The sequence below is a fragment of the Cryptomeria japonica genome, chromosome 5, assembly GCF_030272615.1.
Source record: "Cryptomeria japonica chromosome 5, Sugi_1.0, whole genome shotgun sequence".
NCBI lineage: Eukaryota > Viridiplantae > Streptophyta > Pinopsida > Cupressales > Cupressaceae > Cryptomeria > Cryptomeria japonica.
The window spans coordinates 872,560,673-872,704,851 of record NC_081409.1 but is presented as its reverse complement, the minus strand read 5'-3'; the positions used below and the strand labels follow the sequence as shown (position 1 = coordinate 872,704,851).

Below are 144,179 nucleotides of genomic sequence, written 5' to 3'. Positions count from 1 at the left end.
CGAAAGATAAGAATATAGTTGGTATTAAATGGGTATTCTGGAATAATTTGGATGAAGATGGAAAGGTTTTGAGGAATAAGGCAAGGTTGGTTTGCAAAAGATACACTCATATTTAAGGCATTGAATTTGATGAAACTTATGCCCCGGTTGCAAGAATGGAGGCAATCTGGATGTTCCCAGCATTTGCAACATTCAAAGATTTCAAGGCTTATTAGATGGATATGAAATCAACATTTTTGAATGGAGAATTAAAAGAAGTTTACATTGAACAATCGAAAGGATTCAAGTTGAAGGATGATCCGAACATTTTTACATATTAAAAAAAGTTTTATATGAACTGAAACAAGCTCCTAGAGCTTGGTATGGGAGATTAGACAAGTATCTAACTGATCAAGGATTTTAGAAGGGTTTAGCGGACAGTAAGTACTTCAAGACAAAATTAGGTAAAATTATGGTTGTGGTAGTATATGTTGAAGATATAATCTTTGGAGGAAATGAAGGCATGTGCAAAAAAATTGTTGTTGAGATGCAAAAAGAATTTGAGATGTCCATGATCAATGAGTTTAACTTTTTCCTTGGATTGCAAGTTAATTAGAATGATAAAGGAATTTTTATTTCTTAGTCTAAGTATGTCAAAGAACTGTTGAAGGGTTGGAGAGTTCTAAATTGGTATGTACACATATGACTATTGGATGCAAGTTAACTAAGGATGATAAATCACCTAAGGCAGATGCAAGTCGGTACAGGTCAATGATTGAAGGACTGTTATATTTGACTACTACCAAACCGGATATCATGTATTTAGTATGTTCGGCAACAAGGTTTCAGATAGAACTGAAAGAATCACATGTTGTGGCAGTAAAAAGGATTTACAGATATCTTAAAGGTACATAAGAGCTTGGATTGTGGTATCCCAAAAATTTAGATTTTAACCTCACAACTTACACAGATGCAAATTGGGTTGGAAGTGCTGATGATAGAAAAAATACAAGTGGAGGAGCATTCTTTCTTGGCTTCTGGTTAGTTGCTTGGTCAAGCAAAAAACAAGATTTTATATCCTTATCTCCGACAGAAGCTAAATACATTGCAACATCTTCTTGTTGCACTTAGATTTTATGGTTGAACTAAAATTTGAAGGATATTGTTGTGAAGTTTGATGACCCTATTCCAATCATGTGTGATAATATTAGTGCAGTAAACATTTCTAAGATTTTGGTACAACATTCCAAAACAAAGCTTATATCTATCAAGTATCACTTCTTGAGGGAGAAAGTTCTAGATAATGAGGTTAAACTTGAGTATGTGCTTGCAAAGGAGCAGATTGCAGATATTTTCACAAAGGCATTATGCAAAGATACTTTTGAGTATCTCCGACAGAATTTAGGGGTATTACCCCCTACCAGTTTCAACTAATATGCATTTCATGTGTGCATTGGTCCAATGAGCAACATGTACATTCTTTGATGAATTGATGTTGATGTTCTTCCTCTCAAGGGGACTTTTGACCACCTTTTTCATTGTTGTCAAAGGGGGAGAGAGAGATGAGAGAAAGATGGTTGCACTCTCAATGATGATTTTTTATTGATTATTATTGATGGATGTTTCCATCAATGACAAAGGGGGAGATTGTTAGCATTACATTATGTTTTGTCATTGATGTCAACCTTTAGGTCCGGATTAAGTCCGGATGTGGTATGATGAGCAAGAGTGTTCAGTTTAAGCATATTGCGAGTGTGAAGGTTTCCTGATTTTACAAGATGTGATTGGTATCTTAGAGGATGTTTTTTGTATTTGGGTCCAGTGTGATCTGGAGCTCAAGGCCTTAGATCAGATATTAAGGATGTATAGCATGCAGATGCATTTTAGGTCCAGCCTTGGAGATGTATTTAGTGTGTTGATATGTTTGAGGAAGAGCAATGTGACATGGTTCACTTTTCATTCCTCTCCACCACTGAAATGTTTAGTGGATACCTAATTTAGATCCTTGTCTTAACCAACATTGAGAATTATGATTTCCAGAGACAGTATATATAGGAGCTTGATTTGATGATTTCACATATGGATTTTTATGTTGAAGATATGCGAGATTGAAGGAATCCAGTGATTGCGTGAGATATTTACCAAAAGGAGTTTCGACAATGCAGACTATGTTTTTCTTGTGGTGGATTTTATTTTGCCAGTGAGCCTTTCAGAGCAGTGAGCCAAACCGAGAGTGAGCCACCCATTGTAAAAATCACCTTAACCGATGTTTATATATTGAGAATTAGCATTCTCTGTGGTTTTTCCCTTCTTGGGTTTTCCATGTAAATTTTGGTTTCTCTTGTGTCTAATCTAAATTTTGCATGCATTTCCTAATTCTGTTATTTATGCTAATATTCTGAATCTATGCATTAAAGTTAAAATTGAAAATTTTGTGGGCAACTGATTCATCCCCCCCTCTCAGTTGCCCATATATTCATATTCAACAAGAAGTGTCTATGGGTTTGATAAAAGGAAGCGTATTAATCAATTTAAGCATGATAATGTGGAATGATTTAGAAAGAGGAGTAAATTATGACATATAAAGATCAATGATAAAGGGGTCACACCTAGTGTTCTAGCTACCACTTCAGTGTCAATATGATTGGAGGAATTATTATTGATCTTTGATGAAATTATTGTTTTGTTTTTGAAATTTATGAAAGGATTGATGAACTTCTTCATTCTTATCAACCAGAGCCATTAATGAAGAGGATTCAAATTGTCTCACTTGAAGTTGATAATTATGAAGCATAAGTGTGTGCAAGAAGCATAATTAGAAAACAAGAGCTTGTCTCTAATATCCTTTTATAAATTATTAATATAAACTCTTTGAACATCACCATCAGGCACAATATAAGCAATTTGTGAATGCAAAAGTTTGCATCTTCCAATGAAATCAATCAATTTTTCTTAGTTCTTTGCTTACAATACAACAAATCAATTAAAGTAATTTGGGAACCAATATTGATTTGACAATGTTGCACAAATACATAGGACAATTTATGAAAATAATCAATTGAATGAAGAGGTAAGTAGCAAAACCATTGCAAAGCTTTAATGGGTAAATAGTTTTGTCATAAGTCTATGGTCATGCAAGAAGTCACTACATAAAGTTTAAAATGTTTTCACATGAGTTTGGGGGTCACCATTTCCAAATTTGTATGACTCTAGATGGGGAACACCAATGTATTGTGGGAAAAGGGTATGAATGATGCTATCAAAAAGTAGTCTAGCTATATCACATGTAGGAACATTGAATTTGGATTGGGTTATAGAAGACAATTATTGTTGTAAAGATGAAACACTTTGGGCTAAGTTGTTCATAGTGGCTTCATTGGACGGATTGGAGTCAAACATGTTGGATTTTGATGGAGGCGTAACATTATGATATATGGGTGGAGCTTGAGAATCGGAAGGTGGAACATTATGATAGGTGGGTAAAGTAGATGGTTGAGAAACAAATTGAAGGCTAACAAAAGGAGGTATGGAGGAGTATTGATTGATAGGATTACCCCCATGAATAACATTTGTAGCATTAACATTTTGTGTAGAGGTAGTCATGATAGAAAATGTATATGTGGGAACATTAGGAAAATATGTAAGAATGGAATGCTCATCTTGATTTGTAGAATTTGAAAAACCAAGTACTTCTACACAGCTTTTTATTGGCATAACATTACTATCCATAATATGATAAATGCTACATTGTAACAAACTCATACCTTCTTCATAACTTTGAATCATTCCTTCAAACCCTTGATCAAGGGGATTGCCTCTCCACCCAAGTGTTCTTGAATCATCCATTATTAAAGTTTATCCGAATCATGGTCAATCTTTCCCAATTGGTATATAGTCACTCAAGTTAAAGAGTCATCCTTATCTTGAGAAAAATGAGGGGAATGGTTCTCCATTATGTTAGGTATGTCTTGTGTAGGAATAGAGGACTCACCCATGTTCCCATGGAATATGTTAGTTAACTTAGTTTCAGTAACTTTGGTAATTAAACTTTGGGAAGCCATAAGTCTATAACTTCTTCTCACCAAGATATTGGATATGGGACAAAGGGTCACAAAACTCATACACAAAAAATATCAAGGCCAATGAAATAGATTTGCACTCACAATCCTCTCATAAAATTGATAATGAAAATAAAAGTAATGTAAATTTTCCAATATAATGATTGATTAACCACTTAATTAAGAAAAATGCATTATATAAATGATAGATTTGAAGAATTAATGCTTCTAAATCTAAAAATGATATGTAATAAAACTCAAATCTAAGAATATAAAATAGAAATTATGCAATACACAAGTCAAAATCATCAAAATGTCTAAGTTTTGGTGAACTGGACCTCTAAATACATGTAATGTGCATATAATATATTTCAAAAATGATTGCAAATATGAGTCAATAAATGCATGCCAATCATATATGAAATTAAAAATCATAATTTAACACAAGTGTAAGACATGTCGGGTTCACCAAAAATAAAATTGGTAGAAAATGGGATTCATTAACTTTTAAACATGTTTAAGCTAGGAATTAAACTTATTTATCACACATCATCAGGTAAATGAAATTCAATAGGCTTATCCTCAAAACCTATTGGGAAAGGAAGCCTCAAAGCCTATTGGGAAAGGGACCAAGTGCAAATTGGATTCCTTTTCTTGATTCTAGTTGAAAGTGATTTTGGAATGACATGAATGGAAATGAAATAACTAAGGTCAATGATGTAAAATTGACAATGATGAACTTTAGAACAAATATGCAAACATAAAGTATACATTTGGAAATGAGAAGTAGAGAGGAACCTATGTCTAAAATTTGGGCTTAGAAATGTGGATCATGTTAGGTCCTGGAGACAGCTGAGAGGGGGGGGGGGGGGGGGGGTGAATCAGTTGTCAAATTAATTCAAACCAAAAACAACTTAACCAACTTAATGCTTAATACCGGTGTAAAGCGGAAAATCGCGATCGAACCCTAGTTGCTCTCCCCTCTTCCAACTCCAAGGAGAGAGAAGGGAGATTCACTAGGGTTGATGGTTTTCACTTAGGGGAGAAACTTTACATTCAAAAGAGGGGTTGAAACCCACAAGATCCAATCCCACACAATGCAAGATTGGATGCTAAATGTGTTTCAAGGGTTAAGAAAGCAAGGCTACCCTCTTTTGTAAAGAATGTTGATAGAAGAATTAAGCTAGGAATGCATAGAAAGTGACAAAGATTCGCTTATAAACTGAGATGGGGATATAGGATGAAGCTGCGGACCTGGAATTAGCAGTAAAATGTCGATACGACGCTGTCCTGCAAATTTGAGCAAAAGTTGTCGAGACGATGGCGCTCGGCGCCACGGTCCTCCGAAAAATCTGCGAAACGAAGGGGGATCTGTTCGTCTCTGCACAAGGATTCCAGATCTTCAATTTCAGCCGCGTACCTGCAACCTACACACAGAAAAGCGAAGACGATTGGGGGGTTAGGGATTAGGGGTTTGCCTTTAGGTCAAACCCCAGTTTTGGAATTAACCAAGAAATGAGCAATGCTGTAAATGTAAATGTCTGTAATGTAAAACAAGTACTAATACCTTGTTGTAAGGATGTTTGTATCCTTATGTGCGAAGGTATAGATGTTGTATGTTGTATGTTGTAGTAGTATGTAGTAAGTGATCTCCTCTTCAATGGTTGAATCCTTGTCTTGAATGCAACACTTAGCCTTGAATGGAGACTTGAAATGATCAATTGCTTGAAGGAATGCTTGAATGCTTGAATGCTTGAGTATAGTTTCCACGCTTTTTCCCTCATGTATCTCTCTATCCAAATGAGAGAGGAAAATGTAGTTTATATACTTGTCATTTAGGGCTGATAGACTGATTTTCCCGACCTTAGGCCGACCAGGAAAGATAATTTTCCTATTTGCAAACATAAAGACCCGAAGTCCAAAAGAGACCGGGCCCAAAATAGGACCCAGGGACCAGGGCACTGGGTGCTCTGGTCCCACCTCCCGGGACAGCAGGGTGCAAAGGAGGTTCAGGCCAGGGTACAAGAAAATGCAGTTTTCAGTGTCATAATCAGGTTTCGGGGTCTCCATTCAGGTTGCATGTTGCGTCGCCGTCGTGAAGACCAAAATGCAGTCGAAATTGCAAGTGTCGCAATTTTAGGATGCTACATTTAGCCCCCACTTTAGTGGGAGTATAAGCGTACGCTCATACTTCCGGTAAAGTACAAGGAAACAATATTGAAAGACTTTCACCATGTCAAGGAGGCAAGACACACCAAGCCCCCAGTGGACTAAGGATCTTACGACTTTGATTGAAAAAGTAAAAGGGAAGATCACGAGGGAGAACCATGACTGTCAGTAGTAAGGTTCCCTCACTATGAGTCATGCAAGAAAGATATCAAAAATTTTCAAGGCAAGGCTAAATTTACCAAGAAATTTTCAAGTATCTTGAAAAGATATGAACGGGATGTATGCCCCCCTACGTTAAAGCGATCGCACACACCTCACCGGGGGTGATTGCTTTAAGGTAGTGATACATATAAGAATGAGAAAGGAAAGGAGCATGTTATCACAAGGATTTAGCCCCCAAGTGTAAGGTAAGCCCAAGGATAATAGACACAAAACACAAAGCACAAGGTGACTTTGCTTTCCTCGGGGTCAGTATGCTGTATGATTATTCATGTAAATCATATGTATGTATGCATAATTGTTCTTCATTCCCCAGTCAAGGAAGGTCACCTAGAAGAAGGGAACACATGTGTCTTTTGAGTCAACATGAGAGAGATCGAGAGATCTCAATGCTTTGCATCGTCCTCAAGTAGACAACACTAAGGACAACAAATAGAAGAATGAGAATAACATATAGAAGAAGTAACACAAGAGAGGGGGAGAGAATCTGCTATGCTAATGTAACTAGTCTAGCACGTCATCTACCCCCCGATCTTGCTGATCAATGTTTCGGGAAGGCAGGGAACACGCTAGAGGAGGAACATCCAACATAGCAGATGGAGCTATCACAAGATCCAAACAAGGGCTATGTTCATGTTCCAAGCCACGTTGTTCTTGTCTAGGAGCTAGGATAAGTGCTTTAGAAAATTCATTAGATAAATGGTTATCAATATCAAAAAGTTCATATTCACTATCAGAAGCAAGAGAAGTAACATTTTCATCATGAATAACATTTTCATCTATAGCATCATCAAGATTTATAAAAATAGGGTCTTTAACTCGCATAGGATCAAGACCATCATGCATCTTATGTTTAGGAGATTTCGGCTCAATCGTCGGCTGAGGAGAAAATGGAATAATGCTTGTTGAAGGTGTTTTTGGAGATTGTAAAGTTTGAGAAGCAGCTGCTTGAGCCCTAAGACGACGCTTTCGTCGGCGTTCACGTGCAGAACGATTTCGTCTAGTCTTAGTAAGAAGTTGAGAAGATTGAGGAGGAGGAATGTTCTCATCCTTAGCACTTGGGTGTTTAGGTTGTGATCTCTTAGGCTGGATAATAGGAGAAGAAGAAGGTCTCTTCTCTCTATAGAAGGAAGGAGGAGGAACTGCTCCATATAAAGGAGGAATATTTGGTTTTGGAAGGAGACCAAGTCCATCATGACGAGGAGGGATAGGTCTACTTTTAGAAGGTTTATTAGGCATAGACATAGTCACATCCATGGGAACGGGTTGGGAATCTTCTTGAGGAAAGACATTAGTTTTATCTTTCAAAGGAAGAACTTCCTTCTCAAGAATGATAGGAATATCAAGTTTAGGTGTTCTAGGTTCACTTAGAGATAGGATCATATATGTTTTCCAATTTTGATAAGATTTGAAAAGATGATCACTTCGCGGAGGAAGAGATTGGAATTGTTTAGGCCAAAAGTAATCAATAGGAACACTAGAAGTTCTTTCAGCTGGTTTAAAGAGACTATGATTGACAGTAACAATTTCACCATTATGGGGAAATTTCAAACACTTATGAATACGAGAAGCAATAGCTTTCATGGAAGATAGCCAAGGATAGCCAAGCTTCACACGAAATTGTTCGGATGAAGGAATAATAGCAAAGTTCACATCAAGGGATTTGTTATGGACCTCAATAGGCAATGTAATAGAACCAATTGCAGGAGACGAAAATGCATCAAATAGTTTCACAATCACATCTGTTTTGTCATATATCACTTGATTCAATTGCAAAGTAAAAAGAAATTCTTCAGTAATAACATTAATCATGCACGAAGGATCAATAAGCACTCCACGGCAAGGTGTATTCTTGACTTTTGCAACTATATATAAAGGACCATCAGGTGCCCTAATGGTTTCACTGGAATCAAATGTGATGGAAGGTTCTTTAGGGTTTTCTTGCTGCTCTACAAAGTTAATCACATTCAGAGTCATAGACACAAGACCATCAGATGAGAGAGAGGAATCATTAGCCTCAATTGCATTAGAGGTATGAGAAGGTAATGGATCAGTGAAAATCTAAAGATTTTGGTTAGGAGGAGCTACAAATGTATTGCCTTTATCATTCACTCCAGAAACAGAAATAGTATTATTATCAATCAAATCTTGAATTTTACCCTTTAAAGAAAAACATTTTTCAGTATCATGCCCAGGCTGACGATGAAATTGACAAAAAGCTTTGTTATCAAAATAAGGTGAAGTAATCTTTGCAGGATCAATTTGTCTTATAGGAGGAAGTGTAAGCACATTTTGTTCCAATAACTTATTCATAATACTATGCAATGATTCATTCAAAGGAGTATACTTTCTTTCTTTCTTGAAAAACTTAGAAATAGGAGGCACACCTGATGCTGCATTCACATTATTGTTGATGATGTTTTCATTGAATTTGATGGAATCTCTGTTCGGTTTAAACTTCCCAAATGGTTGTTGACTACTATCACCCTTATCACTCAGAGCCATAGGATGTGATTGTTCCATTTGACTCAGAGTCAATTGATAATTGTGAAGAGTTGCACACAACTGTTGGAAAGAAGTAAACTCAGAAAATAGAAGTTTGTCTCGAATATCTTTTTGTAAATTAGAAATAAAGATTCTTTGAATATCATTGTCAGGCACTGGAAAAGAAATTTGAGCATACAAATGCTTATATCTACCAATGAAATCAGTCACTTTTTCTTTAACACCTTGTTTACAATGCATTAAATCAATCAAAGTAACTTTAGGACTTATATTGTTTTGAAATTGTTGAATGAAAGCATTTGCAAGTTGTTCGAAAGAAGTAATAGAATAAGAAGGCAACGAGCAATACCATTGTAGGGCTTTGTCTCGTAATGTTCTAGTGAACAGTTTTGCAAGCAACCTTTGGTCATAAGCAAAATCAGTACAGATTGTTTGAAAAGTCTTAACATGTGTTAGAGGATCACCTTTACCATTATAAAGCTCCAAATGCGGGATTTCAACATGTTTAGGAGGGATAGCTCGAACAATGTCAAGAGAAAGTGGGCTCGCAACGTCAAATGTGGGCACACTAAACTTAGATTGATTCATAGAGGCAATTTGTTGCTGTAAAGAAGAGACAGTTTGTGCAAGATTGTTAATGGTCGCTTCAATCGAAGAATTCATATTAGATGTGTTAGATTGAGATGGAGGTGTTATGTTATTGAAAGAAGGTAAAGAGTAAGGTGGTGGGACTCTATGATAATTAGTCATAGGAGATGATTGGACAGGAGGAACACTACAAGGAGGAATGGAATGATTGAATGAATTGCCCCCTTGCATCATGTTCATTTGTGGAGATATAATAGGGACACTCATTGAAGGAATGAATGAAGAAGTCGGATTAAATGAAGGAAGAGGGTTAATTGAAGAGGAAGGATTGCCCCCATGACTGGTGATCACAGGAGGAATGTCTTGTGTAGAAGTAGCCATTATGTTTGATGTAAAGGTAGGTACGCTAGCAATAGAAGTCATCAAAGGAATAGAATGATTGACTTGAGTAGGAGGTTGTATATAACCCAAATTTTCAGCACAACTCTTCATAGGCATCACATTCGAATCCACAATGTGTGCAATACCAAGCACAATATCAATTCCATTCTTATCACTTTGAAGCATACATTTTAGACCCTCAATTAAAGGAAGAGCTTGACTATCAGGGTATTCTTGAGACATCCATTGTCGAAAATCGTCAAATTGGTTATCCAATTTCGAAAGTTGTTCTTCAGAAACCTCATGGAGAGCTTCTTCATCATTAGGAGGATTAGAGGAATTACCCATGTCCTCGTTAAAAAGGCTATTCAAATTAGGTTCCATCTCCTCAGTAGTTAAACCTCGGAAAGACTTAATTCTACGGCTTCGTCTAACGGGAATAGTGTAAGTAGGGCTTATTGTTGTAAAACTCATGCACTAGAGAGAGAGAGAGAGAAAGTTTTGAATTTAGAGGTAGCAATTTTTAGTAAAATCAGCCAATCTTCTGGATTTAAGCTGTTAAATACAATCAGGACAATCTCTCAAAATTTCAGAAAAAATGTCAGGGATCATGGCGCTTCGGAGTGCACACGGTCCCAGCAACTTTTTTCGAAATTCGCAGGGATGAAAGTTATGATGATTTTAGAGCTAATCTGAAAAAATTGAGTGATTTTACGATCTGTAGATAGGCCAAATTAAAGTTGCAATCTCGAAATTGAACCCTACCAAGATTGTCGAAAAATGCAAAAATTTGAATTTTGAAAAAGAGAGGGAAACTGAAATTTTGAATGTTATGATTTTAGAGGGAATGTCAAGAGCAATGCAAATTGTGAAATTTAAAAATTGACTCAATTTCACGCAAAATTCAATTTTGAAAGCGGAAATTAAAGTTGTTGTAATTAAGCACTTAATTTCAAAAGTCACAAATTGTAAGAATTTGAATAAAGCACTGAAATTTCGAATGAATGCAAACACACTTTTCAGATTTAGGACAGTAAGAACACAATTTTGACACAAAATTTCAATTTCGATGATTTTTGAATGTTTAGAAGCCTTAATCCAAGCAAACACAAGACCAACTTTGACTGTAATTTTGAAGGTGTTAAAATTGATAAAATCAGCCAAAATTCTGGATTTTAGCAGGAAAATACAGTAAGATCTAGCTCCCGAAATTTCGGAAAAAATGTCGGGGACGATGGCGCTCGGAGTGCACACGGTCCTCGCAACTTTTTTCCAAATTTTCAGGGATGAAAGATATTGTGATTTTATTGCGGAATCCAAAGTTACAGCTGATTTGGAAATGTTTTGATCAGTGAAATTGTCGGACAAAGGTTGAATCAAGAGGGTTTCAAAAATTAGGGTTTTGACACTTAACCACTTAATTTTCAAAATTAAAGCACAAATATGAATTGATAATTTGTAATAGAAGGGCAGATCTGAAACAAGCATTAATAATTAAACATTTCACAAGTTTAATTACTAAAAAGAAAATTTAGGGTTTTTATGCAATTAACCTCTAAAATTTTGCAAAAGATCAAACATGGAAATGTAATCAAGGAATCCAATTTTCAGATCTAACTATGAATAATCAGAAAGGATGTTCACGTCGGGTTCACCAAAATGTAAAGCGAAAAATCGCGATCGAACCCTAGTTGCTCTCCCCTCTTCCAACTCCAAGGAGAGAGAAGGGAGATTCACTAGGGTTGATGGTTTTCACTTAGGGGAGAAACTTTACATTCAAAAGAGGGGTTGAAACCCATAAGATCCAATCCCACACAATGCAAGATTGGATGCTAAATGTGTTTCAAGGGTTAAGAAAGCAAGGCTACCCTCTTTTGTAAAGAATGTTGATAGAAGAATTAAGCTAGGAATGCATAGAAAGTGACAAAGATTCGCTTATAAACTGAGATAGGGATATAGGATGAAGCTGCGGACCTGGAATTAGCAGTAAAATGTCGATACGGCGCTGTCCTGCAAATTTGAGCAAAAGTTGTCAGGACGATGGTGCCCGGCGCCACGGTCCTCCGAAAAATCCGCGAAACGAAGGGGGATCTGTTCGTCTCTGCACAAGGATTCCAGATCTTCAATTTCAGCCACGTACCTGCAACCTACACACAGAAAAGCGAAGACGATTGGGGGGTTAGGGATTAGGGGTTTGCCTTTAGGTCAAACCATGGTTTTGGAATTAACCAAAAAATGAGCAATGTTGTAAATGTAAATGTTTGTAATGTAAAACAAGTACTAATACCTTGTTGTAAGGATGTTTGTATCCTTATGTGCGAAGGTATAGATGTTGTATGTTGTATGTTGTAGTAGTATGTAGTAAGTGATCTCCTCTTCAATGGTTGAATCCTTGTCTTGAATGCAACACTTAGCCTTGAATGGAGACTTGAAATGATCAATTGCTTGAAGGAATGCTTGAATGCTTGAATGCTTGAATGCTTGAGTATAGTTTCCACGCTTTTTCCCTCATGTATCTCTCTATCCAAATGAGAGAGGAAAATGTAGTTTATATACTTGTCATTTAGGGCTGATAGACTGATTTTCCCGACCTTAGGCCGACTAGGAAAGATAATTTTCCAATTTGCAAACATAAAGACCCGAAGTCCAAAAGAGACCGGGCCCAAAATAGGACCCAGGGACCAAGGCGCTGGGCGCCATGGTCCTGGGGGACCAGGGCGCTTGGCGCTCTGGTCCCACCTCCCGGGACAGCAGGGTGCAAAGGAGGTTCAGGCCAGGGTACAAGAAAATGCAGTTTTCAGTGTCATAATTAGGTTTCGGGGTCTCCATTCATGTTGCGTGTTGCGTCGCCGTCGTGAAGACCAAAATGCAGTCGAAATTGCAAGTGTCACAATTTTAGGATGCTACAACCGGTAAACAATTTTATCAGTTAATTGCAATACCGATAAAGATTAATGCATGAAACAAAAGGACAAAGTCATCCACAACACATAACACCAATATTTGTATGTGGAAACCCTATAAGGGGAAAAACCACGATGGGAAACCTTACCCACAATCAGATGATACTACTGCAGATAGTAAGTGTATACAAACGGGGTCTGCACATGCAGAAAGGCCAAGCGCCTAGAGCTCACTTCTCAAACACAAAATAGGAGTCACACTGACTATAATTGGATGGTTAAATCCAATAAGAATGCACTGCTTAAATTAGCATCTTCTATGCTGGATTCAGTACCGGTGTAGTTCTAATTGTCTTTACAAAAACCCTCCTTCAACCTTCAAATGATGTCTGCATGTATAGCTCTACTTATTCTCGCATATACGTTCACACAATCTTTTTTTGCATTTCGCATTCGATCTTACAAATAAGACCTTACATTTATATCATAACCTAGGACCAATTTTAGTAGGTCGGCTCTAAAGGATATTACAATAAAATCAATTTACAAATAAATTAATGCCCGATGCAATAGCCAATTCAACATGTTGGCTTAATGCATTTACAACAATAATAAATCATCTCCATAGCGTGCCATGCTGATCTAGAAAAGATAAGCCTATCGGTGTATAACCTGGACCTATTTGATGGTAACAACAAATATGCTAATACAAATATGCCAATAAACAAATCTTCAAGACAAAGTGTCCAAATGATGTCTTTGACATAACCAAGTGTTTTCTATGCCATTCTAAGTGTCGGTGATCATTATATCCTGTCGGTGTACCAGATACCGGTGACTATGCATGAGTCATTTGTTTACCGATGAATGTTGTTGATTCTCCAAAGTGCCAAAGTTGATAAGTGTTAGTAGGTGTTGACATCAATGACAAAACCATACCAAAATACCAACAATCTCCCCCTTTGACATTGATGGCAACACAAGATGGAAAAACCATCAAAGTGCCAAAACAGAAATGCCAAATACCAAAAACCAACAATCTCCCAAAAAGAGATCTGTAGTCACATAAATCTGTCCACTTAATTAAATGAATATTTAGTATTTATTTGATTATTTAACCATCAATCAATAATTAATTAAATTAATATTTAATTAATTCATCTTAACCCTCTTCTCCTATTAATTAAATAAATTATTCAATTTATTTGATTTAATTCACTAACCAAATTCAGACCATTAGTTAATTAAATAAATCATATTTGTTTAATTAAATCTTCTCTTACATTTAAATAAATTTATATTTATTTAAATCCTCCAAAATCTCATCTCTCACATTTAAATAAATTAACATTTACATTTATTTAAATCACCTTTATCCTCCACCCACTTGCATTTTCCTACAAATGCAAGTTGCACAACTATTTTAAATAAATAAATTATTTATTTAAAATCCTATTTATCCTCACCCACTTGAAACCTTTAATGGTTTCCCTTAAAGTCTTCAAACTTAATGGTTTCCCTTAAAGTCTTCAAACTTAATGGCTTCCTTCTAGAGTCTTCTTAAGCCTTTAATGGTTTCCCTCAAAGTCTTCAAGCATTTAATGCTTTATCTTCCTTTTTCACATGTAAATAAATTAAGATTTATTTAAATAAAATCCAAAATTTGCATTCACATTTAAATAAATTAATATTTATTTAAATATATATCCAAATGCAAATTACACCATTTAATTGAAATAAATGATTTTATTTTAATTAAAAATCTCAAAATTCCTCCCACTTCCATTCTCCTACAAAATCCACTTGCATGCCTAAATCCCTTCTAGATTCTTCTAACTCCTAATTAGCCTAATCCTATCCTTATCACTGTCACATTCCTAAATAAAAGGAAGTCACTTCTCAAAAACCTCCAAAGTCTTCAATAACCATTAAAGGTTTTATGTCTTCAAATGGTTAACCTCTAAAGTCTTCCAAACCATTAAAGTCTCTTACATAACCATTTATGGTTAACTCACCTTTTACCTTCGGTTAGAGACTTTCCTCTAACTTAACCATCCTTTTGACTCATGGGTCTCTTCAAAGCATTTATTTCTTTGACTAAGGTAACTATTTAACCCTTGTACATTCATTTATCCCTTGGATAAAAGGAATATCCATTAACCTAACCCTAACCCAACCCCCTAGGGTAACCATCATGTCCCCTCAAGCATTTAATGCTCCTTATCTCTCCTCTCAAGCCTCCTCATGGTGACACTTGTCAACATGGGATTGGGTTGAAAGTCTCACATGGATTGAATATCTTTCAATCCTAACCCTTGTTAAGATTGCTCAATCTTAACCCTTCATTTCCCCATTTCTTCTATAAGTAGAACCCTTCTCCTCAAGCAAAGAAGGAAACATTAGAGTATTGTTGTTATACTGGTATTAGTATAGAGCTTTTTCATAGCATCACTATCTACACTTGCATAGCATTTGTTTATCATATTCAACCATCTTGAATCTCCATATGGCATTCATGGCTAATGCTAAAAGCTGAGAGCTACACTCATGTGGAACTTGGAGAGGAGAGGAACAATGGAGAAGCATCAAAAGGTGTCATGGAAGCATCTTAGGGAGGCTCTTCTCCTTTCTTTTGTTTTGTTAAACTTCTTTCATTCTTTTTTGAAATCTCTTTTGATATATTTGGAATGGTTTTTAGTTCTTTGTTTTGGTTTTATGGTTGAAACTAACTTATTAACATTGAACTTTGTTGTTGCTTTGTCCCCATTTCCATGACATCAAGATCATAACCAGAAATCAAAATTCAAATATAAATAATCTCTCCCCAAAGTAACAATCTCTCCCCCTGAGAGTGACATGTGTCTTTCTTGTGTTTTTTCGTATACCAATCTCTCCCCCTTTGACATCAAATGCCAAAGTAATATAAAAACCATTTTCAGATACAAAATACCAACTACTCCCCCTGAGAAGTAGCTTCTTCATCAAAGTCGGAGTAAAAGATTTCTCTGTTAATTTTGTCGGTTGATGACAAACATCAACTTCCTAAGTCTCTGCCGGTGGGAGTATGACCCCAAGCTATCTCTAAGATATTCAAAGGTCTCCTTAGGCAGAGGTTTAGTGAAAATATCTGCAATCTACTCTTTAGTATTCACATAAACCAGTTTTATTTCTTTTGCTTCAACATTTTCCGTTAGAAAATTTAGTTTTATAGAAACGTGTTTGGTCTTAGAATGTAATACCGGGTTCTTAGATATATCAATTGCTGCAGTGTTATCACAATAAATAGTAATAGGTTCTTTGCATTTTACCTTTATGTCTTTCAACATTTGCTTAAGCCATAGTACCTTTGTACAGTTAGTTGCTGCTGCAACATATTCTCATTCTGCTGTTGATAAAGATGTACAACTTTGTTTCTTACTCAGCCAAGAAATTAATCTGCTTCCAAGAAAAAATGCTCCGTCGGTGGTGATTTTTCTATCATCCATATCTCCTGTCCAATTTGCATTTGTATATGCACATAATTCAAAGTTTTCATCTCTAGGATACCATAATCCAAGATTTGTAGTGCCTCGTAAGTACCGGAAAATCCTTTTTACAACTGATTCATGATTTCTCTAGGATTACTCTGAAATCTTGAAACAATACATACTGCATTCATGATATCAGGTCTGGTTTGTGTCAAATATAGTAAACCTCCTATCATAGATTTGTACCTAGTCGGATTAACAGGTGTAGATTCATCCCTTAGTGATAATTTGTCATTTGTAGTCATAGGCGTGCTTACCGGTTTAGAGTTCTCCATCCCAAATTTATTTAGTAACTCCTTTAAGTACTTGGATTGACTCAAGAATATACCTTTATCAGTTTGTGAAATCTGCAATCCTAAAAAGAATTTTATTTCTCCAATCATAGACATTTCAAATTCTTGTTGCATTTCAATAGAAAAGTCTTTACATAATCCATCCTCTCCTCCAAAGATTATATCATCAACAAAAACTTCTATAACCAAGATGTCATCATTAGTCACTTTATAATATAAGTTATTGTCAGCATTACCTTTAGAAAAACCAATCTTCAAAAGATACTTATCCAATCTTGCATACCAGGCTCTTGGAGCTTGCTTCAACCCATACAAATCTTTCCTTAACCTGCAAACCATATCTTTGTTATCTGTCAAAGAAAATCCATCAGGCTGTTCAATGTAAACTTCTTCTTCAAGATCTCCATTCAGAAATGCACATTTAATATCCATTTGATATACTTTGTAGTTCTTGTGTGCTGCAAAAGCTAAGAATAATCTAACTGCCTCAATTCTAGCTACCGGTGCAAAGGTCTCATTATAATCAATTCCTTCTTTTTGAGAATATCTCTTACACACTAGTCTTGCTTTATTTCTGATAACCTTACCATCTTCATTAATTTTGTTTCTGAATACCCATTTTTTTCCAATCACATTTTTGTCTTTAGGGCGGGGAACTAATGTCCAAGTGTTATTCTCAATTTGCTCTAATTCTTCTTTCATAGCTTTAATCCAATGTTTATCTTCACATGCCTCATTAACAGATGATGGTTCAATTTGAGAAATAAGACATACCTCTTCATTTGCCAATCTTCCTCTTGTCATAAGTCCTTTATACTTGTTTCCAATTATCTGATCTTCAGAATGATTCAGTCTTACATATCGAGGCATCTTTGTTTGCTGTTGTTCCTCAATTATAGTGGAATTTTTAGATGATACCGGTGTAACTGGATTTTCATTCTGTACCGGTAGGTTCAGTGTAGGTTCATTTGTCAGAATTTCTGTTGCCGGTTCAAAGTCTATATACCTTGAAGTTCCTCTAAATTGTTCATCAATCTTCACATTTGTACTCTCAATAATTTTCTGCAATCTTTTGTTAAAACATCTATATGCCTTACTCTTAGATGAATAACCAAGAAATATTCCTTCATCACTTCTAGGATCAAATTTACCAATATACTCATCTCTTCTAATATAACATTTGCTTCCAAATATTCTAAAATATTTAAGAGTAGGAGAAATACCAAACCATAGTTCATGAGGGGTCTTACCGGTTTCACCTTTGATGTGAACTTTGTTGAATGTATAGACCGTTGTACTTACTGCTTCTCTCCAATATACATGTGGTAGGTTTGCTTCTGATAACATACTTCTGGCTGCATCCAAGATAGTTCTGTTTTTTCTTTCTACAACTCCATTCTGATGTGGTGTCTGAGGTGCTGATAGTTGTCTTCTGATTCCATTCACTTCACAGAATGCATTAAATTCCTTAGATGTAAATTCTCCTTCTTGATCCAATCTTAGACATTTTATTTTCTTATCGGTTTCATTTTCTACCATTGCTTTGAACAGTTTGAACTTCCCAAGTGCTTCTGATTTTTCTCTGAGAAAAGTAACCCAACACATTCTAGAATAGTCATCAATGATTAACATGAAATATCTACCACCTTGTAAACTTTTAGTTCTAGCTGGACCACATAAATTAGTATGAATTAAGTCAAGAGCATTATTAGATTTTTTTGGAATAATTTTGAAAGTAGCTCTAACTTGTTTTCCAAATTGACATTCCTTACATACCGGATTGTGAGACTTAACAATCTTAGGTAAATCTCTAACTGCCTTAGTGGTACTGATTTTTACCATGCAATCAAAATTTACATGACAGAGTCTCTTATGCCATAGCCAACTTTCATCAATATGTGCAATCAAGCATGTCTTTTCATTGTTATTCAAATGAAAGATATTACCTCTAGTTTGATTACCGGTTGCAATTTCTAAACCAGTTATGTTCATAATTTTGCATTTTCCATTCTTGAATTGTAACTAAAATCCTTTCTCAACTAATTGACCAACACTCAAAAGATTATGCTTTAAACCTTCAACATAGTAAACATTGTCAGTATTATGCTTACCATCAAGAGATATTGTACATTTGCCTTTGATCAAACAAGTTTTATCATCTCCAAATCTCACTAGACCTCCATTATATTCCTGAAAAGTCAAGAATTTACTTTTATCACCAGTCATATGATGTGAGCATCCTGAATAATTGATCCATTCATCTTTAACTTCAATTTTAGCTACCAAGGCCTGCTCTACCGGTTGAATTGTAGGTGCCAGTTGACCTTCTGTTATAGCAACAAAAACTCATCCATTGTCTGTCGGATCCTCATCAGAATCATCAATCAATCCTTCATCAACAAGATAACAAGATTTGTTTTTATTCTTCTTAAATCTGTATATTTGATATTCAGGGTTAGGCTTGTATGTTCTTCCAGCTTCTTCTCTTAGTCTAGCATGTCTATCAAGCCATCTTGAAGCCATATGACCAATCTTATTACAGTTAAAACATTTGAAGGGTGCTTTACCTTCATACTTACTTCCAACTGGACCTTTAGGCATTTTTCTTGCAAATAGTTCTTCAAGTTCTTCAAGTTCTTCATTTTCTCTTATGCTTTCTTCAAGTTCTCTTGCATAAAAGGCTTTCCAATCAGACTTGTCAAATGATGGTGTGGATGATGTTGATGCTTTAAAAGCTAAATCTTTCTTTATAGTAGCAACAGGACCAAATTCCTCAATTTCAAAAGCTGAAAGTTTTCCAATCAATCCCTAGTTACTGATGTATTAGGCATTGTTCTTAACTCATTTATAGCAGTAACTTTCATTTTATATGTCGGTGGCAATCCTCTTAAAACTTTTAAAACAATTTCATCTTCACTCAAAGTTCCTCCACAACATTTAATACCCAAAACAATTTCATTGACTATTTCCATAAAAGCAGAAATCCTTTCATCTTCTTCCATTTTCAGATTTTCATACCTGACCCGAAAGCTTTCAAGTTTTACAATCTTGACTGTGGAATCTCCTTCATTCGGTGTTTCCAAATGATTCCAAATAGCTTTTGCAGTAGACCTATCTGATAATCCCATGATTTGTTGATCTGATAATGCGCTCAAAAGTGCTTCTCTTGCTTTACAATCATTTTCCTCATCTTTAGTCAAGTTAGGTGGATTAGGCTGGTTCTAAGTAGGAGCAGTATAGCCATTCTTTGTAACATCCCAGATGTCCTTATCAATGCAATTTAGATGTGTCTCCATTCTGATCTTCCATATGCCATAGTTGGTTCCATCAAGTTTAGGACTGTCCTTCCTGAAATAGTTGCTAGACATTGGATCTCCTCAAGCTGTTAAACTTTTGCAAAAATAGGACTAGGCTCTAATACCAATTGTTAGGTCCCAGAAACAACTGAGGGGGGGGGGGGGGGGGGTGTGAATCAGTTGTCAAATGAATTCAAACCAAAAACAACTTAACCAACTTAATGCTTAATACCAGTAAACCAATCTTTTATACCAGTAAATAGTTTTATCAGTTAATTGCAATACCGGTAAAGATTAATGCATGAAACAAAAGGACAAAGTCATCCACAACACATAACACCAATATTTGTATGTGGAAACCATGTAAGGGTAAAAACTACGATGGGAAACCTTACCCACAATCAGATGATACTACTACAGATAGTAAGTGTAAACAAATGGGGTCTGCACATGCAGAAAGGCCAAGTGCCTAGAGCTCACTGCTCAAACACAAAATAGGAGTCACACTGACTACAATTGGATGGTTAAATCCAATAAGAATGTACTGCTTAAATTAGCATCTTCTATGCTGGATTCAGTACTAGTGTAGTTCTGATTGTCTTCACAAAAACCCTCCTTCAACCTTCAAATGATGTATGCATGTATAGCTTTGCTTGTTCTCGCATATACCTTCACACAATCCTTTTTCGCATTTCGCATTCAATCTTACAAATAAGATCTTACATTTATATCATATCCTAGGACCAATTTTAGTAGGTCGGCTCTAAAGGATATTACAATAAAATCAATTTACAAATAAATTAATGCCCGATGCAATAACCGATTCAACATGTCGGCTTAATGCATTTACAACAATAATAAATCATCTCCATAACATGCCATGCTGATCTGGAAAAGATAAGCCTGTCGATGTATAACCTGGACCTATTTGTCGGTAACAACAAATATGCTAATATGAATATGCCAATAAACAAATCTTCAAGACAAAGTGTCCAAACGATGTCTTTGACATAACCAAGTGTTTTCCATGCCATTCCAAGTGTCGGTGATCATTATATCATGTCGGTGTACCAGATACTGGTGACTGTGCTTGAGTCATTTGCTTGCTGGTGAATGTTGTTGATTCTCCAAAGTGCCAGAGTTGATAAGTGTTAGTAGGTGTTGCATCAATGACAAAACCATACCAAAATACCAACAGATCAATGATGCTAGGTGACCTTAACCCAAAGGTGTCATATGTCTATATCAGAAACCATTTTAGAATCAGGTTGTTGCTCTAAATATCTCCCTAAAATTTCATTAAAAAAGCATTAGTCATTCATGCTAGGCAACATTGACTCAATCTTTTTACTTCTTGAAAGTCTAGTTTGTGTGTCTTAGTCTACACTTTCGAAATCTGTATTTGCTCTCTCTAAAATTTGTCATTTACACACATGAGACCCTGACAAAAAGGGTGTTAAGCTAATAAGGGTTTGCCTAGTTCAAACCCCTAGTTTAGAATTAACCCTATTATGAATTGAAATGGAAAAGAAAGCATGCCTTGATAGGGCAGAGACTGGATCTAAAATTGAAATGCTTAATTGAAATGATATACCTTTATTAAATCTTCTTTGACTTGAAGTCGTCATGGAAAGTTTGATATTGTACTAAATTAATGGATGCCTTCATAAGAACTTAATCATGAAAACCATCTTGAATGCTTGAAATTTGAATACTTGACCTCTCCTTCACTACTCTAATAATACTTGATTACTTAATTATGAAGAATTTTAATTAGAAACTTGTGGAGAGATGTTTCAAATGAGTGGATAAGATTTTATTTTATCCTTATCCTCATGAAACATATTGAAAATTATGAAGAAGGTTGACATAGGAAATAAATTCTTTACCAATTTTTTTTTATCATCAAAGGGTTAAAAAATGGTCCCTTTTGATTTGGACAAGGGTGCTAGGCATCTTTGACCAAGAGGTCAAGGGCATTAGGCACTCTTGACCACTCCATCTAGGCTGAAAAGGTATAAGAAGCAAGGAAGAAGATGATAATCAAAGATTTAGTACTAGTGTGAGTAGAATTAAGCAAAAATGCCAAAGTGAGACCCAAGTGAGTATGAAATTGTATGCATATACAATTTACGATGCTACAAATTCAAATTTCAATTGCAAAGTAAGGATGTAGGAAAAAGGGAGAGAAATGTGAAAGAGGAATATTCCAAGTGCCAAAATGTTGCAGATCAGTGGTGGATGAGTGTGCCAAGTGGCAAGCATATAGATACATTTTAAGGCTATTCACATACTTAAGATGAGTTTGTTGTTCCATTTTAGGGGGGTATAGTCTCCAAGGTTTGAGTAATGCACTTTTGTATGGGGAAAGTATCTAGGGTTTAGTGTTCTTTAAGTTTCAAGTTTTAATGACGCAGTCTATTGTTTGATAGTGGCAAGCAATTCAATTTTGTAGTTTAGGATGAACAATGTCATATTGTAATATCTCTTGAATGTATGCATTATATTTTTAATCAAAATAATCAATTATTATGATGATTTTCATTGCACATTTATTGTAATGGATATTTGGTTGATGACATCCGCTCAAGGAACAAATTAAAGTTTTCCTTTAGTCAAATGTTAGGGATATTGTGTTATATTTAAGATCTCAAAGAAGATTATTTGTATGTTCATAGGAGGCCTCATTGTTGTAAGGAAACAATGGTTTGATGGTCATTGGATTTTGTGTTTATATTGTTATTAGGAGAGAGTATTTCATCTTAACTCTATAATGGACAAGGCACAAGTCTAGTGTGTTTCTCATGTACAAACCCTAAAAGGAGTCGACATTTATAAATCTAATGAATCTTTTCCTCTCATGTTTAACTCATTTATGGTTTCCTCTATCTTCATGGAGATAAAAGAATATAGGAGATGTTCTTGGAATCGATTTATTTGTCATTCCACTATATGTGTAAGATGGAGGTATGTTTAACTTATTTTGTTCTCGGGGTTATTCAAAGCATTCGGGATCATATTTGAATGAAATGAAGTGCACAATAACCCTTTTCATTCACCTAAGAACCATACACTTTTTAGAGAACCATAGTTTGTTGTTTGGTATAAGTTTTATCATATTTTCATACCATCTAGTAGGATTACCCTTTGAGTCTTGTGGAGATCAAAGTGTAGAAGGATAATCATGACATTTCTTGTCCTTAGTTTGATTATGGTTTAATCGTTGTCTCTTAAACTCTTGATCCCATGGTTTGGCATTGTGTCTTTCCTTATAAATTGAGGGTTGCAAGAAAAACAACCAACAAGCTAAACTTAGGAGTACTTTTATTTTATTAGATTGAGATTTATTTACCACATATTGTCTTATTCATTATGATGTGGACACTTGTCAAGATCTCTTTTAATCCTCTCATAGGGTTTTCATCTAGGGTTTCATCTTTATGCTTTTATAAGAATTAATTGTAATCATTGTAATCTATCCAATTCGTTTACAACTTAATCTCAATATGAGACTATTCTTTGGATAAAATCTCTCTCAAGGTTATATAGCATCAACCATGGCCTTTTCTATTTAGACGTGATTGGTGTTTTAGTTGCAGACAATTTCTAGGAGTTGTGGGGTGCTAGAACCCTCAATTTTTTGGCTTTTTGGTCCTTTCAATCCTTTAGGTTAAGACACAAACTACTTAATTCCTAAGCCTAAATCCCTAAGACTTCCTAAGCCTTTGCTTCAAAACCCTAAACCTTAGAGCTTATGTTTTGAAGTTGGCTTGCTATCGTTAGTAATTCATTTCCTAAGTGACAACTTGAAGGGTTAGAACTATCTCCTTACCAACCCTTCTTCCTAGTAACTAATTGTCCTAGGCACTTTTATTTTTCATAAGTCCAACATTTTAAACATATTTCCTAAGCTTCTGATGAACTTTATTTGCTAGTTCAATCAAGATCAATGGCCAACTCAAGCTCACAGGCCTTAGATGTGCCAAAGTTGTCAAGGTCAAGGGGCTGCACAAACTATTCGATCATCAATGGGACCTAGTCATTCTTTGGTCAGTGTAAGTGCTAAGCTCTCTTCTGATTGGAGCACATCCCTATAGTGTTAAACTTGTTATTTCCTCATCAACCTCATGCTATCCCAGTGAGGCGACACATGTTTCACATGCTAGCAAGGTAACACAAATTTTTGTGTAGTCTTGTAGTGCCAATTTATCGAGACCCATTCTCCATTGCAAGGATTAACCCTATCTTATCACTTGGAGAATTCTAACCTCTTCTTGTTAATGTGCCTTCTCTCTACCCAAGCAATCCTAGCCTCCTTATTTCAATTTGAGAAATAGCTATCAAGGAGAGAAGCCTACAATTTTCAAAGCTAATATTAAGCATCCGTAACTCCAACATCTTGAGCCATAGGTAGAGAGGTGCCATAGGGGAAACTCTACAAGGATTATGTAAATGACATGTTGCAATAGAATGTAATAAAATTATTAATTTATTCAATTTAAAATATATATTTTGAAAAGATAAAAAGAGTTTCTTTACTTTCTTAACTTTGAAATTATGTTACGAAAATTCATTCTTTTTCAAAATTGTATTAGAGAGAAACTCATATCATCAAAATTTCAAGAAAATTTGTTTGTTTAAATTCTTTTGTTATCTTTCAGTCTTCTTTTTTTTTAATATTTATTTTTTTAAATTGTATTATGATCTTTTATTAAGATAATTTATGTACTTTTCATTTCATCAAAAATTGAGAAATTTTTTATCTTAAAAATTACTTCCCTATCCCTCACCTCCAAAAAAGAAATCTTGTGAAGTACATAAGGATGTTTTATTAGGGTTCAATTCTATAGTTTGAGTGAAATTCATTAACCTATATTTCATGGGTCAAGTGGTTCACACGAACCCATCTCTCATAAAGATTAATGGTTCACTTAAACACTAATTACATGTAAACAATTGTTCATAAGAATGAAATATTGAGATTTCTTATAAAAAAATTAGCCATTCTAACATTATTATAATTCAAACACACTTAACTATTTCCTCATTATCAAACTGCCTAACTTATTACCTCATTTTTAAAACCTCAAAACCAATATTGTGATTTATAAACCATTCTAGGCAAACTTTTCAGGAGCATGGTAGAGCGTAGAATCGACAGATGGGCAAAAAATGAAGGAAAAAGAGCCAAAGGTCAAGCGGGTTTCAGATCTAAGCACTCTACCATTGATCACTACATCACTCTTTGACATTTGATAGAGAAAACATGGGATAATAAAGGGGAAGAAGCATATTGTTGTTTTGTGGACTTTAAGAAAGCCTTTGACACAATGCCTAGAGACAAACTATGGAATAGAATGGAAGAATTGGGTGTTCCCAACATGTATAGAGCTGCAGTGCATAGACTTTATGAGAAAGTTAGAGCTAAAATCAGAACTAGTGAGGGAATGTCTGAGTATTTTGGTAGTGATATTGGCGTTAAGCAAGGATGCCCTCTATCCTCGACTTTATTCAGTTTATACATTGATAAATTAGAAGCATGGATGAACAAAATGAAGGGAAACAACGTCCAACTTGCAGAATATGTGGTGAAATTACTTCTATACGCTGATGATCTTATCCTAATTTCTAAAACGTCTCATGGGCTCAGAGAGCACTTAAAAGCACTAGAGAACTTTTGTCAGGAGGTAGGGATGCAGGTGAACATTACTAAAACCAAGATCATGATTTTCTCTCTAAAGAGGAAATAAAAGCATATTACCTTCCTCTTCAATGGCAGCCCGCTGGAAATTGTGAAAGAATACAAATATCTAGGGATTGACTTCCACTATAAGCTTAGTTGGGAGACTTGTAGAGCGAAAATGATACAGGGAGGGTGGAAAGCTTTGTTTCTACTCCAAAATAGGTGCAAAAAAGTTGAATTGTGGGATTGGAAAACCAAGAAAACTCTTTTTGGTTTGTTGGTTACTTCGGTTGTTCTATATGGTTGCAAAGTTTGGGGAGGCAACATGTCAAACTGTGGATCGAGACAACTAAAGAGGATTCAAAAGCACTTAATCACAAACAATCTCAAAGTTAAAACGTCAGTGCCATATGAGATCCTTTTAGCGGAAGTAGGTACTTTCCCATTGGAGGCTTCAACGATCACCAGGTTAATAAGTTATCTAAAGAAGGTGGAAATCATGGATAATCAATAGTGACCCAAAATCATCATGGAAGAGGGACTTAACCGTAGGCAGAAAACTTGGATGAAACAAAACAATAAGTGGCTGAACAAATGGAACATCAAGTTGCACGAATGTTCGAATACCAATGAGGAAATTAAAAAGTTGGTCATAGGAAAGTTTCAAAATGCCATGTGGAATAATTGTATTGGTCGAAAAAAGAAGTACTACATCAAAGAGTTTAACCCAAATTGGGATCATGGAGAGAAAGCATACTTAGGGGCAGTTATTAAAGGCAAAGCAAGACCGTTAGTGGCTCAATTAAGGACAGGTTCACATCATCTCAGATGTGAAACGGGTAGGTAGAAAAGGCCCAAAGAGTTATGGGAAGAGAGAATTTGCCTGTTTTGCGAGATGGGTGCTATTGAGACTGAATAACACTTTCTCAGTGAGTGTAAGACGTATGATGATATTAGTGCTCAATATGAGTGCATCTTGAAAAGTGACAACATGCATCATTTATTTGACGAGGATAAGATCAATTAGATTGCTAGTTTTTTGGTCAAGTTTTAAAACAGAAGATTTGACATGAAAAAGATTATGAAGTTATGCTAGACTTTGATTTCTTGGTCCTATAAACTGATTAGTCCCGTGAACGTTAATAAATTCATTCATTCGTTCACTAGAAAACTCATGCAAACAAGTAGGGCAGCCACGGGTCTTCAACCCTCTCGGTCTAGGGTGACACCTCTAAACGAGCTATACAGAGTTAGCTCAGATTAGCAGACAACATTCCTTTTCGATACTTTCAAACAGTCGAAAAAAAACAACGTTCTTTTCAGGAACATATTCTTCGTCATAAAGAGTATTCTATGCGGACGAGTGCTACCCACTTCACGCTAAAGCATGGCAATTATACTGTCGGTTCGGATCCCCATCTGCAGCCACTGCAACTCATATTCGCTTGTAAGACCACCAATCAAAACTCTCAGAAAGATTTCTGTAAATAATGGCATAGCTGGAACTGTTCTGTTTGCACCCAAAACCCTCAAACCATCTAACCGTGGTTCTCAAAGGGCTGCAAAATGGTGGGGTACTAACAGACATGGAAGCCTAGGTGGGTGCCAGCGTGGATGCCCAATTTTGTCAGGTGTCCAAGCCAGCAGTTTAGAGATGGATGCGTCTTTAGAATCACAGAAAAAAATTAAAATTCTAACTGCAGCTGCAGTTACAGTGGCATTTGCTGTGGCTAATAGGGTGCTCTATAAATTGGCCCTGGTACCACTGAAGGATTACCCTTTCTTCCTGGCCCAACTTACTACATTTGGGTATGTTCAATTTGTGGTATGGCACCAATTGATTGCATTTAGCTTAGTGTCTATTTTCAAATTTTGGCATTTCATTGTTAATTGTATTTAGTTAAACTTGCATTTTCATTCTTTAACATAGCATCTAGTGATTATGCACAACTTATGTAATGTCCCTAAATTTAAAATGCCTAAATTCTGCCCTAATTCTTAAATGTGTAATGTCCCTTTTTATGGAATGCCCTAGTTTTACTCTGAACTACTGTTCTCAATCAATAAGGAAGGGTTAAGGAAGGGTTTAAAAAGAGAATACTTTTATCTTTTAAGAAAAAACCTACAACAAGTTAGGAAACAACTTACAACTATAATACATAAAGTAAATAACAATTACAAATTAGACTATAAATTATAGAGATTGAAAACGTAAATCACAATTTGCAATTTGATTGCCTTTATCTTTTAAGGAAAAAACTTGCAACAAGCTAGGAAACAGTTAACAACTATAATACATAAAGTAAATAACAATTACAAATTAAACTACAAATTATAGAGATTGAAAACGTAAATCACAATTTGCAATTTGATTGTAAAATAATTTAGACTAAATAAGAAATACTAACCATAGTAAGCTAGGATAAGTGACTTGGTAGGGTGTCCTAGCGGTCCTCTATCCTAGGTCCAAAGGCAGTGCTCATTCCCCGCCTTTGGCCTCATGTGGCACATGCCATACATATGAGGTGCCATACCTAGCGAGGCATCCTTATAACTGTTCCCCCTCAATCACATCTCTTCTCCTACTCACATGATTAGATATACATAGTTCGAGCTCTCACCATAGTAAAGAGGATAAGGACTTCTCTCAATAGGGTGCCCAGAAAGTCTAACCCTCCTAAATCCAAAGGCAGAGCACCTTCGCCCCCCTTTGGCCTCATAGAGACTCCTTGGTCACATACCATGAGGTGCCGTGCTTAGAGGTGACCCCAACACTGTTCCCCTACCGATAACCTCCTCACCTTCCATCATGGCTGAGAAGCATTCAGATTATTACAGAATACCCATAATCAGATCTATGTTCAGAACATGTATAAACAATATTATCAGCAGCATATAACTTGTCATGGATATACAGAAGTATGTCTAGAACATTAACAGCAGCATAACTTGTCATAAATATGCAGAAGTAGATGTATGGTGACATTATGCTATATTGAATAATTTTAAGCAGCAGTATATTAATCTGAAGAATGCAGATATAAATATTATTACTATGTATGCAGATGATACCACCAAACAGAATATATAATCGCTCAACTAGGTGTCAATATTGCTGTAGTTATCTAGTCTGTCTTCTGATGGTTGAATGATTGATGAATAATTGATTGATTGAATGAATTCCTTTGATTGTATGATTTGAGGTATTGGTGAGTGATAATGTAATGAAGGCTGGTTTGATATATCATGATTTATTGTTTTTAGCCAAGTAATCATTTGTTTATTAATTAAAACTGCCACAGAACTTTTGGTATATCAAAATTCTATGCCACGTAAGCTCCATACTCCACTTCAACATAATTTCCAAAACAAGGTTTGGCATCGGGCCCCACCAATATGATATGCAAAGTGCTTCCAAATACGTTTGACAAAGTTTCAAATCTAAATTGGATACCCACTTTTTCTTTTCATATAAGACAATTTTTTTTTTGTGCTTTTGATCTTGTCTTTTTTTTTTGTGGTTTTATTATCTTGTCTTACATAAAACTTTCAGACTTATAGTATGATGAAGTCACTGTCTGAAATCTTCATATTTTAATCAAACGAATTTCTGATATTTCATAAGCATTGTTTTTAAACATATAGGTGTTCCTATATTTTCTGTGTAACCAACCTTTATCACAGATCTGTTTGTTGTGTAATATTGCTATTGTTCTTGTTATACAAATTCCTGTCATATGTATAACCTGATCAGTCTGATCACTGTATGAGTTTGCTATTATCCAAGTCTCACCAACTCTCTATATAGTTATTGTCTTGTTCCTAAATCCTCTAGTCTATTACTACTGCACATAAACTGATGCTCTTCTTGCTTGGTTATGGCTCTTTAGTCTGAATATAAGTTCTCTACCTTTCTTAATGGTAATTGCTTAGCATCTCTTTCATTGGCACTACTACTAGTGTCTCCAAAAGAAAGACAATCATTGTATTTCTCTTATTAAATCCAAATGGTCTGACTTCTCCTTTGATATCGATCTTATTTTTCATCAATGATAATCATGACAACCTTTTAAACATTCTTTCATATACAATCTCACCTTTGACATCAATGATGGAGTCTAACAATCACGACTGAGTGCTTTTGACATCAATGAAAATATTTCTAACAATCTTTACTTGCATGCGAAGTTATTACAAAAGTATGCCAGAGATGGTCAGCTTAGGATCAGACTTGATTTGCCTAGATCATATTGCTTTCCTTGACAATACAAAATCTATTTAAAGGACCTGACAATTGCCAAGAGGAACACAACTGTGGACCAACCAACGTTTATAACTACTTGAAGCCAACAATAAATTAATGCATAGTCAAATAAACCATATTATTGAAACATAGTAATAGGCTGTGCACAACAACTACAATCTGTTCCAAAATTAAGAGTAGTTGGAAGTGCAACTGCATTGCTTATGAACAAATCTTTGTGTGTTTCACATCCTAATTTCAGAAGCATTTTGTGTTCTCTCATCTGTTCAGAGAGCTGGCCAAGCACTCCTAGCTCTAATGTGTGGTAGAGAGTGAAGTTAAGCAAATTACCTTTAGATCCTTCCAAAAATTCATTTTTCAGGTAACTGGTAAGAAGTAAAGGAGATTTATTTTTACATAGTTTATGTCATTTCTGTAGCTATTTTTAAATTACAAACCATCTTCGGCTATAATTTAAGAACATATTTTCTATACTTGTTGGGGTTGCTATATAAATATTAATGATAGAGGAATCCTTTTATCTACGCTTGCTATGTCTTGTAGATTAATCTGTCAAAGACATGTTGAGGCTTGTAAGGTCAGTCTATTTTCTCTTCTTTTATGTGCATTGTGATCCTGGCTATAGTTTGCATTTTGGACTACAGGTATGTGCTGGTTTACTTTTCCATTCTATATGTTCGCTACCGTATGGGCATTGTGACAGATGAAATGTTGGCCTTTCCTAAGTTACGTTTTGTTGCAGTTGGTGCTTTGGAGGCCCTTGGAGTTGCTTCAGGAATGGCAGCAGGAGGTATGCTGTTTAAATCACTCTTTACCATTAGACCGAATAAACTAATTGTTTTGATCCCATCACAGTGAGAGAGACTGTTAAATTTGGGCATGTTCATGCATTGTAGTCAAGCTCATGATAGTAATGGGAACTTCTATTTTGACTTTTAAAAAACATGGCATGGGTTATTTATTTTTGCTGTTAAAATATAAAAATCTTATAATTTGTTGAGGGTCCTTTCTCAATTTTGTCGAGCATCAGAAGTTAATTGTTTTTGGTATTGCTTGCTGTCATTTGAGTATGATATTGTTTGCATTCACATATTTATTTTGTTCAAGGAAATTGTTTATGCCACTAATTGTGGTTTTGGTTTTGGTTTTGTTGAATCGAGCAGCTAATCTTTCAGGAGCATCAATTCCAATACTGTCACAGGTAATGAATGATTTTGTGCTGGTTAACATAGTTATTAATTGATTGCTATAATGTAAAGAAAAATGTGAGGTGTTTGAATTACATGAATGGTTGTTTTTTATTTGTTTGTGTTGCTTAAGACACTTTATACAATTATTCATGAGTGGTGACATTCATGAGATCTGAAATGTCTTTTAGTGGTCTGCCTGTATTTATAAGGATTTGTTGTGACCATTTCACACATCGCCCCATTAGAATGGGGACCCCCTCTTTTGTTTTTGGTTTTGCCTTCTCTTTGCGTGTTTTTTTTTCTCTGCTTTTAGGATTTTGAGTGAGTGGTTGTTTGTCTGGGCTAGGGCTAATCCTTAAGGGTTCTTTTTTGGTATCATTCAAGCTAAGTCCAGTCAAATTTTGGAAAATCGTTAGATGTCTCCCTGAAGAATTAAGATTGTTGGAATGAGGTAAACCTTTCAGGAGAGTCAAATTGGTTAGGTCAAGGGAGTCAAATAGGTCTCAGGTTAGGTCTTAATTGAAAGAAGGTTTTTTGGGTAAGGTCCAGTTTATTTCTAAGTCTGAGTTAGCTAAACATGGTTAGTGAAGAAAGGGAGTCTAGTGGGCCAAGTTAAATGGGTATGAAATGGATCAAGAGCCTGAAAATGTCAAATTCGCTCCTTACCCTTGCTGAGGGTCCAGGGCGAAATTCTTTGTAGACTGGATTTCCTTCACAATTTTGACTAAGTTTTGACATGTTTGAAGGTGAATTTGTGTGTTCTTGCCTGGAAAGTTTTTGATTGATTTTTGGAGAGCAAGATGATGCCTGAAATAGAAAATTCGCTCCTAACCCTTGCTGAGGGTCCAGGGCGAACTTCATTCTAAACCCAATTTCTTGTTTTTGGATGGATTTGCTAACTGGTTCCTGGCCTTGAAAATGACCTGACTTTGCCTTGTGAAGTGGTTTGAGACTTAAAATTTGAGCAGTTTGGCCTAAAATGAGGATTTCGCTCTTGACCCTTGCTAAGGGTCCAGGGCGAAAATGTTGTTTAAAGTTTATTTGCCACTAATTTTGGCTAACTTGTTTTGTGCAGGGTCTCCCGGAAGGAAGATTGGACGTCACTTGATGCAATTGAGGGTTTGAAAAAATGAAAAATGATGAATTTTGGGCAATAAAGGCAAATTCGCTCTTGACCCTTGCTGAGGGCCCAGGGCGAAATTTTGAATTTTCCTCATTTTGTAGTGAAAAAGGATCAAGTTTTGAACATGAATGGAAAATGAACAACTCCCTTTACCCGCCTGAGAAAGTTTTAACTTGAAAAGATGAAGGACTTTGTTGAAAACCTAAAATTCGCTCCTGACCCTTGCTGAGGGTCCAGGGCGAAAATTTCCATTGGAGTCATCTCTGGCCTTGTTTGGTCAAATTGAGATGTCAAAGGCGTGATGAATGGTGAAGTGAACATAATAGAACCCCCTAACTTGTTTGAAGATCAAAAGATGAAGGAGTTTTGCCCAGGAAAGGCAATTTCGCTCCTGACCCTTGCTGAGGGTCCAGGGCGAAATTCTTTATAAACACATTATTTTACCTTTCTTGGACAACAAAATCCTATTCATAGCACAGTACAGGATGAAATCTTACTTGGCAAAGAGGTTTTAAGGTGAAAAGTGAGGCATTTTGGTCAATATTACAAAATTCGCTCCTGACCCTCTCAGGAGGTCCAAGGCGAAATTCTCAAAAACACCTTTTTCTTGCAAGGTCAAAATGATTTTTATGGCTGGAGTGTATGTGAAAAGGCATGTTTTACCCTTTGAAGATAATTTGGATGGCCAACAAGAAGCAACCAAGCCCAAAAAGGAAAAAATCGCTCTTGACCCTTAGAGAAGGTCCAGGGCGAAAATTCTAAAACCTATTTTTTCCTCCAAAGTTTGAGCAAAGCTAAGCCTAGGCATGAGTTTGAAATGATGTTTGAATTGCCTTGAAGTGAAGAAGGATTGTTGAGAATGAAAGTTTTGAAGGCAATTATCAAAATCGCTCCTGACCCTTGGAGAGGGTCCAGAGCGAATTTCCAAGGTTCTCTCCTTTTTTTTGTAGAATTAAGACAAAATCTTGCTATATCTTCCTTGGATAGGAGAAGGACGCGATGTGTTATGCCTTAGAGGTGATTTGAAGTCAAAAGAATGAAGGAATATGCTTAAAATTCAAAAGTCGCTCCTGACCCTTCAGAAGGCCCAGGGCGAAAATCACAAAAACTACGTATTTCTTTGAAGATTTTGCTAAGGCAAGGATGCACTAAGGTAAAGATGCCCTTTAAGATCATGATGAGTAGTGGTTTGCTTCAAAACTTGATAATTCTAGGCCAAGAGAAGAAAAGTCGCTCCTGACCCTTGCAGAAGGCCCAGGGCGAAAATTTGAAAAACCTCCACTTTGCCCTGCAGAAACAAAACAAGCTTGAATGAGTGGATGAGGAAGGACATTACCTAGCGATGAAAGAAAGATTCGAGAGAAGTTGATGAAGGAGTAAGCCTAAGGAGAAAAATTTGCTCCTGACCCTTGGAGAGGGTCTAGGGCGAAAAACACCAAAATCACACTTTTTCTCCTAAATTGGATAGAACTAAGTCTGGAATTCAGTGAGAAGACCTATTTGAGATGCCTTGAAGAGATTTTGAACTTCGAAAAATGTCAATTTTGAGCCAAATTATGAAAGTCGCTCTTGACCCTTGGAGAGGGTCCAGGGCGAAATTCCTCTAAAAGCCCTATTTCCTTCAAGATTTTTGATGAAGTAGCTCAGTGGTGCAAGGAAATGGATCTTGGAGATTGCGTTGAGAGTTCAACAATCAAGCTAAGGTGGATTATAACCTAAAATGAGAAAATCGCTCCTGACCCTTGGAGAGGGTCCAGGGCGAAATCCACATCTCCACCTAAATTCCTCATGCAGAATACCAAAATTTGAAATGCAAGACCTTAAATGGATATGAATTCACCCTCCAAGAGATTTTAGAGTCAAGGTATGAAATATTCAAGGCCAAATTTGGAAAATCGCTCCTGACCCTTGGAGAGGGTCCAAGGCGAAATCATTAGCAAGCTTCATTGAGACCTTGATCAAAAAATTGATATTCTCCAGTTTGCACTAAATCACCAAAATTGCTAAATTTGAGACATTTGGAAAATTAAATTTAAATTCGCATTAATTTAAAAGCATTTTGCATTTAATAAATTAAATTTAAGCCTTGAAATAATCAAAATTTTACCTTGGAGGATTAAAATTATTTTTTTAAAATTTAAAATGAGCGCTCAAGGGAATTGTTTTGCCTTTATAGGCAAGTCGGCCACCCTTTTTTAGAGATTTTATTTATTTTTTACTCCTTTTTTGCCAAGTCGGCCTTGAAGGGAGTAGGGTGAACGCTCTATATAATGGAGGAGTGTTGCTTCACATTTCAAATCATTCATTCATTCCTTCTAAGTGCGAAATTGAAGAGTAAATTGAGGAGCGAAATCCAACAGATTGGAGGCGAAATTTTGCTGAGTGTTGAAGGCTAAGGAGGGTGGAATTTATTCTTTTGAAGCTAGAGGAGGCACAATCCATCCAAGGGAGGACTATAATCTAGGCCTTGTCCATCAAAGTCTAGTTTTCTTTCATCATTGTCAAGTCTTTTTTGAGTACTCAAGAGGAGGTATGGCAAAATTATCTTAATATCCTTATTCAAGACTTAATTTTTGGGCTTTTTTATTTTTAGAAAAGTCTAAGTGTTGATTAATTAATTAGGAAATGATAATTCTAGATTTATCATGAAATTTCCTAATTAATATCTTAAATCCTCCTTTTGAGTCTTATTTTCTACTCGTTAATGTTCAAGGACTAATTTTGAAATGTTGTGTAGGTGTCAAGATGGCGACTCCAAAGGCCGGAGTATCTACTAGTCGCCCGGCTCTCATCAAAGAAGATCAGAAGAATGAGGAATTGGAGACCAGGATCGTGTCCAAATGGAGTAATATCGGAGACACCAACTTAGGAAACTTAATGTGAAGAAGTTTCGAGAAGTCCCCTACATTGGCAAGCCATCACCTGTTGCGAAGAAGATAATTGAAAGCGGCATCATCAAGGCGGCAGGTTTCCCTCTCGCAGTCAAATGTCATGAGCTGATGATCGAGTGTGCCCGCCATTATGACTCACAATCAAGGATGATCGTATCCAAGGAAGGGAACATCTTAGCTTACCTTTCAGAGGAAGCTATAAGTAAAGCTCTTCATCTTCCAGAACATAAAGATATGATTTACAAAAGCTTAGAAGGAGCCAGGTCAATCTATGAAGATGATCCCGATACTTGTCTGAATCTCATCAATAAGAATTGGTTGCTCAAAAGTCGGCCTCGCTTGAACAAGATTCCCAATACACCGCATAGGATCGACTTCCAGGAGGAATACAAAGATTTGATAACTTTGCTCAATCGAGTTACAGGGGCTCCTCAAGCTTTCTACTTCGAAAAGTGGATGTTCTTCTTCATTCAAATGATAGTCCAAGGAAAAGGAATGCTTCATTGGGCCAGAAGTATTAGCAATTGTCTGGATGTGTAGTTGAGAAGGCTAAGCCCCACCAAATTGTTCCACATGAGCTCATATGTTATATATGCCTTAATTAGGAGTTTCGAGTATGCAGGGCTACCTCACAGAGGAGTGATCGAAAGAGGACCCGGAGAAATGAGAGTTTGTGATTCTTATGTTCATCTGCATCATCCGCCTAGAAGTGACTACAAGTTAGTCAATGACACCTTCATGATGAACATTACTAGGATATTGCAAGGTGGGATTCATAATTGACTATCTTTGGATGCACAAGAGCTTGTGAAGAGGTATGGTGCATGGTTCATCCAGTTTCAAAAGTTTACATACATCAGAGTTCATGGGTGCCCTTCACCTCCCTACATGTTGCCGAGGTATCCGACAGACAGGATAGTGCTACTTGAGGTAACTAGACAATTGGCAGCTTATGCAAAGGCATCCAGGCACAAGCATGGAAATGGAATTCTCGTGCCCATCATACTAGGGAATTCACTTGAAGTATGTCCTAACACTCAAGCCTCAGAAGATGCAGAGAAGGAATTATGTTTATATTCATTCACATTCTTTGCCTCACGGGAGAATTTTGACCCTCACGGTTATATGGAGGAGACAATTGGTAAGAAGTACAAACATGAGTTTCAGGTGGAGGACTTTTGGATGAATCTCCCAAGTGATTTGGAGGTTAAAAGAAAGATGCATTCCAGGCTACCCTTAGATCTCATCAGGAAATGCAAAGTTTATAGAGTAGCTGATCAAGCCCAGGATAATGGTAGGCATCTCCAGTCATCCTATGAGAAAGAAGACAAAGGAGTGAAGATAGATTGGAATGAGCCCGAGGTTTTAGACTTGAGAGTTTTGATGGCTCATGTTTTATCATGTACTCGCAGATGGGTGGATGTACAACATCAGAAATTGAGGGAGCAAAATGTATCAATGACTTTTACTTTGGAGGCAAGACCAGAAGAAGGAGAAGCAAGCGTGAGTGAGAACACTTTTCATCCTAGAGGTGCAAAGAGGAAAGAAAGACCTGAGAAAAGGGAACCTTCCAAGAAGAAGCAAGAAGCCAATCTTGGTCACCCATCAAGCACATCTTCTTGACATGAAAAGAAGGCAAGCCAAGGAGAAGGTCAAGGGAAGATGGTACCTGAAGTTGATGAATCTATGGAATCCATGGTACAAGATGACAAGCCAGAAAAGGAACAGACGCCTCAACATTCATCAAGTCAATCCCCTCAAGTTGATGTTAATGAGCTACATGAAGAGAAAAATGATGATGAAGCGACATCTCCTCTCCGAGAAGATGGACCACTGCTTAAAGAAATACAAGTAAGAGAAACAAGATCCGCCATTCCGGATTGGTTAAAAGAGAGATTGACAAGGGTGGTTGTGGTTGAAGAGGAAGAAGATGTATTTGATTTAGAGAGCCTTATAGGAAATTCTCAAGAGGTATTGGAAAAGAAGAAGGCCACAAAGATGTCCAAGGTAATAAGGGATGAGACAGGATCCAGGAAATTGCAAATAGCTACACCAGTAGTGGACAAGTATGAGGGTGAGATTCTTGCAGATGAGTATGACTTAGAAACATTTGAGCTTGGTCCACTTACTACCGAACAAGCGATGGAAGAGGCAACTGATTCATTTGAAGCACTTAAAGACAAACTTAAAGAAGAAATGGAAAAGAATAAGAAGCTTGAGAGAGAGGTCGGTGCTTGGAGAGGCTATTTTAGTCATCTCAATCAGCCCTTGAGACGTCAGGATACAGCAGTATCTCCTTTACAGGCACTTCCTCTTGAATCAGTGGGCGAAGCAGAAAGGGTCAAGAGCTTGGTTCAGCTTATGAGCTCTTGGATTGATAAATCCCACATGGTAGCCTTTGAATTTGCAACAAGAATGATGAAGACAATTCATCGAGCTATCCAGGTCCTTGAAGTTATCCATAGTCTAATGATAAGTGTAGCCGCTTTCACTCACACTAGAGATGTTATCATTCCTATCCTACAAGTGATAAGGCAAACACCAAGAGCGATCCTGGCACAAGAAAAGATAATGGATGGAGGAACTCATAACCTCCTACAGTGGTCAGCTCTGCTCCAGATGAAAGAGGTCCTTTTTGAAGACATCAACACCAAGTGTAGTCAAGTTGAAGGTGTCATCCATCCAATTCAAGATAAGGTGTTTGAAGTGTTGTGTACCATTCTTGGCAGGCGGATCGAGATTGAGACAGATGTGGACATCTAAGAGTTGGAGGAGAGAGTCAAGGTCATCTTTTGCAAAGAGGAGAACGTCATCACAGATGAGCAACGAGATTTGATGTTCACTACCATGTTCCTGATTGAGAAGATCAAAGAACTTGAACTTGGATGGGAGACAGCTCTTCTCACAGCTTTTGATCAAGTCCTTCACTTGGAAGAACGAATGAAGAATCTTCCTGAGATTCCCATTGCTGAGATTGAGGGAATTGTGTCCAAATTCGTTGGATATGCTAAAAAAGAGCATAGGAAAGGGAACAAAATTCTAGATGAAAAGTTGTTATAGGATGATGTGGCAACTTAATTCCTATTGGTCTATGTTTCCTCGATATTTGTGCCAATTAAATATTGGCTATGCATTTAATGATGTTTATCTAAATGGGGACCTTTTTTGTAACAAACCCTAATTAGGGTTTAGGTGTCAAAATCTTGGCCATTGATCTTCTTTCGATCTGGACTGTTCATTGTATTTGAGGATGCTATATATACCCTCACTCATTTTCATTTTGATAATAGTTAGAAGTTAGAGAAGAGAGAGAGCTTAGAGAAGAAAGTTATTGTGTAGCAAGATTGAGTAGTGAAGAAAGAATTTTGAACAATTGTTGTCTATTTGGCTTTGAGATCAATAAAATATTGAAGTTATGGTGTTTTATTGCAATACTTGTGGCTATCTTCATGATTGTTTATCTTCTTGAATCATTCTCAGTCGAAGTAGTATTTAAGTTTAAGTTTGAAGGACTAAGTGTTGTGCTTGATCTTTGGTGAGATTCATGTTCCAAACCACTAGCTTCTTACTGATTGTAAGGACGCCTTGTGTGGTCAACTCGAGATATTGAGATTGCTTAAACATTCAATCATTATTGAAATATTGATATGTATCTCTATGATAGTATCTATATCCTTGATGATTTGAAAATCACTGAATCACCTTAGAAGATCGCATCAATTCTAGTAGAGTTGTAATTGCTTGGCAATACTGAAATTGATAGAATCTTACTAAGTCTAGCCTACATTGAGTCATTCTTAGGATTAGATTAGCATTCATCCCTTGAAACCCTTATCTTTTGCTATTTTTTGAAAATCTGTTAGTATTAGGAAAATCCTGTTCCTGCAGTCAAAAGAGAGTAATACGGACAAGCTTTCTCAGAAAGTACGTAAGGCCCCTTGAAGAAACAGCATATACAATGACCACTGGTGCTTATCCACACGTAGAGATCCTACAACGAAGAACCTTGAAGTCATCCTGATTGATCCTTTTCGCGATATCTTCAGCATTCAGATGCTTTAATCAAGAGAGGATAAGGTACCATTTGGATATTTTATTCTGTGTTTGGTTGTGTACAAAATTCATGTCAACAGGATTGAAATTACAATTAGAAGAGTTGTATTATTAATTCTCCTCTTTTATGTTAATTTTAGATCAGACAGATAGCAATAGCAGAAAATCAAAACAAGGAACACAAAGAACACCAAAATACCCTGGGAAAACCTCCCCCTTGGAGGTGAAAAACCCAGCAATTAATCTCAGATCTTTATTAGACAAATCAGTATGAGTCTTTTACAAATCCGCTTCAACACTTGAAGCACTCAGATCAGCAGGATATGCACAGTAGTATAAGGTATCCAAGCTAGGGCACACACAACAATGTAAGGACTTATCTGCAATATACTTGAATGCTGATCAAGGACACCATTTGCAGATCAAGAGAAGATATTCGCTGCCTCAAGGAAGTTCGCTGCCATTTGAATGAGGTTCACTGTCCTTTGAATGAGGTTCACTGTCCTTAGAATGAAGTTCGCTGTCCTTGGAAAGTAGTTTGCTATCCTTAGAAGATGATTCGCTGACTTTAGATGATATTTGCTGATCACTGATGAAGGAGATCGCTGTGTAAATGAATGTGTAGAATGCATGATTGAGACTTTGAATATATATGTGTCTTAGCCTTCTAATTCACCCTAGGTCGGCTTACAAGAAGAGCAATTTAATTACATTTTAATACTTTAAGTTTGGCGCCCAATATAGGGTCAGCCCCACACGTTACAAGTTACATTATATTTATTGCATATAAAGCGTGACTAAGGCCAATGGCCAATTGGTCACATACACGTGCTAGGTTGGCCCCAGAAGGGATCCGACCTAACTATAACATCAACATTTTACTATTCAGTCATATTATAAGGGAGTTGATCAAACCAAAATTCTTGGAAGGAGAAATCTTATGTTTTGTCATTATCTCCATTTTTTCATCTCAATGCATGAGGGGCTTGTAAATGGTTTGTTGTATTGTTGTTCTAAGGTTTTATTTTTAGGGGGCAATAGTTGTGTTTTATTTTGCCCTAAATTGCTGCAATTTTAGACCTCTTCTTTGCACATCAAATTATGGCCACCTGTTTGAGTCTATTTTTTGGTCCATATCTTTTTTTCCTTTTTGTTTTGGCACTCTGTTGAAATTGTTTAGCCATCTAGATGTAATTATAGCTAGGAACTTCAATATTTTATAATTGTTGGTGTAATTTATGTATCATGCAATATTTTATAACTGTTGGTGTAATTTATGTACCATGTAATTACACTTTACTTAAGTTGACTTAGGATAATGCATATCATAGTATTTTGCATATGAGACACCTACAAAATTACATATCTAGGGAATATGGTTGTAGGAGAAATTCCACTTTTGTTGGTGTTATCTTGTTCTCACATTTTCATATCCACTTATAGTGGAATGATAATTCCACCTTCGATGGGTGATCCACCTTTAGTGGAATTATCTATTATTTCTTCTACCCACCCCTACCTACCCTTGCATCTCATTGAGCCACATGTCATGATTGTGTGCTCTCATTTCCCTATAGCCTTTCCTTTATAGGCAAGCTCATGTACATTGTACTCAGTTGGGCATTTTGCATCTTGATGAGAATACAATTTGTTCTTGTCTATTTTGTTCTTTCTTGCTTTGTGCTATTAATTGGCCTCTTCATCTTGGGCTGCTATAGGCAAATTCTTACAATAATCAATAATATTAGGTAACAAACTTTTGGAAAAATTATGAGGAAAGTCTTTAAGGATGGATGTTGTAGTCAATCATTAGGATGAATAAGAAGATAACAAATATGAGCTCTTTATATAGATAGCCTAGAGTACAACTATGGTGAACCACAAACTGTGATTTGAAATGTTCATTCTAGAAAAAAATAGAAATTTTATTGGAAGCTGAATCTTTTAGTTGCTATCCATAGTGTCTATCAATCTTACCAACCCTTTTGACAACATATGGAAGTAGAAAATGGAGGAAGGATTGCAAAACCGTGATACGTGGGGATTTATCATAAGTGATTAATATTTGACCTGATGAAAATTCTAACAATGTTGTCTTTTTTTTTTTTTTGTAATATGATGAGTGTGCTTATGCTTGTAATTGTAGAATTGATACTATGGATCACACTATTAAATGTTTCTTTTAGGATCCTATGAATCAAAATGGAATGATAAAGAAATCCTTTAACTATTGGTTCTATAGTTGTATCTTATCATGATCATCTTTAATTATCTCTAATGAGCAAACTTGTATTGGCATTGATGAGTTTGAGAACTATACAAAAGGAATTGCTTCCAAGTTGCTTCCAAAAAAGAAACCATGAATCTCATAAACGAAGCCCTTACATCACAAAAATAAATTGTAGTTTGTGTACAATGCCTATTATTATGTTTTAATAATATGGTTTATCCCACTACAGATCAATTGTTTGTTGGCTTCAAGTGTTATAGGAGTGATTTAGTTGACAGTTGTATTCCTCTTGGCAATTGTTGGGACCTTAAATAGATTTTGTATCGTCAAGGAAAAGTAGTATGATCTAGTGGGATCGACTCTAATCCTTGGGTGACCATCTTGGGTGTTGGGTTTACTTTTGTAAGAGTTTCATGTGCGAATAAAGATATACTTTTTCTCCTCTATTGGGTATGTGTTATTAATTTTCTTTTTTGATAAGTAAGCATAGGATTTATATTAATTATTGAAAGTTTGTATGTATTGTTATCGTTAAGGCTGATAAGCCAAGCCAAAACACAACTCCTTTGATGAGCTGATATACAATGAAAACCAACATACTGAAAATACGATCAGTTTGAACAAAAGCCTATAGAACTAGCAGAAATGAAATCTGCATTAAAATTATAAACCTATACAGCAATGAACAACACACCAAAACAAGACACAAGTGACAATTTCTGCTAAAGAGCAAAGGAAGTCATTCCTCATCCAAAGGAAGATTTTTTGGCTGGCTGCTCCTTGGGATGATTTTCTTTCACTACCTGCTTCATGAAGGTCGTCATCCATTTCGTACCTGAAGCGGGCTCAATTTCAGTAATCTTCAGGAAGGCACAATCCTCTGCCGCTTGATGGCGATAATCTAGTATGGTTAAGGCTCTGAAGTTCCCCAAAAAAGGGTGCCACACCATAGGGACGCCATGATTGAGGAAGCGAGGAATGTCCACTAGGCTGGGAATGCCCACTCTCAAACTTGCTGCTGCTAACACAAGCTCCAAGTCGCCAAGTGTTACCTCGTATTTTTGAAACTTTCATTTTCCCACCTTCAGTCAAAAACCTTGTTACATATCTTTCTCTTTATCGCGACTTGTCCACTTAATGTTGCCAAGCCTTGTTTGTGGTCGGGCATTTGTCGAGCCTTTGTACCCAGTTGATAAGATTAACAAGTTTTCGAACCTTTTCCTTTCAGTTCATAAGTTCAAGAAATTCCCGACACTATCCTCAAAGCATATTCTTTTGTGGTCGGTCAGTTGGGAGATGTTGGAACCCGTGTACCCTTCACTAGCATAGTTCAACAGTTCAACATTTTACTGACCGCTTGACTCAAAGCTTTTTCTACTCTCAAGGCATTGTCTTTTCATGTCATTAGTCAGTTCAGCCCATTAATAGCAATTAGGTGATGGAAGTCATGCAAAGTTTGTTAACACAATTTTCAAGAAAGAATGCGGTAACCTAGCTGTTAGAATTAAATGCAATTAATGCCTTGATCCTTAAAATAGCCACCATCTTTCTAATTTTATTTCCATCCCAAGCACGCAGCAACAAGAACTTTGAGTTTTCTAAGGCACGCACAAGGTTGTAGAGTAGCAAAGAGACAGGTTAGAATCAATCCACCCCTTTTTTTTACCTCCTCTCTTTGTAATATAACCATTCTTTCAAAACAAGTTGTTTCGAAAGCTGTAGTATTTCTCTCATGAGCCTGTGTGATGCACTCCCTCTGAGTCTTTTGCAAGCTCACTTGCTGGAATCTAGTATTACGAAATTTCTGGTTGATTGTTTATTGTGCTTGAAATTCTAGTTCTCTCTAGTGTCACCAACAATAGAAGACAGACTTTATGGTATAAAAAATACAAATATGGGAGACAAATGCCTTCAGGATATCTTGAGAAAGATGCAGCATAGAAATATCTCTCCGACTGATTCCCAAGAAATTTGAGCTTATTACGGTTTGGTCATTACAAGAATTGATTCTGAAATTGTTGCAAGAGCTTTGAATATACAAAATCGGGACCAATTGGTAGATGTATCCACAAATTAGGGGTGGAATCATTTCAGTGAATGAAAAGACACTGGGCCATCTTTTTTTATAGTATCTTATTTAATTATCTTTAAAAATGTTTGTCCTCAAGAAGCCGTTATCTTTGATGACAATTATTAAGACTTGGCTATAAACCTCTATAGGGGGTCCTCCTTTTAACTATTTTGGGGGAGGTGTTAATGTAATTACTAAAGGGATAATTAATGAAAGCTATTTGAATAGGTTTCCAAAAATCAAAAACTTTGCTTTATGGTTGATGAATGGTTTATTCTTCTTATGTTGAATGTACCACCGTTTGGATAATTTCTTATCATCGTCAAAAGTGATTGAAATTATTTTCATGTTTATGTTATGGATGATTCGTCTTTGAATGGATATTATGACAGTGATTTAATTGGAAGTTGTTGTGATCTGTATATTTTAGTGTAAAATCTTTGCATTCTATCTTTTTCTAAATTTGGTTGTTATTATTGCCTTTAAAAGTCTTCTGGTTAAAAGCTACACCTTTCATTTGCTTTTTGGTTAAAAGCACACATGGTTTTCATTTATTGCATATTATCAGAAGGTAGCTGCACCTTTTAAAATAAGTAGAGAGTAGATATGAAATATCATTTTATCTGACTCAACTGGTAGTTTCATTTGTCATTTGTTTGGGAGTGGGAATACAAAGTTAAGTGGCAAATTTGTAAACTAACAGATTTTTGGCGATTCTGCTAGGGAAATGAACAAGAAAAAGAAATAAATACTCTTGCATGGTGATTTTGACAAATTTATTGTCTATGATGAACCAGAATGGTACTACCACATGAGGATATTGTTATCACAAAAGCTCGCACCCTTGCCGAGCTATCAACTCAGCAACCTTGTGAAACATGGAAACAACCCCAAAGTGTGGGACCTTGCGTAAGGGGGTTGAATCTCCGGAGAAGGACAACTTCCTTCTCAATCCAGGTGCAGGTGTTGAACCAACTCAACACTTCAAACTAACTTCTAGGCCTATCCTAACAAATTCCAGAGGTAAAGGGAAGAGAGAAATGCTTAAAAACAAAAGGAGGTGATGCACCAAAAAGAGATTGTTTCTCTCCCTACCCGAAATGACACAAAGAATCAACTGAAATACCCAGGAGATGCACAACTTCAGTTGTATGAGTGATCCCAACGCATGTATGGAGGTTAGAATTTGCTGAATGTCAAAGGGGAGAAGATTTCCCACAAGTCACACTCAGAAACAAGTAAACACAACATATATGAGAGAAGAGTCACAAAACATACACCTATGATGAAGGTAAGAGAACATACACAACATACATAAGTTGAAGGAAGGGAAGAATGGTAATTTCAATTCATTATAAGGCCAATGGCCAAACTTAAGGTTGCATAAATGCAAGATAAATACAAGAGAAGTGGGAGAGCATAGAATAGCTTAAGCCAACAGGGAGAGAACCCTTTACAATGGGGCTTAACAACCTGTATATAGAAAAATGGTTACAAGAGTGATCATGACCCCTGCATGTCAGTGTGAGAGTGCAGGGAAGTGCAAGCACTTGACTTATGTGCATGCAAGCAACCTAGCCATACCTTGAAAAGGCAACCCTGAGAAGGGTGGATTGACTGACCTTCCAAAGTCAGAGCATGCAGACATGACATAAGTCACCACAACAAGCATGGCCCCGTACCTCTCCTGATGGAAATCCTGCCAAAAACATTAAATGCACCCCTGTGGCTCCACAAAAGAAGATGCATAAGTCACCAAAGCGGTCGGAGCATTTTAAGATTTGAGTGTTGATCACGCCATCCAAAAGTGTTGCTAGCTGGAAAGAAGTCCGAGGAATTTGGAAACTCGGGTTCCCGAAGTGGGGAAGACAAGGAAAGAACTTCAGAACCTAGGGGTTTTGGGAAGGAGAAAAGAGAGCAGCAGGAAACTGATAAAAGGGCTAAGGAAGGAACTTCGGAACCTCGGGGTTCCGGAGTTCCGAGAAGGAAGATGGGAAGCAAAGGAAGAGAACTTCGGAACCTCGGGGTTTCGGAGAAAGGAAGGAAGAAAGGCTAGGAGGGAACTTCGGAACCTCGGGGTTCTGGGGTTCCGGAGAAGGCAAGGGAAAGGAACTTCGGAACCTTGGGGTTCCGGAATTTCGGGAAAGGAAAGAAGAAGAGAAAAGAATTTTGGAACCTCGGGGCTCCGAAGTTCTGGGAAAGAAGAAAATGAAGAGGGAACTTCAGAACCTCAGGGTTTCGAAGAAGGAAAAGCGAGAGAAGGCAAAGAGAAGGAACTTCAGAGCCTCAGGGTTCCTGAATTCCGGGGAAGGAAGAAAAGGCTAAGGGAGGAACTTCCTCCGGGCAAGGCAACACCTCACACTTCATGATTCTTCTGCTTTCTCCTTGATCAACTAGGGCAGCGTTGGTCCATGGATCGTATCTCTGATCGGTTCTTACTGATGGACCAAGGGTGTCATAAAATGACAACATTTTCTGGAGAGAAACAAATTCTTCTTGGTGCTTCACCACCTTTTGTTTTAAGCATTTCTCTCTTCCCTTTACCTCTGCAATTTGTTAGGATAGGCCTAGGAGTTAGTTTGAAGTGTTGAGTTGGTTCAACACCTACACCTAGATTGAGAAGGAAGCCGACCTTCTTCAGAGATTCAACCCCCTTGCGCAAGGTCCCACAATTCGGGGTTGTTTCCATGTTTCACAAGGTTTATGAGTTGATAGCTTAGCAAGGGTGCGAGCTTTTGTGATAACAATTTTTGGCACACCTGGTGGGACTTAGTTCGACATACATGCTAAGGATTCAGTGCTAATTCTTAGTGTTTCAGCCTTTAGAGGCAATCACCTTTCAAGCACTTGGCGACTCTGCCTAGGGTCTAGTTCTTGTTCACACGAAGTTCATAACTCTGGGACTTTGGAACCCCTAGGTTCCCAAGTCATCGCAACTCTCACAACTCCAGAAGTTCGGAACCCCCAGGTTCCGAAGTTCGCTACTCCGGAGGTCCGGAACCCCCGGGTTCCGAAGTGCTTAACCCTGAGGTTCCGAAGTCTTTGCTCGCTCATGACTTGTTGTAGCTTTGGATTTCATGCCCAAAATTCATACAAGGGCGTCTTCTAGAGGTAGTTTCCTATTCGAAGAACTCTCATCTTCAGGCTCTAGAAGGCGGAGAGGTAGACCTTCATTATAACCAGTTAGGGAGGTCAGGGTTATAAACACTCCATCTCCCAGGTCTCATTCTACCCCTCCATTCACAAGACCATTACTATCAAGGGCTCCCACCATTCATATCAATAGACCATTGTTTCACATGGCAAGAAATCAAGTTTTTGTTACCTTCAATGGGGGGAGTCACCTTATTTTGACTCAATGGAATGACATACCAGTGGCTGCGTTGAAGAGTATACCATACTTCAGTGGTGAAACAACTACTACGCCCATTGAGCACATTCAAGACATTGCAAACATCTGCTCCATCCATAATATCACCCAGGATGATGTTGCTGTCAGACTCTTAGCCACATCTTTGAAAGGCAAAGCTTTGCAGTGGTATAGAGGGTTGGCATCTAGCTCCATTCACAATTGGGATGAATTGGGGGAGAGGTTGTGCAACCATTTCGAAGACAAAAGTGACCACCTATCACTTGTGGAGCAGTTGACTACGATCAAGAGGGCACCCCACGAGTTCATGGGAGATTTCAATTTCAGATTCCATAAGACATGGAATAGAATTCTTGCTCTAGTGAAGCCATCTCCAAATCATGCCTTCTTGTATTATCTTGGAGCTCTCAACAGCGATATAGTTGTCATGGTATAATCAATGGGTGGAGCCTCTTTACTGTGTGCATATGACATAGCCATCAGGGCAGAAAATTGTTTGATTCAGGCTGGGAAGATATCTCCAAGGCCTCCGATGCCTCTCTTCCTAGAAGCTCCTACTCAACAACCCACCTTGGCTCTTATCCCCATGAATTCCACAAGTCAACCATCCACGCCCTCTACATCCTCAAATGAGCTCCATGAGGTCAAGGCTCTATTGCAAAACTTTAGCAATGAGTTGGTGACGCTAAAGAGGCAACAAGCCCAACATAGCAGACCTAACCAGGGACAAAATCAGAACTATCAGCAGAATAGGCCACCCTTTCAAGGGCAAAACCAATGGAGCAACGCCAGACCTTTGAATAGTGTGAACCCCACAGCTGCAAGCAACTCAAAAGCGATAGTTCCCATGCAAAATTACCTCGCTCAAGAGCAAGATTTGTGTCAACCATGCAATCTGTCACACAACCAAGGTGCATGCCAAAGTGGAGGGTTTGTCCAAGCAATAGTGGTGCAGGATGAGCCGAGCACTTCTGGCCAGCAATATGACCCAAATCAGCCTAGTGTTGGCACTCAGGCTTACTTGCAAGGGGATTCTACCTTTGTCTATTGGCAAGAGGCAGAATTCTGTGGTTCGAACCAAACAAATGGTGAGTCTATGCTATAGTATATGAGGTCAAAGAAGAGAGCCATGGAGGCTGCCTCACCTTCAACATCAGCCCAAGCTCCAACGCTCAATGTAGCTGTCCATGATACAAGCCAAAATACCATGCAAGGGAGCAAGAGGCAGGAGGAGGCCCAAGTCGTCCAAAGAGCAAAAGTAGACCTTGTAGCCTCAAAGGGGCCCCTAAAATCAGCTGGTGTTCCTTTCAACATAGTTGATCAGATGAAGAAGGCCAACCTCAATGTCACTATGTGGGAGGCCCTTTCGATCCCATCCCAAAGGGATTTGCTTAAAGAGGCACTGAAGGATGTCGATCAGTCAGGTGATGAGGCAGCAGTCAACAAAAAGGTAGTCTCCACCAGTTTGGTGCAATCCAAGGAGGAGGAAGATTCAAGTAAGATCAGCAAGCCTCCCCCCTTCTATCTCTCCTTAATAATAGGAGATAACTTAGTTCGCAATTGCATGATAGACTCAGGAGCTAGTAGCTCAGTCATGCCTAAGAAGGTAGCTAATCTTCTTGGCATAGAATAGGAACCTGTGACCAAAGGGGTGGTGCAATTGGATGGCACTTCTATTAAGATAGTTGGGGTTGTAAAAAAATTGAAGTTAACCTTGCATGCATGCCCTGGTTGCACTGTCTTGCAAGACGTATCAATCATCGACCTCCCTGCTTTCTTTGCCATCTACTTGTCGAGAGACTTCATCGCCAAGATAGGTGGGTACCTGTCTTCTGATTGGTCCCACATGCTATTTCGAACAAGGTATGGTACCAAGGTCACCATAAGGGCAGAGCCCATTGCCCAAAACCACATTGAGCCCTACACCCTGTTGTGACGTATTCACACATCGCCCCATTGCAAATGGTGACCCCTACTTTTTTGCTTTTTGGGGTTTGCTTTCTAGGTTTTTAGGGTTTTGTCTGTTAACCTTTGCATTTTGAGTGTCGCCAGGGGGATCACTAGGATGGCAGGCTTTGCTTGAGCTAGGGTGAGTCCACGGGGCCCCAGAATCAGGGTTTCTTTGAGAGTCTTCCTTAGGGCCTGGTTTTTCTCTTGTTGCTAGTTGTGTCTTGCTTGGTGAGTGAATATCATCTTTGAAGGTCCGAGTTAGGTCAAATTGGTGAGTGACGAAGTCTGGAATGTCATCCTGATCTTCAAATACCCTGAAATTTGGCTAAGTCTGGAATGTCTTCTTGATCCCGAAATTTGATTGTCTGGAAAACTGAAGAATCCTCCAAAAACTAGATTTTGCATTATAACTCCTGGAGGTCCGAAACCACTCTCAAACATCTTGACAGTATATATGGAATATAACTTAAAGTATTATTCCATAAAATAATCCTGACGGAGAGGCCAAAATGTCAAATTTCGTTCCTAACCCTTCCAAAGGATCTAGAGCGAAAAATCCTTATAACCCTTATTTTTTTTCCTTGTTTTTACTAGGCGTTGGCATGTTGGGGGGTGATTGGGTATGTTCTTGCCTGAGGAGGTAGTTGGGCGCTTAGAGAGATGAAGATTTTGCCTAGAAGGAGAATTTCGCTCCTGACCCTTCCAAAGGGTCCATAGCGAAATTCTTCAATCTACCTATTTCCTCCTTGTGTCAAGTTAAGGCTTTGAGTCCTAAGGCATGGTCGAGGTTGAAATGATGTTGCTTTGCCTTGCAAGATAAATTGAAGTGAAGGAAATGAAGAGTTGAGACCTAAAACTTGAATTTCGCTCTTGACCCTTCCAAAGGGTCCAAAGCGAAATTCTAAATTTCACCTAAATTGCTCATGATGAAGATCAAGAGATGGATTCCCAAGCCTTGGTGGAGAGAAGACTAGTGTGTGCTTGCCTTGGAAGGCATTTTGGAGTAGAGACATAATGGATTTTGTCCTAAAATACAAATTTCGCTCCTGACCCTTCCAAAGGGTCCAAAGCGAAATTCTTAAAACCTCTCTTTTTGCCCCAAATTTACATCAAGCTTGGTGTTGGTTGAGAAGGAGGGCATCTTTGGGCATGTATCTAAGCAAGTACGGTCACAAAGTGAGAAGAATTTGAGTCAGGAATGCAAAATTCGCTCCTGACCCTTCCAAAGGGTCCAGGGCGAAATTCTTATAGGGCCTGCCCCTGGGGAGAATCTTGAGCAAGTTTCTTTTTAAAATCTTCTTGTTGATGATTTAAGGTGAAAATGCTATTTTGAAATGAATTTATTATGTGTCCTTAATCATCTTTTGGTTTGTTTTGTAGATGAAAGAAGACCAAGCCAGGACAAGGGCGAGCTCTTCCAGTCCAGCATCATCAAGGACGACCAATTCCAGTCCATCATCGTCAAGGACGTTCCATAGGAAAAAGGGAAGACTCAAGGTGTTCGAGGAATTGCTAGCTACCTCCAGAACCTTCACTTTGCCACACTAAGGAACCACAAGATGATAAAGGAAGGCGATGCCAGCATTTCAAGGAAAGGTGCACCATCCATCTAGCTCATCAAAGACAAAGGAGGTCAAAGCAAAGGTCTGTTGAAGAAGCAGATAGTTTCAGAAGAGTTAATTAAAGTTGGCTTCTCAGCCTCATCAAATTGAACATCAACCAAGTTACAAGTGTCAGACAAGGTGGCATCCCAGTCATCATTCCTCCAGTCGGATTGGTCCTCCTCAACATGTCCAGATTCAATGTACCTGACTCATCGGGGACAACACAAACTTCGAGGCACCTACCCCTACTTCCTATTGGTCCTCACTCCTGGAATGCAATTTTCTAATTGGCTGAGGTTTGTTGTAACAAACCCTAATTAGGGTTTCTATCTTGTAATCCTAGCCATTGATTCTAAATCAATCAGAGCTGTCTATTTGTAAAGGGTTTCTCTATATAAGCCCTGGCTCCTCATTTGTAAAGGTTAATAGTTAGTTCATAGAGGTTAGAATAGCTAGTAGTGAATAGTCAGAGAGTAGGAAATAGGTAGAGTAGAAAGAGAAGGCAAAGATTGTTGCCAAGATGTTGTTGTAAAAGACTTGTAAACTTCATTGAAGAAATGGTGAATTCTATGGGTTGATTCAACAATTTTCATGGTCTATATACTTCTCAAATTTGATTTCATGTTATTAGATGAGTGGAAGAAATGTGTATGATTGATGGTGAAATTTGTATATCCATACTACTAGCAGTTTGTTGATTGCAGACTTGCCTTGTGTAGTCAATTGGAATCATTCAGCTTAAGCTTAACTTCAATTGTCGCTTCTTCATTGATATGCATCAGCCTGATGGTGTCCATGCTTGTAGCGGTGATTTGAACATCATAAAGCTTTCCTCAGAAGATCGCACTAACCTTGTGGAGATGGTCCCGGGATGTCAAAGCAAGACTTAGGTAGAATTTCATCAAAGGTCATTCATTACTCTTACATTCTTAGTATTAGAAATAGATCCCGTTTCAATCCTTCTCCTTTTTCCTTTTTTTTCAAAATCCAGGACCAGTAAAATCTCACGTTCCAGCAATATCTAAAGCAAATAAGATGTCAGGCAGTCAAACGTAAGTCCCCTTGTGATTCCAGCAAAATCACATCATACCACGAGAAGCTTATCCACACGTAGAGAACCTGCATACAAGAACCTTGGAGTTACTCTGACTAATCCTTCGGCGAGATCTTCAGCAGTCGGGAAACTTTGTTCAAGAGAGGATAAGGTACCTTTAGGTATTTTATTCTGTGTTTGGTCGTGTACAAAAGACACATCAACACACCCCCAGCCCTATAAACACAAACTGCACTTTGCATGAAGAGGGGAAGGAGTGTATTGTCCGTGAGCCTCCTACTCTTTTGCAGGAGGTCCCTGATTGCTTGTTGGACGAATGGGCCAATGCTTTTCAGTTTGATCCATTAGCTGAGACTGAAGAGACTGGGCTTGGCACCTATTGTATCCATTAAGAGAATACTCCTATCCCTAACCTCATCAAGACACAAGGAGACTCAGAGGGGTTATGGAACATGTTTTTTGATGGTTCAAGAAACAAGAATGGTGCAGGTGCCAGTGTGATGCTTGTTTCTCCTGAGCAGGAGAAATATTTCTTCTCTTTTAGGCTTCAATTTGGTTGCACCAACAATGTCGCTGAGTATGAAGCCTTGATCCAAGGTCTCCAACTTGCACAAAGCAGAAAGATTAGATCTTTGCAAGTATTTGGAGATAGTGAGTTGGTTGTTAACCACATCCGAGCCAAAGTGTAGCAAAAAACAACCTACTCAAATCATACAAACACAGGGTTTGGGATTTGATTGAAGGATTCGAGGCCTTCAATATCCAGAACATTCCTAGAAGTCTGAACAAGCATGTTGATAGGATTGCAGCGGTTGGTGCTCAATTCGACATACCAACGCATGTTGCAAGTGAGAAGGAGCAACACATCGGGCTTGTTGCGAGGCCTGCTGTCCCAGACAATCAGGTAAATTGGCAAGTGTTCGAAAGCAATCAGCAAATCGTCAACTTCTTGCAAAATGAAGCAGAGTTTTCTACTAAAAATCAGTCTAAGCTGTAAGACCAGTATGGAGATCAAATCATGCAGCTCAACTCCAACAAGTTGCCTAAAGGTCTAGTTACCTTGGAAGGCATTTTCAACTCAGATGATCAGTTGAAGAAGAAGATGTACTTGGCTGCAAAGAGGGGTGATTACAAGCTAGTTGCTGTTATTGAGGGTAGGTCCTTAAACTTGGGCAAGGTGTGTTCCTCAACCGAGCAAGAGGCCTTTGTTGAGCTTTGCCAAAAATATGATGACATAGTTGCTTGGACCTATGAAGATTTGAAGGGTTTTGACCCTAGCTTAGCCCAGCATACTATAGAGCTAAACCCGGATGCAAAGCCAGTTAGACAAAAGCAAAGGCCAATAAACCCCAAGATTGAGCCACTAATGAGGAAGGAGTTGACCAAGCTCATAGAAGCCAATATCATCTTCCCTATCAAGCACTCCTCCTGGGTGGCCAACCTTGTCCCTGTAAGAAAGAAGAATGGGGAAATCAAACTATTTTGAGACTTTAGGGATCTCAATAGAGCCTCCCTCAAGGATCACTATCCCCTTCCCTCTATGGAGCAGATTCTCCAAAGGGTCAGTGGCTTGGAAAGATTTTCATTCTTGGATGGGTATTCAAGCTACAATCAGATCTTGGTCCAAGAATCAGACTAATACAAGACTGTATTTACTACTAAGTGGGGTACCTATGCTTATTGTAAAATGCCCTTTGGGCTAACCAATGTAGGTGCCACGTTCCAAAGAGCAATGGACATGGCTTTCAAGGGTGTTTTAGCAAAGTTTGTGCTTGTATACCTTGATGACATAACTGTTTATTCAAAGCATGCAGCTGACCATCTTGGTCATCTTGAGCAGGTGTTCATGAAATGCAGGGAGTATGGTGTGTCCTTGAACCCTAGCAAGTGTGTATTTGCTACTAATCAAGGAAGATTGCTAGGACACATCGTATCCAAGGAGGGTTTGACCATTGATCCAGAGCGAGTGGAAGCTATTCTTTCTCTTCCACTCCCCAGTCACAAGAAAGGATTGCAAAGTTTCCTTGGTAGGATCAACTTTGTGAGGAGCTTCATTCCTAACCTTGCCACCATGGTAAAACCCCTCACTTCCATGTTGAAGAAAAACTTGGCTTTCAGTTGGACCAAGGAGGGGAGGGCCGGTTTCGAAGAGATCAAACAAGCAATTGCTTAGGCCCCTACCCACGTCAATCCTAATTATGAAAGGGATTTTATCCTCTATACCTTCGGAGGAGAATCCAACATCTCAGCTATCGTAACACAGCTGAATGATGACAACTTGGAGCAACCCATTTTTTCTTTAGTGAGGGGCTAAAGGACTATGAACTTAAGTATAGCTGTGTAGAGAAGCAAGTCCTCACTGTTGTAAGGGCATTAAAAAAGTTCAGACACATGTTGTCCAAGAATAGGATCCAGCTCTTAGTTCCGCATGCAAGTGTCAAAGATTTCCTTCTAAACAAGGACATTAGTGAGAAGAGGGCTAGGTGGATAACCAAGGTCATGGAGTATGACATCAACATCAAGATCACCAAGCTTGTAAGAGGCAGGGGCCTATGTGAACAACTTGTCTCATCTTTTGAGACTACTTCATAGGTCGCCCTTGTGTTACAAGAGGATGAACCAACTGGCAACAATACTCAATTCAGTTAGGTAAGTGACATGACCACCTTCTTAATGGAAGGTAGATGTTATCACAAAAGCTTGCAGCCTTGCTGAGCTATCAACTCAACAACCTTGTGAAACATGGAAACAACCCCGAAGTGTGGGACCTTGCGCAAGGGGGTTGAATCTTCGGAGAAGACCGACTTCCTTCTCTATCTAGGTGTAGGTGTTGAACCAACTCAACACTTCAAAACTAACTCCTAAGCCTATCCTAACAACTTGCAGAGGTAAAGGGAAGAGAGGATTGCTTGAAATAAAAAGAGGTGATGCACCAAGAAGAGATTGTTCCTCTCCCTATCGAAATGACACAAGTAATTAATTGAAACACTCTGAAGATGCACAACTTTTCAGTTGTATGAGTGACCCCAATGCATATATGAAGGTTAGAATACACTAAATGCCAAGAGGGGAGAAAGATTCCCACAAGTCACTCTTAGAAAACCAGTTAACACAACATATGTGAAGAGAAAGGGCCGCAAGACATACACCTATGATGGAGGTAAGAAAGCATACACAACATACATAAGTTGAAAAGAGGCGAGAATGGTGATTTTCAATTAATCATAAGGCCAAAAGCCAATCTTACAGTTGCAGAAATGCAAAAATACAAGTCTTCAAGAGAAGAGAAGAGTATAAGGAAGCTCAAGGCAGCAGGGAGAGAACCCTTTACAATGAGGCTTAAAAGCCATTATATAGAAAATGGTCACAAGGGTGATCATGACCCCTGCATGTCAGTCTGGAAGTGCAGGGAAGTGCATGCACTTGGCTTGTACATGCAAGCAACCTAGCCATACCCAAGAGGGAAACCTTGAGAAGGTGGATTGACAGACCTTCCAAAGTCAGAGAATGCAGTCATGACACAAGTCACCAAGCATGGCCTCGTACCTCCCTTGATGGAAATCCTGCCAAAAACATTAAATGCACCCCTGTGGCTCTACAAAAAAAAGTGCATAAGTCACCAAAACTGTCGGAGCATTTAAAGCCTTGAGTGTCGATCACACCATCCGGAAGTGTCGCCAGTCGGAAGGAAACCCAGAGATTTCGGAAGTTCGGTCTCCCGAAGTGAGGAATTCAAGGGAAGAACTTTGGAACCTTGGGGTTTTAGAGAAACTAGAGAGAGAAGGCAAAAAGGGGAAGGAACTTTGGAACCTCGGGGTTCCAGAGTTCTGGAGAGAAGAAGGAAGAAGGGGGAGGAGGGAACCTCAGAACCTCAGGGTTCCGAGGTTCTGGGAAAGGCAAGGAAGGGAACTTCGGGGACCTGGGTCACCGTAGTTGGGAAGACTTAGGAACTTGGGAACCTGGGGGTTCCGGGGTTGAAAAACAAGGAACTTGGGAACCTGGAGGTTCCGTAGTTCTGGGGTAGAAGACTTAGGAACTTTGAAGACTTGGGTCACTGAAGTTGGGGGAACTTCGGAGACCTGGGTCACCGTAGTTGGGAAGACTTAGGAACTTGGGAACTTGGGGGTTTCGGAGTTCTGGGGTAGAAGACTTAGGAACTTCGGAGACCTGGGTCACCGTAGTTGGGAAGACTTAGGAACTTGGGAACGTAGGGGTTCCGGGGTTGAAGAACTAGGAACTTGGGAACCTGGGGGTTCTGGAGTTCCGGGGTTGAAGAACTAGGAACTTGGGAACTTGGGGGTTCCAGAGTTCCGGGGTTGAAGACTTAGGAACTTAGGAACCTGGGGGTTCCGGAGTTGGGGGAACTTCAGAGACCTGGGTCACCGTAGTTGGGAAGACTTAAGAACTTGGGAACCTGGGGGTTCTGTAGTTCCAGGGTTGAAGAACTAGGAACTTGGGAACCTGGGGGTTCTAGAGTTCCGGGGTTGAAGAACTAGGAACTTGGGAACCTAGGGGTTCCGGAGTTCCAGGGAAGGAGAACAGAAGAAAAGATAAGGGAAGGAAGGGAACTTCAAAAACTTGAAGTTTCGGAGTAGGAAAGAAAGAAACTATGGCAAAGAAACTTGAAACCTCGGGGTTCCGGAGTTTTGGAGAAGAGAAAGAGAGGGCCAAGGAACTTCTGACAAGGCAACACTTAAATCATGATTTCATTGCTTTTCTCCTTGATCAAGTGGGCAGTGCTGGTCCATGGAACATATCTCTCATTGGTTCTCACTGATGGACCAAGGGTGTCATAAAATGACAACAGTAGATACCCCCAAGGTCTGGACATGACCAAAAGAAGGCATTTCAGGTTGCAGTCCATTCCCTATGTCTTAGTGAATGGCACTCTTTTTCGAAAAGACTCCAATGGAGTCTTACTAATATGTATCAAGCAAAACCAAGTCAGCAGATTGCTAGAGGAATTTCATGATGGCTCTTTAGGGGGCCACTTCTCTGCAAGGACTATGACTATCAAAATAATGAGGGTTGGTTATTACTAGCAATCCTTATTCAGTGACTCACATAGATGAGTGAAGAATTGCAAGAAATGTGCTCTCTTCTCTGGGAAGCAAAGACTAGCTGCCCTACCTCTTCACCCCATCCAAGTAGATCAACCGTTCGCCCAATGGGGTTTAGACTTAATTGACATGATAAATCCACCTTCTAGTGTTGGCCATAAGTGGATCTTGGCCGCAACATATTACTTCACTAGGTGGACAGAGGCAGTTGCATTGAGGGATGCCACTGAGGCCTCATTGTTGGAATTCCTTGATGGAATTGTGACAAGATTCAGTGTCCCCTCCACCATCATATCAGACAATGCCAGGGCATTTGTTGGAACCCAAATCAGTTCTTGGGCAGTTAAGCATGGTGTATACTTGAAGACATCATCCAACTATTACCCTCAAGGTAACGACTTAGCTGAATCTTCCAACAAGAACCTCATCAGGATAATTGAAAGGACAATTGAAGACAATCAGAGGGCATGGCATACTAAGTTGAAGACAGCCTTATGGGCTGACAGGATCACACCCAAGAGGGCAATTGGTAACTCCCCTTTCATGCTAGTATATGGGAAGGGAGCAAGACTCCCAACTTCCCTAGAGTTACCCTCTCTTGAACTAGCACATCAGCTGGAATTGACAGAGAATGATGCCATGACAGTAAGACTAGTGGAGCTGATGGAGCTGGAGGAGGTTAGAAGTGAGGCTATGCATACACTTGAGATTCATCAAGAGCAGGTCAAGAAAGTTTTTGACAAAAAGGCGACTATTAGTGTCTTCAAAGAGGGAGATTTAGTTCTCAAGTGGGATGCAGACAAAGCCAAAGCTAGGCGACACTCCAAATTCTATGCTATCTGGAGTGGCCCATACGTCATCACTAGTTGCAAGGAGGCCAATGCATTTCATCTCTCCAGGCTTGATGGCGAGGTTCTTCCAATCCCAGTGAATGGGATTCATCTCAAGCCCTGCTTTTGAAGATGGTGTTGATGACTATGTAAATATTAGACTAGGAGTTGTTTTGCTTTCTGTAAAGCGGAAAATCGCGATCGAACCCTAGTTGCTCTCCCCTCTTCCAACTCCAAGGAGAGAGAAGGGAGATTCACTAGGGTTGATGGTTTTCACTTAGGGGAGAGACTTTACATTCAAAAGAGGGGTTGAAACCCACAAGATCCAATCCCACACAATGCAAGATTGGATGCTAAATGAGTTTCAAGGGTTAAGAAAGCAAGGCTACCCTCTTTTGTAAAGAATGTTGATAGAAGAATTAAGCTAGGAATGCATAGAAAGTGACAAAGATTCGCTTATAAACTGAGATAGGGATATAGGATGAAGCTGCGGACCTGGAATTAGCAGTAAAATGTCGATACGGCGCTGTCCTGCAAATTTGAGCAAAAGTTGAGGGGACGATGGCGCCCGGCGTGCACACGGTCCTCTGAAAAATCCGCAAAACGAAGGGGGATCTGTTCGTCTCTGCACAAGGATTCCAGATCTTCAATTTCAGCCGCGTACCTGCAACCTACACACAGAAAAGCGAAGACGATTGGGGGGTTAGGGATTAGGGGTTTGCCTTTAGGTCAAACCCCGGTTTTGGAATTAACCAAGAAATGAGAAATTGCTGTAAATGTAAATGTATGTAATGTAAAACAAGTACTAATACCTTGTTGTAAGGATGTTTGTATCCTTATGTGCGAGGTATAGATGTTGTTGTTTGTTGTATGTTGTATGTTGTATGTAGCATGTAGTATGTGATCTCCTCTTCAATGGTTGAATCCTTGTCTTGAATGCAACACTTAGCCTTGAATGGAGACTTGAAATGATCAATTGCTTGAAGGAATGCTTGAATGCTTGAATGCTTGAGTATAGTTTCCACGCTTTTTCCCTCATATCGAATGAAAGAGGAAAATGTAGTTTATATAGTTGTCAATTAGGGCTGATAGACTGATTTTCCCGACCTTAGGCCGACCAGGAAAGATAATTTTCCAATTTGCAAACATTAAGACCCGAAGTCCAAAAGAGACCGGGCCCAAAATAGGACCCAGGGACCAGGGCGCTGGGCACCATGGTCCTGGGGGACCAGGGCGCTGGGCGCTCTGGTCCCACCTCCCGGGACAGCAGGGTGCAAAGGAGGTTCAGGCCAGGGTGCAAGAAAATGCAGTTTTTGGTGTCATAATCAGGTTTCGGGGTCTCCATTTAGGTTGCGTGTTGCGTCGCCATCGTGAAGACCGAAATGCAGTCGAAATTGCAAGTGTCGCAATTTTAGGACGCTACATTTAGCCCCCACTTTAGCGGGAGTATAAGCGTACGCTCATACTTCCGGTAAAGTACAAGGAAACAACATTGAAAAACTTTCACCACGTCAAGGAGGCAAGATACACCAAGCCCCCAGTGGACTAAGGATCTTACGACTTCGATTGACAAAGTAAAAGGGAAGATCACGAGGGAGAACCATGACTGTCAGTAGTAAGGTTCCCTCACACTGAGTCATGCAAGAAAGATATCAAAAATTTTCAAGGCAAGGCTAAATTTGCCAAGAAGTTTTCAAGTATCTTGAAAAGATATGAACGGGATGTATGCCCCCCTACGTTAAAGCGATCGCACACGCCTCACCGGGGGTGATTGCTTTAAGGTAGTGATACATATAAGAATGAGAAGGGAAAGGAGCACGTTATCGCAAGGATTTAGCCCCCAAGTGTGAGATAAGCCCAAGGATAATAGACACAAAATACAAAGCACAAGGTGACTTCGCTTTCCTTGGGGTCAGTATGCTGTATGATTATTCATGTATATCATATGTATGTATGCATAATTGTTCTTCATTCCCCAATCAAGGAAGGTCACCTAGAAGAAGGGAACACGTGTCTTTTGAGTCAACATGAGAGAGATCGAGAGAGATCTCAATGCTTTGCATCGTCCTCAAGTAGACAACACTAAGGACAACAAATAGAAGAATGAGAATAACATATAGAAGAAGTAACAAAAGAGAGGGGGAGAGAATCTGCTATGCTAATGAAACTAGTCTAGCACGTCATCTACCCCCCGATCTTGCTGATCAATGTTTCGGGAAGGTAGGGAATACGCTAGAGGAGGAACATCCAACACAGCAGATGGAGCTATCACAAGATCCAAACAAGGGCTATGTTCATGTTCCGAGCCACAGTGTTCTTGTCTAGGAGCTAGGATAATTGCTTTAGAAAATTCATTAGATAAATGGTTATCAATATCAACAAGTTCATATTCACTATCAGAATGAACAGGAGTAACATTTGTATCATGAATAACATTTTCATCTATATCATCATCAAGATTTATAAAAATAGGATCTTTAACTCGCACAGGATCAAGACCATCATGCATCTTATGTTTAGGAGATTTCGGCTCAATCGTCGGCTGAGGAGAAAATGGAATAATGCTTGTTGAAGGTGTTTTTGGAGATTGCAAAGTTTGAAAAGCAGCTGCCTGAGCTCTAAGACGACGCTTTTGCCGGCGTTCACGTGCAGAACGATTTCGTCTAGTCTTAGTAGGAAGTTGCGAAGATTGAGGAGGAGGAATGTTCTCATCCTTATCACTTGGGTGTTTAGGTTGTGGTCTCTTAGGCTGGATAATAGGAGAAGAAGAAGGTCTCTTCTCTCTATAAAAGGAAGGAGGAGGAACTGCTCCATATAAAGGAGGAATTTTTGGTTTAGGAAGGAGACCAAGTCCATCATGACGAGGAGGGATAGGTCTACTTTTAGGAAGTTTATTAGATATAGACATAGTCACATCCATAGGGATGGGTTGGGTATCTTCTTGAGGAAAGACATTAGTTTTATCTTTCAAAGGAAGAACTTCCTTCTCAAGAATGATAGGAATGTCAAGTTTGGGTGTTCTAGGTTCACTTAGAGATAGGATCATATCTGTTTTCCACTTTTGATAAGATTTAAAAAGATGATCACTTCGCGGAGGAAGAGATTGGAATTGTTTAGGCCAAAAGTAATCAATAGGAACACTAGAGGTTCTTTCAGCTGGTTTAAAGAGACTATGATTGACAGTAACAACTTCGCCATTATGGGGAAATTTCAAACACTTGTGAATAGGAGAAGCAATAGCTTTCATGGAAGATAGCCAAGGATAGCCAAGCTTCACACGAAATTGTTCGGAAGATGGAATAATAGCAAAGTTCACATCAAGGGATTTGTTATGGACCTCAATAGGTAATGTAATAGAACCAATTGCAGGAGAAGAAAATGCATCAAATAGTTTCACAACCACATTTGTTTTGTCATAGATAACTTGATTCAATTGCAAAGTAAAAAGAAATTCTTCAGTAATGACATTAACGATGCAAGAAGGATCAATAAGCAGTCCACGGCAAGGTGTATTTTTGACTTTTGCAACTATATATAAAGGACCATCAGGTGCCCTGATAGCTTCACTAGAATCAAATGTGATGGAAGGTTCTTTAGGGATTTTCTGCTGCTCTACAAAGTTAATCACATTTGGAGTCATAGACACAAGATCATCAGTGAGACAGAGGAATGAGCAGTATCAATCGCATTAGAGGTATGAGAAGGCAATGGATCAGTAAAAATCTGAAGATTTTGGTTAGGAGGAGCTACAGATGTGTTGCCTTTATCATTCACTCCAGAAACAGAGATAGTATTATTATCAATCAAATCTTGAATTTTCCCCTTTAAAGCAAGACATTTTTCAGTATCATGCCCAGGTTGACGATGAAATTGACAAAAAGATTTGTTATCAAAATAAGGTGAAGTAATCTTTGCAGGATCAATTTGCCTTATAGGAGGAAGAGTAAGCACATTTTGTTCCAATAACTTATTCATAATACTATGCAATGATTCATTCAAAGGAGTAAACTTTCTTTCTCTCTTGAAAAACTTAGAAATAGGAGACACACCTGTTGCTGCATTCACATTGTTGTTGATGATGTTTTCATTGAATTTAATGGACTCTCTGTTCGGTTTAAACTTCCCAAATGGTTGTTGACTACTATCACCCTTATCACTCGGAGCCATAGGATGTGATTGTTCCATTTGACTCACAGTCAGTTGATAATTGTGAAGAGTTGCGCACAACTGGTGGAAAGAAGTAAACTCAGAAAACAGGAGTTTGTCTCGAATATCTTTTTGTAAATTAGAAATAAAGATTCTTTGAATATCATTGTTAGGCACTAGAAAAGAAATTTGAGCATACAAATGCTTATATCTACCAATGAAATCAGTCACTTTTTCTTTAACACCTTGTTTACAATGCATTAAATCAATCAAAGTAACTTTAGGACTTATATTGTTTTGAAATTGTTGAATGAAAGCATTTGCAAGTTGTTCGAAAGAAGTAATAGAATAGGAAGGCAACGAGCAATACCATTTTAGGGCTTTGTCTCTTAATGTTCTAGTAAACAGTTTTGCAAGCAACCTTTGGTCATAAGCAAAATCAGTACATATTGTTTGAAAGGTCTTAACATGTGTTAGAGGATCACCCTTACCATTATAAAGCTCCAAATGTGGAATTTCAACATGTTTAGGGGGGATAGCTCGAACAATGTCAAGAGAAAGTGGGCTCGCAACGTCAAATGTGGGCACACTAAACTTAGATTGATTCATAGAGGCAATTTGTTGCTGTAAAGAAGAGACAGTTTGTGCAAGATTGTTAATGGTCGCTTCAGTCGAAGAATTCATATTAGACATGTTAGATTGTGATGGAGGTGTTATGTTATTGAAAGAAGGTAGAGAATAAGGTGGTGGGACACTATGATAGTTAGTCATAGGAGATGATTGGAAAGGAGGAACACTACAAGGAGGAATGGAAGGGTTAAATGAATTGCCCCCTTGTGTCATGTTCTTTTGTGGAGATGAAATAGGGACACTCATTGAAGGAATGAATGAAGAAGTTGGATTGAATGAAGGAAGAGGGTTGATTGGAGAAGAAGGATTGCCCCCATGATTAGTGATCATAGGAGGAATGTCTTGTATTGAAGTAGTTATTATGTTTGATGTAAAAGCAGGTATACTAGCAATAGGAGTCGTCAAAGGAATAGAATGATTGTCTTGAGTAGGAGGTTGTGTATAACCTAAGGTTTCGGCACAACTTTTCATAGGCATCACATTTGAATCCACAATGTGTGCAATACCACGCAAAATATCAATTCCATTCTTATCACTTTGAAGCATACGTTTTAGACCCTCAATTAAAGGAAGAGCTTGACTATCAGGGTATTCTTGAGACATCCATTGTCGAAAATCGTCAAATTGGTTATCCAATTTTGAAAGTTGTTCTACAGAAACCTCATGGAGAGCTTCTTCATCATTAAGAGGATTAGAGGAATTACCCATGTCCTCGTTAAAAAGGCCATTCAAATTAGGTTCCATCTCCTCAGTAATTAAACCTTGGAAGGACTTAATTCTAAGGCTTCGTCTAACGGGAATACTGTAAGTAGGGCTTATTGTTGTAAAACTCATGCACTAAAGAAAGAGAGAAGATTTTGAATTTTAAAGGTAGCAAATTTCAGTAAAACCAGCCAATCTTCCAGATTTAAGCTGTTAAATACAATCAGGACAATCTCCCGAAATTTCGGAAAAAATGTCCGGGACCGTGGCGCTCGGAGTGCACATGGTCCTCGCAACTTTTTTCGAAATTTGCAGGGATGAAAGTTATGATGATTTTACCGCTAACCTGAAAAAATTGAGTGATTTTACGATCTGTAGATAGGCCAAATTAAAGTTGCAATCTCAAAATTGAACCCTACCAAGATTGTCGAAAAATGCAAAATTTGAATTTTGAAAAAGAGAGGGAAACTGAAATTTTGAATTTTATGATTTTAGAGGGAATACCAAAAGCAATGCAAGTTTTGGATTTTAAAAATTGACTTAATTTCACGCAAAATTCGATTCTGAAAGCGGAAATCAAAGTTGTTGTAATTAAGCACTTAATTTCAAAAGTCACAAATTGCAAAAATTTGAATGAATTACTGAAATTTTGAATAAATGTTAACACACTTTTCAGATTTAGGACAGTAAGAAAGACAATTTTGACACAAATTTCAATTTCAACAATTTTTGAATGATTAGAAGCCTCAATCAAAGCAATTGCTAGACCAACTTTGACTGTAATTTTGAAGGTGTTAAAATTGATAAAATCAACCAAAATTCTGGATTTTAGCAGAAAAATACAGTAAGATCTAGCTCCCGAAATTTCGGAAAAAATGTCGGGGACGATGGCGCTCGGAGTGCACACGGTCCTCGCAACTTTTTTCCAAATTTTCAGGGATGAAAGATATTGTGATTTTATTGCGGAATCCAAAGTTACAGCTGATTTGGAAATGTTTTGATCAGTGAAATTGTCGGACAAAGGTTGAATCAAGAGGGTTTCAAAAATTAGGGTTTTGACATTTAACCACTTAATTTTCAAAATTAAAGCACAAATATGAATTGATAATTTGTAATAGAAGGGCAGATCTGAAACAAACCTTAACAATTAAACATTTCACAAGTTTAATTACTTAAAAGGAAAATTTAGGGTTTTTATGCAATTAACCTCTAAAATTTTGCAAAAGATCAAACATGGAAATGTAATCAGGGAATCCAATTTTCAGATCTAACTATGAATAATCAGAAAGGATGTTCACGTCGGGTTCACCAAAATGTAAAGCGGAAAATCGCGATCGAACCCTAGTTGCTCTCCCCTCTTCCAACTCCAAGGAGAGAGAAGGGAGATTCACTAGGGTTGATGGTTTTCACTTAGGGGAGAGACTTTACATTCAAAAGAGGGGTTGAAACCCACAAGATCCAATCCCACACAATGCAAGATTGGATGATAAATGAGTTTCAAGGGTTAAGAAAGCAAGGCTACCCTTTTTTGTAAAGAATGTTGATAGAAGAATTAAGCTAGGAATGCATAGAAAGTGACAAAGATTCGCTTATAAACTGAGATAGGGATATAGGATGAAGCTGCGGACCTGGAATTAGCAGTAAAATGTCGATACGGCGCTGTCCTGCAAATTTGAGCAAAAGTTGACGGGACGATGGTGCCCGGCGTGCACACGGTCCTCCGAAAAATCCGCAAAACGAAGGGGGATCTGTTCGTCTCTGCACAAGGATTCCAGATCTTCAATTTCAGCCGCGTACCTGCAACCTACACACAGAAAAGCGAAGACGATTGGGGGGTTAGGGATTAGGGGTTTGCCTTTAGGTCAAACCCCGGTTTTGGAATTAACCAAGAAATGAGAAATTGCTGTAAATGTAAATGTATGTAATGTAAAACAAGTACTAATACCTTGTTGTAAGGATGTTTGTATCCTTATGTGCGAGGTATAGATGTTGTTGTTTGTTGTATGTTGTATGTTGTATGTAGCATGTAGTATGTGATCTCCTCTTCAATGGTTGAATCCTTGTCTTGAATGCAACACTTAGCCTTGAATGGAGACTTGAAATGATCAATTGCTTGAAGGAATGCTTGAATGCTTGAATGCTTGAGTATAGTTTCCACGCTTTTTCCCTCATATCGAATGAAAGAGGAAAATGTAGTTTATATAGTTGTCAATTAGGGCTGATAGACTGATTTTCCCGACCTTAGGCCGACCAGGAAAGATAATTTTCCAATTTGCAAACATTAAGACCCGAAGTCCAAAAGAGACCGGGCCCAAAATAGGACCCAGGGACCAGGGCGCTGGGCACCATGGTCCTGGGGGACCAGGGCGCTGGGCGCTCTGGTCCCACCTCCCGGGACAGCAGGGTGCAAAGGAGGTTCAGGCCAGGGTGCAAGAAAATGCAGTTTTTGGTGTCATAATCAGGTTTCGGGGTCTCCATTCAGGTTGCGTGTTGCGTCGCCATCGTGAAGACCGAAATGCAGTCGAAATTGCAAGTGTCGCAATTTTAGGACGCTACACTTTCATAAGTGCTTGTGCACCTGCCACATTCTCCTTAAGAGGGTGTGTGCTCTAGTTTCTAGTTTTCCTCCAAGTGATAACGCACACATGTTTGGGTCTTTCAATCACTCCGTGCCCAATGAATGCTCGAGGCTTCTAGACTTCATGCTGAGCAGGCAAGCATCCCGCAGAAATTGCCAAAAATGTTGTCATTTTATGGACCAAGAATATTGTCATTTTATGACAACCTTGGTCCATCAGTAAGAACTGATCAGAGATATGATCCATGGACTAGCACTGCCCTAGTTGATCAAGGAGAAAGCAAAATAATCATGAAGTGTGAGGTGTTGCCTTGCCTGGAGGAAGTTCCTCCCTTAGCCTTTTCTTCCTTCCTCGGAATTCGGGAACCCCGACGTTCCGAAGTTCCTTCTCTTTACCTTCTCTTGCTTTTCCTTTTCCGGAACCCCGAGGTTCCGAAGTTCCCTCTTTGTTTTCTTCTTTTCCGGAACTCTGGAACCCCGAGGTTCCGAAGTTCCTTCCCTTTGCCGACTCTCCTTTCTTTTCCTGTAACTTCGGAAACCCAAGTTTCTGAAGTTCCCCCCTTTTCTTTCCCCTTCCCTTCAGTTCCTCGGAACTTCAGAACCCTCCGAAGTTCCTTTCTCTTCTTCTTCCCTTTCACGGAACTCCAAAACCCCGAGGTTTCGAAGTTCCTTCCCCTTGCCTTCTCTAGAACCCCGGGTTTCTGAAGTTCCCCCCTTTTCTTTCCCCTTCTCTTCTGTTCCCTGGAACTTCAGAACCCTCTGAAGTTCCTTTCTCTTCTTCTTCCCTTTCACGAAACTCCAGAACCCCAAGGTTCCGAAGTTCCTTTCCCTTGCCTTCTCTGGAACGCCGAGGTTCCGAAGTTCCTCCTAGCCTTTCTTCCTTACTTTCTCCAGAACTCCGGAAGCCCGAGGTTCTGAAGTTCTCTTCCTTTGCTTCCCTTCTTCCTTCCCGGAACTCCGGAACCCCGAGGTTCCGAAGTTCCTTCCTTAGCCCTTTTTTCAGTTCCCCGGAACTCCGGAACCCTGAGGTTCCAAAGTTCTTTCCTTGTCTTCCCCACTTCGGGAACCTGAGTTTCTGAAGTCCCCTGACTTCTTTCTGGCTGGCAACACTTCTGGATGGCATGATCAACACTCAAAGCTTCTAAATGCTCTAACAACTTTAGTGATGTTTGCACCTTCTTTTGTGGAGCCACAGGGGTGCATTTAATGTTTTTGGCAGGATTTTCATCAAGAGAGGTACGGGGCCATGCTTGTTGTGGAGACTTATGTCATGTCTGCATGCTCTGACTTTGGAAGGTCAATCAATCTGCCCTTCTCAAGGTTGCCTTTTCAGGGTATGGCTAGGTTGCTTGCATGCACATAAGTCAAGTGCATGCACTTCCCTGCACTCCCAGACTGACATGTAGGGGTCATGATCACTCTTGTAACCATTTTTCTATATAAAGGCTGTTAAGCCTCATTGTAAAGGGTTCTCTCCCTATTGGCTTGAGCTATTCTATGCTCTCCCACTTATCTTGTATTTATCTTGCATTTATGCAACTGTAAGTTTGGCCATTGGCCTTATAATGAATTGAAATTACCATTCTTGCCTTCCTTCAACTTATGTATGCTGTGTATGTTTTCTTACCTTCATCATAGGTGTATGTTTTGTGGCTCTTCTCTCATATATGCTGTGTTTACTTGTTTCTGAGTATGACTTGTGGGAAATCTTCTCCCCTTTGACATTTAGCAAATTCTAACCTCCATACATGCATTGGGATCACTCATACAACTGAAGTTGTGCATCTCCTTGGTATTTCAGTTGATTCTTTGTGTCATTTCGGGTATGGAGAGAAACAATCTCTTCTTGGTGCATCACCTCCTTTTGTTTTAAGCATTTCTCTCTTCCCTTTACCTTTGCAATTTGTTAGGATAGGCCTAGGAGTTAGTTTGAAGTGTTGAGTTGGTTCAACACCTACACCTGGATTGAGAAGGAAGCCGGCCTTCTCTGGAGATTCAACCCCCTTGCGCAAGGTCCCACACTTAAGGGTTGTTTGCATGTTTCACAAGGTTGCTGAGTTGATAGCTCAGCAAGGGTGCAAGCTTTTGTGATAACATATATATTTCTAGTCCTTCAACCGAATATGGGCTGATGAGATGAACAAGAAGACCTAATTACACAACTAAGTACTCTGGCTTGGAGGTGTAGGAGAAACGTCGAAGACTATAGGAGCGTCAGTTGAGCTTACGAGAAGAACAATTAGCAAAAATTCTCAGACTGGTAATACATAGAGCAAGGAGATTCCTTGTTGTGGCTATACTGGGAAAGCCAGTCCATAGATGAAACCAAGAACCACCTCGAGACCAGTCCAATAGTCAACCAAACCCTCTCCCAAATAATAAGAGGAAGGTTGGCGACTCTGTATTGTTTTTGTTGATTGAAAGAAAGGTATTTCTGATGTTGATTTTGATTTGCTCCAATCCATAATTTTTTCCATATTTCTACCTACCAGGAAAACTAAATCTTTGAGCAGGTCTCCTTCCCTTCCTCGTCCAATAGCTCTACCTAGCCCATCTTGTCAAACATTGTTTCTAGTGGGAACTGTCCTACCCTTACAAGTCAATTTCCCTGTTATTAACCCGATCAATATGGCTTTGCCTGTTTCTTGGGGAGCTGCAATCCGATATCTCAATTTGGGGGTACAATTACATGATTTGCCTAGAAGCTCAGGAAAGGTAATACCCAAATTCAGAGGAGATGGAAAGGTTACCCTAAAAGAACATATTGATGCCTTCTTTGCAGCACGTTCCATATTGGGGGTCCAACATTAAGACGTTAAGTTATTTGTGGAGTCCCTAACTGATGACACAGCTGAATGGTTTTATCATTTTCCTAATGCAACTATTGACACTTAGGCCACCACGAGAACTAAATTTGAAGATAGATTTAAGTCTGCTGAGAATGAGCACACTCTAATTGCTTACTTATCTTCAATGAAGAAAGAAGTGCATGAGCCAATGCGTGATTTCGTAGCAAAATTTAATAAGGTGGCTAATCGAATCCCAAATAACCTCAGACCTGGAGATGCTCTTCAAAAGTGTTTTTTCATTAATACTCTTCCTTCGGATGTCTATTTTTCTTCAAAAGAGAAGGTGCAGCTAATTTAGCAGCAGCACAAGCATTGGCTATATCAATAGAAGATGATTTGATAACCATTGGGAAGTGGAAAAAAGAATTACAAACTAGTAAACCTCAAGCAACCAGTTTTATTGACCCTGTGATTCAAAGACTAGCTAATGATATAATTACTTTGAAAAGATAGATGCCTAAAAGTCCCCATCGACCATTGTATTAGGAGATGTCAAGGAAAGACTATAGTCAGCAAGGGACTTTCCCTAAGCAATTGTCTTTAACTGGAACCACACAAAGATTAGCCATAGAAGCTCCTCCCTTAGCAAGTAAGGGAAACCACATGGCATGCAATTTTCATTTGACTACAAATCATGATGGCTCATCTTGTCCTGAAATGACAAGGTTTATGCAGATGGTCTTAACAAACGAGCAACAAGGTGAATATTGAGTAGAAGAAGAGCCCTTACATAATGTTGATGCCAGTGTAAATTTCTTTGAATATAAATCTGGTTCTGAAAGAGGAGAAGATATATATACCTAGGTAGATGGCTCCAATTGTGCCATATTCACTAGAGGACAATACACTCAAAAGAAGGAAAAAGAGCCCAAAGGATAGAGTTGTGATGCTTAAGCAGCTCCAAAATTCATTCTATCAAGGGGTGCTAGCTTAAACCGTAAGGACAACGAGTTAGAAGCAATCAAAACCACTACTATTGAGGTACCTTCCCATTCTTGTTGCCATGAAATCCTTTCATCCTTTGATATTGTGGAGTCATGTAAAAATACCATAATTCAGATTTCTCAAGCTGAATATCTTAAACTCCACTTGCTGAATTAGATAGACTTTTCAAGTTTATTAAAGGATCCTCACCCTCTCCCTTAAAAGCCCAAGTGTCTGATGAAAACCCTAGCACTGTTGAGATACAAAATTGTTCAAAATCTCATTCGAGTTCTCTCGATCTCAAAACCCTCCCTGAAAAACCGGAGCCATTCTTTATATCTCTATATATAAACGAGTATAGGTTGAGCAATTGTGCAATAGACTCGAGAGATTTTGATAATGTTATGCCTGCTCAAGTAGCCAAAGCCCCTGGCTGGACTATTACATCTCATGGAAAATGTTATTCTTGTTCATCAATCCATCCTTAACCCTCAATTTTCCCCTTGCCTTGGAAAATTTCTTGAATTCCTAACTTGGATGGGGAATTTTGATCATGGAGGAAATTTAATTCCTTGAAGAATTTATCCTTGGCTATCTTGTTTTGGAGCACCACCTTTGACTTGGGCGTTGAATTGCTTTGATGAAGGAATTTTGATGACGATTGACTTTTCTTGGACACTACCTTTCCAGCGCTCCACACTTGCCTTGGGCACCATTTGCTGATAGAGAAGGATTTTCACGTTTTGAAGTTTTCCACGACTTGATGGATTTGGCACCTTGATCTCACCTTGGGCGCTAATTTCCTCTAAGGAATTTGATGTTTGTTCATTTTCCAAGACCTTGCAATTTTAGCGCCCCAACCTTCTTCCTAGGTGCTATCTTCCATGTGTGAAGGAATTTGGAATTCACTCCATTCTCCATGCTCTGTCTACTTTGGCGCCTTAGCTAATTTTCCAGGACCCCTTGGATTTGGCGCCTAAATTCTTCCTTGGGCGCTGTTTGTGTGTGGGAAAGGAATTCATCGGAGAAAATGCTCAAAATTTGACAAGTGTAAAATTTAGGCGCCAAATCCAAAATTTTGGCGCCTAAAATCCATTAGTAAAATTTTGGATTTGGTGCCTAAATTCTTCCTTGGGCGCTGTTTGTGTGTGTGAGCAAGCATTGTAGGTGGATATCAAAGAACATTGGGAGCAAGGAATGAAAGAACAAATGAACTCCTTACTACCAAATTAGACTTGGGATTTAATCAAGCTGCCTGCAAGAAACAGAGCTTTACCAAATAAATGGGTTTCTAGGCTGAAAGGAGGCAAGAAAAGGTATAAGGCTAGACTCGTGTGGTAAAATGATTTGCATAGAAAAAGGGTATTGGTTTTGATGAAATCTTTTCTTTGGTTGTCAAAATGACTTCTATTGGAGGTTGATTTCTTTCAAAGCTACCCTATTTTTCAAAGTCAACTTATCTTCTTCCTTAGGTGTGAAAAACTTTCCCTCATTTTTTGACCCAAAATGGCCATTCTAACCTATGACCTGTGTATTTCCATAAAGAACCATTTGGATAGCAAATGGGAATTTTCAGTTTTCTTTACTAATTCTGAAGATTGCTCCACGATTTTGTTAATGACCCTTATAACACCTTGCAAGGACGCTTCATCACACAAGTGTACTTGACTCCTCATAGGCAAGGGGGCAAGGGTAGGGATTTGGGGAACTTGGCTCCTAGGACTGGCTCTTCCCACATTTTTGCTTTACCTTCATTTTTTTGAGCTTTTCCTTTATGCTACCTTGTTTCTTTGATCATGTCATCATTCATCTGCTCCTCATTGTTACTTGGATTTGTATTGTCGTCCTCCAAATCAGTATAGGAGAATCCATTATCTTTACTTTCCTCTTCTGATTCTAAGGAAGACTCAATTTGAATTTGTTTCTGCTTTTTAGATGGAGGATCCTGTTGACGTGTATTTTGTACACAATCATACACAGAATAAAATACCCAAAGGCATCTTATCCTCTCTTGAATAAAGTCGCTAACTGCTGAAGATTTCGCAAGAAGGATCAGTTAGGATGACTCCAATGTTCTTTTTAGTAGGGTCTCTACGTGTGGATAAGCACCAGTGGTCGTTGTGATTGCTGTGTCATCAAGGGGCCTTACGTTGCCGAAGATTTTGCTAAACTAAACAAGCTTTTCAAAAATATCAAAAGGATAGGGTTTGCAAGAGGTCTAATCTAGTCTAACCCTAAGAATGACTCAATGTGGACAAGACTTGGTGAGATTCTACCAATTTCAATATTGCCATAAATTAACAACTCAATTGAAATTGATGCGATCTTCTAAGGTAACAAATGATTTTTCAATACATCAAAGACCAAGGACACTACCACGAAGGTACATATCCAAGATACAACAATGATTGAAGGTTTAAACGATTCAAATATCTCCAGTCGACCACGCAAGGCGTTCCTACAATCAGCAAGAAGCTAGTGGTTTGGAAAACGAATCCTACCAAAGATCAAGTCCAACACTTTGTCCTTCGAATTAACACACTACTTCGATTGAGAATGATTCAAGGAAAAATGAACAACCATGAAGATAACCAAGAGAATTGCAACAAAACACCATAACTTCAATATTTCATTGATCTCAAAGCCATCATGTACAACAATTGTTTGAATTCTTTCTTCAAAACTCAATCTTGCTACAAAAGTAAATTGCTTCTAAACTCTAATCTCTCAATAATTTCTAACTTCTCTCTAACTTCTAGTTTTTCTTTCTTTTCTAATGACAAAATGAAATGAAATGAGGGTATAAATAGCATCCTCAATTACAATGAACGGTCCAGATCAAAAAGCAGATCAATGGCCAAGATTATGACACCTAAACCCTAATTAGGGTTTTATTACAAAAGTTCCCCTTTTATTGCACAACATTAAATGCAGAGCCAATTATTAAATTTGGCACGAAAATCTAGGAGACATAAACCAATGACAACTAAGGTGCCATGTCATCTATAATAACCTCTCATCTAGAATCTTATTCCCTTTCCAATGCTTCTTTTTAGCATATGCAATGAATCTAGACACGATTCCTTCGATTTCAGCAATTGGAATCTCGGGAAGATTCTTCATTCTTTCTTCCAAGTGGATGACCTGATCAAATGCCTCGAGAAGAGTAGCGTCCCATTCAGGTTCAAGTTCCTTAGTTTTCTCAATCAGGAGCATGGTAGCAAACATCTGGTCCTGTTGCTCATCTGTGATATTAGCGTCCTTGCAAAAGATAACCTTGATTCTATCCTCCAATTCCTGCAAATCCACATCTGTCTCAACTTCGATCCTCCTGCCAAGAATAGTACGTAGTACCTCAAATATTCTGTCCTGGATTGGGTTGATAACCTCCTCAACATGGCTACATCTAGTACTGATGTCCTCGAAGAGAACTTCCTTCATCTGGAGTAAGGTTGACCACTGAAGTAAACTGTGAGGTCCTCCATCCATGATCTTTTCCTGTGCTAAGACCTTCCTCGATGTTTGTCTGATTACTCGCAAGACAGGAATGATAACCTCTTTGGTATGAGCAAAAGCAGCTACTCTTATCATCAAGTTGTGGATAATCTCAAGAACCTGGATAGCCCTATGAATAGTCTTCATCATTCTTGTTGTAAATTCTACGGCAACTGTATGAGATTTGTCCATCCAAGTACTCATACGCTGGACCATACTCCTGAATCTCTCTGCCTCACCAATTGATTGAAGGGGAAGTGCCTGTATGGGTGATCTTGCTGGATCCTGACGTCCTAAAGGTTGATTGATATGACTGAAATATGTTCTCCATGCATCAACCTCTCTCTCAAGCTTCCTATTCTTCTCCATTTCTTCCCTAAGCTTGTCTTTCAAGGCCTCAAATGAATCGGTGGCATCATCAAGTGTCTGCTCGACTGTGGATGGACCTAGCTCAAATGTCTCTATATCATATTCTTCTGCTAAGATCTCACCTTCATATTTGTCCATTGCCGGCGTAGCTATCTGCAACTTTCTGGATCCAGTCTCATCTCTAATCATCTTGGACATCTTGGTAGCCTTCCTCTTTTCTGTCACTTCTTGGGAATGTCCGACAAGGCTCTCCAAATCAATTACATTGTCGTCGTCCTCAATCACGATCACCCTAGTTAATCTTTCCTTCAACCAATCTGGGATGGCAGATCTTGTCTCTTTAACCTGTATTTCCTTGAGCAATTCTTCTTCTCTGGGAGGAGATGTTACTTCATTATCTTCCCCATCTTCATGCAACTCATTGTCTTGAAGAGATCCACCTGGTGCCTGTCCTTCTTTATCATTCTGTACCTTTGACTCCATAGAATCTTCCACTTCAAGTGTCCTCTTCTCTTGTCGAGAAGATGTGCCGGATGAACGATCTCGGTTGGCCCCTTGCTTCTTCTTGGAAGATTCTTTCTTCTCAGGTCTCTCTTTTCTCTTCGAGCCTCTTGGATGGAGATCGCCTTCACTTGCACTTCGAAGGTTGCCTTGACTTGCATTTCTGGGATTAGGATTACCTTCGCTTACACTAGCTCCACCTTCGGCTGGTTTCTCTTCCAAAGTGAAAGTCATAGCTATGCCCTGTTCTCTCAACTTCTGATGCTGCACATCAACCCATCTGCGAGTACAAGACAAGACTGGAGCCATTCACAAGCATCTAGATCCACAATCTCGGGCTCATTCCAATCTAACCTTACTGATTTGCTTTCTCGATCATAGGATGACTGGAGATGTCTGCCACTGTCCTGAGCTTGGTTGGCCACTCTGTAAATCTTGCATTTCCTGATGAAATCCAAAGGTAATCTGTAATGTATTTTCCTTTTCACTTCAAGATCATCTAAGAGATTTATCATAAAATCTTCTATTTGAAACTCATGCTTAAATTTCCTACCGACTGTCTCCTCTATATATCCATGTGGATCAAAGCTCTCTCTTAAGGCAAAGAATGAAAATGAATACAAAGCTAACTCCTTCTCTGCGTCATCCATGGCTAAAGCATTAGGACATACCTCAACTGAATTGCCTAAGATAATAGGTACAGGAACTCCATTTCCATGTCTGTGTCTGAATGCCTTCGCATAAGCTGCCAACTGTCTCGTTACCTCAAGTAATACTATTCTGTCTGTTGGATATCTCGGCAACATGTGTGGAGGTGAAGGACATCCATGAACTCTGATATAAGTAAACTTCGGAAATTGGATAAACCAAGCACCGTACCTCTTTACTAGTTCCTGTGCATCCTGAGATAATCTGTTGTGAATCCCGCCTTGCAACGTCCTCGTGATGTTCATTGTGAAGGTATCATTAACTAACTTGTAGTTACTTCCTGGCGGATGATGCAAGTGGACATAGGAATCACAAACCCTGACCTCGTCGGGTCCTCTTCCAATCACTCCTCTGTGAGGTAGTTCTGCGTACTCGAAGCTCCTGATCAAGGCATAGATGACGTATGAACTCATGTGGAAGGACTTGGTAGCCTTGAGTCTCCTTAACTGTACGTCCAAGCAATGGCTAATCATTCTAGCCCAATGAATTGTTCCTTTTCCCTGAACTATCACCTGGATAAAGTAGAACATCCACCTCTCAAAGTAGAAGGCTTGAGGAGCTCCCGTGACTCGGTTGAGCCTTGTAATCAAATCTCTGTACTCCTCCTGGAAATCGATCCTATTTGGTGTGTTCGGGATCTTGCTCAGGCAAGGACGACTCTTGAGTAACCAGTTCTTGTTGATGATGCTTAAGCAAGCATCTGGATCATCTTCGTACATGGACCTGGCTCTTTCTATGCTCTTGTAGACCATATCTCTGTGCTCCGGAAGATGGAAAGCCTCACTTATAGCTTCCTCTGAAAGATACGCCAAAGTGTTTCCTTCCTTGGACACGATCGTTCTGGATTGAGGATCATAATGACGAGCACACTCGATCATCAACTCATGGCACTGTACTGCTGGAGGGAAGCCGGCCGCCTTAATGATGCCACTTTCAATTATCCTCCTGGCGACAGGTGATGGCTTGCCAATGTAAGGGACCTCTCGAAACTTCTTCGTACTGAAGTTACCCAAGTTGGTATCTCCAATGTTGCTCCACTTAGACACGATCTTGGTCTCTACTTCTTCGGTCTTTTGATCTTCCTTCATGAGAGCTGGACGACTGGTGGATGCTCCCGCCTTTGGGGTCGCCATACCTACACAACATTTCATAATAAGAAACTAGATTTTGCAATGTATAACATAGATTAGATTAATTTTAGGAAACTTCATGATAAGTCCTTGAGTTATCATTTCCCAAAAAACGATTGAGCTATTGAAATTCAAAATTTCAAAATTCAAAACTTAAGGCTATGACGATCAAAATTCAAAACAAGAGAGAAAGGAAGATTTCGCCATACCTTGCTTGAGAGTTTAACTCTAAAAAGCAAAATGAAGAAAATTGCCTAGGCAAAAATTAATTTGAAGCTTTCCCACGTGATCTCTCTTCAAATGAACGTCCTCTTTAGTAATTCGCCACCTTTGGAAGGGGTCTTCAATGTCTTGATGATAGCAAATTCGCCTCACCTCCAATCAAAGTTCGTATTCCTCTTTGATGATATTCGCACCACTTTGAATAGAAACTCGCACTTCTCCTTTATGAAATTCGCTCCTCTTTGTCCTCTCAAAATCGCATATGAATGAAGGTGAAATGATGATTTGAAAACGAAATTATCACCCTCCCTTTATAGGCGCTTACCCTTACAACTACCTCAAGGCCGACTTTGCAAAATAAGGCAATTTTAAAACAATTTATAAATAAAACCAAAGGCCGACTTTGTAAGAATTTAAATCCAAGCGCTCAAATTCGATTTTTAATTAAATTAATAATTAATTAATTAAATGCCTTTGTTTATTAATTCGATTTTTTAAAAGGGCAAAAATTAATTAATAAATGCTTTGCGCTATTTTTAAATGCTATCTTTAATTAAATTTATCGATTTTTAGCATTTAATAAAATTCAAAAATGTTTTAGCGCCAAAACTTGGAGGGGTGGAAAGATACAAACCATATCGCTCTGGTCCCTGATTGAGGGACAGGAGCGAACTTGCATTTTAGCCTTGATTCTTTGTTTCTTCGATCACCAATCTTCATCATGTGGCAAGCAATGACATTATCCCTTCGTTCCAAGTTTACCTTATTCGTCCTTAACAAGGCATTTTGATGCTTAAATGGTTTTCGCCCTGGTCCCTTGGTGAGGGACAGGAGCGAACTTTATGCTCTAGCCAAAATTCATCATCTTTTAATCTTTGCTTCTTGTTCATTGCCTTCCAAATGATATCTTCGACCCAATATAATCTTGCTTTGACATGATCTTCAAAGGAAAATGAGTGTTTTAATGAAAATCGCCCTGGTCCTTGCCTGAAGGATAGGAGCGATTTAGCTTCTTGGCTCAATTTGATCACCTTTTGACGTTTAACTTCCTCGCATGTCATCTTCTTAAGAACACCTTGACCCTGTGCAACCTTGTACGTCCTTGACTTAGCGTGATTTTTGAAAGAACTGGCCAATATGGTGAATATCGCCCTGGTCCTTGCCTGAAGGACAGGAGCGAACTTTAGTATTCTGGGGTCATCTTTGTTTCCATCGACTTGCAATCACCTTCACAACGTAGAATGAGGTCCTTTGATCCTTATTGAGCACTCGAAACGTGATCAACATCCAAAACTTAAGCCTCCATAGAAATTTCGCTCTGGTCCTTGACTGAGGGACAGGAGCGAACTAGGGCATTTAGTGCAAAATCTTCATCATATTGACTTGCAATTGTCTTCAAGGCGCAAAATGATGTTCCTTACTTCCTTTCAAACACTTGAAATGTGAATGGCAACCCAAATTTGGCCTCATTTGAACATTTTCGCTCTGGCCCCTTGGAGAGGGACAGGAGCGAATTTGGGTATTTGAGTGTAAATCCTTCATCCTTGGTGGTCCTTGCAACTTCGTTTTTCGTCGAGACATCTCAAAACGTCCTTGCCACCCTGTATCCTGACTTGGAGTGATTTAAACTTGAGTGGAAGGCAAGATAACTAACATTTCGCCCTGGTCCCTGGCTGAGGGACAGGAGCGAATTTTCACTTGTAGGTTCCATCACACTTCGCTAACTTCCAAAATTATCTTCAATGGTCTTGTAGTACCCCCTTTCATTCATCTTTGCCTTGGAGTTTGTTCAAACTTGGCGAGAAATTGACCTAAGGCAAAAATCGCTCTGGTCCCTGACTGAGGGACAGGAGCGCCTAGGCCAATTTGAGTCTCCTATTGATGTCTTGTAATCTTCAATTTGTCTTCAACGGGTTCATTTCATCCTCCTTTCTTGCTTCAAAATTAATGTTCACTTGATCTTTGCTCAAATTTTGCCTTATGAGGAATTTCGCTCTGGTCCCTGGGAGAGGGACGGGAGCTACCACTGATTTTCGCCCTGGTCCCTGGCTGAGGGACAGGAGCGATTTAGCTTCAAAGTCATGTTTTCCTCATGTTTGCGCTTTCAACTTATATTCAACTGATGAAACATATCTCCTTGGTTCTCCTCAAATCGCCAAATTGTTTAAATCCTGCAAGGACAAGGCAATGTTTGATTTTGAGCTCCGGTCCTTCATTGAGGGACAAGAGCGATTTTTACTCCTGGCACATTTTTGTCTTTGCGAAATTCTTCAAATTATATTCAATGGAAAGATCATGCCTCCCTTTACCATTTCTACTCTAAAATTCGTTTGGATCCTGCAAGGACAGTAAGATTTTGAGAAACGAGCTCCGGTCCTTCACTGAGGGACAGGAGCGATTTTGCTCCTACAGGCCAAAATATCAAGATTTTGGGAGTTTAATCACTTCACAAGGCAAAAACAAGTCATTTCTAATGCCCGGGATCAATTATCAAAATTTTCAAAATTTGGTCAAAACTACTCAATCGGACGAAAATCAAACACTCATCATCAACACTTAGACAAATTTTCAGAGTGGCACTCAAAATCCCAATTGAAACTAGACCAACTTACTTAGCAACTGGCGAATTCACTTTATTTCCAAAATTGCATCCCTCGGGAGGAAGCTCTCAAATTCAAAATTGGACTGGACTCTGGCTTGAAAACACAGTAACAGAAACCCTAAGGCTTGACCCTGGTCCAGACAACTAACAAACTAAACCAAAACCCTAAAAAGCAAAGCGAAAGGCGAGCAAAAACGAGCAAAAAAAGAGGGGGTCCCCATTTAAATGGGGCGATGTGTGAAATGGTCACAACAGATCCCTATTAACAATGGGATTGGATTATCTCCAATAGTTTAAAATTAGCAAAATTAGCTCTACATGTGTTGGGTAAAACCCAACCCCGTCCAATTTTTTATTATTTACATTTACATATATTATATTAAATATAAATTGTAATAAAAGTAATAAAGTTTAAATAAATTCAAAAATAATAAATTCAAATTAATTTTAAAAATATTGGATTTTGAATAAATTTAAAGATCTTACGTGGAATAAATTTAAAGATATTAAATGTAAAATACATAAATAAAATTAAAAATTAATTAATGCAAGAATATTAAAATTTGAATAAAATTTAAAAATAGTAAAATGGAAATAAATTTTAAAACTAAAATGGGACCTAAATATATAAATATTATAATAGCTTATAAAATTATAATATCATAAATGTTTCTAGGTTAAAAATTAAAAATTAAAGATAAATATTTAAAATTGACACATTATCTTTAGAAATGAAAGCCATTTTTTAAACAAAATGTTGTAAAACCCTGATTTAAGGCTCCAACGATATGTTAAAATTGATAAATGATACCTGTTTAGTAGAGATGGATATGTTTATAAATTTCAAGCTGTAATTGATGGAAACAAGCTTTCTTGATGTAAGGATGACTGAAATTTACAGCTGACAGACCCGGGAAATTGGAAGGTGAAGTTGATGGTAGAGATTAAAGAGATCAAATTCTTATGTCCAGTTAAGGTTGATAGGGAGGAAAAGCATATAAGATTGTCATGATAACAAAATTGATGTGCCAAGGATATTTATAGTGCAATGTAGTTGATGATCAAAACGATGAAGCATTGCTAGACAAATAATAAAAATAGCATGGGTGTTCATGACTACGTGGAATGGCAAAGAAGATAAATGAAAATGACAATAAAGGTAAAATATGCATCCAAGTGAAAGGAGATGAAGCACAAGTCATGGTCCAAGCCCACATATATGAACCTCACCCAAGAAAACAATGTAAGACACTAACTTAAATCCCATTTTTTCAATAAAATTGTTTGTTTTTTCATTCAAACTATATGCATTGAGTGCTTAAGTTTGCATTTAACTGCTTCCTATAAAAGCATGTTTTGTTTTTGAGTTGCTATTTGCTATTATTATTTCTGTCATTTGTTAATGGACATGTGGACTATTTATGCAGGGAAGACTTGGAAATGGATACTTAATGAATCGATATCCTGTAGTGATTTTAGTAATCTTACAGACTCGATCTGTTTTTCATGTCCTATATGTTCACTAGGATAAATGAAGTAGTTTCTAATTTTTATGATTAACTATGTTTAGTTGATAATAAATCAGTTTGCCTAGAGAAATAATATCTAAATTTTTGCCACTTGGGCTGTTACCATGATGACGATGCATTACGTGAAAGATGTAAGGCCAACACTTATTGTAGCTATTTCTTGCTAAATTCATCCGTTTCAATGCAGACATTTCTGGTGTGGCAGCTCATTTTGTCTGTCCTCTTTTTAGGAAGGCGGTACACTGTGAGTCAGCTCTTTGGCTGTTTACTTGTAGCTGCAGGTGTAATCATGGCTGTTTCAAGGTATACTTTTTTCTCCTTGAATCTGTTTCTTCTCAAATTGCGAAATTATGGGTCAAATTTTTAATAGAGTTTTGGTTTGTTAAAACTTAAAATGCTGTATAACCTCTCTTGGTACTGTCTCTGTTCATGCATTGTTGAACTCAATGCCGTATCCAATCTACAATTTGAGTTTTATTAATACATATTTAAATTCTCATTCTAAGATTTTTTCTTTAAACATTGACGATTGTGGATAATGTTGATCTGTATTGGTAAGAAAAGACATTGCACAAGAAGGGTATGTAATATGGAAGGATGTGTATTTTGAAGCACACCTTTGTTTTAAATTTTTTAATAATGGAGCCCTTTTCTGTTTAGGAACTTAGTCCTAAATGTTTTCTATAAAATTATAGAAATGTAGCTCTATTTATTTCCAATGCATTAGACTATTATGTCAAAGTCTCTTGATTTATTAAGAAGGAAAAATGAAAGGGAACCGCAGTTGACATTTTATTTAAAGAATCAGTAAGGGTAGTGTTTTTTTGCAAATTTTGCAATTGTTTACCAAAAGATTACTGAAAGATAAAATATCAAACTTAGAATCAATTAAAACTAGGTCAACACCCTCAGTCCTGCTATAACTTTGATTGGTTATGGTCTGAACCTGCAGGATGTCCAATGATGTCGTTTGCTAATTTTGTGGGTATTTTACAAATATAACTTCACATCACAACATTTTTGTAACTTTTTCAACACTTGTTATGTCATCAATTATATTGTTGCTTCATTTGATTGATTCTTTATATTTACATGGTCTCTCAGGGGCAGATATTATTTTTGCTTTGCAAAAGCTTGTAACAATGTCCTTCATCATTGTTGGTTATGGAGTTTTTGAAAGCACATCGAAACAAAATTTGTATTTTTCCAGTGTTGCATTTGTTGACAAGGTGGCATTTTCCCTGTTTTGCTAGTGGAGCTGGCACAAGTCAATTATTAGAGTAGGCAGGGTTGTTTTGGCCACTCTTGATGATGGCATCATCCTTATTGCAAGCTGGTGCGTCAATTCTGAAGGTGATAATTGTTGACGTACTTTTTATTACTACGTTGAACACAAAATAAAGTTGCCTAACGACCACTTCACTCTCTCTTGATTAAAGTGCGATTGCATGCTAAGATTGCAAGAAGTTCAAACAATTGACTCCAAGGTTCCTTTATGCTACGGACATGACTCAGTTGGCTGATGTGATTGCTGGTAATCCAAGGGGCCTTACGTTTGCATCATTCTTTCACTTCTTTGTTGTGGCTGGAACTCCATCATCGGATATGGCAATTTTGCGATGTTGCTACTTCAAATGGACTAAAATGAACTGAAAGTAAAAGGGAAAGGGTTTAGAAGGATCTAAATCTACTCCTAAGGGTAGTGATAACAATGAATAGTGCTTTGGTGGACAAATTCCAGATAAACCAAGCTCTACTTCGCCAAGATCAACTACAACTCTACAAGAACCGGTGCAATCTTCTGGGGATGCTAGAGGATTTTCAATTCGAGAAAGTACATTTGAATACCCAAAAAACGACGCAATACAAACGACTATCCACAATCGAACTTAGCACAAATTTAGGAGGCTCAAACTAACTTTACATTGCAACTTGCAATCACCAAGATACAAAAAGTATGAACCATGGAAATTCATCAGACACCATTACATTCTCCATTGAAATCAAAGCACTTTACTATTTCTAATCTAAGTGAGGAAGGTGCAACCATGCAAGCTTTGAAAAAATAATTTAAGTGGACACCATCAAAGAACAATGTTTCACTGTTATTATCTCAAAACTTATCGCAACAATTTCATACAAGTCTCCCCCCTTTACAAATGAGGGGGGTCACCCCTTTATATAGGCTTCAAGCCATGATTAAATGCAAAACCCTAATTAGGGTTTCACCCTAGAAGATTCCCCACTCAAGATGCAACAAGGTGGGAATCAACAATAAATGCCCCATAAAGCCCATATACAATTAATTACAATCCTTCCAAAAATGGCACCCATTAAGCATTAATTAACCATTACATTCAAAAGGTGCCCGCTATGCAATGAATGTATCCTCATGCAAAAATCGCCCATGATGCCATAAATGCACCATCATCTCCTGAACGTGACGGCTGCATGCAGAAGGAATCTGCCATAATGCCATAAATGTGACAGCTACATGCAAAGAGATGCTTCATTAATTCAGCGTGCGTTGACTCGGCTGCCACTTGGAGAGAAAACCTTGGAGAGAGAAAACTTCAGGAGAGAAGAATTTGATCCATGAAGATTTTTCTTGAAGTTTCTCGAACTTTCCTTGCTCTAGAGGAGATTTTTTATGTTTTTCCACCATCTCCTATTTTTTAGGAATTTTCCACAAATTAGGGTTCCACGGTCTAGGAGAGAGAAAATTCCCTCACGACTCCAAGTCTACCATCATTTTCAAATTCGGATGATTCTTGATGCCCAAGAATGGATTTTTCAAATTTTTTCTTCCTTACTTTAGAAATTGTTTTTTCCACCTTCAATTCATCCCGGCGTGGAATTCATGTTGTGAAGGAATTCTCCTTTGGAAAGAATTTGTTCCTTACCCCTGAGGAAGGAAATTCTTCATGCCTTAGCCAATTTTCATGATTTCCAAGAACTATGTCTTGAAGGAAGAAATTTCAAACACTTGGTCAATTTTTCACCTTTCTTGGAATTCTGTCCTGAAGGAAGGAATTTCCGACACTTAGCCAAATTTTCACCTTTCCTGGAATTTCTTCTTCTTGGGCGCAATTCTTCCTTGAGGAAGGAATTCTTTTTTGCTCTTTGAATTCATCATGTTTGCAGGGAGCTTTTCGACCAATTTTCACATATCCTATTTTTTAGGAAATTTCCTAAAATTTAGGACCTGAGTCTAGGAGATAGAGAATTATCTCACGAGTCCAAATCTGCAAAACTTTCTGGATTCTGATAAGATTTGGTGTTTGAAAATGGAAATTTCAAAAAATTTCTCGAGGGGATTTTTTTCGCTTTTCATTCCTCCTTGACCCTTTGACTTTCGTGCCTTATAATATAAATTTTCAATTTTCAAGCTTAAGCATGGAATTCACCATGTCTTGGAATTTGATCATTTTCCATGCCTCCAAGCACCCCTCAATTTGGCGCTTTCCATTAGTCTAGGGCGCCATTTCCATGTGCAGAGGAATTCACACTTTGTTTGGAATCTTCCATCACTTCCTTGTTTTGGCGCCTTTACCATGTCTTGGGCAGAATTTCACTGTGGAGGAGGGATTTCATCAAATGCTGAATCCTCCATGACCCCTCCATTTTGGCGCCCTGCTGAGTGCTTGGGTGGAATTTCACAGTGGAGGAGGAATTTCATCAAATGCTGAATCCTCCATGACCCCTCCATTTTGGTGCCCTGTTGAGTGTTTGGGCGGAATTTCACTGTGGAGGAGGAATTTCATCAAATGCTGAATCCTCCATAACCCCTCCATTTTGGCGCCCTGCTGGGTGTTTGGGCGGAATTTCACTGTGGACGAGGAATGTCATCAAATGTTGAATCCTCCACGACCCCTCCATTTTGACGCCCTGCTGAATGCTTGGGCGGATTTTGGCCATGAAGGAGGAATTTGATGTTTTCTACCAATTCAGGACATGTATATATATGAAATATAACATTTAAGTATAAGTTTTTCATTTCTTATACTTCAAGTTATATTTCATATGTATTGTTAGGATTTTTGAGAGTGGTTTCAGGTCCCTAGGAATCATAACGCAAATTCTGGATTTTGGAAGATCTTTCAAATTTTCAAGCAGTCAAATTTCAGGGCATTTTCGGATCAGGATGACATTGGTGGATTGATGTGAATTTCCAGATTTGGATGATTTTGCATGCTTTCCTCTTCTGGAATAGGAGTTCCAAACTTAACCATTTTTTGATCCAACTTGTCTGCCTTCTGACTCTTCCGGATTTAGAAATGATCTTTAGGAGTGTTCAGTCTTCAGTGTCTTCAGGGATGTTTAGTTTTCAGTGTTTTCCTATGAGGAACTTGCCAAAAATAGATTCTCCCAAATAGTAAGTGTTTCAAAATGTCAAGGTTTGGGCAAAATAGGTTAGGAAGCACTTACGAAAAATATAAACTTACCAAAAATAGAAATTACTAAAAATAGTAAGTTTGATTTTTGGCAAAATTAGACCAATCCGGGAGGCAGTGAAACTTACTAAAAATAGTAAGTGCTCAGAATTTGCTCAAATTTTACTGGGAGGTTCCTTGAAGGGTTCCGATTCCATTTCTAAGTTCAGTTTTTCCAAAACCCTAAAAGAAACCCCTAAAATCTAGGACTGAAGGCAGAAACCCTAAAATCAACAAAACAGGCCCTAGACTTCATCAAATTCACCCAAACGAAAAAGACTTAACCAATATGACCCCCAAACACTCGCAAACTTAGAGAGAGACTGACGAGACTGCTGCGAAAAGACCCAAAAAGAAAAGCCAAAAGACCGGAAGGGCCTAAAAAGTAGGGTGTCTTCATTTGCAATGGGGTGATGTGTGAAAACGTCACAACATCTAGCTCCCACCTGAATAAATGTTCCCGAACATTTCAAAGACAAAATCCAATCCACGACTGAAGTGTTGAAAAACACTTTAGGGTAAAACGCAGATCAAAGCACGTTCACCTGATTATTTATAACTTTTTTCAACACTTATTATGTCATCAATAATATTGTTGCTTCATTTGATTGATTCTTTATATTTACATGTGCTCTCAGGGGCAGATATTATTTTTTCTTTGCAAAAGCTTGTAACAATGTCCTTCATCATTGTTGGTTATGGAGTTTTTGAAAGCACATCGAAACAAAATTTGTATTTTTCCAGTGTTGCATTTGTTGACAAGGTGGCATTTTCCCTGTTTTGCTAGTGGAGCTGGCACAAGTCAATTATTAGAGCAGGCAGGGTTGTTTTGGCCACTTTTGATGATGGTATCATCCTTATTTCAAGCTGGTGCGTCAATTCTGAAGGTGATAATGTCCTTTAATTGTTTGTGTTAAATTTGTGAGGAATGATGGAAAACAGTATAACTTTTTATTTTTCCTGCAGGAATCCGTTTTCATCGATTCAGCCAAACATCTAAAGGTATGTTTGGTGGTCTCTTAGTAACATATACATCTTAGCATCACCATGCTTTGTTCTTTGAGATATTTGTTGAGCATACAACATAGAAGTTCTGTTAAAAAGAATTGCTGCATTCTATTTCATTCTCATTTGATATACATCATCATGGTATAATCTTTTTGCATGCAGATATTAGAATCATGGCATGTCCATAATTGTGTTCAAACTTACTCAAAAAGTCATACAATATCTCTGGTTGGATAATAATAGTCTTTCTTATGCAGGCAGAATCAATTGATATTTTTGTTGTAAATTCATTTGGATCAGGCTTCCAGGTAGGGACTATTGATTATAGATTTACGTTTATGTTTAGCTTTAAAATAATCTGTATGCAGCTGATTTCTCTAAATGATGGTAGCATAGAATGCATGACATAATTGCAGATTGCTTAGAATATGATAAAAAAAAATTGCAATCCTGGTATGTTTTCTTGGTTCTTTGTAAAGCTAGTCTCCATAGATTAGAAGTTCTCAAAAATAAGAGTTGCAATTCTTCTGAACTATATGTTAATTATTGCAGGCTTTATTTGTATTCTTACTACTACCCTTTCTCTCGAAGTTGAAAGGAATTCCATTTAGTCAGCTGCCAAGCTACTTAAAAGACGGAGCAGCTTGCTTTGTAAATATGGGGTCCATCTCTAAGAGTGAGTCATTCATCTTTTTAACTTTTTGTTCCAACTTATTTAGTTATTAAGATGCAACTCATAGTTTCTAATAGTTTCAAACTACAAGATTACAGAAAAAATCAAGTTAACACAGTACGTTATTATTGTTTTTGTTGAATCCTTATGTTTCTTTGATACATAAACAGAATATACAAAACAACCATTTATATTATCAAACACCTATTTTGTTTTTATTTGGCTATTTGCAATTAAAATATTATCTAAGTTGCTGAGTTGGAATTGGGTATGGGTATGTGGGCGCGCACTGGCGCAGTATGCTGGTATGGCATTTTTTGGGGGTTACAAGTATGATTTGGATACATCTGTACAAAAATCATAAATATATACATAATTTAATCTAAAAATAGAAATTTAGCTCATTAATATATATTATTAACTTAAAAATATTATACAAGATCTAAAATATTGTATTAATTTATTAAATTATAAATATTGAAATTAAAATTATTAAAATTCAATAATATTTATGTCCCAAACCTCTTCATTTCGTTATGCTAATTATCCATGGTATATGACTGTTAGCTATGCTTTATACGCTAGGGTTCCATAATGAATAAAACAAGGATAAATATGGTCAGATGAATAAAATGGCTATCTGTTATATAATGTTGGTGGCACGTAGAGTTGTGATTGCCATTCTCATTGCTGTTAAAATATGTAGCTATTGTGTGGCTAAACAGCCTGCTGAAGTTGGGATTTTCCCTGGTGAAGGAGAGGAATAGTCATAAACTGCCTAAAATGGAAAACCACTTTTGTTTACAAGGTACATTCACCCATACGATACCAAAGCACAATCACGGCTTTGCAAGTCTCAAGCAAATCCATGATTAGAGTGCTGTTCTGTGTAATGTTCCCTTTTGAGATTTACCATAATTTAGACCTGAGGCGACAATTCCAATTAAGGTGAGAATTGTAATACATTTATAAAATATAATATTATACATCCTGAAGATATTTCATTATAATATTTATTTTAAAATTCTAAGACTATTTTGGAAGATAGAACTTATCTTCAATGCGATCAACTTTCCTCTTTGAGCTGCTCTACAAATCTGGTATAGGTCTGCAACAATACTTAAATTTGTTATACTCGCGTCATAAATCTGCCATAGTTCCCCTTCCAAAATCTGCTATGAACTTCTCACATTCTTCTCGATAAATCTGAAATAATTCTCACACAAGTCTGCTATAAAGAGATTACAATCTCTTTAATATGAGCTCCTTGAATCAATTCTAGTACTGATCACAAGTCTGCAACACTGTAAATCTGCTACTTCTTATTATCTGATTACGACTTCTTCATGATGAGATCATAATCACTTCTGCAATCAACCCTTTATCTTCTTCTCGTCGAGTCTGAAAATGATTTTCATACAATTCCTTTCTCCAATATGGTGTATGTATCTATTTGTTCTTCTTTGATTCACACATCCTCCCTTGGATGCTTTGATTCCTTTCCTTTATATCTCTCAATGTAAGGGAGAGGTCACACCTCTTCATCATGTATGCTCTTTGGCAAGAGACACACCCTTTGAAAGAGTGCAACTCTTTGTAATGTCCCTACTTTGAAATATAATTTAATAATAAATTAAAATACAAAAGAATAAATATAAAAATTAAAATTAAAATATAAAAGAAAATAATTATATATAATTAATATTTGATTAAAGTTAATGAAAGGTCAAAAGGCATGAAATGATAAGTTGCGACTCCCTCAAACGTGAGATATAAAAGGGAGAAGAGAAACTCATTTGAGGGGGGGAGAATTTGAAAAATGAGAAGTGCAGATCTGATTATGAAAGGTTGTGTCCCTTTCAAAGGGCAGAAATAATGAAGAGTTGCACTCTTTCAAAACTTGCTAATGGTGAAAGGGCGTGTCTCTTGCCGAAGGGCAAGCATGATGAAGAGGTGTGACCTCTCCCTCACATTGAGAGATATAAAGAAAAGGAATCAAAACATCCAATCACATCACCATGGATTGATAAGATCAGAACTGTTATTAAGTTACAGACAGTAACATCTTTGTTCTTGATGTTATGCATGAGGATGAGCTGAGTATGTATGCTTAATATATGAAACCTAATAATGTTCTTATGCATAATTAATAGTAATATTAATATGGACTGCAATATGTATGACAATCATACTTAATTTCATATATATTCATAATACATAAGAAATTAGTATACTTATAGTTAAATCATGTTATTACTGTCAGTATTTAAGAAGATGGGAATAAGATGTTCCAAAGAGGAGCAGCCTAAATCCAAGCAATAGGTTAAGTCCCAAGATAGGTAAGGGCTTGGATCTGTAAACTTTGAGGGAACCTATTGCATTTGGTCTCTAAGTGCTTTGGTAACATACATAGACCCTTCTCCCTTAAAACCGAAGTAGTAGCAGGGTCTGATATCTATATTGAAAACTATGAATAATGAAATTAATCATCTAATTAGGAAATAAATAAGAACTTGTTAATAACTAATTGAAGAATATCAATCAATTTTAGTTTATTGAAATAGATCAAGTAGGAGACATTACACTCTTCATTATTTCTGCCCTTTGAAAGGGACACAACCTTTCACAATCAGATCTGCACTTATTTAAATCAGATCTGCACTTCTGATTCCCCAAATTTTCCCCTCTCGAATGGGGTTCTCTTCTTCCTTTTATATCTTGTGTGAGTGAGTCACAACTTTTCATTCCATGTCTTTTGACCATTCACTAAATTAAAATTTAATTATATTTAATTATATTCTTTTACATTTTAATTTTATTTTAATTTTTTATTCTTTTGAATTTTAATTTTGTTATTATTATTTATCATTAAATTCTATTCCAAAGTGGGGACATTACATTCTCACTGCTGTTAACATTGTGACAGCTGCTCTCTATTGGGAGAATTGTGAGTGAAAAGTGAGAAAACATCTGCCTCCTGCCTAGAATTTCTCTTGCTCCTGGAATTGTCATTGAAACATCATGAACGTGCCATGTCCATCCTGAAATTACTTGGTTATATGTTATATTATCAGATTTCCACAATCCATGCTAATGAAATTTAGTTGCTTCTGGACTTGATTGTGTGACTTTTTAACGTTTCGGATCACACTCTGTGATCCATCATTAGAATGTTTAGAGAATGCCACGAGGACATATTGTGCCATTCTGTAAACATCCTAATCATGGATCACAGAGTGTGATCCGAAACGTTAAAAAGTCACACAATCAAATCCAGAAGCAACTAAATTTCATTGGTTATATGTGTTGACAATTCCTCATGATTCCAACACCAAAAAAATTGGACCCTGCCCGATTCCACAGTTGATTCATACTTAAATGCGATTCCAGGAGAAGGACACTCAAGAAGCATAGGTTTTCTGTCTATTCAGTAACATAAAGATTATACCATAGGCCTAAAGATTTGGTATTGAGAGCAAAAGTAATCTTCTTGTGTGTATTGTCTTTTGTCATCGAGATGTTTTCTTTCTCAAAAATGGCATTATTTGGAATATTGGGATAGACACAAAATTATCTTTTCATGGTTACCTATGAAGGAGCTTGCAAGTCCTTGCAATTTGTCCTTGTTGATTTGAAGGATCAATGTCCATGCAATGTTGAATGGCCATGAAACCAAAATGCCCCTTCAAAATCTGTTTTATGACTAGAATCAACATGCTTGTGTGAAATGTGTTCTATATTTTCACACTCGATATAACTACTTTTCGAAGATCTCACTACTCTATAACAGAAAGAGACGACAGCTGACTAGAAATGTTTCAAAACATTTTAACTTATCAAACAATGTTTTTTTAAAGCTAAAACAATGAGATGGTTTATAAAATTGAGACTATCAAAAGACATGAATGCTGAAATTAAAAACAGATTTTAGTAGACACGATAGCAAATGAGGAACCTCTTGCCAAAATGAGGAGCTCACTGTCCAAGATGCTTGTGCATGAAGTTTTCGAGTGGCAATATTTGATGAGGTATGAGAGTGAGCCAAGGTGGGGATTGAGCTAAGGGAGATAAGTGATTTTTTGTGTGCATCATTTTGTAACATTTAGTAGAGAAAATGGGATCTACCAACCGCATGGGCATCCACAGTGTGCACTAGTGTTTGTTAGTTGTGCTAGGGTCCAACCCTTGCACCAAGGTCCTAAGGACATTCCAACATCAAGTAGATGTGTAGTTGTCTAGGTGTGCTAGTGTCATACAAGTAGGATTTTTTGTGAAAATTTTAGAATAGATTATTGACATAGTTGATGTAGAAGTGAAAGTTTTAATGTAGAAATAGAGTTGTGATGTAGATCATTGTTTGAATGCTGCAAATATCACCAAAGATGTGTGAGAGGCCAAGGAATGGGATCTCTCTTTTGTAAGGTTGAGAAGTAGGGTTGAGAAGTAGACTTTTCACAAGCAGGGGTTATGCATCTATGGCACGTGGACCTCTACTAGGTATAACACATGCCTAGGATGCCATATAGTGATAAGCTGCCCATGGAACAATGGAGAGATAGGGATGTTGATGCATCGATATTTTTTATTCCCATATGTGAGATGACTATGACCTTAGAGGATGTATATCAAATCCTACACCTGCTAGCTCAGGGTCGACATGTGGTGGTTGTAAAGTAGAGGTTAGTAGATTATGCATGGACATCACAACCATATACTCTCAGTTGAGTCATCCTGTAGTATTGTAAAATGATGCTTCAGTAGCTTGAATGTTTTAGACCTAACTCTTCCAATTGTTTTTCCAAGGACTGAATCTCTCTTTAAACCTCATCAACAACAAACTTAGTATGTAAACCCTTCAGCTTGTCCTTGGTCACAAACTTTCAGCTATTTCTCAGATAAATGTGCCTTGGCATTTGCATAGTGGTGCTAAAAAATCAAATTGAAACTTTGATACTGCTTGCTATGTTTCAAGAAGAACCATGGAAAAGCTATTTGCAGAAATAGAAGATTTCAATGCAAATAAGTGCTCTCCTAGGATGGATTCACACATTCAGATCCGATTATAAACACAAAGAAGCTAATGGTGACTTTCTAGATCAGATTTATTTCAAAATCAGAATTAGATGCAAAGATTTGGACTTTTCCAAGGTAGAAGAAAACCATAAGACACTGAAGGGAACTCCAAAAGACATTAAGTAATCATTACTTAAAACACATACATCTTTTTAACTAATATACAGACCATGGGCCTCAGGGTAAAATAAGTCATAACACTAAGCACTATGATCGACGAGGTACCTAACAGAAAATTGTTGAAGGTAGCATTGGTGTCCCATTTTGGAATCCACTTTTCTCGTGATTGTTGTCTCTAATAGTGTTTCACTCTATTGTGCCATTTTCAAATTGACATTGGTTCCTGTTGTTTAAGCAAACTAACATTAGTGAGTCTTTGATTAGGAATTTATTTTTGTACTGTATTTGGTCAAGCTGGCCTTGCATTTGTTTAGTTTGGGTGGAGATGTTGCCAACTTCTTCCTTTTTTAGTCAATTTTCTGTCTCATGTGTTCTATAATTTTTGCAAATTTGTACATGGCATGTCCTATTATCTAGTTTCTTGTTCCCAAACAGCATGTGCTTGGAAATTAGGATGCATTAGCCACACTCTTTCAACCTGGAATTGGGAATTGGTCTCACTGTTTTAGAGCTCGCAATCAATGTTTAGCATTATGGGCCAATGGTCCAATAGTGTTCAATCCATAGCTTGTGCGTGTATAGCCTCAGTGGATGCAAATCACTAGCTAGAGAAGAGTATTCTATATAGCCTTTTCTTGTATATGCTAGATTCCTTGTCTATGATCTGTCCAAATGTATAAACCTTTTTTGAATGCATATCCATAGTTTTTGTATCAGTATTCAAGCTCATTAATGCATCTATAATGTGGGGATTGCGTTCTTTTCTATCCTTTTGTTTCTCTGGAGCCTTTATAGTGTTGAAATCTCTCATAAGAATGAGAAGGTTGTGGATTCCTGCAACTCTTATCGTAGACAAGCTACTTGTCATGGTTCTTTCTTATAGGATGTCCATGTCTATCTGACTTTCCTTCAGAATGCTTCTTAGTAGATGATGTTTGTTGGGCATCCCTATACCCCTAATGTTTCAGGAAAACATTCCTCATTATCTGGGGAAAACATTGGTGGTGTGCTCCTTCACAATCTCTTCCAGATTTGGGAGTAAGTTTTCAGATTTTCAGGATGTTTTTTCAAGGATTTCACTTGTAGCTGCTGTTTCAGGGTTCTATTTTGTGGTCAGTTTCCCTCTTCACTGCTTATTATTCCCTGGACCTTTATTTTCCTAAATTTTAACATTTCTAGGCATCAGATTTGTCCTTTGCTGACTGTGGAGATGTACATGCCAACTCTTGTGAGTAGTTTATATGGAGTTAGCAACAAAATTAATGTTGACGAGCAATTGGGATTCTGCTGTTTATGACTTTTAATACTGCTGATATGTGTTTCGATCCGTTGCGATGTCCTCAAAGATTTTGTCAGTAGCGCATCAAACGAGTTTGATACTATGATCTGGATCGACTGTGTTATAGACTCTTTTCCCTTTTTATCATGTGCCTTCATAATTTATTTTCAGGTTTGTTCTGCCAATACCTTTGCTGTTGGTTCTACTAAGGTGATTGCGCTTGTTATCCAGATCCTTTTGTTTATTTACTTGGTTTATATAAGGGTGATTGAGCAACAAAATTAATGGGCACAATCTATTGTGATTCTGTAATAGACTGCCAAAATGTGTTTTGATATGTTGCCATGTCCTTTAAAGACTTTGTCAGTAGTGCATCAAATGAGTTTGATACTATGATCTGGATTAACTGTGCTATAGACTCTTTTCCTTTCATAACATATGCCTTTTAGAATTTATTATCAGGTTTTTTCTGCCTTTATCTTTGCTGTTGGTTCTGTTAGAAGTTGTCATTGATGTCACAAGTGAAGTTGAAGTCATTAATGTGAAAGGAACTTGTTGATAGAAATGTTGTGATTGATGTCAAAGGCATATAGATGATCACCAATAATTGTCATTGATGTCAAAGGTTTATGAACACAATTGATAATGGCACTAATTGCAGTCCAAAGGCTAATCCAAATCAGTTTTAGATCTCATTCAAGGCAAGTTTATTAATGTCATATTGGCATGCCATTTAATGTATGCAAGATGGCCGACCACCTTTTGTTTTGCATATAATCACCCAAGTTAAATAATATAATTGACCAAGTTACTAAAGTGATATGAAGTTAGAGTAATCTAATTAATGGAGCGGCTGTTAACTGCAAAATGCAGTAAATATAATCGCTCAAGTTACTTCAGCGATATGAAGGAGTAGTAATCTAATTAATGGAGTAGCTGTTAACTTTAAAGGCAGTGACAAGTGTGGAAAGTCAAGAACTCTGAGGGAGGTCTGGTAGAGGGAGTAGGATGTCTTCAAAATCCAAAATAGAGCACTCCTGCTCAAGATGATAGCAGGAAGGGAGATGTTAGTAATGGGACCTCTGATCCTAAATTTTCTTGTTCCCTAAGAGGTGGTGAGAACTCGGAGGGAAGGCACCATGGTAAGTGTTGATGTGTGTTTTATGCACATAACATTTCAGAATAAAATACCAGAGTAATTTACCCTCTCTTGAACAAAATCACCTCAGATGCTAAGGGTAAGATCAACTAAAATGATTCCAAGGTTTCTACATGTCAGGTCTTGATGAGTGGGTAACTCAATAGTCGATGTGAATTGTTGTGTTCACTTGGGGACTTACACAAATGTTAGGATTATCTTCTTTGATCATGAAACATACGGAATAGGTATGCTGACAACTTAAGATTTAGCAATGTAGTTTTGGACTTAATTCTTACTAAAAAACTGGGCAAAACAAATAGGGTTCAAGAAATCTATTCTAAGCCTAAGAATGTAGGAAATGATGAACAAGTTTAGTGGAATCAAACTAGGCAAGGTCTCACAAACAGGTATTGACACAAGCTTAGTGCAATCGTCTAAGGTATACTCAAGGATTTTCGGACTATCACCATCAAACGTTGACACCATCCAAGTTGATGCTTGTCAAGGGACACATAATAGTTGAAGTTAAGCTTACTCAAATTTCCAGTCGACCACACAAGGCACACTTACCAGTGGCAAGAGGCTAGTGGTATGGATTAAGATTTCCACACAAATATATTCAACAAATCTTTCACTCAATGTAACAAACATGAAAACAAATTTTAATCTAACTTGGAGGAATTGAGAGCCATGAATGCAAAGACAATATTTGAAGAGCAAAATCACCAATAATTGAACAATGATTTAGATTCAAATAGCTCCAGCATATACCAACAATTCTACAAAAACTCTCCCCAACAAAGAGACCAAATCATCTATTAGATTCTTCTTCATAGAGTCCAACTGACAAAAATACGTAAGTTTCATCTTGTCTCTTAATTTGGCTAAGTGTAAACCACTAGCATCACTAACATCAACACCCAATAACTCCTCAATTGAGGCAAGGATCTCTAACTGAATGCCCTAAATCAATCCTTCCATCTCTGTACAACTCAACTGGGCGTTCTCATAAGTTGATTTCTTCATGGCCAATGAACAATACCAACCATGGAAATTGTACCTGTCTCCACTGTGCACAATGCTCTCGCTGATCAACGTGGACTTGGGAATCTTCTTCAAAGTTTTGAGGCGTGGAATAGTCTTCTCCTGAATAGGCTGGAATTCTTCCCAAACTCCCTCCAATTACTGGATTCTAAACATGAGACTTGTTGTCCTATCATATGCTTGGACAAACTGAGTAAGGAAATCATCCGCTTGTTTTCTTGCACTCTCAATCCACTTCTCCACCTCCGAGAGCGTATCTCTCGCTGCCTCATAGTGTGAATGTAGTCCATAATCAACCGCAATAGGGGAAATAAGGGTGGGATTCTCACGCCTTATCCCCGCAATATACTCTCTAAGTTTGATATTATCTTCTCTGTACTTCTCCTTCTCCTTCTCCTCAATTTCTCTATCTAACCTTGCGCTGATCGCCTTGAGGTTATCACCAACCTCCTGAAACTCTTGCTCTCTTGTAGTACAGCCAAGGGCAACTAGTAATCTGGAAATCCATAGGAGTAGCAATGTCCACTGTCACACCTCCAATAGGAACAACCACTTGCGCAATCCGTATTCCCGTCTCATCTCTAGCTATTTGCGACAAAATCTCAGTTCTCTTGGGTTCCTTCTCCTTATTGCTCCTAGCTAGGTAGTCATCAATGTTATCAATAGGCTGTACCTCTATCATTTTTTTACCTTTTTCCATACTTTTCATCAACCAATTTGGAATAATGGATATCTCCATACCATCATCGAAACACATATCTCGATCAAGTCCTCTCAATGCCAAGATAACATCATCATCATCATCATCATCATCATCATCATCAGGATTACTCTTGGTCAAATCATATATCTCATTCCTCAAACTAACCTCCAAGAGGACAGTAGGGGATCCCGATTGATCATCATTCTCATTTGGTGGAGTAGATGTCGCTGTGGCATGTAACTCTTGAATATTCTCTGGTAGTATCATTGTGTTGGAACATTGTTGGGTCTCCTTATTCTGTTCTGTTATTTCAATTTCCTTAATTGATGAGATACTGAGAGGGGGTGAAGGAATGATAGTCTTTTGTTTCTTCCTTGACCTCCTCAATCTTCTTCCCTCTGGCCTTGACTCCTCTTGGCTTGTTTTTCCTTCTCTTGGGAGCTTGACTCTCTTCATCTGCATGAATCCGACATCACTGATAGTCCTCCGATCATCTTCGGAAGTAGATTCTTTCGGCTTCATCTTTTCATAAGTGAAGGAAACACCCATATTAACTAACTTATTCATCTGAATATCTACCCATGTACGGGAGAAAATCAAGACCTCTCTCATCAATACATTCAGACCAACCTCTTCTGATTCTGACCAATTAGGCAATAAGATTGCCTTCTTCATTTCATTTTCATACTGTGGATGCTTATGATCCCTGTCATCTAACACCTGATCAGGAATGAGAAAAAGTCCACACTTCCTCATGAATTCCACTGACATTCTGGACCACATTCGTCTCTTCACTGCCTACTTGTCCATCAGGTTGGCCCAATAATCTTCTATGTCTACCTTGTGGATGAACTTCTCTCCCCTGGTCCTTCCAACTTTCTTATCTGGATCAAATCTTTCTCTTTTCTTGAAGGTTGCAAATCGATAGAATGCAAGCTCCTCACTCGCAGTGCTGGCGGCTAAAGTAGACTGGCAAACCTCCAACGTCTTCCCAACTGAAATAGGGAATGTCATGCCTATCCTATGCTTCTCTCTATGAATGGAATCAAACTCTAGAAGTTGTCTCATCACTTCCAACAAGATCATTATGTCGGAAGGATACCTAGGAAGCCTGTAGGGTTTGGATTGAAACCCATGAATCCTAAGGTACGTGAAAGTGGGAAACTGAATATACCACGATCCATATTTCTCTATTAACTCTGTTGCCTCCTTGGACAACCTCCTGTGGATTCCGCCTTGCAGCATCCGCGTGATGTACATTGTGAATACGTCATTCACTCTCTTATAGTCTTCAATTCTATACATGTTCAGCTGGGGATAGCACTCATGACTCCTGAATTGTCCTTGCCCATTCCCGACTTCACCTCTGCATATCAATCCTTTGTATGTAATAAATCGTGCAAGCAGGTATACCAAGTAGGAAGTCATGGCGAATGACGTGGACCACTCTACATTCCTCAGTTGAAAGTCCAGATTGTCACTTATGATTCTAGACCAGTTTATCAATGTCCCTCTAAGACAATCTTGGATGAAGTAGAAATCCATCCATCGTATATTGCACCTTGCGGCATCCATATCACTCTGTTAAGCAAGAATACTAAGTCACTATATTCCTCTTTGAAGTCTGTGCACATGAGTGTCTTGGGAGCCTTGGAATGATGAAGCCTAGGCTTGATCATCCGCTCTTTGTTTATTATATTCTTACACGCATCCATCTTCTTCGTGTACCGCTCTTCATATTCATCCTTAGTTGCATTCTTTCATATCTGTTCCATGTGGGATTCCAAACACTTCAGCAATCGCATCCTCAGCAAGGTAGGCAATGACAACGCCTTTAGGAGTCTTGATCATTTGTGAGCGAGGATCATAACATCGTGCACACTTCAAGATAAGCTCACTGTATTGTATGGACTGTGGAAATCCAACAGCTTGAAAAATACCACTCGTCATAATGTTTACATATGCTGGGGAAGGAATCTGATTTTCGACTCCGAACATCTGCTGTCGCATCAGGTTCAGGCTCAAGAAATGCATGTTTGTATCTGTAATCTGCTTCCATCTGGATGACATCTTGGATTCTGGATAGGATAGAATCCAGTCTCCAGTATCTTCTATTGTTCTCTTCTTTCCTTAAATCCGGACTTCAACATCGCACCTGTACGAAGCTTGAAGTTAGAACTTAGGAAAAATATAATATTCTTAATAGAATTCCCAACTTCTTAATGATTTAGGCTAATTAGGGTATGAAGTCAGGAAATCCACACTCTAGGTAGATCTTAACAATTAAATACAAAATGTGACAAGATTAGGGTATGAAACCCTCATGAAATTAACACCTCCTTATACTTAGAAATTTTGTGCAAATCATAGTGCAAAGGAGTATTCCGGATCAAGAGTGACTAGGGAAAAGTGTGAAAGGTTGTGTTTTCACAAAAAATTATGTCTGAAGACACCTTTCGCAGTCAACAATGGAGGTCACAAATCCGAAGACAACCTGCAACTAATAAATTAACCTCTCAAAACAATTTGCAGTCATTCAAAAATATGCACAAACTTGATAAAAATCAGCCTTGATGACGAAAACAATCAAACTCGGGAGCATAGGTATGGCTGGTAAAAGATAAGTTTCTGAGGACAAGCAGCCAATAACATAGTTGCAGACCTGAGACCACCCTCCCATAGTCTGAAAATGATCCCAAAATGCCTCCAAAATTTCTCCAAATGCAAATCGCTATATTTGTGGTTGGCTGGGCAATAAAAGTTAGGTCTGAAAATTGATGATTAGCCAACAATGGAGGTTGAACTAGCTGAAGCAATAGTGTCAGAATTCAGATCTGCAGTAACCTCAGCAAGTAGGAACAATGGCAGCCACCAAGTGTGAAGGGATCCACCAAAATATGGCACCAAACCAAAATTGAAATTTTGCAGCTATGGCGTCACCTCACACAAGTCTGAAAATGTCGTCAATGGCCTTCAAATCTGCCAACTTAGGTCTGCGCACAGCAAGCAAGAATGGCGGCATCAACAAAAATCGTCCAAGTTGGAGGTAGAAGCTCCAAACACAAAAATCGCCCTTGCACAAAATCGCTATCTTCACCAAAAATCGTGGCACTTAATCAACAATGGCAGCCACCAATCATGTCGCCTAGCTGGAAAATGGAATGGCAATGGGAAAAAATGGCAGCAAGAAGAGTCTTCAATCAATCACTTTACTTGAACACTTGCTTCAAAATCGCCAACTATGGAGAAAATCGCCCTTTGCACAAACACACTTGGCAAACTCAAATAATAAAATAATGCTGGACTCTTCTCTTTAATCTTGCTTTCATCATCAACTTCACCACACAAGCAATGTGGGATAAAACACTTGCTCTTATACTTGCTTGGGTAAAACTGATTTGCTTGTAGAAGGTTGAAAACATTAAATGCTTATTGCAAATCATTTATTAATTGTTTTTCATCTTTTAAATAATCGCCTTTTATTAAAAAACAATTAAATGGGGCTCATTTATTAAAATATTTCAATTTAAATAAAAAATGGCCCAATTGGGGAAAATCGATCCTAGTAAGGATACAAAAATCACTTTAAAAATCATCAAATATCCACTTAGGGGAAAATCGATCCTAGTCTGGATGAAAATCCGGACTCAAAATTATCAAACGTACATAAAAATGGGGCTAGGGGAAAATCGATATAAGTGTGGAATGAAAAATTCCACTTAAAATTAAGTCATCACACAAAAATACCCCTTTGGTGGAAAAACGACCTCAGTTTGGATAAAAATCCAGACTCAAAATCATCAAAAATACTCTCAGTGGAAAATCGACGAGTCTGGATGAAAAGCCGGACAAAAATCCTCAAAAATTTGTCACAAAAGACTTGGTGGAAAATCGACCCAGGTGTGGAATGAATGCAAACGTCATCCGCAACCTATCCATACCTCCCTGGTGGAAAAACGTGGGTGGTCAGGATAAATCCTGACGCAGTCAAATTTTATTGCTTCTAGGAGAAAAACGACCCTAGTATGGATTCACAGTGGTGAAAAAATGGAGCAAGTATGGATTTAAGGGGAAATCCATGTCCAGTCCAGATTCTGAGAGGGAAAAACCATGGGTAGTTAGGAATACGAGGGGAAAAACACCTCTAGTATGAAATTTTGACCTTTTAACCCTTAGAATATGGATTTTCATCCGGAAAATGATGATTTTTCCACTCAGAATCACTTAGAAACTTCAAACTTCAATAAAACTCATCTGGACTTAAGAAAATTTATCAAAATTGGAGCATGACACAAGGAAATCTATCGGGACAAAGTGCGAAATCAATTTGAATAATTCTCTAGGAGCGAGAAAACAACTCCAAAAGGTCTGAAAACACCTTAGCACTTAAAATCATCGATGAGGACATTTAAAACACGTTAACGCTCTAAAAGGGTCAACACTTAGACAAACTAGGATCATTTAGAAATCTCAATTTTCACGTGCTTGATCCTATAACCTCAAAACCCTAAACGACACTAGGCATGTTGCCCACTAAGCAGCCAAAACCCTAACCTAACAACGCAGAAAAAAGGAAAAGAGGGGGGTCCCCATTAGCAATGGGGTGATGTGTGAAAAGGTCACAACAGGAAGGTTGATGGTAACAATGGCTCTGTGGAGATAAATGTAGAATCCCAAGGGGATCGTATAAACAATGGTGAGCAGGAAAAGTCTAATACCAAAGAGAGTGGCCAAATCTCTGGACATGAAGAAGTATTGAATAGGTGTTCTGGAGTTGATGGTGCTTCTCCCACATCTCAAGATTCCCCTAAGATTGTTAAATCCACTCTCCCTTTATCTTCAGTGTGCTGCACCTCTAAGGTGGTCAAATCCACTTTCCAAAATCCAGATGATAATGTTTAGTGCAAAAGTGTTCACCCAAATATTTTTGCTGTCCTGGATCAGAATGTGGATGGTGGCTATCTAGATCTCAGCCCTGAAAGTCGATGTAGAGAGGGAATTGGATGATGGAATAGAAGATATGGACACAAACATGGATGAGGAAAGCTCAGTTGCTAGGGTGGAAAACAAGAAAGGGAAAAAATCGAATACTTCAACGAGGGTTTCCACCAGGAATAGGTCAAAAGAAGATCGCGGAGTCACAAAGAGCTCTGGTAGAAAGTCAATTAAATGGCACAGGGAGCAAGAATGTCTTCAGGATATTGCTGATGGGTTTCATAGAATGATCCCAGAGATTTGCTTAAACAGTACCCTAGGTAAGATATGAAATTCATGTCATGGAATATTAGAGGGCTCAACAACTCTCACAAACAAGATATTTTGCACAATTTTGTTAGGGACCACAAACCTGACATTTTGTTAATTCAGGAAACTAAGATGCCTAAAGATAGGGTTGAAAAGATAAAGGTTTATAAAAGTTGTGGTGTTCAAGGTAATAGCTCAGAGTGTGCCTCTGGTGGCATTGTTACTTTTTGGAATCCTCACCATATTCTTGGAACACCTATTTGGGAAGATGCTAACCATGTTGCCACTAGATTCAGGCATATCAGAGATGATTTTAGCTGGATTATTTCCAACATTTATGGCCCTAATAACAAAGTAGCCAAAAGAAGATTTTGGAATAACTTTGTGTCCTTCAGGTTGAAATTCCTAGATTATAATTGGATCATTATTGGGGATTTCAATACTCCTTTACTAGAGATGGAGAAGTTTGGTGGATCTCAAATACAGGTAGATAGCAAAATGGACTTGAGGGACTTCCTAAATGATCAAGGATTGCATGATGCTGAGCTAAAGGGAGCTAACTACACATGGACTAATAGAAGGGTTGGGACTGATCTAAAGATTGGATTGGGCTTTAGTCTCAAATGAATGGCTTATAGGTTATTTCTATTCCTCGACTGCCCTTTCTAGGATCGGGTTAGATCATTACCCAATCAGCTTTGTGGCGGACACTTTGTCCTGTAAAAGGAACTTTCCTTTGAGATTGAAAGAATGTGGTTCTCTTACCTAAAGCTATATGATTGTATCAAAGAATGGTGGAATATTAGGGTCAGTGGCATTGCTATGTTTCGGGTTGCTAGAAAATTAAGGGAGGTAAAGCCAAATATTAGGAAAAGGAATAAAGAAACTTTTGGGAATATTTTTGCTATGAAATCCACTATCCAGTTTGAATTATAAAGAAAATTCAGGATAAGATACAATAAGAAGTTTATAGAGCGGATTACCTTCCGAGAGAAAATAAAATTCTAACCAAGTATCATGACATCATTTCCAAAGAAGAGGAATTTTGGAAACAGAGATCCAGATCCTTATGGCTTTCCTTTGGGGATAAGAATACTAGATTCTTTCATTTGACTATTGTTAAGCACATGACTTAAATAGAATCCCCCATGTTGTGAAGAATGGAGTCAAGATTGATAGGGAGGATGAGGTGAGAAGGGAGGCAGTCCAGTTTTTTGCTAATCTTTTCTCTGTAGATGATAGACTTGATATGACGGCTCAGCAAAATCTAATTGAATCCATCCCTCAAATCTTGAATGAAGAGCAGAATAAAATTTTGACTGCTATTCCCTCATTAGATGAAGTTAGGAAAGCTGTTTTTTATTTCGAGGGTAACAAGGTTTTTGCTCCGGATGGTTTTCCCATGTTCTTCTTTCAAACTTTCTGGGAAGTAGTGGCTGAGGATGTGGGGAATGCCGTGAAGGAATTTTTTAGGTCAAGAAATATCCTGAAGGAACTTAATGCTGCCTCTATTGTTCTCATCCCCAAATTTCCTGGAGCTGATATGTTTGATAATTTTCGCCCAATCAGCCTTTGCAATTCTTTTTTCAAAATTATTTCTAAAGTTTTGACTTCCAGATTGCTTGTTCTTTCGTTATTAATCTCTCCTCAACATAATGGATTTGTTCTTGGGAGGCAAATCCTTGATTCTATTATTACAGTGCATGAGAACATTCATTCTTTGGAGGTTTTGAAAAGCCAAGGTTTCTTATGAAACTGGATCTCTCTAAAGCTTATGATAGGGTGGATTGGAATTTTTAAATTAAAGTTCTAAGGGCCTTCGGTTTCAAGGACAAAATCCTCCAACTAATATGGTAGTTAATCTCTACTTCCAACACGTCTGCCATTGTTAATGGCTCTCCTTCCCACTTCTTTAAGGTGACTAAAGGATTGAAACAAGGTGACCCCATATCATCTATCCTTTTCACTCTCATGGCCGAAAGTTTGGGCAGATTTATGCAAAAGATGGTTTTAGAAGGAAATTTAAAAGGCCTCAAACCTTCCTCGGATGATTTAGTGTGTTCCCATCAACAATTTGTTGATGACACTATTATTATGGATGGCTCAACTATAGGGGAAGTGAGAACCCTTAAGAAGATCTTAATGCTATATGAAGAAGCTTCAAGGTAGAAAGTGAATAGGGCAAAGAGTTCTTTCTTTCTTTAATACTTTAGAAGCTAGACAGAGAAAGATTGCAGATATATTGGGTTGTGTCGTGGGTTCTCTTCCTTCAATTTATTTGGGCCTCCCACTGTGCGCTAAACCTCTTGATTCCTTTTGGCTCTTGTTAGTTGATATATTCACCAGGAAACTTGTTGGGTGGAAAGGAGCCCTTTTGAGCCAAGATGGGAAAATTCAGCTCCTTATGTCCTCTCTTCAAAATCTTCCAGTTTATGCTCTAAGTTTATTTAAAATCCCCTTGAAGTTTTCTAATATCATTGAGAAGATCCAGAAATGCTTTTTGTGGTCGGGAGTCAAGGAGAGAGAGGATCCCGTTAATTGCTTGGGATGTTGTTTGTAGACCAAAGAAAAGGGTGGCCTTGGTTTAAGAAATATCATAACCTTTAATGAGGCCCTCTTGGCCAAGTAGGTTTGGAGAACCTTTCATGATAAAAGGGAATGGAACTCTATCTGGCACAATAAATACTTAACAGTGTTAGCTCTTTTAAAGAATTTCTTGAGACCTATCTCCCATGTGGATCTACTCTGTGGAACAATGTTCTAAAGGCCGGGGATGTTGTTGCCAAGGGAGTTTGCTGGAATATTGGTGCTGGTAGAAGGATCTTGTTTTGGGAGGATCATTGGATTGGCCAGGAGTCATTATGCAAAAACATTACCTTCTGGCAATTTATGGAAGAATGCAAAGTTAGATTTGGTTAGATTGTAGGAGATTACTGGTTGGATGGTCATTGGGTCAACCTTTCCCAAATCAGTCCTTTGCTCATGCCTCTTCAATTATCTCTTAATGCTATCTATGTGGATTAGTAGAGATCGGAGGATAAAATGGTTTGGACAGCAGCCTCTTCAGGGGTTTTTTCGGTTTCTTCGGCAGCGGCCTCTCTGACCCATTCTATCTCTCCTCCCCCTTTGTGGGCTAAAGCTTCGATGAAGAATCTTATTCCTAAAGTCTATATCTTTGCTTGGATTCTCTTGCAAAACAAACTTCTTACTTTGAATAATTTATGTAAGATGGGCTTCTCCTTTCCTAACAGATGTTATCTTTGTTTAGCTGAGGCTGAATCCGTTTCTCATATCTTCCTCCACTGCCCTTTTGCCCATGATATATGAAGTCGGGTTTTGCAGCTTTGGAATCTTAGTTGAGTTTTTCCTGAAATTATTTTGGACTTTTATTCTCAGTGGAAGCTACCCTCTGCCAATCAAGCCCTTAAGCTACTTTGGTCTTACATATTTCCGCATTTAGTGTGGGGGATTTGGAAAGAACGTAACAACATAATCTTCAGAGAGACAAACCTGCCTGCGGACATTGTTTTTGGTAAAAAATTTAGAGCAATTGGGGAGAACCTTAATAGCCTCAATGCCTCTCCTGTGACCAAGGAGAAGCTAAACTGTCAGGATTATGATTACAAGATGGCCATGACCTGGCAGATCAAAATTGATATTACTAATGCTAAAAGACCTATTAAGAAAGCTATAGATGGAATTTTTTGGAATCACCCTCCTCCGCACTGGGTGAAAATTAATTTTAATGGGGCGGCGAAGGGTAACCCTAGATTGGCTGGGTGTGGGGGAGTGATTAGGGATGAGAATGGCAGTTTTATTTCAGTGGTGACTCTTCCCTTGGGCTGCCAGACCAACCACCTTGCTAAAGCCATAGGGGCCTATCAAGTATTATTCTTGGCTCGTCAACTCAATTTTAAACAAGTATGGATTGAAGGAGATTCGAACAACATTAGTCAATGCCTAAAAGGAAATAATAAACCTTCTTGGACTATTGAATGGTGGATCAATTTATCAAAGGATATTATTGGGTCTTTTGACAAATGTTTCATATCTCATGCCTATCGAGAAACTAACATGGCGGCAGATTTCTTTGCCCACAAAGGGGTCAGGGCCAAAGAAAATTAACATGGTAGAAAGGTGATGAGTTGGATGATGATGTCACCGCCTTGTTCAGGTATGACATAATTCACGGAAGGGGATTTAATATCCCTTCCATTTAATAATTATGATGGCTTTACTTTTGCTCTGTGTCATCATCTCTGAAAGTATGAACACAATGGTGGGCAATCTGGAGAAAGTGTGTCATGACAAGCTGGTGGTGGACCTGGATACTGAGAAAGACAAAGACCAAGAGGAGTCGATTGGGCCGAGCAAGAGAACAACAACAAATCTGAAGAGAGGCAGATAATCCTCTCTGGATTTACAAGAGTTGAAGAAGGTAGTGTGTAATATGAGTTAGCTTGAGGCGGAAGTTGCAGACACTCTCAAGAATTTGGTTTAGTCTTCTTTGTCTATTCCTGGTTGTTGTAGTGCTTTTTGTTGGGCTTTTGCTGTCTTTTTGCTGCCAGTGTCAATGTTTATTCTATGGGTAGCTTATTGGTCTTGTTGTGTAATGCTTATTTCTTCTATGGCTTAGTCTCTTTGTTATAGGGTTTCGGGTCCCTTTAAAACCTGTTTTTACCGTAATCAAAAACTTTAAAGGCAGCGACCATGTTACAACAACGATTAGAATAACAAACTAAAAGAGAAGGTAGCAATTAGTTAACAAAGGAGGTCTCCCTTGAAGATTTGCCTCTCTACATGAAAGGGATGCCTCTCTTCATAAGACCTTGCAATGATATAAATAGAAAATGAATGAGAAATAAAAGATTAAGTTGCAATGAAGATTACTCAAATTTAAGAAGATATAAAATCAGATTGATTTGAAGATAAATAAAAACATTTTTAAATGGGCAATCAACATGCAGGAATTGTTAACAAAAGGTCACGTCTATTCAAAGAGATGTCTCTCTTCATGAAGTGTAATGTCCCCTTCCTAGGTGACAGGCAGTTGAGCAGGGATTGGCCTATCATATGGTTCTCATAGGCTAGTGGAGTGAAGAGGGAATCCATTCAGGAGTCATGGAGCCTTGCAGGGGGCTTTGTAAGTTGATTTAGACGACAATTCCTAGTTTTTAGGAGGGATCCCTTTTTTTTAGGGAATGGCTAAGAGTTGGTCCCAAGGTGTCTGGGAACCATTCTGGATCATTTGAATCCATCTCCTAAATTTTAGGGAGGGTCCTATTTTTTAGGGAGGACTACTAGTTGACTGGTTGATCACCTAGAGGGCCACAGAGCATAGCAGGATCGCTTTTGAGCATTTTCCAAAGGTTTGGAGACAGTTTCCTACTTTCTAAGAGGCTTCCTACTTTTTAGGGGATCATTGCCAGTTAGCCTGCAGGCCTCATGTGGCATCAGTGACCATAGCACTTTAGACGGAATTCCAATCCGAGTCCCGAATCTCATTTTATTAATAAATAAGGAAATATTTTAATATTCCCTAAGTTTGGACTTCATAAAATAATAATAAAGTGATATTATAATCACTCTATGGGGAAATAAGTTATAATAATTCATTGGCCCTCTTACCTAGGTGATTTAGCAAATATTACTATAATAATGAGGGCGCCAAATTAAAATGATGGATGCCCTTTGCGGTTCGATTTTCATAAGGAGGCATAAATAAAATAAAGTTATTTTATTAATTCGAAATTAGGGTTAGAGCTGAAATAAAAAGTGAGTTTGACAATCATTTTGGTATTGAATTGTTTATTTTTTGAGAGAATATCATCTTCTACAGGTTTGCAATGAGTTTGGCAGAGTTCTGGAGTGGAATTGGGGACAAAAACCTCCATTTCTTGGTGATAGGACGAAATCTCTCTCACTTTTCAACATACCGATTTGCCTGGATCTAGTCAAGGAGGGCTAAAATTAGAGTTTTAATGACAGCTACATTAGGTTATCATTTTGAAATTCAGATCGGGGCAGGAATTTGATCATTTTCAATGAAATTTGTGCACATTTGGGGCCAGACGTACTTTCCCAGCTAGGTTGTACCATTCTAACTAGCCTGGGAGATCAAATAAATAAATAGGAGGGTTTTGGAATCAGCTTTTGCTAGAAAATTCATTGTTAGGATTGGATTAAGGCAGATTAGTGGTTATTTCAGAGAATCCATATTTCATTTGAGCTACATGTGCAATTTATTGGGGAAAAGAGGTCAAATTTGGTGTCTTCTCCTGGCAAGGTTTTAGAAATCAGTTTGGATCTGCATAATTCTTCTCCAATTGTTTTTGGTAATTCATTTTAGAGTCAATAAAGTCTTTTGGAGCTAATTCCACACTCTGGGAGCTCCCATATCAACATGTATTGAAGTTTAGTCAAGGAGGCTCAACCAGGCAAGCTCAAGACTCTTGGTATGCAAATTTGCACCTTGAGCAAAATAAATTGTCTTTCCTTCTCAAATTGCACTCCTGTAATAAAAATCAGAGTTTTGATTTTCAATTTTCCAAATTAGTTTAGTTTTCTATTTGAATTGTATCTTTTGTGCAACATTCTAAAAGTCAATAACACACAAGTTATCCTCAAAATCTCTTCAAACCCAAAACATTTACATGTTGGTCAAAGAATTTAATAGAAACCAACCTATTAGGGTGTGCCAATCAGCAGTTGGCATCTTTCATGAAGAGTCATTCATGAAGAGTCACAAGGATATGTAAATATTAAAAGTGATAGTAAAATGGAGAGAAGTGTTGGCAACAACAAAGAAGGAGGGGGGTAAATCAGTTTTCACCGGATTAAACAATTTAAGCACAATCTCGGATTTGATCAACTGCAGCAAGAATAAAGATAAACACAATAACAACAACACACAACACCAAGATTTTTGACATGAAAAATTCGGTTAAGGGAAAAACCATGGTGGGATCCTACCCACAATAAGATGATACTCTACAGTAGTATGTGTAAATATTACAATAGGGAATGCACATGCATTCAGGCATACTGCCTAGAGCTCACTGCTCCAAATATGATGACCCAAAAGGCTACAACCCTCAAGGAAGGTTCACTACCTTACAATAATATTCGAACTACAATCCGGTTAAGATGGACTGAACGAATAGCATTTACAAATGTCTGATGACAGTTCTGGCTAAGCACAATTGTTTGCCCTGCAACACTTTGCTCTACACTTCACACTGAAAGATAAATTCGCTTGTTCACACATACACCACTCTCTGATAATGCAGACATAACACCCATAGCCAAATTATATGAATATAACACCTATTTATACAAATCATCAACGTTGACTACAAGGTCGGCTCAACCCTTAACACTTAATTACAAAATTACATCACACGGTACATAAATCAACCACCGGACCAATACAATGTCATGACAACATAGCATGGACCCATATCAACTCTTCAAACGTGCAACACCGACAGAAATCTCGCCAAGATCAACTAGAACACGTTACACCACCGAAAATGTCGCATAACACAAAAGATATCACTGGACCCATAAAATCTTCAATAACATGCACAATGATCAATGCGTACCAGTAAACAAATAGGACACGATTAGGAAACACCAACAAGCACGTTAGAATCATCCGCAATAGCTACACCAACACCACTTAATCAAATCTTCATCGATCAACATGCTAATACACAAGAACACTTCAACAACAACAACTAGGACAAGAAAGATAATTTGCAGAGCACCAAATCACGAACCATTTGAATTGAAGATACACACGAACATCCCAAACACTCTCCTAAATCCGCAACACAAGATATAATCATTCGGGAGCTCGACGGATCAAACACCAAAATACTGCAACAATGAGCATTGAAAAACCTATCTTCATACCGGAATCCACAACTCGATCAAACTACCATATAGTATCATGAAATCAATAGGTAATGAAGTATCTCTAGTTGATTCAACATATCAAACAAATAAACCAATCGGATCAACTCACTGCAAACACCGGATCACCAAAACAACTCTCTGCAATCACAGAACACAAGAATATGTTGACATCAATGACAACAACATAGCCTAGCAGCAGCAATATCCAACAAGAAGTGTGAGTGTGGAGTAATAAGATATCATATATATATACTAGCAGATTTGTGATGAAAATAAAATATGGTCAGAATAAGATATTTGAAGATAAATAAAATGTTCGAAGGCAGCGATTAGCATTTAGAAGTTTGTTATCAAAGAACACACCCATTCAAAGGGTTGTCTCTTTCCTAAGTGTTGCATCTTTTTATGAGGACAGAGATATAAGATGTGGGTATGAATTGTGAAGAAGAATAGTGTGTTGAGATTAAAAGATTATATCATATGCAGACCAGCAGCCTTGTATGAAGAGGAGAATTGCTATATATATATGATCAAGGCAGACTTATGAGAGGTAAATACATTTATGGCAGAATTGTAAGTATATGCAGATATAAGGAGGAATATATGCAGATATAAAAGAGATATATATGCAGATATAAAAGAATGAAGTGAATTAAATATTTGGTTAAGAATAGTCAAGAGACATGTTGTAAGAGATACGACCATTGGAGAATTAATAAAAATGAAATAAGAGATGTGAGAGGAAAATAAAGATAAATCATTTAAACATTATCAGATGTATTAATAAAGAGATGCAATTACCATGTAGAATGAAGAGTTATGTTTCTAAAGGTGAAAGGAGATGTTGTTTCTAAATGAAATTCTCTCTTGGGATGATATAAAGAGAGCACTGTGTGGGAGAAGGAATGTGTGGGTTGAACAAGAGTTATATTTTTAATAAACCAGCAGATCCAAGCATGTGAAGAACAGATCTTAAGGAGTATATTTGTAGATTTTATGAAGGTATTGTGAGGAGTATTCAGTGAATTTAAAGGTAGACATTATAGCAGATTTGTAAACAAACTTAGCAGAATTCCGAGAAGTTTATGCAAGAGGTTAATGCCTATCATTTATAGGAGAGATTGGTGTCTCTCTTAAAGTTGGTGCTTAGTTGTGGGAGTTGGTGCCTACAAACTGAGGAGATTGGTGTATCTTATGAGTTGTTGCCTACAAAATTTGTAAAATGAAATTTATATAAGCAATATTTTGCCATGGTTTTGTGTTGTGTAATTGTTTCCTCTTATGTTGTTGTTATTGTGCAATTGGTATGCATATGGTATTAAGTTTACAAAAGTAACGATGATTGTTATACTGATTCACCCACCGCTCTCAGAATTTCAAAGAACTTGCAAATAAAAGCTCACAAAATTGATAGACATAATATTCATAGTGAAGACACAAAACTTATCTCGTGGAAAACCCTCTCGGGTAAAAAACCACGGCACAAATAACTACCAAATAACTTTTTTCTGATGAAGAATGGGCACCAACCCAAGATTAAAAAAAGAGCACCAACTTGAAACACCAGAGGCTCCAACCTCTATTTGAGCACCAACTCAATAAACACAACTAACTGAATCGAGAGCATGATTACAAAATGAGACCTCTGTCTTATACAGCAGTAAATGAAGATAATCTTCAAAACAATGTACACGACCCTATCAATATACAACAAAATCAGTACATTATCATCTGCATAAACCTATAACATCTCCTTTATCAAATCAATCATCTCCAGCCATTTAGCCAAATAAAATCACTGTGAATCTGCAGCATGCTCTCTGGTCTGCAAATACACATCCTTTCGTAATCTCAACCCCTCAAATTTCAAGATAAATCCTCTATATCCTCATATAGATAGAACGCCACCCTTCATCTAATCTGCTGAAGAAGATATATATATTTCCATACGATAATCACATATCCCCAAATAAAAACTTCTCAGCGCATGACTCAAATTTTTCACCTCAAAAATGCCATCACATAAAAATATCCACGCTACTATCTTTTTTCTCACATCACCTACAGATTATGCAGCCACACACATGAAAAACGGCTTACAAGAAAACTCTTTTCTTCAAACCAAAAAAAAATGCCCAACTTCTTTTCAAGCTGTGCCAAAAACAGCTGTCCAAATCCCATACGCAAATCATCTTTCACTTTTTAAAACGTAAAACCTCTGTTCATTTTTTTTTCTTAAAACAGCTTCTTATCACTAAAAAATCTTCTTTATCGATTACGCTTCTGTCAAATACGAATGACACTCCGAAAAAAAAACAAAAAACAGATACATCAAAAACACAACGCAATACAAGCTCCGCCACATAAAATTCTGCTTGATACGCACTTTTTAATATCCGTTACTTCTTCCAAGTATCATTAATCGAAGAAGAATAAAAAACGTTTTTCGCAGTCTGTTTTTTAAAACGCACAGCATGATTGTGAAAGTTCAGAAATTCCAGGATAGCACTACTACCCAGCTTAGCCACGTAAAAAAAAACCTGGCAGAAATACACCTGACAAGGCCCGAAAGACTCAATTAAGGAAACGGTTCTGAAAACAAAGACACCTGGCAGAGAATTAAGTCTTCAGAAATGACACCTTCAGCAATATAAACACACTGATCGAACATAAACATTCCTTTCTATGCGAGATAAATATAAACATCTGGCAGAGAATTAAGTCTTAAAAAATGAGACCTTTAGCAATATAAACTCATTGATCGAACAAGCAGTCTGAGACACAAACAAACGTGTCGAGCACAAGAACATCCGTGACATCAATGACAGAAAAACGACCAACATGGATCAGTATTGCTGTGTTCTTTGTGATCTCAAATGATGTTATATACTTCCTAATATGTCTAGCAATCTTTTTCGATGCTGCCTTCTTGCAGTATTCGTTGTAGAAGAGGTATCCTAGCCCTAATCCATACTGGTACGAGGTTTTTCCTAGAATTAAAAGCTGGGGAACAGTATTATTATAAAAAGGCTTGGTTTCTTAAGGAATCGTGATCCTCCCTGGAAATATCAGGATCTTTTTTTAATTTTGTTGAGAAGATAGCCATGAAGTATCCTTTTAGTACTAGGAGCTCAACAAATCATTAGGGCTTCCAGTTGTGTTCTACAGGATTTTTGGTCTGGGGGAGGCACCAATAAATCTGTACATTAGAGCTCTTTCCTTGAGTAGCCATAGCCAATCCTCCATGTATTCCGTGGTAAAGTAGATATCTGGGGGTATTTCCAGCTTAGGGTATTTATGGTTCATTGTGTCATATTCATCATATTATATACTATTTCAAACAATAATTTGATCACATGTGCCAATTTGATATTTAAAATCCTTGTTTGGATGTTCTACATTTCTCTTGATGGACTGGGGGTGATTCTGTTACCTAATTCTGAATTGACTGTCTTTTTAATTCTTGTGCATATAAGGTAATGTGGTAACTGACCTGATATTTAGTGGCACTGTTGGGATACTTTCAATCAAAAAGTGTAAGAGGATATGATAAAAGGTTTCAGGTTCTCTATAAATGTCAACTCTTGAAAGATAAGTTCCACCAAATAGTGCGCCATGGATAAGTAATCCTGTTTATTGTCAGTATGGGAGTGAAACTTATTAAAAGCTTCATGGCTCATTTTGAACTAAATCTTTTTTGTTTTAATTTTCTCTTAAACATAAATAATTGATCTTTCACACATTGAATTGACAGGATAAGTGATGATCGTAATTAAATTTGTTAATTTTGAACTAGGTTTTCATTTTAACATTCTAGCTTAATTGTTTATTTGCTGGTTACCTAACTGTTTTAACATTTGGTTGCATCCATAAATGACATTTCAAACATATGAAAATTTGTAATGTCTTCCAGGCTGTGTAGGAGCCCCTCTATTACCATTGCTCTTCATTACAGTAAACATGTGCTTCAACATTTCTCTACTTCGTCTTGTGAAGATGTCCTCAGCAGTTATTTCTTCACTTTCTGCAACACTTGCAGGTACCATGAATGACATATGCTGCTACTGCTTTTAATATTTTATGTTTCAATTATTATCTGATGTATGTTATATTTGGAGCCTTCCATTTTTTCTATTTTATTGCTATACCTTACAATGTGATTTTCTGGCTTGTTTGCAGTGCCAATATCCATTTATGTGTTTACGCTTCCTCTTCCTTATATTGGTGCAGAGCCCGCTCTGCCTCCAACCTTTATTTTGGGTGCTGCTATTCTTGTCTTTGGATTGGTTATATATAACTTGCGTAGGACTGTGAAGGATGCTACCAAAGAGCTATAACTCAAATTAATTCATAACATTGCGGGTTTGGACACACCCAAAATTGTGGAGGTAGAACGTGGGTTTGGACAGCGTTATTGAAAGTAATAATAACTTCTGAACATGAGTTTCCTTCTACATGTATAGTCTTGCCTAGAGATTTTGATACAAATTTGATTGTAAAGTGACATGGGCAATGACATCATAAGTCAGAGGAACCATGAATTCTTCCCAAATAAAAAGTCAAAATGTATGGTTTTCTTTGTATATTCAATAAATGTCTGTACTTTTTTGAGATGGTTCTATTGTGGATAGCGCTTTTTGGTTTAATTTGAATGATCCATCTCAATGTCTTTATCTCCAAAGAAAATGAAAGCCTCAGTAATAGATTATTTTAGGGATTACAATAATAACAATATGAACCCCACTTATACGTTGTGTTTATGTTATCTCTTGTTTGGTGTTGCGTTTCCTCTTATTTGACTTACAACTTGAGGAGGTGGCTCTCAATAGCCCAAACTATTGTAGGCAATTGCTTATACATTGGGTTGACCTAACTAATTTTTGCCCCACCCACAGTCAGCTAATACTTCCAAAAGAAATCAGACAGGAATTTCAGTGTAGGGTTCAAATTTAGCACATTTTTACACGGTAGATTCTCAATTTTTCCAGTAACAAAAAGATAATTTAATTCCTTCACAATTCTCACAGAATGCTATAAAATACAGATAAAGACAGAAAAGTAATATTAAAGGAGCCATCTATTCACCATTCAGTCTTTCCATTGTGCTTAGAGATAGTCTTTGGTATGGGGTTTGAAAGGAAAATAACATGGAGAATCAAAATGAGTAATTGTTTGAAGTAAATGTTACCACTAGCATATTTATATTTTATAAATAAAATTCATGTAGAAGATGTGGAGAGAGATCAAATTTAAAAACCTATTGTGAATCAATGCCAAAAGATAGTATTCTAAATCTCAAATCAATTACAAACATTAATTCAGTCTATGGATAACAATAACACTCAACCAAATTATTATATAGATGCCATTGCCCCGTTTGCATAAATTATCCAAGTAAGACATCTATTCTAAATCACTAGTCACATAAAAAAGTTGCATTTGGGCCAAGAAAATTTGTTCCACGCCTATTCCCACCAAGGAACCCATATTATCTCAAACAACTGCCTATCAAGCGCCAAGTATTTCACAGTTACAGAGTACTTACCAGTCGAGTTCCTACCCCAGGCTAGAGTATTCTTCCCTAACAAAGAATTGCACTCTCAAGAAGCGAGAGGTTTAGCTAACTTTTGCCTAGCCTCCTCCAACCCACCTAGCGGTTATTTAGAGGGTGGTTCCATCTACAACCAACAACCACTTCTAAATTTTGAACAGTCTTATAATCCACCACAGTATTCCAACTAGCTACAATAAAACTATCACATAGGGGCTGCAGGTGCAGATACATAGAAATGATTGGAGGCTTACTATCCCATTAATCAAGCCAAAAAGATCTTCTAAGCTCATATTGCAAATCCAAAAAAGCCTTTGTTTAATAAGTTGAGTTCCATTCTTTAGAGTATGCCAAATTATAGAACCCTTTTCCTCCAATTGACAACAAGGAACATCCAAAATGTTAGCCCCAAGTAAATACTTTTGCTTTAGAATGTGAGCCCAAACCTGATCATGACTGGTGCACCAACACCAATATAATTTGGCTGCTCGGACTTGCCCATTAAAAATAGTTCATTGAAGACCAAGGCCTCCCTCTGTCTTTGGCCAACAAACAAACTCCCACTTATTAAGCTCCACTTGGAAGCAAGCAAATTACCACTCCAAAGGAATTTGATGGCACAAGAGAGCATCAAATTCCTTGAGGAAATACGAAGGAGCCTCTTTAACAAAACACTTGTAAAGGTTGACCCGATAACGTGATGGTTTGTCACAAGCCTGTTGATCAGGCAATCCCGAGTTCGAAACCTATACTTTCTTGCCTACTTCCTACATGTGCTACACGTTGGCAATTGGACAATCCCACATGCGTGAAAGGAATGGCTTGTTGGTGTTGATACCACAATGAGAATGGTGGTGGTATTGGTTGTAGATACTTGGACAACTGTTCCCTCGAAGTCAATGTTCCTCGATCGACATGCTAGGCGCTCCCTATGGCAGGTGAAGACAGATGCGATAGTGAAGCATGGCAGAGCCCTCGCCAATGTTGAGTTGGAGGAATAAGGAGAGTCATGTAGCCATAAGGGTTGGGAGTTAGGATATGGAGTGATAAGGTGAGGACGTTGGAGTGATAAGAGTTCGTAGATGGAGAGCCAAGGAGATAAAGAAGACGTGAGTTATAAGGGTTGGAGAGATAAGGGAGGCACAATGCAATGGAGGGATAAGGGTTGCATGAGCATGGAGAAATAAGGACATCGAAGGGATAAGGCATATGGAGTGATAAGGAGTATGGATGGTACAAAATTTCCAGCAAGATTAAAAATCTAGGTGCTAATGCCTCTACAAAGAAAAAAAATTGTAACCACGGGGATGGGGTGCCCTAAGGTGACCTCACTGGTTCATAGCTCCAGTCAAAAGCGATTACCGATTAGAAAAAAACCCCTGTAAATAGGAAGAGCTTGGATCATAGATTGAAGGAAAGTCACCTAAGAAGCAATAGAGATTCATCAATGAGTCCAGTGATTAACTTTTCGTGATAACTTATCCAACACCTCTTGCTACTAAGGCCTAACCTGCCTACCAACAACTAGAGGAATGCCCAGATAAACAAAGGGAAGAGAACCAATTTGAATGTACAAAATATTGGCAATCCTTCTCTGAATAGGCTCAAGAGTATTAGAAAAATAGATAGAAGATTTGTGCTCATTGACTTTTTTGCTTGAAACAACTAAATAAATATCCAACGTCTATCTGAAAGATTCAGCTTCATGAAGATGGGAAACTCCCATAAGATTTGTATCATCCACAAACGATGGGTTGGATTGTTGAGTTTGGGATTGTTGGGGCAAGCCTCCAGCTGAGACTTATTTTCTTCAAGTTCCTTGGGTTCTTAGACCCACTTTCATTATTTGGCATATTTGGTTGGAAAGAAATTGGCAAATCTTTCAAGATGCTAGAATGGTTGCTCAACATTTGTGGTGGAGAATCGGATGGATCGATGGCAACCTCCTCCTCACGGGGTTTTGAAGATAAATACTAATGGTTCTTCTAGGGGAAACCCTTGTCATGTCGGTACCAGTAGTATAGGGCGTGATAGCTCTAGACTTGTCTACTTTATCTTTTCAATTTATAAATGTTTTTATACAAATAATTACATGGAGGCCCTTGCCATTTTCTATGCCATTTCTTGGCTGGAAAATGATTATTTATGAATCTGATTGACAAGTGGTGGTGGCTTTGCTAAATGAGCAGTGATTTGATGATGTTAATAGACACTTGGCCCTAGTCATTAGACAAGTTTACTGGTTGTATAGTTCCTTGAAATTTGTTACTTTTACTCACATTCTTAGGGAGCGAAATGAAGTAGCACACTCCCTGGCCAAATGGGTTTTTGATCGAAGGGAAGGGTAGAATATTGTGGATAAGGTACAATTATCTTTGGAATTGTCTCACATGTTGGAGCAAATAGTTGATGCAAATAGAGTTGTTTAATATTTGGTTGTTTCTTGGGCTTTTGCTTTCTTGCTTTGTATTTTTTGATCGAAGGGAAGGGTAGAATATTTCGGATAAGGGACAATTATCTTTGGAATTGTCTCCCATGTTGGAGCAAATAGTTGATGCAAATAGAGTTGTTTAATATTCGGTTGTTTCTTGGGCTTTTGCTTTCTTGCTTTGTATTTCTCGTTGTGTTGAAGAAATTTTTACCTCTTTTAGTTAAAAATTATCATAGGCATAACAAAAAAGTTTATAACAATTATATTTTAATATTTAAAATTTTAATTATATTTAAAATATCTTGACTTCTTTTAGATAGATGTATTTAAGATATCTAGTTTTTTAATTCTATTATTGAATATCAATATTTTAAAATTTATAATAGATTTAATTATTTAATAGTTAGTTTATTTAATTATGAAATAATATATAGTGAATTATATATAATAATCTATTTGATATATAGACACATGATATATATTTATTTAATATCAATTTAAAATATAGAAACATTTTTATTCTCATTAATTACTTTTTTATATAACTTCTTTAATTTAATTATTTAATATAAAGAAAAATCTTTTCTAGATTTTTTTAGGGTTTATTTTGGTTTAGTTAAGGAGAGTTTAGTTTGATATAAATATAAAAATATTTTTAACATAATGTAAATCAATTTGATATAAATATAAAATTATATTTTTAACATAATTTATGTTGATTTTCCCAGGTTTTATTGGATGTATTTTAATGTATATATCTGATACCTGCATTCTTGGAATTCTATATGTTCTCGAATTGAATAACATTATACTATATATATATTCCTTTGGAGAGGCATGTCCTTGAACGGACATGTCTCTCCTTTAATTATAATAATTTAATCAATATTATAATGTTTCATCAATCAATTATTAATTTAGAATAATATAATAGATTAATGTTGAATATTAAATTTTAAAATTTGTGCAACACTTTTTAGTTTTAATAGTCTCTGCAATGAATTGCAATAATCGCTATCTGGCAAAAATGCGAATTAAACATGCAGCGCATTTGTCAAGTTTTTCGGCGAGGGGGAGCAGACAGGTTTTCGCCTCTTGTCCGAAGAGCATCTCTGTCTTCAGTCCGCCATGTAGGAAAATCCCTGCAAGAAACATAACGGTGTCAAATGCAAGGAGGGATTCGGTCTTCAGAGAGGGCGATTGTGGGATAAATAATGAAATTAGGGCAAAAAATGCCAAAACCCAGTCGCTTCCCTCCGACGGAAAATGGCAAGTGTATCGTTCGAAAAAAACCATGAAAAAGTTGGGCAATAATAAAGATACATCTTTAAATATGGATAAGCGCAAACACACAGCTTCAAAGCTATCTCCAACAACATGGGCTAATTTGGTGCCGCTCGGGAAAGTTAGGAGTTTTGAGCCAAAACCTAATATTAGGCAGAGGCGTATATGCATGATCCCGGATTATCTGATGGAACCCCAATTCAATTTATATAGCAACTATGGGGTTTTTGTAAAATGGACTGGATTCGGTGATGATACAAAAAGGATTGTCGATTGGTGGCTGGCCCTATATCCGGGACAGGTAAGTATTACTATCCTGGAAAATAATTTTCTTGCAATTTTGTGTGATAATCAAAATACAAAGGATGACATTTTGCATGGTAAGGTTAAATTGTATAGAGGCTTTGGTTTTTTTAGATGTGAATGGATGCCAAATTTTGATCCACATTCATAGAATTTAAACAAATACCCAAGATGGATTAATCTGGGCTCTTTACCTATCGAATATTTGGATTTTAAAATTTTGGAATTCTTAGGGGAACAGTTTGGGTCCTTTTTGGGCTACGAAGGGTTAGAAAGTATGGTTTTAAACAAGAACACCAAAATCTTAGTTGAATTTGACTGTAATTCTCGGGTCTTGGAACCCACCAAGCTAGTAACAAAAAGGGGGGAATGGAACATTCATCCCACCTTCTATGATGGGGTCATAAATGAATCTGATATATGGCTGAAATCAAGCCCGGTACTGGTTAAAAGTATCGATCAAAAGGAAAACCCTCTTTCAGATCAGAATGGAAAAATCACATTAAATTCTATCCATGAAAATGCTAACTGCCCTCCTGTGACTAATACAGATGAAGATAAACACAATAATCTCAATAATATTAATGACCTTGATAAGATAATAGATGAGGCAAATTCCATAAAAGAAGAAGCCTTAGTGGAGATGTCAAAAAGAATCTCCGATTCGGTGGATTCATTGAAATCTCCTTCTGAAACAAAATCAGTCGTGAACTTGGGGCAAGAAAATGAGGCAGATCAAGAAGAAATGTCTTCTAGAATGGTTGCTGTTCTAGAGGTATTCAATAACAATGAAGTTGAAAATCTTTCCCCGAAAGAGGAAGATGAGAAGAGGTTTCTAATTCAGGAACTTCTGGCCTCTATGGACATGGGAGAAAATAATGAGAATAGGATAGGAGATACCACCCTGCTCCCTGTCAATGACTACACAGCAGCTCAGTCCCAGCTGGGAGAGGATGACGGAGAAGGAGTGATAATTCCCCAACTATCCTTAGGAATAACAAACATATATGACGGGAAAAACATCCCTGACTGCGCTAGAGAAGCTAAAAGTAGAGGCAGAAAATCTTTGAGCGAATTAAGGTTGCAGGATGGAAATGCAAAAGACCAAGGCAAATTAAGTGCCTTCTTTGATGCTGGGAAGGGGAAGGGCCTTCCCACGGTCTAATGAAAATCTCTTCGTGGAATGTTAGGGGCATGAATGCCCCTAACAAACAGCGTCTAATTAGACGCAACATCATAAAATGGAAACATGACATCGTTCTCCTTCAAGAAACTAAATTAGCCCAGGTAGAAGCTGAGGCTTTTAGAAGGAAATTAGGTCTTCTAAGCTGTGAATTTGTGGAAGCCAGGGGTGCCTCTGGTGGATTAGGTATCATTTGGAATCCGCGTAGTATATTATTCTGTCCAATAGCAGGAAACAGAAACTGGCTATTGGGAAAGGTTACAAGCAAACACAAGAAGCTCTCATTTACCCTTATTAACATCTATGGCCCGATTCCAGATGCTGGGAAATGCAAAGTTTGGTCGGAAATCTCGTTTATGATGGGGCTAGATCCCTCTTCCCCTGTTATTCTAGGAGGGGACTTCAATGCTATTCTAAATTTATCAGAGAAAAAGGGTGGTATTCGCAGGGAACCGCAATCTTTAAAAGACTTTAGAGAGTGGGTAGCTCTTAACAATCTGATTGATATAGGAACTAGTAATGGAATGTATACCTGGTACAATAGAAGATTAGGCTTTACTCAAATCGCTGAGAGATTAGATAGATTCCTTTTTAGAGGGAATCTGAGTGATCTAGCAATTAACCTCTCAGCTTCGTTACTCCCTTCTTTAGGATCTGATCACTATCCTGTCATCCTCAATATTGAGGGAGAGGCTACACCGAGGTGCTGCCCCTTTAAGTTTGAAAAAATGTGGATGCAAAATCCGGATTTCTATGATCTCGTAGCCAGGTGGTGGTCTGAGGTTAATTTTCAGGGTTCAAAAATGTTTTGCCTTGTAAATAAACTAAAACATCTTAAAAGCAAGTTACTGAAATGGAATAATGAAGTCTTCGGTAACATTTTTGAAACCAAAATTTCTTTAGAAAAAGAAATTGCAGACCTTAATGAAAAAGTGTTTAGACTAGGAATGGATCAGGAGAGCTACCTCAAAGAAAAGGAGCTCCTCGGGAAATATGAGGATACGTTAACAAAAGAAGAAATTTTTTGGAAACAGAAATCTAGAGAGAATTGGCTTCAAAATGGGGATAGGAATACTAAGTTCTTCCACAACAGTACAAAAAACAGGAAGATCACCAATAGTATTCACAAGATCATGAGCAATAATGGCATCCTTCTAGAAGATCAAAAGGACATAGCTTCAGAAGCGGTGAACCATTTCAAAACCTTATTCAGTTCGGAATCTTCTCCTAAAGACGCCAATCTAACTTTGCTTAGGAATATTCCTAAGATCGTAACTGAAAACCAAAACAAAGCGCTTTGCAGCAAACTCTCAGAATCAGAAGTAAAATTAGCATTGGGGCAACTTAACCCGGATAAAGCACCCGGCCCCGATGGTTTTCCAGCTTGCTTTTTCCAAAAATGCTGGCACATCATTGGTAAGGAGGTGGTGGATGCTTTGGAAGCTGTAAGAAACTCTGGAAGTATTTTAAGGGAGATCAACAATACTTTCATAACTTTGATTCCTAAGAAGGAGGAATCAAGAAACTTTGATGATTTCCGACCTATTTCCTTATGCAACACAATCTACAAGCTTTTTACAAAAATTTTAGCGAATAGATTGAAGGGCATTCTCCCTTGCATAATTTCAGAGGAACAGACAGGATTCGTTCCAGGCAGATCCATCTTTGATGGTATTATTGTGGCTCAAGAAGTCATGCACTCGTTACAACTAAATCGTTTAGCGGCTATGATGATCAAATTAGACATCAAAAAGGCATATGATAAAGTCGATTGGAGATTTTTGTGTAAATGTTTAGAATCCTTTGGGTTTTCTAAACAATGGATCAATTTAATTTTCGAATGCATCTCATCTCCCAGGGTATCATTACTTATTAATGGTTCCCCTGCAGGCTTCTTCCAGATATCTAGAGGGATTAGACAAGGGGATCCTTTATCCCCTTTCTTATTCATCATAATGGCAGAGGGCCTTGGGAGAATCATTTCATGTCCTCGCATGAATCAGATTATTAAAGGTATTAAAATCACTAATGGAATGGAGGCCATTACTCACTAGCAGTTTGCTGATGACACAATGTTGATGGGATGTGCGAATAGGACAGAAGCCATGGCTTTCAAAAGGATTCTTGACATTTATGCTTTAGCCTCGGGTCAGGTGTTGGAATAATGATATATTTGTCATTAGTGAATACACTTAGTGAAAACACTTATTCGATTTTGAATGGTTACCGAGCTCATCACTCAGTCTACAGCCTATACCGAGCATTCAGTAAAACTTACCGATTAAACAGTTCAAACCGAGCAGTAAGACTGTCACCGAGCATATAAGACAAACAACAGTTACCGAGAAGTTAGTTCTCACCGAGTCACCAGTGGTTACCGAGTGACACTATATCTACCGAGTCACCACAGCTACCGAGTTCCAAGCTACACTTCGGGACTAGTATGGACCGAGCTTCTACTCTTACCGAGAGCATGACGATGCCGAGTACTGTAGTGGACGCCGTGTATCAGAAGATCACCGAGCCAGCTTGAGGAACCGAGTATCTACCGACTCAGTAATATTTTGTTCACCTATGTAAGGCCGACTTAAGAATGAGTTTATGTTATTAATTTGTATGAGGCCGACTTTATGAAATGTAAATGTAATTATGGACGGTATATATATGTGATGTATTATACCATCTGATGTATGAAAAAATGTAAGATTTATGGATATGCGAAATTAGAAAAAGCAGAGCAGAAATTGCATTAAGGCAGCAGACCAGAACATTTTCGCAGAGTCAGAAAAGGAGCAGAATCGACATATCTATCTCAGAAGGAGATCAATACTCAAAGGATCTTATCAGCAATAAAGTTGTAAGTCAAGATCTACTGTTTCATCCTAACAGTTGAATCAGTTTGTAAATCCTTTTACCGGGTAGACTTAACAGTCTTTTGTAAATCTCTTAACCGAGTGCATACTTCATTGTATGTTTGTAAATCCTCTAACAAGGTGGACCTAGCAGTCCAAATCTGCTTCTAACAGGGCAGATCATCAGAAGTGATCATTGTAAGCCTTAACCGGCCAACTTTTACTGTAGTACCAAAGTTTTGTGGGTACCATCCCCACCCCAGTTTTACTTTCTATTTGGAAGGTTTCTGGGTCACCAAATCTTTGTGTTATGTGTTGTGAATGATTATATTTTCATGCATGCAGTAGATTAAATGAATGAATGGTTTAATATATGCAAGTGCAGAAATGAATTAAAAGTTTTAAGTGTTACTGATTCACCCCTCCCCTCTCAGTAACTTGGTTAGTCCTGAATATTTTCAACAATTGGTATCAGAGCGTTGTGGTTCTCAAAGTAAAAGTTTGACAGCTTGAGAAAAGATCAAGACAATGGAGATATTCAGACTTGACAAAGCTATTGAGAATGAAAAGCTAGATCTGAAAATGGCCATAGCACAACTCAAAGAAGCAAGAGAACATCTTTCCCAATCCCTAAAAAGAAGAAAGGAACTAGAAAAAGAAATAAATGATCATGAGTATGTTGAAACAAAAATTGAAGATCTCTTTCCTACAAGTAGTTCAAATGAAGTAGATGAAGCAAACAATGCAATCAAAGAACTCCTAGAAAAAAATGGATTACTGCAAAAAGAAGTAAGGATGCTAAGAAGAGAACAGGAAATTCAGTCTGCAAGATTTTGTGAAATCTTGGAACAAAGGAATAAAATGCAAAATGAAATAGAAGGAAGAAACAATGAAATTGTACAGCATGAAGATCTCACCGAACAACTCTCCAATGCAAATGAAGAGATCAGAATTCTCAAAGAACAGAATGAAAGTTTGAAAAATGAGCTAGATATTCAAAAGCAAGCAAATGAAAGGATGATGAAATCTCAAACAGACTTGGATCAATTAAATGAGCAAAATCTTCACAAACAAAAAGGTAAAGCTGGTCTTGGTTACAATGAAGAAGGTGAATCTTCCGAGCAAGGTAGCCAAAGAAATCAAAGACCTACATGCAATTACTGTGGTAAGACAGGTCACACATCAAACAAATGTTGGAGCAATGGAAAGACAAGATTCAAAGGCAAATGCTACAGCTGTAATCAGCATGGTCACAAGGCTAGTGAATGCAAGGAGAAACCAAAATTTGAAGGCAAATGTCACAAATGCAAGAAACAAGGTCACAAGGCATCAGAATGTAGAACAAAGACATTTACTCCAGCAGAACAAATTGTCAAAGCAATATTTGGTTGGGATTACAATACCTGGTGCAGATGTCATTATTGTGGAGAATATGGACACATTGGGATGAATTGTACAAGGCATCATCTAAGGAAGAAAGATACAACCATAAGATGTTATACATGCACTGAACTCGGACATATAGACAAGAACTGCATGAACACAAAGAAGGTTGAAGATGAAAAGAAAGCTAAAGCTGACAACATTCGGAAACAGATGAGACAGCAGTGGGTTCCCAAATCTATCGAGCAGGATAATTCAAGCAATGGTCCTGTCACTCAAGAATTGGGTGACCCCACCATTACAAATTAGATCCATTAAAGAAGATAAGGAACTGCATCTTCAAAGCCTTACCATAAGCAGTTCCAAAATACAAAAGCATAATCGATGAAATCAGTATTTCCGATACATACAGAAAAGTCACTTACCGAGTTGAATGTTACCGAGCATGGTAAAACTGCAGACCTTACCGAGTTAGGTCAGACATAAGAACACCGAGTTAGGTCAGTCTTACCGAGCAATCGCTAAAAGTCATTAAGTCATCTCACCTACCCACTCATCAAGCATTAATGACATAATTTTAATAAAAAGGGCAAAATCGACTTCATTCTTCACCACGTTATTCAGCATTCAAAGAGCTTAGGTTTTCAAAGTGCTTAAGGAGATTTAAGACGAATTTGCAGCGAAGGATCTAAAAAGAACTCGTTTCATTCAGCAATGACTTCCACTAGCACCACCAGCAGGAGCAAGGCAAAGAAGACTTCTAATATGTTAGTGAAAGGAGTTGAATGGACAGCGCTGAACTTCAAACTCGTTCCAGCGATCGCAGAATCACTCGACCCAAGTGGAGCACAGTCCAAAATCCCTTCCAAGGTACTTCTTATCAATGACATTCGTACTCATTTCAAATGCACTATTCAGGAGTTAGGGACTTTAGAAATGGACAATGCCCTAAGTCAGCTATGTGTTGACAAAACCCTAAAACCCGAGCATAGACATTTGGAAATCAAAGGTTTGACCCATATCCCACACCTACCAAGAAACTTTCAAGTGAAATGGATTAGGTATGTATTGAGCCGTGTACATGATGGGCAACTATGGTTAGATCAACCTATCTTACTAACAAAGAAGATGATTCATAGAATCACAGGTTTACCGATGTCAGACAAAGCAAAATCCACCAAAACCCTAGGTCGGGACGAACTGCAGGAGTTAACTCATGCCGAGTGGGATGGCAGAGGATTGAAAATTAACAATGTATCTGATGTTGAACTTAAATTTGGTATTATTATCATTGCATATAAGCTGTATAGTTCCAGTAGGCTAAATAGTGTGGCATGTAAGGCAGTAGACCTTGCCTACAAGGTAGTAAAGAAGAACATGGATTTTGACCTAGCAGAGGTCTTACTAACACAATTCAACAAGAACATGGACAGTATAAGGACATCAAAGAATAATCCATGCAAATTTGGTTCTTTGTTGATTTGTATATTTTTCTATGTACAAAACTTTTTCCCTTCTAAAGGCACGGTAGTATGGAGGAAGGATACTCCAATTTTGTATCAGATAAATGAGTTTATAGCAGAAATAGGTCAGAATTTTGAGACAGTAATGGATAATTATTTTGAAGAATTTAAGGACAAAATGAACAACAGGTTCAGGATTCCTCCTAAGTTGGTAAAAGATTACAAGGATGATATATGCTTCATGGTAGACTGTGATAAAGTTTACATCCAGGTAGCCATACCCCAAGTGGCATGGGTAAAACCATTGCCCTATGAAATTAACATAGATGAAGCAAGGGATATAATAGAAGCCCTGATAAATGAACCAGCCATTCCCAACACCCCTGCATTTGGCACTTATGATGAGGCCAAAGCCAGAATTGAGCTTGAAATCAAGCTTCCAAAGGCCATCACCAGTGCCAAGAGAAAGGCAGCTAAAGAAACAGAAGAAACAGAAGAGGAATCAGAAGAGGAAGCAGAAACACCAAAGAAGAAAGGCAAAGTAGTAATCACCAAGCCCAAACCTAAAACTGCAGTGTTCACAAGGAGAACCAGAAAAGGGCAGAAAGAAAGTAAAGTTGTATTCAGGAAACCCCCTCCTACCTTCGAAGAAAAATTGAAACAGTTGGAACAAGGATCTGGCATGTCTAACTTCAAGGCACTGAAGTATGAAAGCAGATCAGATGCAGAAAAGATGCAGATCGAGGAGCTTTTACTGAACAAAATGGGTAAATGGAAATATACCCCAGATGATATCAGTTCTCAAATTCCAAATGAGCTTCTAGTCAGGATTAGACCAAGATGGACTTCAGCAGTGCAAACTGTCAAAGACATTTATGCACAATCCTTAAAACAGTTGTTACCGAACCTGACATATAAAGAAGTAAAAGAGGCATTAAAGAAGAATGGACACCAAATGACACTTAGGTTTCATACCTTCTTAGTTCTCTCCAAGCAGATAGAAACAATAGTAAATAATGCCACAATTGTGTGGAAAAGGATATATAATCTGCCAATGCCATCTGACCCCACGGTAACAACTGAGGGTGATAAAGATGATGAAGAGGATGAAGAGAAGAAGGAAGAAGAAGAAGCAGCTGAGGAAGAAGGTGACACAGTAATAATAGGTGATGAAGAAGAAGACACGGTGATAATAGGTGATGAAGAAGGTGACACGGTGATAATAGGTGATGAAGAAGATGATCCTAAACAGGTAGCAGCAGAAGTCATTGCATCTCTTCCTCACTCACCTCAGAAAGGCGTTGCATCATCAGCTTCAGCCAGCAGGATTGTGAGCACAGTAGCTACATCTATTGCTCAATCCTTGCCAATCACCTCTCAGCTCCAGACCCCAACAGTTACCTCATCCACCGAGCTACAGAGCATGTCATTATCTACCGGGATGCAGAGTGTTGCCTCTACCGAACAACAAGTGACTTCTTCAGTCACCGAGATCACAACTTCTCCTGCAGCATGTATAGTAAGTTTTGCAACCTCTCCAGTTTTGACACATTCTTTAGCACAAATGATCACACCAATCAGCACTCCTGCATGTACATCAATTTTAGGAACAGTCGGTACATCCATGAGTCTTCCTCTAGTAAATCCCATTCCAGTTATAACAGCTACTCCAACCTTATCAACCATTGTAACTACATCAAAAGATAAGGAAGTAAGCACAGAAGTAATACAAAAGACACCTTTAAAACTTCTGCTTACCGGCAAGGCTATAGAGGATGATATAGATCTGGATAAAGAGATTGTCATTCCACAAATAGACCTCAATACTGCATCAATTGATGAAATGAGATTGATCAGCCAGTTGTTAGAACAGAAAGCAAAACAAAAACAACTAAGAAGTGAGAGAGACAGGGAATTCAACATCATAAACGGTGCAAAGACCATTCTCACAGATGCCTTAGGTATAAAAGTTGATCCCTCTCAACACGTTTTGCTACAACTCGAAGAGGCTGTGAATAAATTCAATGAGGACTCATCAGGAGAAGAGAAACTGATAGAAAGAATCGAGAAGAAATTTGATAACAAGGTGCTTGAGCACATTGCTCAGCAGATAGCAATAAAACAAGTTGAATTGACCACTATTTTGGCCAAGTTAGAAAATTCTTTTAATAATGTAACTTCATTTTTTGCAAAGTTATGTGATGTTACCGAGTTCACAAAAGGAATCAGAGATCAACTGAAGAAAATTGATGATGATCTGAAAGCAAGTGCACAACAGTTGCAGCTTGACCCCAGCTCAAGCTCAACTCACCATTCAAACATTAGATTCCTATTAGATAAGCAATCAGAATTGCTCAGGGAAGATGCAAGGATCCGGTCTACATTGTTAGATATTCAGAATATGATCCTCCCTAACATGGATACAATGCAGAAACACATTACACAGTCCAAAACATTGATCCATGATAACAATTTTTCAGTTGCAGAACATGTAATTGAACTTTCAGCCAAAGTTCAAGTTGCATTGTCTATTTGCACAATTTTGCAAGAAAATTGGGATAAGACCTTGGCGCATATCAAACAAGTACACTCAGAGTTTATCTCACACTTTAATATTTCTATTTGAGTTATCTATTCTTTGGCATTATTGTCAAAAAGGGGGAGAATATGGAACATATTATTAGAGACAAAGGGAGAATGATCAAGGGAGAATGTAAATAACAATTGGTATAGAGATAAGTGTATAGAATCATATGTATATTCTATGGGGGAGTTATGTACAGTGAGATATACAGGTATATACAGCAATCTACAATTGGTATCAATTTTGAAGAATCAAGTCAGCATGACAGATTCATTTTGTCTCATAAGTGTTTTTGTCACTAATGCCAAAGGGGGAGATTGTTGGAATAATGATATATTTGTCATTAGTGAATACACTTAGTGAAAACACTTATTCGATTTTGAATGGTTACCGAGCTCATCACTCAGTCTACAGCCTATACTGAGCATTCAGTAAAGCTCACCGATTAAACAGTTCAAACCGAGCAGTAAGACTGTCACTGAGCATATGAGACAAACAGCAGTTACCGAGAAGTCAGTTCTCACTGAGTCACCAGTGGTTACCGAGTGACACTATATCTACCGAGTCACCATAGCTACCGAGTTCTAAGCTACACTTCGGGACTAGTATGGACCGAGCTTCTACTCTTACCGAGAGCATGACGATGCCGAGTACTGTAGTGGACGCCATGTATCAGAAGATCACCGAGCCAGCTTGAGGAACCGAGTATCTACCGACTCAGTAATATTTTGTTCACCTATGTAAGGCCGACTTAAGAATGAGTTTATGTTATTAATTTGTATGAGGCCGACTTTATGAAATGTAAATGTAATTATGGACGGTATATATATGTGATGTATTATACCATCTGATGTATGAAAAAATGTAAGATGTATGGATATGCGAAATTAGAAAAAGAAGAGCAGAAACTGCATTAAGGCAGCAGACCAGAACATTTTCGCAGAGTCAGAAAAGGAGCAGAATCGAAATATCTATCTCAGAAGGAGATCAATACTCAAAGGATCTTATCAGCAATAAAGTTGTAAGTCAAGATCTACTGTTTCATCCTAACAGTTGAATCAGTTTGTAAATCCTTTTACCGGGTAGACTTAACAGTCTTTTGTAAATCTCTTAACCGAGTGCATACTTCATTGTATGTTTGTAAATCCTCTAACAAGGTGGACCTAGCAGTCCAAATTTGCTTCTAACAGGGCAGATCATCAGAAGTGATCATTGTAAGCCTTAACCGGCCAACTTTTACTGCAGTACCAAAGTTTTGTGGGTACCATCCCCACCCCAGTTTTACTTTCTATTTGGAAGGTTTCTGGGTCACCAAATCTTTGTGTTATGTGTTGTGAATGATTATATTTTCATGCATGCAGTAGATTAAATGAATGAATGGTTTAATAAATGCAAGTGCAGAAATGAATTAAAAGTTTTAAGTGTTACTGATTCACCCCTCCCCTCTCAGTAACTTGGTTAGTCCTGAATATTTTCAACAGTCAGGAAGTAAACAAGAATAAATCGGAAATCTTCTTCTTCAATACTTCGCAGAACTTAGAAACAGATATATGTAATATTTTTGGGTTTGATCGAGGGAAACTGCCTTGTAAATATTTAGGGATATCGATGGATAAGGGAAACAATTTAATTTCATTATGGAAAGGTATCCTTGACAAGATGGATCTCAGGTTGAATTCTTGGAAGAATAAATGCCTTTCTTCGGCTGGGAGGATTACTTTACTTAAAGCTGTTTTGGCGGCTATTCCAATATATCAAATGTCCTGCCAGCAACTACCTAAAGGAGCTCGGCTCGAAATGATAAAAAAGATGAGGAAGTTCTTTTGGAATATGGATTCAGACAAAAAGAAATTCGCATTAATTACTTGGGACAAAATTAGCCAACCTATCAGTTTAGGGGGAGTTGGCATCAAAGATTTGGGGGTACAAAACATGGCTCTGGGGGCGAAATTAGTCTGGAAAATGTATTCGGATCCAAATCTTAAATGGGTAAGGATCCTCAAAGCTAAATATCTTACTAATTCCAACCCTGATAGCATTTTGAGGACGGAAATATTACCCAAAGGATCCAAAGTTTGGAATTTTATGATAGAATGTAGAAAGGTGATCAGGGATTATCTTACTTGGGATATTGCGGAAGGATCTGAGGCTCTGTTCTGGGAAGACTCTTGGGAGGGCTATCCAGCCTTAGACAAAATTGGTATAAGCCTCGAAGGTATAGAACATTGCAAATCTATCAGGGGTAGGTTTGTTAAGGATTATATCAAGCTTATCTCCAATGATCCCGCTTTGGGTTGGGAGTGGAAACCCCTTGATGAGATGAACTTGTCAAATTCTGACAAGGAGATCCTCTGGAATAATTTGAGGCATAGGCAATTATCATTACATACTGGGAAAGACAGGATAATATGGGCGGGTAGCTCTTCAGGCATTTACAAAGCCAAAGAAGGATACTCACTTTTAAAACTCAGTCGAGCTGCAACCAATCCTAATATACCGATTAGCCTATGCTGGAATAACATTGGCCTTCCCAAAGCTGGTATCTTCTCATGGGCAGCTTTCCAAAAAAGAATTCTTACCTCAGACTGGTTCTCAAAATTAGGTTTCCTGGGTCCTTCAAGATGTCCTCTATGCGAATCTGAGGAAGAAAATGCGGATCATCTGCTTCTCAATTGCAGTTTCAGTCAGAGATGTTGGGATTGGCTTTGCTCAAGCCTTGGATGGCTGACGCTGAGACCTAGGGACATTTCAGAATGGCTGCTTAGCTGGCAACCTCCTCACACAAAGGATATATATCACTTAGTGTGGTTAATTTCCCCGGCAATCCTCATATGGGAAATATGGAAGGAGAGAAACAGGCGGATCTTCAAAGAATCAAAATTGAGGGTAGAATCCCTTCTAAATAAGATCGAAGCTACAATTGTGGAAAAAATAAATAATAAACTTAGACATACACAGGAAAAGTCTATTAACTTATCCAGATGGGATGAGGTTCTTCGATCTAAATGGTTGGGTTTGATAATTCCCCCATTTATTGGGAAAGGTGGGAAACAGGCTAAGATGGATAGGAAGCTAACAAAATGGGCTCCTCCCCGCAAGGGCTGGGCTAAGCTAAACTTTGATGGCACGTCCCGTGGGAAGCCTGGTGTAGCGGGTATTGGGTGTGCTATCCATCAAGACAACGGAGATCTAATAGCTAGCATAAATAAGCCCATAGGTGTGGCTTCAAATAACATGGCTGAGTTTTTAGCGTTGCGGGAGGGTCTGATTATAGCTAAATCACTCAAGATTAAATATCTGGAAATTGAAGGTGATTCGTCATTAACTATAAATGCAGTCAGGACTAGGGAAGTGTCTAACTGGAGATTGAAAACGGAATTAAAAAGAATTCTGGATTTGATCAAATACTTTGAGGAAACTTTGGTAAAACATATCTATCGGGAAGGTAACTCTATAGCTGACAAGTTAGCAAATCTAGGGGCAGATGGTAATTCGTCTGTCTTTAGGAAGGATACTCCCTCGGATTAAAACTTTGGCGTTGGCCATGTCAACACTCACTTCACTCCTCTCCAAGTCCTCTCCTTGGCCCTCGTGTATATATTCTAGGATATGCGGTCATGGTTTCCTTATTTCAGCATTTTGGTAGTCTAAGTTTCAGATAAATATATATTGATATATATACAGTTATATATATATATATGCTCACATATATATATATATATATATATATATATGTATATATTTGTAGATTACCCCATATGGATATGTTATATGGTATACTCATATAAATACAAATATATACATATATATATTCATATATATAGATATATGTATATATATACAATCTTATAAATAGACATATATATATATATATATATATATATATATATATATATATATGTGTGTGTGTATGTGGGTGGGTGTAAATAGATACTCATACACTTACACACACACATATATACATATATATAAATACAGATATTATATATATATGAGTTTGTGTATACATGTACAAAAACTAACTCATAGATATCCTTATTCAAACCTTCATATATGCTTGTATCATTCTCCCCTCACCTGACCCTGTTTGTGGGTAAAAGGGGTGTTTCGGGAGTGTTGCAAGGAGTTGAGTTGTTGTCGGTTATTTCATGTTCTGGCACATGCTGGTCTCCCCTCCAATGCATGTTATCTGTGTTTAGAATGCCCCGGGCAGCGTGGGTATAGTCTTCAATGGAAGATATGATGTCTTCTTATGACAAATTAGGGTCTGCCATGCTATGTGTATTCAAGCTAAGGTTTCTAGATTTTGTTTTCTGATATTCTTGATTCATTGCATCGATTGTTATTAGCCCTGTGTTATATAGGGGACTGTTAGAACTGGTTTCTGTTGCATATATAGTGGTAAAGCAGTGGTTTTGGACTTTCTTGGTTTTAGTTTGCAGTGGTGTTGCGTATATATGAATATATATACAATCTTACAAATATATATATATATATATATATATATATATATATATATATATATATTCATATATATATATGTGTGTGTGTGTGTGTGTGTGTGTGTGTGTGTGTGTGTGTGGGTGTAAATTGATATTCATACAATTACACACACACATATATACATATTATAAATACAGATACTATATATATATGAGTATGTGTATATATGTTCAAAAATTAACTCATAGATATCCTTATTCAAACCTCCACATTTGCTTGTATCATCCTCTCCTCACCTGACCCTGTTTGTGGGTAATAGGGGTGTTTCAGGAGTGTTGCAAGGAGATTGGTTGATGCTGGTTATTCATGTTCTGGCACATGTAGGGCTCCACTCCAATGCATGCTATCTGTGTTTAGAATGCCCTGGGTAGCATAGGTATAGTCTTCAATATGGCAGATGTGATGTCTTCTTATGACATTTAGAGTCTGCCAGGCTATGTGTATTTATGCTAAGGTTTCTGGCTTTGTTTTCTGATATTCTTGATTCAGTGCATCGGATATTAGCCCTGTGTTATATAGGGGACAGATTGCACTGGTTTCTGTTGCAGTTATAGTGGTGCAAGTAGTGGTATTGGACTTTTCTATCGGGTGGGGTTCATTTGGGTTAATTACAATCTTCTGCGAAATAATGGAATGTTTTTTTCAGTGGTTTTGTGGAGGGAAGTTGAGATCAGCCCAGACTTAATCATTGTTTCAAATCTGTAGTAGGTCCTATTGAATTAGCCTCTGTACAGGTCCTTTGCTCTTTTGTTGTTTTACTCCTATATCCAGACATATATTTTACTGTGGCCATTTGTTTATAATCATGATCCTGGCAGACTCTATGATAATCTCGCATATTGACATTTAAATGTGCATACATAGGCATATGAATTTATTTATGTTATGGAGTATCAGAAGTCTGCTGTGTTAAAAGTAATCAAGGAACTGTTAGAAATTGATCCTTTCCATTAGTGTAGGCAGAATTGTAGCCTGGATAATCTCTTAAATTGAATCCTAAAAGATTAAAATGGTTTCAAGCTAAGGGATATCCAGGCTACAATCCTCTTACATAAAATAGAAAAGATGTTATTATTCATTGAATGATTTTTACAAATTATCATGTTTACTAGGCTACTAACAGTTTGACAAAGTAAGTTGCAATAAGGTTTTGCAGATGCGGGATACAGGTCATAAAGTTAAAGCTCAGAGTATTAGTAGATTCTCCATTTTTGTGAAGATGGGTCCATCCAGAAATGTTGCAAGATTTTATGTACAAAAAGAAACTAAAATGTCTTAAGAAGACAGTCACCATCCTCAGAAGAGGATTTGTAAAAATTTTCAGTTGTTTTTGTTATCTGATCCCTTAAGGGATCTGGGCTAGACCGGAGGTTTTCTTATCTCCATTCTTTCCTACCAGTGCCCACACTGAATGGAGATGTAAAAAATTTATAAAAGAAATAAAATTTGGCTTCGGCCTTTTATTGATCAAAAAAAAAAAAATATTGAATATTAAATTTTATATGATTAATAATAATATAATAATATAACATAATAATATATTATTATTAATCAACATATATTATATGTATTCTAAATGATCATTCAACTGAAGCTACAAACATTAACACTCCCTCTTAGCTAGGGAGGATGATCAAACATAATGTGTAGTGATCTCCCATGTCAACACTTATGGTCCTCACCATAGATACACAAAACATAATTAACACTCCCTCTTAGCTAGGGAAGATAAAATCAATGCAAATGCATTAAGTCTAGATTAATTATGGAATAGAGAAAATATTATCTCACTATGATATCAGGAAGTATGGTATAAAGAAGAATATCAAGGCACATGATATTCACCATAACTCAAAAATATCATCTCATGATATTGGGAGTATTTGCATCAACCATATGATGCTCATCACAGGGGACCATAGTCTCCAGGTGTGAATTTGCCTCCGTCGGCGATTCTATTCACAAGCTCTTGCGTGGATTGCCTCTGTTAGCGATTCTATCCATAAGCTCTTGTGTGGATTGCCTTAGTCGACGATTCTATCCATGAGCTCTCACGTGGATTGCCTCAGTCAGTGATTCTATCCACAAGCTCTTACGTGGATTGCCTCAGTCGACTATTCTATCCATGATCTCTCACATGGATTGCCTCAGTCGACGATTCTATCCACAACCTCTTATGTGGATTGCCTCAGTCGGCGATTCTATCCATGAGCTCTCACGTGGATTGCCTCAGTCGGCGATTCTATCCATGAGCTCTCACGTGGATTGCCTCAGTCGGCGATTCTATCCACAAACTCTTAAGTGGATTGCCTTAGTCAGCGATTCTATCCATGAGCTCTCACGTGGATTGCCTCAGTTGGCGATTCTATCCACAAGCTCTTACGTGGATTGCCTCAGTCGACGATTCTATCCATGAGCTCTCATGTGGATTGCCTCAGTCGGCGATTCTATCCACAAGCTCTTAAGTGGATTGCCTCAGTCAGCGATTCTATCCACAAGCTCTTACATGGATTGCCTTAGTCGGCGATTCTATCCACGAGCTCTCCTGTGGATTGCCTCTGTCGGTGATTCTATCCACAAGCTCAAGTTACTGTAAGATCGTCACCTTCCAATAACCTCAAAAATACAAGTGGAAATCATTTGGAAGTCGTCACTTCCTTATGATTTACACAGGGCCCATAAGGCATTAAATGATTTCATTAGTGTTTCACCTTCAATAGTAAAAATCCCTCTCAATCACTATGATCGAAATTGTTACAAGTTGACTGAACCATCTGCTCCCTCTGAAGCTCAAGTTCTTGTATCAACCTCTTGTCCTCTTTTGAAATGTCAGACTCCCTCTGCATCTGGTCTCAATCATCAATTCGTTTATAAGAATTAATTTATTTCTCCCTTTAATTCAATTTTATTGTACTTTCGTCCTGAAGGTCTTAAATTTAAAACATTTCCTTTCATAAGGTGAGCCCATATAAGAAATATCACGCATGAATCATCTCTCATCATAATTCCCTTTGAATGATGTAGAACATTTTCATAATTTTGATCAACACTTTCATTATGATCTGCCACACACAGTCGTTAATAACTTTTGTAATTTACCAGATTTATCCAATCTCTTCGGTGAGATGTTAGAAAATCTAATTACAAACATTTCCTCCAATTTATAGCCAGATCCAACAGTTAAAACAAAAGTTATGACATTTTTCCCAAAACTGCTAACCCTAGGTAGGGTTTCAAGTGACTTGCACCAAAGTCGTCATATCTTGCACAAAACTGAATCAAATTTGATGAGATAAACATATTTGAAAACTAGAAACACGGATCTTTCCATCCATATATTATAGTCCTTATTTTGAGGCCAACAAAGGGCCGTAAAATCGCATATTTCAGACTGAAATTTCTAAAAAACAATTGAATTCTCCAACCCTCTCCAACCTCCAAATTAAACTTCACAGGCTTGGGCTCTGATACCATGTTGATTTTCCTAGGTTTTATTGGATGTATTTTAATGTATATATCTGATACTTGCATTCTTGGAATTCTATATGTTCTCAAATTGAATAACGTTATACTATATATATTCCTTTGGAGAGGCATGTCCTTGAACGGACATGTCTCTCCTTTAATTATAATAATTTAATCAATATTATAATGTTTCATCAATCAATTATTAATTTAGAATAATATAATAGATTAATATTGAATATTAAATTTTATATGATTAATAATAATATAATAATATAACATAATAATATATTATTATTAATCAACATATATTATATGTATTCTAAATGATCATTTGATTGAAGCTACAAACATTAACAATTTAAATAATTAATTATTATAATTGTATTACAATATTTTTTTATTTTATTACTAAATATTAGTATAAGAAATATCATAAAATTGAGAATTGAATGTAAAAGAGACAAACATATATTTAAAATAATAATTTTCTAATCATGTTGATATTTATAAATATGGAAAGATACTTTTGACATAAAATATTATATATAATATAAAGAAAGAAATCTTTAATAGATTTTTTTGGGGTTTATTCTGGTTTAGGATAGAGTTCAATTTGCTAATTTGATATAAAAAATAAAAATATATTTTGAACATAAATGTAAATCAACTTGATATTATTTCTTTTAGTCCATCTATGCTTAATCATTATAAATAGAATCATTATATTAATTAGTGAATTGTTAATAAGGAACGAAATTAGTGAGGTTCAAAATAGAAACTACAAAAAAGTTTCAAAAATCAATAGAAAGCCTGCAAGCACAATGGCCCAACAGGGGTTTGAACCTTGGTGGTCGTTTCACCAACGAAGTGTTTTAACCGCAACACTACATGTCCAAAGACATAATTAATCATATAATAAATAAACAACCAATAACTACAATATTTTTAAAACTTAAATTTCACTCTATAATTAAACTAAATTTTAATTTATAAAATTCATAGCATTTTATTATCTAATTGTTTTTTATTATTAAAAGCAACAAAAACAAGGGTGTTGACCCTGTATGCAAACAATCCACGTGCAACTTAAAAATAAACAATAAAACAGGGGTGCTAACCCTATACAAATTCAAGTTGAATAGGCCATTAATAGTAGGTCACAAGACCACTATGTGAAACAAAGGCCAAACAAACCTTCAACAACACGCTAGTAGTATAGCTAGGAACCCTACTCAAGAGTGGGAAGAAACACCCACAACTCAAGAAAGAGTATTGGGAGAATTACCTTTTCACCTACAACAAACAATAGTCCAAGCAATACTATTGTTAGGAGTATCATTACAAGTGGAATGAAGAGGGGAAATCCTTAAGAAGGTGTGTCAACACTTGGAGCAAAAGGTTGCTATCGAATAGGAGCAACATGAGTAAGAACCATAGGGCCTGAGGAGGCCACAACAATAACAAGAGGGGGAGTAGGATCCATGGGGACAAGGGAGTCCACAACAACAGTAAGAAGCACAACCTCATCCTAGGAGTCATCATCATCAGCCCATGAAGAGTCATCAAAATCAAAAGATATGAAAGTCAAATGATCACCATTACCTTCCTTCCACCAAGTAGCAACACTTTTATAGCGCGAGAGAGAAAAATTTGTAGCTAAGTGACCAATTGAGAAGCATCTACAGTAATGAAAGGGGAGGCCCTCATAATCCAACGATTTGAGTCCATGACCTATCCCCAACCATAAGAACCACATCCCTCGAGAGAGGCATCGATGCGAATTTGAATGCAAGCAAAAGTAGAATGACCCATGAAGGAAGTAGTATCATCGACCTTCAAGAAGCGGCCGATAGAGTTTCCAATGGCCTCATAGTAAGAATGCTCCTAAAAATAAAGAGGAAGATTGGAAAGATGAACCCACACCGAACACAAATTGAGTGGTCCAGTAAGAGGATTAAAAGAAGTTGTCCAAGGTTTGACCGAGAGAGTTAACTTTGTAAACCCATAGCTTGCTCAACACCAAGTCCTAGACCTCAGAAGAAGCAAATGAAGCAATATAAAAGACCCTTAGCACAAGGGAACAACTCAATGCTACCAACAACCAAAGACTTCCAAATTTTGTTAAATAGTTAGTTAAATCATCATAACAGATATAAAAACAACCTTTCTATTCTATTTTTTTCTTTTATCCATGCATGCCATTTCATATTCTAAAATTAAATTAAATTCTAATCTTAAAAAAATTGTTATTTGTGTTATATTAATCTTTAAATTTTAGTGATTAATCATATAAAATTAATTAATCAAACCAACACAAATTTTTCAAAACAAATTTTATTGTAATTAGGCAGAAATATTGCAACCCCAAAATGCATAAGATCCAAGAGATGATGATCTCTTGAAAATAAATTTTAAAAAGAGAAGTATGATTTTTTTTAAAACATAAGAACATAGAAATAATTTCAAATATATAATCAAAATTTGATGATTTTTTCTTGATATTTATAGAGTAAATGTGTAAGTAGATTAATCTTTAAAAATCTTTCTATATTTACCAAAAATTAAAAATTTGCAATAAAAATAACTCTTAAATTATTATTGAAAAATAAACTAGTAGTAATCATCATCCATAAGTATGGATGGATAAATATGTGTATAGTCAAGAAGGGGTTCATATTCATCCTCCTCGTCACCCTACAATGTTTCAGCTCCATTTTAATTGGAATGTATTTGCAGGGATTTATTTTTTCCATACATTGAAGTCCTAAAAATGAAATGCCCAATATGCCAAATGCAATCAAAACTTAAAAATGAAATACCCAATATGTCATGTTCAATCAAAACTTGAAATTTGAGAAATAGAAGAAATCTTATATATTTTTTCATACATTGAAGTCTTGAAAATGAAATGCCCAATATGCCAAGTGCAATCAAAAGTTAAAATTTGGGAAAGATATAATATACACATTTGTGCTCTAAAACTTGATAGAGAGGCCAACAACTTCACCTTGTGCATAACATGCAGCCTCCACCATTAGTCCCATACAAAGCATATAAAGAGATTATATCAACATTCACACATTTATAGTCATCTTTGTCTCTTCCACATTGAATGGGAAAACTGTTTTTTCATTTGAAATAGGAACTTGTGATTCTAATGCCCGCTTCAAAGGATTTATTTAAAATATAAACTTTCATATGGAATGGAGGCTTTAAAGGTTGAGAAAGGTGGGAACATTAGAGCATATTCAAATCATTGTATAATGTATTTGGACGAGTGCCAATTTTAATCACAATATTTTTAATGACAAATATTCTTCAATTCATTATGTGAGTATGATATGTCTTAACATAATTAAGTTGAGAAAACAAAATCAAGAACAAGCACAATAAGATCCAAGAAGGAGACACGGGATTTGTAAGGGAGAAAAATCAAAGAAAAAAACCCTAATATTATGTAGATGGCATGAAGCTTAAAGAATTTACAAAGAGAGAAAGAGGGAGCTAATTAGAGAGGCACCTCAAATATATAGAGGTGAAAGTGGAGTTGCAAATGTACCTCCCAATTCTAAGCACATCATCTAGAATCCTATGTGTGTGCAAAGTGTCACACTCCTCATAAGGAGGAAATCTAATATTCCACATATTTTGGATGAATAAAATGAGTTGTGAGAACTCAAATAAGACAAAGGACTTGTAGAGATTCCTTAGGAATATTCCTACAAGTAACAAGTAAAAGGAAATTAACTTTACCAAGTAAAGATCAATTCATTTAATCCCCCCTTAATCTTTACTTGAGGAGTTTACATCAAACCCTTCAATGGGTTGTAATCTGGAAGTTTATTACAATGATAGAGAAATTATTTTTTACAAAAAGGTTTGGTGAGAATATCTGCAACTTGATCTTCACCTTTATAATATAGAAGAGAAATTTGTTTATCTTTAATTTGCTTTCTAATGAAGTGATGTTGAAGAGCAATGTGCTTGGTCCTTGTATGAAGATTATTTGCCGAGCCAATAACACTTTGGTTATCACAATACAAAGGTGTAGAAGCGGCCTGAGGTAGACCCAAGTTTTCAAATCTTCAAGTCATCAAAATCCAAGAAGTTGACTTTATGGGATTTTTTTCTAAGGGCACAAACTAGGTTTAACTCAATCAAAATAAAAATAAAAAACACTCTAAGTCTAGCTTAAATGGATAAAGTAAAAAGACCTAGTTAGACAATTGATTAGGTGATTATCCTAATTAGTATAACACGCAAGTATTTATGTCTAGAAGAAATGAACATGATGAGCTAATAGCAATGATGTAACTATTAGCAAAGTGAAGATGAATATCCTTAAGATAATCCTCTAGATATGTAAAATGAAACTCCGCAGACAAGGATGATATGCTGTAAGATTGAATCTCAAGTAGCTATTTCTAAAAAATGAATTTCCTACTATCAAAATAGTGGGGGTCATGCATGTGCCATTGCCAAGTTGATTAGGGACAACAAAAGATGAAGATAGGGTCTTGATCTTAGGAGTAAGAACTAGGATACAAATCTCTAATCCAATTTAAGAAGAATTATAAGATATTAAATCAAATCCTTAGTGGAAAGATTAATCGATCCTTTATTGTAAAGAGTAGTAAGTAATATATGAAATTGTGAAGTTATGGCCAAGATCTTGGTAGGGTATTCAACAAATGAATATCAAACATTGAATTAGGTGGGAACTCTATTATCAACCCTACATAATTTGATATATGGAAAGGAGATTGGAAGATAATGAAGGGACATAAAGTATGTAACACTCATATAAGTGTTATTACCCATCATAATGTGTGGTAAACTGCAAGACTCAAATGAAGAGAACATACCCATAGATGAAGCCATGTATGAGAGTAACTTGAATCAAGAAGTCGCATGTTGAACTAAAGATATGTCAATGCAAAGAGAGCATGGCCTTTCATCTTGTCTTTTACATGTTCCAAATAATTTGACCCAAAATGTATAGGTATTGAAGTGGTAGAAGAGGATGAACTTGATGAAGGTGACTAAATATTATTCTTGTAGAGAATGTGCTTCAACTCATCAATCTGCTTTGAATAACATTGATTCTCATCATGTCATGTTATGTCTTTGTGAAATATACACATTTGGTTGATCCTTATTAGATGAATACCTCCTAGAATAGGAATAAGAATCAAAATAATCCTATGATTATGATTCCTTGGGCTACTCATATGACTTGGAATATTTATGTTTCTATTTCTTTCCTTTTCCATTCGTGGCCTTCTGATCTCTAATGGGTTGGGATGCAAGAAGATTTTTTGATTCTAAAGACTACAATCTACCCATTTGAACCAACTGTGCTTGCTCTCAATTGAGGGATGAAAAAAAAAAGTGAAGGATAGTGAACCTGGTACTAAGTGCATATCGGGTGGCATAAAAGGTCCACAAAAAAAATGAGTAATTAGTACCAAGTTTGGCAAGGATGGAGAGAATGAACTAAGAGCCCTCTTTTGGATACCACGTTGTTACAACTAAATTTTTAGAGACTTAAGTTCAATTAAGAAGTCTTAGATTCTATCAAAATCTATAAGATTCAAGCTAATTACCTTATTCTCCAACTAAAATCCCCTCAAAGTATCCTTCTTCAATCCAAATCTGATTGGGTATGTTACAAGACTCAACATGAAAGAGAAGATCTAGAGACATGCACATGCATAATATCCTAAAAGCCTCATCACACCTATTAAATCACTTTCTCTTCTTAGCACCACCTGTAAACTCAAGTTTTGTACCCATGGTCACCTTGTATAACCCATGTTACTTCATATTAATCTTCATTTGTTTTTTTCAATTATAGTAGTTGAATGGAGTGAGGGGAGTATCATGATTTGGATCAATGATAATATTATATACCTTCTCAATGTAAAAAAATTCACCATTGTTCTTTAAAAAATGACCTAATTTGCATGTTTTACAAGAGAAGAACCCAAAAAACTAAGATATAATATTTGATGGGAATAATAGATATCTAGTAAATATTCTAAAAAAATGGCCTAAGATCTATGTAGAGGACTGAACTAGCTTTTTGATGTTGCAGGAATCACAAAAAACAGAGTATGGATGTAAAATTTATGACTTTTGAAGTGTAAAAACGTAGATGCAACATTAGAGATTTGTAGAATTAACCAAGAGAAAAAAAAACTACTAACACTAGTGGATCAATCTTAGTGTGTGGGGGAAAAAGCGAGACTAGGTTATCATGCCCTAATCCTACCTTTCGACACACATTACGGAATACGAAAGAGCCTAGAGGTATCACACAATTGGCTACTTCTTTTTGTGAAAGAGAGAGCCACGGGCTACTTATTAGGATTTCTATTCCTTTGTTGTAACTGAAAGGTAAAATTATGCAAGTTCAATTCCTAACCCTAAAATGCAAGTATGAACTAATGACAAGATTGTAGAATTGAACTTAAACAATGGAAAGTTGTAAACACAAGGATAAAACAAGAATGCAGATGCGTACCCGGAGTTAAAATTTGACTGAAAATGTTCGGGACGGGGGCGCGGGCGCCACTGTCCTGATTCTGTCCTGGAACTGCACCTAAAACTGCTATTTTGCACTCTGGAAAACTGTCTAAAATACTGTCTGTCAGGAGGACCAGGGCGCCCAGCGCCTCTATCCCAGGGACCAGGGCGCCCAGCGCCCCTGTCCTGGCAAGACCAGGGTGCCCCACGCCCCTGTCCTGGTATTCTACTCTGCAATTTGGTGTGGGGTGCTGTCTCGACCTGCTTTTCCTGGATTTGTAACCTGAGGCGTCGTCCGAGTTTCGAAACCTGCACTTATATCTGAAAAAGGTGTTTGGGCGGCTATATAGGGTTTTACCTTAGTCAAACCCCCGCTTCGGTGATTTCCACCTCCACGAATAGCCAAGTTGTATTGTAAAAGTAATGTGTGTGCAGACCTTGTGTGTGTGCAAGATCTAAAATGCAAGTAAGCAAACTAGAGCAACCTAGAAAGTAAACCCTAATTGCTTGTAAATGATAATGTAAATGCTCTAAATCAAGATGCAAAGTGATCTAAAGCATGAATAAATGATATATTGGAGCTTATGTAAAGACATGAAAACAACATGAAATCATACCCAACCCCCAAGGGAGAGGTACAAGCCAATCTTCAGTCGGTAATCTCCTATTGTTCTTCAATGTCTTCCGAGCCCTAAATGGATGAATGGATTTGATAAATGCTTGATAGAGGGATGTTGAATGTTGTTGAAGTCTTCCAAGATCTTCTCTTTCGCTGCATATGAGGTTCCTGAAAACAAAATTTCGATCCCTTCAAATGAAGAAAGAGAGCTCTTATGTATGAAACCCTAGGTCGCAATTTCGTCTTTTGGCCGACCTAGAGATTGAATCTCCCGCCAATTTCTTGGGGTTAAGCTTTATTTTATGATTGGATCATGCTCCTAAAATTTTGGGAAAAATGTCCAGGACCGTGTGCATTCCGGGTGCCATGGTCCCGACAACTTTTCACCAAATTTTCAGGGCCGTCAGATATGATGAGTTTAGAGAGAATCCCGAAGTTACAGGTGATTTCGAGATGTTTTGACCCCCGAAATCAAGCCCCCAAGTTCAAAATAGGACTTAATTAGGGTTTTTGATTAGATGATGTATTGGAGGAATAACATGAAAAGGGGCACACTTTAACGAAAGGGCCCGACTTTATGATGAAATAGGACCTTAGACCTAATTAATTTGATTAATTAAGTGCTAAAGGGGAAATGCAATGCAAAATGTAAAATGCACCAAGGCGGGTGCTAAACTAGGTGTGAAATTGTACTGCTTTAGCAAGTGCATACAATTTACGATGCTACATTTAGCCCCCACTTTAGCGGTCATATGAGTACTACGTGCATATGCAAGCTAAAGTACAGAAAGTAAACATCATTTGAAAAAGGATATATCCATAAGTTGTCGGACGAAGCCCCCAGCGGTATCTGCAGTACACAGTTAGGAACCGCACCCTACAAAACACACGTTAGATCACAAAATCACCTAATGCTTACTAAGGAAAGTGATGAAATTTGTGAGTAGCTATATGCCCCCCCCTGTTTCGACTTGCTTATTAGGGAGGTGAAACAGGGTAGCATGTTTACTTACGACAAATTGTGTAAGAGAGTATTGATGAGGGTTGTTCACTGAAAAGGCTTCATCAGAGCACTTTTTGGAACATCCCGAGAGTAGGGGAATGAAAATACGATTCCTACGCAACAAACGGTTCGAAAATCGCATCTCCCAAACTCAAGTTATGATGAAATGAGTGATAGAGGAAAATTAGGGTTTTGAAAGTAAATGTAAAAGAATGAAAGTATATACCTTTGAAAGTGACATTTGCATTTGTCACTTTGTTGATTCTGAGTATTGTCTATTGCAGCGGAGCCCACATAGCCATCATCATGCCTTCACGACGACAGGAGCGTCCCACGAGGATTGAGATCCTGCGACAGGCCGTGATCGACGACGAGCCACTGGACGAGGTGAGTTGACTGAATGTTGACTTTTGATTTTATGCATTTGACTTTCTGTGATCATTTGCGGGCCCTGGAATCTGACCGTGGGTCCCACACAGGGCACCATGGTCCCTGTGGGGCGCCATGGTCCCCTCAGGGCGCCATGGTCCCTTCAGGGCGCCATGGTCCCTGACAGGGCGGTATGGTCCCTGACAGGGTGCCATGGTCCCAATCAGGACTTGGCGAGAGATACCAGGGTTAGCATACGATGTTCGACAGTTTGCATGAATGATTTTGATGATTGAGTACTGATTATAGTTATGTTTTTGTGTTGCAGGGTCTCCCATACA

The 144,179-nt window shown here is 37.8% G+C and overlaps 1 protein-coding gene across 1 annotated transcript; it reads left to right on the top strand.

The window, feature by feature from the left end:
* The first annotated feature begins 26,798 nt into the window (after positions 1-26,798).
* LOC131037851 (protein CLT2, chloroplastic) lies at positions 26,799-112,925 on the top strand. The gene is made up of 10 exons (XM_057970082.2): positions 26,799-27,410; positions 30,510-30,655; positions 31,029-31,066; positions 79,864-79,979; positions 84,897-84,996; positions 85,076-85,111; positions 85,375-85,425; positions 85,670-85,793; positions 112,228-112,353; positions 112,494-112,925. Exons 1-10 carry the CDS (start codon positions 26,989-26,991, stop codon positions 112,649-112,651), a joined length of 1,317 nt encoding a protein of 438 aa, XP_057826065.2. The 5' UTR covers positions 26,799-26,988; the 3' UTR covers positions 112,652-112,925.
* The last annotated feature ends 31,254 nt before the right edge of the window (positions 112,926-144,179 follow it).

Excerpts from the sequence above, each read along its gene's own strand:
- LOC131037851 (XM_057970082.2), top strand. The coding sequence starts at position 26,989 with ATGGCAATTATACTGTCGGTTCGGATCCCCATCTGCAGCCACTGCAAC. Across the intron at positions 27,411-30,509 it reads GCCCAACTTACTACATTTGG|GTATGTGCTGGTTTACTTTT; the intron begins GTATGTTCAATT and ends TTTGGACTACAG. Across the intron at positions 31,067-79,863 it reads CAATTCCAATACTGTCACAG|ACATTTCTGGTGTGGCAGCT; the intron begins GTAATGAATGAT and ends GTTTCAATGCAG.